General features: G+C 42.7%; 2 protein-coding genes across 2 annotated transcripts; both read left to right on the forward strand.

Moving 5' to 3' along the window:
• The first annotated feature begins 4,228 nt into the window (after positions 1-4,228).
• On the forward strand, positions 4,229-45,659 carry ccm2l (CCM2 like scaffold protein). The gene is made up of 10 exons (XM_063015544.1): positions 4,229-4,258; positions 5,606-5,773; positions 8,002-8,085; positions 8,169-8,352; positions 10,777-11,393; positions 27,412-27,541; positions 28,892-28,955; positions 31,493-31,652; positions 33,362-33,500; positions 45,282-45,659. The coding sequence occupies exons 1-10, from the start codon at positions 4,229-4,231 to the stop codon at positions 45,542-45,544; spliced, it is 1,839 nt and encodes a 612-aa protein (XP_062871614.1). The 3' UTR covers positions 45,545-45,659.
• A 5,391-nt stretch (positions 45,660-51,050) lies between these two features.
• On the forward strand, positions 51,051-87,995 carry cables2b (Cdk5 and Abl enzyme substrate 2b). The gene is made up of 9 exons (XM_063015475.1): positions 51,051-51,511; positions 66,836-66,928; positions 73,841-73,918; positions 77,582-77,690; positions 78,110-78,260; positions 82,014-82,108; positions 83,969-84,075; positions 86,846-87,050; positions 87,779-87,995. The coding sequence occupies exons 1-9, from the start codon at positions 51,051-51,053 to the stop codon at positions 87,920-87,922; spliced, it is 1,443 nt and encodes a 480-aa protein (XP_062871545.1). The 3' UTR covers positions 87,923-87,995.
• The last annotated feature ends 35,683 nt before the right edge of the window (positions 87,996-123,678 follow it).

Raw genomic sequence — 123,678 nt, forward strand, 5'->3', positions numbered from 1 at the left:
GTCTGAAAAACTCCAAATCGAAACGGTAACGACGTTACACCTGCATTAATGTTCCTGAAATTCATGGTGGTTTAAAGGAAAGTGTACCCAAGAGCAGTGACACTGACATGGTGGTGGTGTGTTAGTGTGTGTTGTGCTGGTATGAGTGGATCAGACACAGCAGCACTTTTAAATACCGTGTCCACTCACTGTCCACTCTATTAGACACTCCTACCTAGTTGGTCCACCTTGTAGATGTAAAGACATTGAGTTGGTCTCATCTATTGCTGCTGTTTGAGTTGGTCATCTTCTAGACCTTAATCAGTGGTCACAGGACGCTGGCCATGAGGCACTGTTGGCTGGATATTTTTGGTTGGTGGATTATTCTCAGTCCAGCAGTGACAGTGAGGTATTAAAAACTCCAGCAGCGGTGCTGTGTCTGATCCACTCATACCAGCACAACACACACTAACACACCACCACCATGTCAGTGTCACTGCAGTGCTGAGAATGATCCACCACCCAAATAATACCTGCTCTGTGGTGGTCCTGTGGGGGTCCTGACCATTGAAGAACAGCATGAAAAGGGGCTATCAAAGCATGCAGAGAAACAGATGGACTACAGTCAGTAATTGCAGAACTACAAAGTGCTTCTATATTGTAAGTGGAGCTCCTTCTCATCCTCTCTGTCTTGACCTGTAAGGAGTGAAAGCGTTGTTGCTTCCCTGACCACAACAGGGAATGCCTGAGGTCCTTTACTATCCTCCTGGCCTTCGACCAGCACCTTTTTGGTATAGACGGACTGCAGGTCAGGGTGCTCGGTCTGGATGATGCCCTCAGCTGTGAACGCACCACCCTGCCTGTCCTGCTTGGTGATGTTTCCTGTGAGGATGTTTTCATCGTCATACATCTGTCATACTGTAATTTAAGATCACCTTTTTACTGATTTTAATGTCACGCCTCTTAATACTGCTGTACTTGTCACATACTGCCCCCCTGCGGGCATTAATACGAACTACAGCAGAACACCTCTAGGTGCTTTTTGTAAATGAAGAATAAAATAATTAAGGGCTGTCATTCACCGCAAAGCTGACCACATATTTTTAATTAATACTACTAGTATTACTACTACTAATAATAATAATTTGTTTGTTTGTGTCAAAGTAATCATTTCAGCCACAAATTCCAGCCATTAAGGACAAAAGTGAGAAGAAACCAAAGAAGTTGTGTCTAAGATGGAAATACTGCTGTCAAGAGTACAGTGGTAAAGAGAAGAACATACAGATTGATACTCAAAAAGAAACCACCACCAAAGAAAGAGATCAGGTGTGTCATGCTTTAATCTTTCTAATGAAAATGCACCTGGTCCAAATGACATAACTGTTGAACTGCTCAGGTTTGATGGAGAGATGATTTTAAAAAAGCTGCATAAGTCTTCATTTCACTGCCCAAGAAAGGTGGCTTGCTCCAATGCAGCAACTACAGGATCATTGCACTGGTCTCACATGCTAGAAATTTCCTGTTGTGAGTAATCGTGAAACACATTTAAAGCAAGCTTGAAAAAGAGATTGTTCAAGAACAAGCTGGACCAACTACTGAGAAATCACTAGCCAACATGTTGCTGTCAGTACAGCAATCCCACATTAGTATGGTTCAAGGTAAGAAAGGGAGTCCGGGAAGGATGTCTCATCATGTCTGTTTAATGTCTTAGGAGAACAAGTTATAAGGAAGGCAGTGCTATGATAGGTACATGGAGGCACTCAAAAGATGAGAAAGTTCAAGAACAAACTGGATTGACAACATTAGGACATGTATTGCGTTATCAATTATTAATATTCTACAATTGACACAAGACAAAGGGCATTGGAGAAAGCTGAGCTATCTGTGCAGCCAACCATAGCAAAGGTATGACGGTGTAGTGACATGACAATGTTGTTATTATTATTATTATTATTATTAATAATAATAATAATAATAATAATAATTAGTGGTGGTAAAACAATGAATGAATTAATTAATTAATTAAATATAATAATAATTGTAATAATAGAAACAATAGTAATGGTAGTAGTAGTAGTAAAATATTAATAATAATAATGATGTTAATAAGGATAAAGCGGTGGTAAAACAATGAATGAATGAATTAATAAAAATAATAATAGTAATAATAAAAAATAATAATGGTAGTAGTAGTAATAATATTAATAATAATGTTAATAAAGATAAAGCATATGTAAAACAATAAATTCATTTAAAAAAATAATCATAATAGAAATAATAGTAGTAATAATATTAATAATAATAATGTTAATATAGATAAAGTGGTCGGTAAAAGAATGAATGAATAAACAATAATAATATTGTTAATAAGGATAAAGCGGTGGTAAAAGAATGAATTAATAAATAATAATAATAATGTTAATAAGGATAAAGCGGTGGTAAAAGAATGAATGAATAAACAATAATAATAATAATAATAATAATAATGTTAATAAGGATAAAGCGGTGGTAAAAGAATGAATAAATAATAATAATAATAATGTTAATAAGAATAAAGCGGTGGTAAAAGAATGAATGAATAAATAATAATAATAATAATGTTAATAAGGATAAAGCAGTGGTAAAAGAATGAATAAATAAATAATAATAATAATAATGTTAATAAGGATAAAGCAGTGGTAAAAGAATGAATGAATAAATAACAATAATAATAATAATAATAATGGTAATAAGGATAAAGCAGTGGTAAAACAATAAATGAAAGAATGAAAAATAATAATATTAACGTTAATAGTAATAATAATTATCATCATAATGTCAATAAGGATATAGCAGTGACAAGACAATGAATGAATTAATAATAATAATAATCATAATGTTGATAAGGATAAAGCAGTATAAAAACAATGAATTCATGAATAATATTATTAATAATAATTAAAATAATACAGTTATTATTATTAATATACAGTATAATAATTATAATAATAATGGTTATTAACTGGTTATTAAAATATGTAGTCAGCTTTGTGTTGGATGTCAGTAATAATTATACATTTCAAATATATTGTATATTGTAATAATTATATTCATATAATTATATTCATATAATGAATGTAATAATTATACATTCATTATTTAAAATGTATAATTATTACTGACATCCAACACAAAGCTGACTACATATTTTATACATTTTAATAATTAAAATAATACAGTTATTATTATTAATATACAGTATAATAATTATAATAATAATGGTTATTAACTGGTTATTAAAATATGTAGTCAGCTTTGTGTTGGATGTCAGTAATAATTATACATTTTAAATAATGATATCAGTAATTAATGAAATTAAATAAAAATGGGTTAAGTGATACAAATGTACCCTTTAATGGTTCTCACACTTATTCAGTATGTATTAAAATAATAGATAATAAAGCAATAAAGAGAAGAAGAGAAGTGAGGGCTGCACCTCTAAAGCATGAGCCACAGGTTTAAAATCCCTGCTTCAACACTTAAAAAATAATAAATAAAAAAATGTAAATACAAATGACAAAAAATGTAACCAGTTTTGTTGTTCTTTTTATTATATGTATATTATGTATACATAATCCAGTTTCTTTCTGTTTCCTTTCATTTATTAAATGTATGAGAGTGTAGGATATTCCATGGTATTGAAGTTTTATCCAAGTAAAATCCACTAAATGTAGTGTATTGTAAATTAGGTTGGGAGGCACAGTGGTGCAGCTGGTAGAGTGGGTGCCACACAGCATGGCTCTTGGAAACCTGGGTTTGATTATCACCTCTAAATTTCACATCTTCTGTCATTGTTCCCCAAACCATGCAGCAGGTGGACTGGGTTTTCTCCTAGGTTTGATGGAGTGAGGGAGTGTGTAGGTATGTGTTGCTCTGTGATGAACTGGCTTCTGACCAGGGTGAAGCAGTTAGTAAAAATAAATGGTTTATACAGTGTTTAAGGGTCAGTAGAGTTGCTTCAAGAAATCAAGTCAACTGGAGTAATCATCTATACCGGGTACTGTTTACGTCTGTGTGTGTTTAGATTAGAGGTGCTACAGTAGAATTTAAATGGGACTTTCTGGTGGAGTTTCCTCTCTGACAGGAAGCCGGTTTCCTGCACTAACCGTGGTGTCCTGCTTGGCTCCAGGGGGCTAACAGGAGATCAGGCCCGCCCTGCCCACACACACTCGCAGATACAAATGTTCTCACATACACATTGCCAGCTGACATGGACTACGAGCCCAAGAAAATCAAAAAGGTATGATTCTAATGCTTTGGTTCATCAGGGCTTCATTTGTTTGTCTGCACTAAGCTGGCAGGTTCTGTCTGTGTTTTATATTCTTTGATTCATGTTGATTTTTTATACTGGTATGTCAATTTGGTATAAGTTCATAAGTTATGGTTTATGTGGATGTGAACCTTCCAACATCTGCTCACGCCAAGTGTTTTTTTGGTCCGGGATTATTAACAGGTCAATGTTTATAACGTACACCGATCAGGCATAACATTTTGACCATCCTTGTTTCTACACCCACTGTCCATTTTATCAGCTCCACTTACCATATAGAAGTTTTTTGTAGTTCTACAATTACTGACTGTAGTCCATCTGTTTCTCTACAAACTTTTTTAGCCTGCTTTCACCCTGTTCTTCAATGGTCAGGACTCTCACAGGACCACCACAGAGCAGGTATTATTTGGGTCATGGATCATTCTCAGCACTGCAGTGACAATGACATGGTGGTGGTGTGTTAGTGTGTGTTGTGCTGGTATGAGTGGAGTTTTAAAACACCTCACTGTCCCTGCTGGACTGAGAATAGTCCACCAACCAAAACTATCCAGCCGACAGCGCCCAGTGGGCAGCGTCCTGTGACCACTGATGAAGGTCTAGAAGATGACCAACTCAAACAGCATCAATAGATGAGCGATCGTCTCTGACTTTACATCTACAAGGTGGACCATCTAGGTATGAGTGTCTAATAGTGTAGACAGTGAGTGGACACGGTATTTTAAAACTCCAGCAGCGCTGCTGTGTCTGATCCACTCATAACAGCACAACACACACTAACACACCACCACCATGTCAGTGTCACTGCAGTGCTGAGAATGATCCACCACCTAAATAATACCTGCTCTGTAGTGGTCCTGTGGGGGGTCCCGACCATTAAAGAACAGCATGAAAGGGGGCTAACAAAGCATGCAGAGAAACAGATGGACTACAGCTAGTAATTGTAATGGTAAGTGGAGCTGATAAAATGGACAGTGGGTGTAGAAACAAGGAGGTGGTTTTAATGTTATGGCTGATCATATATATATATATATATATATATATATATATATATATATATATATATATATATATATATATATCCTAATGATTTATCTGATCAGTGTATAGCTGAAAAGTCTGATTATTGATCTTGGCATTGCATTTACTGTGAGTGACAAAGCACCAATAGACCTGAATTTGATCCTCCTCATTAGTCATTGGTGTCCATGTATGTTTTCTTTGTGTACTTCATTTACTTAGAAAATATATTCTCTTTACACATTTTACTGTAAGCTCCTACAATTCACATTTTCATTATTACCTATGACTCTTTTTTAGGGGTTTGTTTTACCCATTAAGCGTCTGGTGTTTCCGAAGTCAGCGCGAAGGCAAGCAGACCGGGGCAGTTTGTATCGCAGGCCTCTGCACACAGTCCCTCTCTTCCCACCAGACTTTCTCATCCATCCTGAGCGCCTCATCTACGACTACGTAGAAAAAGAAGTGAAGGTCAGCAGTTTGCAACATTCATTCATTGTGTTGTGCTGGAGCCTATCCCAGCTTTTCAATGGGCGCAAGGCACACAGTAACACCCTGGACAGGACGCCAGTCCATCGCAGGGCAGACACATACACACACACATACCCACCCATTCACTTATAGGGCGATTCAATGTCTCCAATTAACCTGACTGCATATTTTTGGACTGTGGGAGGAAACCAGAGCTCCTGGAGAAAACCCACACAGACACGGGGAGAACATGCAAACTCCACACAGAAAGGACCGCCCCGCCTGGGGATCGAACCCAGGACCTTCTTGCTGTAAAGCGACAGTGCTACCCACTAAGCCACTGTGCCACCCCAGTTTGCAACAGTCATATTGATATATTTTTATGTTAGAAACTCAACACATCCGGCACTTGATCAGAATGTAATAGAAACTCCAGCAATAGAGACTTTCATTTGTTACACTGTTTCTGTTATTTTGGCCACCTTATTTTTGTGATTATCCATTTATGTTAGTGGCTTTCTGCTACAGTATTGTTTTACCTTGATTAAATACTGTATCTAGCACTTGGGTTCTTGTGTCACCACTGTTATAAATGGGGCTTATCTGTTCGCACAAAGACTTTAATGTGTTTGTGCGTATAATGTTGAATTAAGATTAATAATAGGTCTGACTAAAGTCAATGATTCAAATAAAAAATATATAACATTTTAAACTGCCAAAGCTGGGAGAGCTGTAACCATTATTTAAAAACCAGTGGTGGGAAAAGCCTGCTTTTGTGTTAATACAATATTACTTAAACTGATTCTACTACAACTTGTGTATATGTAGCAGCTGCTTAGGTTCCAAAAATGAATCTTAAGACATTAAAACTGCAATATTGAATCTTGCAAAACCAGAAGGCAATTCAATTGTTGGGCATAATACTGGCATTAAAACTATCAGTACTGTTTTCACTAATTTATATATTTATTATATTTAAATACGTAATAATCTACACCGACTGAATGATTTAGTTTGTTGTAACTCAGTGGTTCTCAAGCATTCTAGACCAAGTACCACCCCTGATGGGTGGCACGGTGGCTAAGTGTGTAGCACTGTCGCCTCACAGCAAGAAGATCCTGGGTTCGATCCCCAGGTGGGGCGGTCTGGGTCCTTTCTGTGTGTAGTTTGCATGTTTTCCCCGTGTCCATGTGGTGCTCCAGTTTCCTCCCACAGTCCAAAGACATGCAGTGAGGTACATTGGAGATACTAAATTGTCCAAGACTGTGTTCGATATAACCTTGTGAACTGACAAACAATGGTCAGGACCCCCACAAGATCACTACAGAATAGGTATTATTTGGGTGGTGGATCGTTCTCAGCACTGCAGTGACACTGACATGGTGGTGGTGTGTGAGTGTGTGTTGTGCTGGTATGAGTGGATAAGACACAGCAATGCTGATGAAGTTTTTAAACACCTCACTGTCCCTGCTGGACTGAGAATAGTCCACCAACCAAAAACATCCAGCCAGCAGCGCCCCGTGGGCAGCGTCCCGTGACCACTGATGAAGGTCTAGAAGATGACCAACTCAAACAGCAGCAATAGATGAGCGATCATCTCTGACTTTACTTCTACAAGGTGATCCAACTAGGTAGGAGTGTCTAATAGAGTGGACAGTGAGTGGACATGGTATTTAAAAACTTCAGCAGCGCTCCTGTGTCTGGTCCACTCATACCAGCACACCACCATGAAATTGTCACTGCAGTGCTATGAATCAGTTGCTAACCGGTGTAATAAATCAGTTATATAAAGGAAATTATAAGCATCTAACCTTGCACCTAGAGTTTAGGGAAGGCCCTTTCCTGTTCCAGTATGATCGTGTCCCATGCACAAAGCAAGATCTATAAGGACATGAAGAAAAGTTTGGTTTTAAGAAACTCCAGTGGCCTCAGCACTCAGCCTCAGTTGAGGCTTTTTTGACCAACATTAGTGCCTAGATATAGTGTCTGTTATCACATAGTGGTCACTCTATTTTCAACAATGTGTTTTTGAAATGGTATGTCCAACAAACTCATGGTCAGGTGTTCAAATACTTCTGGTCATATAGTGTTTTTTAAACATCCATATTCCATATATACTACACTATGAGTATGTGAACCACTGTTCAGGGTCATGTGGGTTGCACAGAGGTATAAACCACCAGCCCTACCACCCTAATGGCACATCTAATGTGTAATGTTAATCTTAGTTCCTAGGTCATCTGACATGGGTGTCTTGCTCACTGAACCCCTCTAGCAGAGATGAACTGCTGCAGCTTCTTGACACTGCCAGGGTGAGGACATTCTTTCACTTTCACTAGCCATGAATGTTTTCAAAATCTGGGTTCAGACATGTGTACTCCCTTCTTTCTTGCAGAAGCTGAAGGTTTTGCCTCTGCAGACGACCGCAGAGCAGGACTGCATCCTCAGTCTGTCTGCACGCTGTCTGCTTCTTACATGGAGGGACAATGAGAAACTGCTGCTGCGAATTCCAACACATGAGATAGCTGCTGCCTCCTACCTGCGGGATGATGCACTGCACTTACTGGTTCTCAAAACAGGTGAGGAGAAATCAGAGGACTCTTGAAACTGCCTGGTTTAAGCCATTAATACTACAACTGGTCTGATTGGTGTGAATTTATTTAGGCTGAAGTATTTTATCACGTTTGTGCATAGGGATAAATTATAATGAGCTGACATTAATGTCAGAGGCATCTCCAGCACAGAATGCCTGGTATCACAAACCTACTTGCTCAAAAAGTCCAAACACGCCGCTCAGGTGGCGCAGCGGTAAAGTACGCTAGCACACCAGAGTTGGGTTTCTAGATACATCGTATCGAAACTCAGCTCTGCCTTTCCGACTGGGTTGGGCGGCAGTATGAACAACGTTTGGCTGTTCAGGGGCTTAGGGGTAGAAGTCGGAGCATAGGTCCTCATAACTGGTATGACTGCGGCCCCTGCTGGTTGACTGACGGCGCCTGCACAGGGCTGAGGAATAACATTGAGAGGGGTGTGACCCTCCGTGCGCAGTGTCTCTCGGTGTATGAACTCGGCTCGTGCAGGTGAAAAATGCAGGCTGTACTGACTGCGTGCCGGAGGGGGCGCAAGTCAGTTGAGAGGCGTCCTCAGTCAGCGGCAAAAGGGTCGAATCAGTATAGAGGACACAATCAGGGTAATTGGACATAACTAGAATAGGAATAAAAAATTGGGGGAAAAAAGTGGTAATAGATAATAGGTAAAACATTTATAATTTAAGTCCAAACACAAACGCACCTTTTCATTGTAGTCAAAAATGGAGACCGGAATACAAGTGACATCACCAATAACAGCATTAGATCTCACACAACTTGCAGTGTACCGTCATTGTGGGCTGTAACTATAATAACATGTCCATGTCAAATGTGGCTAACTGTATAGCAGCGCCAACAACGTAAACATCCTGACATATGCCTACGTAGATATTTTTTATTGGCTGCTTTCAGCATGGGCGGCACGGTGGCTCGGTGGGTAGCACTGTCGTTTCACAGCAAGAAGGTCCGGGTCCTTTCTGTGTGGAGTTTGCATGTTCTCCCGTGTCTGCGTGGGTTTCCTCCGGGAGCTCCGGTTTCCTCCGGGAGCTCCGGTTTCCTCCCACAGTCCGAAAACATGCAGTCAGTGTAAATGGAGACACTGACTTGCCCTATAGGTGAATGGGTGTGTGTATGTGTGTCTGCGATTGACTGGTGTCCTGTCCAGGGTGTTACTGTGTGCCTTGCACCCACTGAAAAGTTGGGATAGGCTCCAGCATCCCCCCGCGACCCTAATTGGATAAGCGGTTAAGAAAGTAAGTAAGTGAGTGAGTGCTATCAGCATGGGACCAACATGGACCAAGCACCACTACACCTGGGAATCGAACCTGTGCTGCCGAAGGTCAAACACACTATGGCTAAAACATCACTAAGGGGGCAATCGCAAATAAATAAGGTGACCAAAATAATGGAAACATTCGTGTTTGTTGTTAATGGGACTAGCTAGAAAGAACCAAATAGAGAAGATGAGGTGGGACCTGTAACAATTCATACCTGAAAAACCTCTGCCCAAAAGAGTGCCCTAAAATTCCTCCACAGAGATTTGAAAGACTAAAATTAAATGATAAAGTTATTAGCTGAAGTAATTGCTTTAACCAGTTAATAAATTAAAATGACTTTTTCACATGGTTGATTCCATTTCAATTATGAATGGATGAATAGCTGAATAAAAGTACCTTCCTCCCAGTATTATATGCAGCAGATTAAACTTTGGTGCAGCTATTAGTGCATTATTTGGTGCAGCACTGTAACATTCTTACAGTGGGGGAACATGTCCAGACATGTCCAGAATAAACACCCCTCGATGAAGTATCCTGACCACAATGCCACAGAACATCAAACAGGCCTTTGTCCAAGATCATTACCTCACACATAGTCTTTTGACTGAATGGGCACGCATTGGTGTATGGCAGGGGGACACTGTATTTTTTAAGTAGAATGTCCAACAAGCTTATGGTCAGGTATTAAAAAATACTTAATTTAAATTTTTATGAGTATATAATGGGTTCTTACACAATCTCTGCAACCATGGGGATATAAAATAGTATTTGATCCCATATTTATATTGTGGTGTCAACACAGACTGAGACGAGTCTTGAGAATCACTTACAAACACAATCAACAGAGAGAATAGGTACAGGAGCTACTCTACCTCTAACCAAGGCTGGATGATGGATGGATGGATAAATGGATGGATAAATGGATGGATGGATGGATGGATGGATGGATAGATGGATGGATGGATGGATGGATGGATGGATGGATGGATGGATGGATGGATGGATGGATAGATAGATAGATAGATAGATAGATAGATAGATAGATAGATAGATAGATAGATAGATAGATAGATAGATAGATAGATAGCCACAATATATTCTTCAGCCATGACGTACATATTCTTCACTTGTGTTCTAGGTCTAAATGTGGACACAGTTGTAGCAGTGGATAGTCTAGAGAAAAGACCTACAGGTCTAGAGGGACGCAGACAGACCATGAGCAATGCAGACCCACGGCCAGCAGGGGGCACGATGGAGAGGCGCCATACCATCTGTGGAGTGGACTGGAAACCCTCATGCCGCCACGAGTCCAAGCAGAATAGCACCGGCACTGGTGGCGTGGGGCCTGCCGGTGGCGGAGGAGTCAGCGGAGGTGGCGGCAGCCTAGAACGGAGGCAGGTCGGGGGCAGCTGGGAACGGCGTCAAACCCGGAGACCGTGTGGAGGGAGCTGGGAAAAGAGACCCATAAGTGGAAGCTGGGAGAGGCGGCCGGTGGGAGGCAGCTGGGAGCGCCGAGGTGGAGGAGTCATCGGGGGCAGCTGGGAGAAGAGACATGGGCCTGGGGGAAAAGCAGGGGGAAGCTGGGAAAGGAAGCATGGGCAGGGCGGCAGCTGGGAGCGCAGACAGGCCTTTACGGGAAGCTGGGAGAGGCGCAAAGCTTTTGGCAGTTGGGAGAGGAGAAGCCATAACCCACTGGAACCTATACCCTGTCCTGATGCCTACTGCAACTTGGTTGTGCTGGCTGTGGAGAATAAGGTGAGAGATCTTTCACTAATAACATTAATTATGGGTTTGTTATTGAATGGTTAGACGGATGAATGGATTTATTGATCAATTGGTTAATAGGCAGGGTGATAAATGCAAGAATAAAAACATACACTATATGGCTAGGGCTAGTGACTATATCACGAAAATGTCATATTTAACATTGCCGGAGTGGCCGAGGTGGCTATGACAATTCTGACTACGGTGGTCACTAACTTTCCCATGTAAAAGAATAGGCTAGTGGTCGGACCATTGTGTTATGTACTGCCGCTGTAGATGGTGCATTTTTCCACTTTCTGGTGTGGTACACATAGGTGGGGACCATGAAATCGAGCTTCGGGTGACAGGTCGGTCTGGGGGGCGTGTCCGCATCACCGACCCGTCACCCGGACACTGACCCCGACATTTTGCGCCGACCGGTCCCGATCGCCCCAGGAGTCTGCGGTGTGGCCCCTGGGGGGCGGGGCCAGATGGCCAAACGGTCCCCGTCACACTTTAGCGATCCCTTCCCACGACGGGCCCCGGAGCGCACGGGGCGCGCCCGTGGGGCAGGGGGGGCCCCCCGCGGGGTCCCCGGGGGCCCCGGCCCGAGTCTCGGGCGGACCCCGTCCGATCGTCCCGGGACCCGGAGGGGGCGCCCGTCGTGCCGGGGCGCTCCGCCCCGAGGGGCCCCGGGGGCCCCCGGCGATCTCCGCCCGGGACGCGGTCCGATCGGCCCCGTAATCGGCGTGCGGCCAGGGCGCGGGCGTGTGAGGACGCCCGCGTCGGTCCCGTGTCTCTAGGACCTCCCCCCGGCTACTTCCGGTTCCCGCCCACTTAGGGGGCGGGGCTTCCGTCGGCCCGCCAGGGGCGTCCGGGGGGGCGCCCACACCCAGTACGGGCCCGGTACGTGCGACCCGAGTCCGGGGGGACCCCCGTGACCGTCCCCGGGGTGTGTGTGTGTGTGCGAAGGCCGAAGAACAGGCCCATAGGACCGTACGTGGAGAAATCGGTGAAAGATGCCTCCTTTTTACGAAGGGGGGGTGTTTTGGGGGTGGGGGGGTGGGGGGTTAGGGGGGGCACCCCCCTACTCGGGGGGGTTGGGGGGGGGGGAACCCCCCCCCACACTTTGGACTCCCCAGACAAACTGTTCCATATGTCCTAGGTCCTTGATATTTCACATGGAAACAGTGGGAAAGTGGACATGGATATCTCTTTATAGAAAGGTACAGGTGATGTGAGTATCAATGTGTGGGGTGAAACTCACAGATCATCCGTGTGGACACGGTGCCCCCCGCTGCAAGAAAGTGGAAGTGCACACATGTGTAGATGGAGGAGAAGCTGAGAAATAGGTGTTTTTTCCAGGGGGGCAGGGGGGGTCGGGGGGGTTAGGGGGGGTACCCCCCACACTTTGGACTCCCCAGACAAACTGTTCCATATGTCCTAGGTCATTGATATTTCACATGCAAACAGTGGAGAAGTGGACATGGACACCACATTATAGAAAGGTACAGATGATGTGAGTGAGTATAGACGTAAAAGCCATTGTTCCCAAAAAAATTACAAAGTCCAGATCGCTTACCATCCGGTGAACGTTCCCTCGTCGGGTCCCGGGCCCCAGGAAGGAAGGGAGGGCCCCTCTTCGATGACGCTTTGGTTATATTGTTCACTAACCACCCGGCCGAACTGCTCGACACGTCCTAGGTCACCTGTCGTCATTGATATCTTACACGCGGACAATAGAAAACTGCACATCGATGTGTCTTTATAGAAAGGTACAGAAGATGTGACTCACCACAGACGTAAAAGCCTGTATTCCCAAATCAATACGAGTCCGGGTCGCTTCCCATGCGGTGAACGTTCCCCTCGTCGGGTCCCGGGCCCCAGGAGGCGAGGGAGGGCCCGTCGTCGATGACGCTTTGGTTATATTGTTCACTAACCACCCGGACGAACTGCTCGATACGTCCTTCATCTGTCTCCTGTGGTCCGGTGAGAAAGACAGACGGACGGACGGACGGACAGACAGACAGACCCCTGACAGAAAGGGGCCAGATGCGGTCTATCCACGGGAGCCCGGACCCTCGGGCCCGGCGACAGAGCAGCCGTCTAGGACACGGCATGGAAAGGAACTTGTGATCTGGTGAACCTCCTCACAGATCATCCGTGTGGACACGGTGCCCCCCGCTGCAAGAAAGCGGAAGTGCACACATGTCTGAGATGCAGGAGAGGCTGAGAAATAGGTGTCTTCTCCAGGGGGGCAGGGGGGGGAACCCCCCCGACTCGGGGGGGTTGGGGGGGGGGAACCCCCCCCCACACTTTGGACTCCCCAGACAAACTGTTCCATATGTCCTAGGTCATTGATATGTCACATGCAAACAGTGGAAAAGTGGACACGGATATCTCTTTATAGAAAGGTACAGAAGATGTGAGCGAGTATCAACGTGTGGGGTGAACCTAGGGTGAATCTGTGGGGTGAACGTGTGGGGGTCGGGGGTGGGTGGGGGGGGGGGGGGTTAGGGGGGGTACCCCCCTACTCGGGGGGGTTGGGGGGGGGGAACCCCCCCCCACACTTTGGACTCCCCAGACAAACTGTTCCATATGTCCTTCCTTCTGAGTGAGTAGTCTGTGTGTGAGAGTTGAGATAATAAGGCTTATAGTGGGTGGGAAACGGGCCTTTTTTCGAAAGGACGTCGTATCGGCACCGAAATCGGAGGGGGCGTAGAGGGGCGCGTCACGAGCGACATATCCGAGCCCCGCGGCCGTGGGCCCTTCCCGAGGCTACTTCCGGTTCCCGCCCACTCAGGGGGCGGGGCTCCGGACAGGGCGCGCTTCAGGCCCGGGGGGGCGCCCACGCCGAGTCCCGGCCCGATACGAGAGGTCCGGCCCGAAGGCTCTCTCTGGGACACTGGGTGTAGGACTCATAGTCTGGCAGAGGCATAAGAGTATGGGCTGTGTGTCAGAGTGTGTAAGAGAAAGGCGGTTTTCCGAAAGTGCTCGTAGGCCTACCGAAATCGGACGGTACGTGCGGGGCACGGGCACGGGCGGAGCCTCCGAGTCCCGCGGCCGGGGGCCGAGGGGCCGCCGAGATACGGGCCCCAGACGCGCGGCGTCTAGGGTCGGGCCCGGCGGAAGGGGAGGTCGTAGGCCCGCCGGAATCGGAGGGGGCGTAGGGGGGCGCGTCCCGAGCGACGATCCCGAGCCCCGCGGCCGTGGCTCGAGGGGCCGCCGAGATACGGGCCCCGGACGCGCGACGCCTAGGGTCGGTCCCGGCGGAAGGGGAGGTCGCCGGCACTCGGGAATCGGAGGGGGCGGGCGGGGTCAGGGCACGGGCGGAGCCTCCGGGTCCCGCGGCCGTGGGTCGAGGGGCCGCCGAGATACGGGCCCCAGACGCGCGGCGTCTACGGTCGGGCCCGGCGGAAGGGGAGGTCGCCGGCACTCGGGAATCGGAGGGGGCGTAGGGGGGCGCGTCCCGAGCGACACCCCGGAGCCCCGCGACCGTGGCTCGAGAGGCCTCCGAGACACGCCCGAAAAGAACGTACGGGGGTCCCGAGAGGGGAGCGGAGGTCGAGGGGACTCGGGAATCCGAGGGGGCGTAGGGGGGCGCGTCCCGAGCGACGCCCCCGAGCCCCGCGGCCGTGGCCCGAGAGGGCTCCGAGACACGGCCTCCCGGGCGGACGCGCGTAGGCCCGAAAAGCACGTACGGGGGTCCCGAGAGGGGAGCGGAGGGTCGAGGGGACTCGGGAATCGGAGGGTGCGTAGGGGGGCGCGTCCCGAGCGACGCTCCCGAGCCCCGCGGCCGTGGCCCGAGAGGGCTCCGAGACACGGCCTCCCGGGCGTACGCGCGTAGGCACAGGCCCGAAAACCACGTGCGGGGGTCCCGAGAGGGGAGCGGAGGTCGAGGGGACTCGGGAATCGGAGGGTGCGTAGGGGGGCGCGTCCCGAGCGACGCTCCCGAGCCCCGCGGCCGTGGCTCGAGAGGGCTCCGAGACACGGCCTCCCAGGCGTACGCGCGTAGGCACAGGCCCGAAAAGCACGTGCGGGGGTCCCGAGAGGGGAGCGGAGGTCGAGGGGACTCGGGAATCGGAGGGTGCGTAGGGGGGCGCGTCCCGAGCGACGCTCCCGAGCCCCGCGGCCGTGGCTCGAGAGGGCTCCGAGAAACGGCCTCCTAGGCGCGCGCGCGTAGGCCTAGGCCCGGAAAGCACGTACGGGGGTCCCGAGAGGGGAGCGTAGGTCGCCGGGACTCGGGAATCGGAGGGGGCGTAGGGGGGCGCGTCCCGAGCGACACCCCGGAGCCCCGCGACCGTGGCTCGAGAGGGCTCCGAGAAACGGCCTCCTAGGCGGACGCGCGTAGGCCTAGGCCCGCCGGGTCCGGACCAGAGTCACTAGGGTCAGGGGATATATCACTAAAGGTGATGACACACTAAAAGGTGTTTAACATTCGTTTTTTTCAATGTGTAGTGACTGTTTAACAGTGAGTTTGTGAGAGTGAGAGTGAGAGGGAGAGTGAGAGGGGGAGGGGAGCAGCAGCTCACAGGGCATTTTCAGCAGGCAGACAGAGTGAGGAGTTGAAAGCACTGAACTAGCATATTTAGATTGATACTTTTTCAATACTTTTCAACCCTGTGGATGAAATATTGATGAAATATCATATGTAAAGTGATGATCGACAAGTATTGCACATTGGATTGGGCCAGTGTAGCCATAACTTTGTCCAATGTGCAACACTTGTCACTCATCATCACTTCCTGTTAGATATTTCATCTATATTTCACGAGTGTCTCTCTAAAGTGCAATCTGAAGTGTGTCTACGCTTTCTATAAAGACATATCCATGTGCAGTTTTTTACTGTTTGCATGTGAAATATCAATGAGGACAAGTGACGTAGGACAGTCTGGGTGTGTGTCTCTCTCTCTCTCTGTCTCTCTCTCTCTCTCTCTCTCTCTCTCCCTCTCTCTCTCTCTCTGTCTCTCTCTCTCTCTCTCTGTCTCTCTCTCTCTCTCTCTCTCTCTCTCTCCCTCTCTCTCATCAACCCCCCACCTCTACGGTGCCACGGGGATCTGTACCCTACACATAAGCACGGCTCCGTCCGATCGTCAAACGGTCCGGTCGAAAGGCGCGTCCCGGCCCGGGCGTCGCCGTGCCGGAGTCCCGCGACTCTCCCGGGTCCCCCGTCCCTGTAAATCGATAAAAAACACTTCGGGTATCCGGGACGCTTCCACGAGATTTCCCCTAACCACCGAGAGGCGGTTCGACCCTAGGGTCAAACGCTTTGGTCAAAAGGCGTGTCCCGGCCCGGGCGTCGCCGTGCCAGAGTCCCGCGGCTCTCCCGGGTCCCCGGTCCCTGTAAATGGAGAAAAACCACTTTGGGTATCCGGGACGCTTCCGCGAGATTTCCCCTAACCACCGAGAGGCGGTTCGACCCTAGGGTCAAACGCTCTGGTCAAAAGGCGTGTCCCGGCCCGGGCGTCGCCGTGCCAGAGTCCCGCGGCTCTCCCGGGTCCCCGGTCCCTGTAAATGGAGAAAAACCACTTTGGGTATCCGGGACGCTTTCGCGAGATTTCCCCTAACCACCTACAGGGGTCAGTGGTAGCCTAGTGGGTAGAGCTTTGGGCTATCGACCGTAAGATTGGCGGTTCAAATCCCGGCTCTGCTACGTAGCCACTGTCGGGTCCTCGAGCGAGGCCCTTAACCCCGTCTGCTCCAGGGGCGCCCGTAAGTCGGCTGACCCTGCGCTCTGACCCCAGCTTCCGACACCAGCTGGGATATGCGAAAAGAAAGAATTTCATTGTACTGTACATCTGTCTATGTATATATATATATGACAAATAAAGGATATCTGTCTTTCTTTCTGTCTTTCTGTCTTTCTTTCTTTCTGTCTTTCTTTCTACAGGTCCATCCAAAAACGAAGCCCGGGCACTGGAGACCACGAGCCAGGTCTGGCACCGTAGTCGTGAACACTAGGGTTAGGGTCTATATCACCAAAGCGTCTCGGATACCCAAAGTGGTTTTTAGGGGCCAGGGGCCGAACCGAGGGCCCAGACGCGAAACGGAGACCTGCGAGAGGCTCCCCGTGCCGAGACGCACCATATGGCACAATTCCGTCCTTTTTGGCGCGAAACACTAAGTTAGGGTCTACATCACCAAAGCGTCTCGGATACCCGAAGTGGTTTTTAGGGGCCAGGGGCCGAACCGAGGGCCCAGACGCGAAACGGAGACCTGCGGGAGGCTCCCCGTGCCGAGACGCACCATATGGCAGGGTTCCGTCCTTTTTGGCGCAAAACACTAGGTTAGGGTCTATATCACCAAAGCGTCTCGGATACCCGAAGTGGTTTTTAGGGGCCAGGGGCCGAACCGAGGGCCCAGACGCAAAACGGAGACCTGCGGGAGGCTCCCCGTGCCGAGACGCACCGTATGGCACGGTCCCCCTGTCCTTTTGGCGCGGTCCTTTTCTGACCGTCTGAGGCCGTGTACAGGTCTGTGAGGGCCAGAAGTCTCGCTTGTCTGTCTGTCTGTCTGTCTGTCTGTCTGTGGGTGACCAAGTACTCTATTATTATTATTTAATTTTTTATTTATCTATTTATTACCAGTTTTAGATCATTTAATTCTGTCTTTGTATGATTTGTGTAAATCGTGTATTTATTTAAAGTATCCTCCTGGCCACCCAAGAAGGATGGGCCCTGCTGAGTCTGGTTCCTCTCAAGGTTTCTTCCTGTAATTTTCAGGGAGTTTCTCCTTGCCACACAGGGGTTTCTGTATCTGTCGGTCCTGGATTTTGTAAAGTTGCTTTGAGACAATGTCTGTTGTAAAAAGCGCTATATAAATAAAGTTGACTTGACTACTCCTCTTCCACCACGACTCACAAAGAAATTCTTACAGCGTGACTCCCTGGACATTGTTTTGCCCCCTCATTTGGTGAAAATTACGATGAAAATTACCAGACCTGCACAATCACTGGCCGACCGAAGACTTTTCGACACACACACACACACACACACAGACAGACCTTAAAACCTGGGGTTAGGGTCCGACGACACCCGGGCGATCCCATGACACCTCGGCCGCTCCCGAAATTCTCTTATCTCGGGAAGCTCGACCATATGGTGTGTGAGGACGGCTTGAATATCCCGATGACGACGCGGCGATCTCAACCCCTAACCGCTTCGAACAGGACCAGCGATGGCTCAGTTACCTTGGAAAAGCGATCTGATCACTACTCCTTCAAAAAGTCACTCGAGTCACTTCATGGATTACTTGACTTCAAAAGTAAGTAACTAGGGCTAGATCACAAGTCACTTCGTCGGTCACACCACGCGGAACATCTCAAAGACGTTCCTTTGCAATACCTTGTCATTGGGCTGCCAACCTGGGTGTGACTCCATGGAATCCCAGAACAAGCCAGTGTGAATGTATGGAAAACAAATGTCAAATTTCTCTCCAGAAATTATTTTTTCTTCTTTTTAACACAATCGATACACATCTAATCTAATCAAATATCAAATATCAAATTATCAGATTTAATAAATTGGGAAAAAAAACAACTGGCAAAAACATGGCCATATTGTGCACACTTTTCAATAACCGAACCATACATTACACAGTCGTCAAAGAAGAGCTCGACTTAAGACCTACCTTCGATTTCAAATCAGACACCCACTTTGGGTAGTTCATGTTAACGATGGGCCTTCTATTACGCCAACAAGATGAAATTGACAGCTAAATAACAATTCCCTACTCATTCGTCATTTTCTGTATGCCGTACACTGATCCCTGCTTCGAAAAGTAACTTGGTCACTTCATCGTGAGCAAATAGTTTATGAGAACGATAGGAAATTAGAACAGACACCTACCCTTTATCGATACTTACCATGAGATGGAGATGGGGGGTTAGAGTTACGATATACATTAGATTTCGGTGGTAACCTGTAGAAATAGAAAGATAAGTTCATAAATAATTAAAACATATAACTATCAAAGTAGTCGATGATAATAATAAGAATAAATTAAAACAAATACCTACCTTTCAAAAAAAACATTAATACCCTCTCCTCGTGAGCAAATAGTTCATAAGAACGATAGTCAATTACAACAGATACCTACCCTTTGTCAACACTTACCATGACATGGAGATGGGGGGTTAGAGTCACGATATAGTGGCTAGGGTGCCAAGTACGAGTACGGAATTCGATCACGTCGGTCCTGCTCCGTCAGGGGGTGAGGGTCCCCTTTGGGTAAGGTTTGACGTTTCGGTGATGTCAATACGCTTTGGCGATGTCAATACACTTTGGCGATCCCTCCCTACGCGGGTCCCCTGACACCCCCGGGCCGACCTGGCACCGCCCCCGTGCCCTGGGGCGCCCTATAGGGTGCGTTTTACCCTGGGGCACGTGCCGGGCTCTTTCCCTGCCTGCGCCCTCTGGGTTGAGTAAGGGTCCCTTGGGGTAAGGATGACATTTCGGTGATGTCAATACACTTTGGCGATGTCAATACACTTTTGCGATCCCTCCCTACGCGGGTCCCCTGACCCCCCCGGGCTTACCTGGCACCGCCCTTGTGCCCTGGGGCGCCCTATAGGGTGCGTTTTACCCTGGGGTCCGTGTTGGGCTGTTTCCCTGCCTGCACCCTCTGGGCTGAGTAAGGGTCCCTTGGGGTAAGGATGACATTTTGGTGATGTCAATACACTTTTGCGATCCCTCCCTATACGGGTCCCCCGACCCCCCGGGCTTACCTGGCACCGCCCTTGTGCCCTGGGGCGCCCTATAGGGTGCGTTTTACCCTGGGGTCCGTGTTGGGCTGTTTCCCTGCCTGCACCCTCTGGGCTGAGTAAGGGTCCCTTGGAATAAGGATGACATTTTGGTGATGTCAATACACTTTTGCGATCCCTCCCTATACGGGTCCCCCGACCCCCTGGGCTCGACCTGGCACCGCCCTCGTGCCCTGGGGCGCCCTATAGGGTGCGTTTTACCCTGGGGTCCGTGTTGGGCTGTTTCCCTGCCTGCACCCTCTGGGCTGAGTAAGGGTCCCTTGGGGTAAGGATGACATTTTGGTGATGTCAATACACTTTTGCGATCCCTCCCTATACGGGTCCCCCGACCCCCCGGGCTTACCTGGCACCGCCCTTGTGCCCTGGGGCGCCCTATAGGGTGCGTTTTACCCTGGGGTCCGTGCCGGGCTGTTTACCTGCCTGCGCCCTCTGGGTTGAGTAAGGGTCCCTTGGGGTAAGGATGACATTTTGGTGATGTCAATACACTTTTGCGATCCCTCCCTACCCGACGGCCGAGGTGGACGTCCCGTGTCCGCACGCCACCCTCGTCGGTCCCGTCACGCGCTAGGGTCGGTTTTCCCCTACGCGTTCGGTCCACGGCCTCCGACCGGGAAGGCGACCGCGCCCTCACGTCGGGCTCGGCGAGACGGTGCGCTGGATGTGCTTTTCGAGGCACGTAGTGGCCCGGTTCAAGAGTTAGTTTTTTTAGGCCGTTTCGTCGTGACCGATGACCCTAGCACGGCCCCAGCGGGTCGGGGAGCGACTTTCGGGCCATTCCGAGCCGTCCGACCCAAAGTGTACCGGGGGCCCCCAGGGACAGTTTGGTGATGCTGGGGGCGGTGCCCATGACACCTCTGTGAGTTTTCGGGGAGGGAGACCCCTGGTGGACTTTACGACTTCGGGGGTTAGTGGACTTATCGCCAAGTCGTACTGGGGTCGACGGGTCACACTGTCCAGTCCACCCTCAGTGCTTCGACACAGTGGCCGGAGTACGGAGCTGCAGCACTTCCATCTCGGGTTCGGGAGGGGATGGGCACCCCATCACATTTTTCAAAAATACTAGGGCCCTGGGGGGTCCACCCAAAGCAGGTCCTGTGTCTCTAGCGCCCCCAGTGACTTTTCCATAAATCTAGGAAAATTCCCTATGGGATTTCCCATTCATTTTTTGGAAACTTCAAACGCCTATAACTCGGCCCCCTTACGTCCTGCACGAAAGTCGCAAGAGGCAAAGTTGCTCGTCTCGGCCTCTAGTTTCAGAATCTGGTCTCAACGACCAAAGCGTACCGGTCACTAATTAGGGTTAGGGTTAAGGTTAGGGTTAAGGTTAGGGTTAGGGTTAGGGTTAAGGTTAGGGTTAGGGTTAGGATTAGTATAGAAAAACCTGAAAAGAAGCTTGTCTGTTGTTGTCCCATCCCATTCCTTGTTGGATAGAAACTGCAGATCACCTAAAATGAATTACACTTGTACAATTATATAAAAATGACTTTTTAAGTTGTTCCGCACTGAATGCTGGGATTGCCTTCACAGTTGAGCAAGCACACAGAACTCGATCATTATTTAGTCAAAATATCACTCAGAATAAGGCATCTGGGTAGGCAGCATTTCAAGGCATCTAAGAATGTAGATGTAACCTAGCGGTTAAAGTACTAAACTACAGGTGGTGCAGCGGTAAAAACACACACTGGAACCAGAGCTGGGATCTCGAATTCACAGTACTGTTAGTTGCTTTGGATAAAAGTGTCTCCTAAATACCTTGAATGTAAATGTAGGTTGTCTTTTTAGGGGGTCACGAACGATGACGTTAAATACTGTCTATGTAGAAAGCTCACTATGTTTTCAGACAGACCCATTGACACTTACAGCAGAGATGTTCACAAGTCACAAAATACGAGTCCGAGTCAAGTCACGAGTCTTTAGGTTAGAGTCCGAGTCAAGTCACGAGTCAATATAATCTACACAAAACATATATTGGAAATGTAGCGTACAAATAAACTAATAATCTGTAAGTTCAGATAAAAAACAACAACAGATTAGCAACTGTATTTTGCCGTTTTACTTAGTGCCTTTACTGTCCTAGTCATTGTGCAAATGAATGTAATTTCCGTAACAAGAAGGTACCAGTTAAAAGCTTAAATTGATACATTTTGGTTTCATTGCAAAACAAAAGCGTGCGATAAATCACGGCACAGTGGCCAAAATCCAAAACACAGCAAAAAAAATCATAACCACTGCTTAACCTAGCTTATGTTCTTCCAGATGCTATTAAATTTATAACCGTGTGTTCTCCCATTAGGAATATAATCCGTTATTTTGTAAATGTGCTTATAATTAAAAACCTCCAAACTTTTCCCGGTTGTGAAGTAAAACACGAACTCATTAGAAAGCCAATCAAGCGTTTCATTGACACATCATCTGTGTGACGCAAACTGAATAAATGCAAATAACAGCATTTCTTACTCAAAATTACAATCAGAAGGTTTAATTGGTTCAGAAAGCGCTCTTTCAACCATTAGCGCCAATTCTGTAGGAGCATTCCATTCACCCCAGTTGTTCCTGTGAAGTGCACTATGTAGGGTATTCCACCATTTTAAGTCAGATTCCAATCCAAAGGTAACGAAAATGATCAAATGAAGTGAACTTCAAACTGTGTAGGGAGTAGGGAGCGATGCTTCATCACTACGCCGGAAGCTGGCTGTAACATTTACCCATTGCGTGTGTTGCGGATTAAGACAACCAGAGCGTTATTAGAGAGCAGAATATTTATTATATATATATATATATACAGTGTATCACAAAAGTGAGTACACCCCTCACATTTCTGCAAATATTTTATTATATCTTTTCATGGGACAACACTATAGACATGAAACTTGGATATAACTTAGAGTAGTCAGTGTACAGCTTGTATAGCAGTGTAGATTTACTGTCTTCTGAAAATAACTCAACACACAGCCATTAATGTCTAAATGGCTGGCAACATAAGTGAGTACACCCCACAGTGAACATGTCCAAATTGTGCCCAAAGTGTCAATATTTTGTGTGACCGCCATTATTATCCAGCACTGCCTTAACCCTCCTGGGCATGGAATTCACCAGAGCTGCACAGGTTGCTACTGGAATCCTCTTCCACTCCTCCATGATGACATCACGGAGCTGGTGGATGTTAGACACCTTGAACTCCTCCACCTTCCACTTGAGGATGCGCCACAGGTGCTCAATTGGGTTTAGTCCATCACCTTTACCTTCAGCTTCCTCAGGAAGGCAGTTGTCATCTTGGAGGTTGTGTTTGGGGTCGTTATCCTGTTGGAAAACTGCCATGAGGCCCAGTTTTCGAAGGGAGGGGATCATGCTCTGTTTCAGAATGTCACAGTACATGCTGGAATTCATGTTTCCCTCAATGAACTGCAGCTCCCCAGTGCCAGCAACACTCATGCAGCCCAAGACCATGATGCTACCACCACCATGCTTGACTGTAGGCAAGATACAGTTGTCTTGGTACTTCTCACCAGGGCGCCGCCACACATGCTGGACACCATCTGAGCCAAACAAGTTTATCTTGGTCTCGTCAGACCACAGGGCATTCCAGTAATCCATGTTCTTGGACTGCTTGTCTTCAGCAAACTGTTTGCGGGCTTTCTTGTGCGTCAGCTTCCTTCTGGGATGACGACCATGCAGACCGAGTTGATGCAGTGTGCGGCGTATGGTCTGAGCACTGACAGGCTGACCTCCCACGTCTTCAACCTCTGCAGCAATGCTGGCAGCACTCATGTGTCTATTTTTTAAAGCCAACCTCTGGATATGACGCCGAACACGTGGACTCGACTTCTTTGGTCGACCCTGGCGAAGCCTGTTCCGAGTGGAACCTGTCCTGGAAAACCGCTGTATGACCTTGGCCACCATGCTGTAGCTCAGTTTCAGGGTGTTAGCAATCTTCTTATAGCCCAGGCCATCTTTGTGGAGAGCAACAATTCTATTTCTCACATCCTCAGAGAGTTCTTTGCCATGAGGTGCCATGTTGAATATCCAGTGGCCAGTATGAGAGAATTGTACCCAAAACACCAAATTTTACAGCCCTGCTCCCCATTTACACCTGGGACCTTGACACATGACACCAGGGAGGGACAACGACACATTTGGGCACAATTTGGACATGTTCACTGTGGGGTGTACTCACTTATGTTGCCAGCTATTTAGACATTAATGGCTGTGTGTTGAGTTATTTTCAGAAGACAGTAAATCTACACTGCTATACAAGCTGTACACTGACTACTCTAAGTTATATCCAAGTTTCATGTCTATAGTGTTGTCCCATGAAAAGATATAATGAAATATTTGCAGAAATGGGAGGGGTGTACTCACTTTTGTGATACACTGTATATATATATATATATACAGTATATATACAGTATATACTGTATATATATATATATATATATATATATACTGTATATATATATATATATATATATATACTGTAAATATATATATATATATATATATATACAGTATATATATACAGTGTATCACAAAAGTGAGTGCACCCCTCACATTTCTGCAGATATTTAAGTATATCTTTTCATGGGACAACACTGACAAAATGACACTTTGACACAATGAAAAGTAGTCTGTGTGCAGCTTATATAACAGTGTAAATTTATTCTTCCCTCAAAATAACTCAATATACAGCCATTAATGTCTAAACCACCGGCAACAAAAGTGAGTACACTTCTTAGTGAAAGTTCCTGAAGTGTCAATATTTTGTGTGGCCACCATTATTTCCCAGAACTGCCTTAACTCTCCTGGGCATGGACTTAACCAGAGCTTCACAGGTTGCCACTGGAATGCTTTTCCACTCCTCCATGACGACATCACGGAGCTGGCGGATATTCGAGACTTTGCGCTCCTCCACCTTCCGCTTGAGGATGCCCCAAAGATGTTCTATTGGGTTTAGGTCTGGAGACATGCTTGGCCAGTCCATCACCTTTACCCTCAGCCTCTTCAATAAAGCAGTGGTCGTCTTAGAGGTGTGTTTGGGGTCATTATCATGCTGGAACACTGCCCTGCGACCCAGTTTCCGGAGGGAGGGGATCATGCTCTGCTTCAGTATTTCACAGTACATATTGGAGTTCATGTGTCCCTCAATTAAATGTAACTCCCCAACACCTGCTGCACTCATGCAGCCCCAGACCATGGCATTCCCACCACCATGCTTGACTGTAGGCATGACACACTTATCTTTGTACTCCTCACCTGATTGCCGCCACACATGCTTGAGACCATCTGAACCAAACAAATTAATCTTGGTCTCATCAGACCATAGGACATGGTTCCAGTAATCCATGTCCTTTGTTGACATGTCTTCAGCAAACTGTTTGCGGGCTTTCTTGTGTAGAGACTTCAGAAGAGGCTTCCTTCTGGGGTGACAGCCATGCAGACCAATTTGATGTAGTGTGCGGCGTATGGTCTGAGCACTGACAGGCTGACCCCCCACCTTTTCAATCTCTGCAGCAATGCTGACAGCACTCCTGCGCCTATCTTTCAAAGACAGCAGTTGGATGTGACGCTGAGCACGTGCACTCAGCTTCTTTGGACGACCAACGCGAGTTCTGTTCTGAGTGGACCCTGCTCTTTTAAAACGCTGGATGATCTTGGCCACTGTGCTGCAGCTCAGTTTCAGGGTGTTGGCAATCTTCTTGTAGCCTTGGCCATCTTCATGTAGCGCAACAATTCGTCTTTTAAGATCCTCAGAGAGTTATTTGCCATGAGGTGCCATGTTGGAACTTTCAGTGACCAGTATGAGAGAGTGTGAGAGCTGTACTACTAAATTGAACACACCTGCTCCCTATGCACACCTGAGACCTAGTAACACTAACGAGTCACATGACATTTTGGAGGGAAAATGACAAGCAGTGCTCAATTTGGACATTTAGGGGTGTAGTCTCTTAGGGGTGTACTCACTTTTGTTGCCGGTGGTTTAGACATTAATGGCTGTATATTGAGTTATTTTGAGGGAAGAATAAATTTACACTGTTATATAAGCTGCACACAGACTACTTTTCATTGTGTCAAAGTGTCATTTTGTCAGTGTTGTCCCATGAAAAGATATACTTAAATAGCTGCAGAAATGTGAGGGGTGTACTCACTTTTGTGATACACTGTATATATATATATATATTTATATATAGATATATATAATTGTCACACGTTACTAATGTTAACACATGCTGATGCAAGCGACTCTTCTTGTTCACGAGTCCGAGTCGAGTCTGAAGTCGCTGTGTGTGCGACTTACATGCGACTCAGACTTAAGTCACAGACTCGAGTCCCCATCTCTGACTTACTGCTGTAATATTTGTCAAACAAAGGCATCTACAAGGTATTGAATCAAAAATCTGATTTAAGAAACACTAAAGTTGGTTTTAACTTTGTCATTATGGGTGGTTAAGTGTAGAGAGATAGATAAAACAGGCAATTATACACTTTAAAAATCAATTCAACAACACAATAAAGGGTGCAGAAGGATTAATAGATGGATTAGCAGTGAAAAGCTTTCCACCCTCTCTTAAAAGCAGCTCTAACATCGACATTGTCCACAACAAATTGACCTTGGCCAACTTTAATTATATTACATACAGATCAGTTCAGTCTCTATAAAGTATTGTTATTAGGGACAGTGGTAGCCTAGTGGGTAGAGCTTTGGGATATCAGCAAAAGATTGGCTGTTGAAATCCAGGCTCTGCTATGCAGACACTGTTGGGTCCTTGAACAAGGCCCTTAACCCTGTCTGCTCCAGGGGCACCATACGATGACCCTGCGCTCTGATCTATCTATCTATCTATCTATCTATCTATCTATCTATCTATCTATCTATCTATCTATCTATCTATCTATCTATCTATCTAGAAATGATAGGGTTTGGTTGTAGTATAGTGCAGTGTCATCCATAAACATGGACATAATGGAGAGGTGTAGCCATCCATTACATCTTACTACTTACTTACACTGCAGTAACTGTGTTGATGAGTGGAGCTGTGACAGCGGTGATGTACGCAGCAGTGATGTAATGTAATCCCAGACTTATGTAACACTGCTGTGTCAGGGTTCTGAGAGAGAGAGGGAGTCCTGGATCAGTCAGTCCTAGATCCCAGCCTGACTATGTGTATATAAACTCTGCACAATGTGCATTCTTCATTATATTCATCCCTTGATTTGTAAGCATTATTGTTTTCCTTTCTGTCCACACGTACACATGACCATTAATAAACCCAGGATGCTGCAGAAGAGTACTGTGCCCTCATCTGTCAGATGTTTCAGATCATCTATGGACACCAGACTATTGAATGTGTGGACAGGGCAGGATATCACCACGCCATGCCTGACCGCAATTGGTTAGAGAGAAGTAAGTCACAGCACCACAGTTGAGGTCCAATCATACACCGATCAGCCATAACATTAAAACCACCTCCTTGTTTCTACACTCACTGTCCATTTTATCAGCTTTACTTACCATATAGAAGCACTTTGTAGTTCTACAATTACTGACTGTACTCCATCTGTTTCTCTGCATACCTTTTTTAGCCTGCTTTCACCTGTTCTTTAATGATTAGGACCTCCCACAGGACCACAACAGAGCAGGTATTATTTAGGTGATGGATCATTCTCAGCTCTGCAGTGACACTGACACTCTGTGGTGGTGTGTTAGTGTGTGTTGTGCTGGTATGAGTGGATCAGACACAGCAGCGCTGCTGGAGTTTTTAAATACCGTGTCCACTCACTGTCCACTCTATTAGACACTCCTACCTAGTTAGCCCACCTTGTAGATGTAAAGTCGGAGACGATCGCTTATCTATTGCTGCTGTTTGAGTTGATCATCTTCTAGACCTTCATCAGTGGTCACAGGACACTGCCCATGGAGTGCTGTTGGCTGGATATTTTTGGTTGGTGGACTCTTCTCAGTCCAGCAGTGACAGTTGCTGCTGTGTCTGTTCCACTCATACCAGCACAACACACACTAACACACCACCACCATGTCAGTGTCACTGCAGTGCTGGGAATGATCCATCACCTAAATAATACCTGCTCTGTAGTGGTCCTGTGGGGGTCCTGACCATTGAAGAACAGCAAGAAAGGGGGCTAACAAAGTACAAATGGACTACAGTCAGTAATTGTAGAACTACAAAGTGCTTCTATATGGTAAATGGAGCTGATAAAAGTGGCTCAGTGGGTAGCACTGTCGTCTCACAGCAAGAAGATCCTGGGTTCGATCCCCAGGTGGGGAGGTCCAGGTCCTTTCTGTGTGGAGTTTGCATGTTCTCCCCATGTCTGCGTGGGTTTCTTCCCACAGTCCAAAGACGTGCAAGTAAGGTGAACTGGAGATACACAATTGTCCATGACTGTGTTTGACATTAAACTTGTAAACTGATGAATCTTGTGTAACGAGTAAATCTCTGTGTGGTGTTTATATAACACATCACTGCCAGAGGAAATTATGATTGGTTATTGAGTTCCCAATGGTTTAATCGTGTTGTAACCCAGCTTTAGGTCATACAGACTAGCAGTAGGTTTTAAGATCAGCAGTATTATGAAGAGGTTGAATAATTGTGTTTACGATTTAACTGTAGCTTCAACAAACTAATACAAACTTGTTTTGTCTAGTCTAGTCTATTATTTCCACCAATAAGAACTAAGCTAAGTGTATATTTGACCTTTTAAGAACCTCTTTGATCTCTTGTCTGTTTGTGTTTCCAAGGTGACAGCTGTCTGACAGATATGACTTATGGCTATGACACAGATTACAGCTACTGCAGCTCATAGTAAGTGAATGGCAGAATAAACTACGTTAATCTTTAAGTGATTTACCTGTTATTTACATCAACAGCAATGAGTTTGCTGAAAGTGTTCCTGACCATAGTTTAACCACCAAGTGGTTCCAGATTCAGGCTATGACAAATCCCAGAAAACATGTGTATTCCACCAGAATGTAGCCCTACTTACACTTACTTACTCCAGACAGAAGCCGAACTAGTAAACTGGTAGCCGATTTTCCAGCTTTCTTTAAATGCACCATTTTATCCTGTGTAAAATAACAAGTTTTAATCTTTATGTAATGCACAATTATAAATGCTAATATTTTAATGTAATAAACTTTTCATAGGCATGTCATACTGCATACTACCATACTGCATAGTATAGTAATGACATACACTATATTGCCAAAAGTATTCCCTCACCTGCCTTTACACGCATATGAACTTGAGTTCATCCTGAAAAACTTACCATATAGAAGCACTTTGTAGTTCTACAATTACTGACTGTAGTCCATCTGTTTCTCTACATACTTTTTAACCTGCTTTCACCCTGTTCTTCAATGGTCAGGACCCCCCACAGGACCACTACAGAGCAGGTATTATTTGGGTGGTGGATCATTCTCAGCACAGCAGTGACACTGACATGGTGGTGGTGTGTTAGTGTGCGTTGTGCTGGTATGAGTGGATAAGACACAGCAGCACTGATGGAGTTTTTAAACACCTCACTGTCATTGCTGGACTGAGAATCGTCCACCAACCAAAAACATCCTGTGTCCACTGATGAAGGTCTAGAAGATGACCAACTCAAACAGCAGCAATAGATGAGCGATCATCCCTGACTTTACATCTACAAGATGGACCAACTAGGTAGGAGTGTCTAATAGAGTGGACAGTGAGTGGACACTGTGTTTAAAAACTCCAGCAGCGCTGCTGTGTCTGATCCACTCATACCAGCACTAACACACCATCACCATGTCAGTGTCACTGCAGTGCTGAGAATGATCCACCACCTAAATAATACCTGCTCTGTGGTGGTCCTGTGGGGGGTCCTGACCATTGAAGAACAGGGTGAAAGCAGGTTAAAAGTGTGTAGAGAAACAGATGGACTACAGTCAGTAATTGTAGAACTACAAAGTGCTTCTATATGGTAGGTTTTTCAGGATGAACTCAAGTTTATATGCGTGTGAAGGCAGGCGAGCAAATACTTTTGGCAATATAGTGTATCTTACAGATGATATACACTATTTAGTATGGTAATATGCTTTTCAACACAGTAAGTGGTCGTTAATCAAACCCTTACATGATCAGTGCAATATTAAATACTGTACAGGTTTAGGCGTTTTTGTTAATTTAGGTTCAAATACAGATTGTGTTTCACACTGGGGATAAATGAGCAAACCGGTGGCAAACTTGGTGCTGAAACGTAAAAATTCACTGTACTTTTCAGCCGACTTTAGTGCGTCCAATTGCCCATTTGCGTCACGGTTCCACTCCACTAATGCCGACCCCGTCTCTGATTGAGGAGAACGAAGCTAACCCACGCCCCCAACGACACGCGGGCAGCAGCCGTATGCATCTTGTCACCTACACTTAACAAGTGCATATGCGGATCAGCACTGTGTGCAGAGAGACACACCCCGATCAGCGCACTCTTTCCTCGTCTCTGTGCAGAGGTCGTAGATGCGTCAGTCATGAGAGAGTCCCTATCCGGCTTAATATCCCACCCCTATATGAACAACAGAACAGCATTTCTTTATGCATGATTGCAACTATACAAATCATATATCAATGGAGACTTTGGACTGTTATGTGGCTAAGTGTTGGGGCTGCAGCAGTTGGTGTCCTTGGTTCCCAAAGGATTGGAGAACGTTGTTAAATAAAAGGAGATATAACACAGTGGTAGGCATGTGCCTGTCCTAACTTTTTTGGAACATGCTATAAGGATTATGTGTGTTATATTTTTAGTAGAACGCAAATCAAAAGGATTTGCAAATCAATGTGGTCTGGTTCTATTTGCATTAGCCCTATTTTCCTAACCTCAAAGCATAAAGGTCCTGGGTTTGATTCTCAGGTGGAGTAGTCTGGGTCCTATCTGTGTGGAGTTTGCATGTTTCCCCCCTGTGTTTACGTGGGTTTCCTCAGGGAGCTCAGTCCAAAGACATGCAAGTGAGGTGAGCTGATGATACAAAATTGTCCATGACTGACATTGTTTGACATTAAAAACTTGAACTGATGAATCTTATAAGGAGTAATTACCTGTCCTGTCATGAATATAACCAAAGTGTGTAAAACATGACGTTAAAATCCTAATAAATAAAATAAATATTGTCCGAACCTTTTAAAATTGGCTTTGTAGCTACACTGATGATTAATAAAAATCCCACATTAATTAGCGAAGTGTGTTTGTGGTTTTCCAGTGGAGTGGATAAAACATGTAAACATGTTACGCATAAATGCCACCTTCAGCTGATAATTGCACCCATGTGTATAGGTGAGATCCCTTGATAATACTGTTTGTGTTTGTGTATTATTTTTTTTCATAGTGATGGTTCTCAGGATCCATTTGAACCATATTACAGTGAGAACTACAGTGAGAATTCATCTCTCTCATATCAGGACTCCAATCGCAGCCTGGCCTCCATACACAGTGACTCTGAACCCAGTAATGCAAACTTGAAGCTAATGCAAGGCTACATGATGACGGTGAGACCAACTGATTGATGGGCGATAATGCATACACCTTTGTAATTACTAAGAATTGTGCAGTACATTGTTTTTATGATTCACTTTCAATTGGGTTGCAATTTACAGTGCTGGGAAAAGAATTAGCTCCTCCTATTCAGTTTTCCTTCCAATCTAGTCATATCCAATTACCCAATTGCATTATGCTTCCTCTCTACTGATGTTGATCTCCACCCTGGTTGAAGAAAGCTGAGACTGACGCCCTCCGACACATAGTAGTAGCCTACTGCAGCTTTTCACCTGCATGAGGCGAGTTCATATGCGGATCAGCTTTGTGTACAGAGAGCCACAACCTGATCAATGCATTATCCCTCATCTCTGTGCAGGCGCCATCAGTCAGCCAGCAGTGATGATAATTGCATCAGGTATGAGGTCCTGTCCGGCTCCCACCCTGTATGAACAACAGCCAGTCGTTGTTCATGTAGGCACCCAGCCTGCCTAATGGCAGAGCTGAGTTTCGAACCGGGCAAGTTATAGCCTAGTGGTTAAGGTACTAGACTAGTAATCAGAAGGTCGCTGGTTCAAGCCCCACCACTGCCAGGTTGACACTGTTGGGCCCTTGAGCAAGGCCCTTAACCCTCAGTTACTCAGACTGTATACTGTAACAGTACTGTAAGTTGCTTTGGGTAAAGGCGTCTGCTAAATGCCGAAAATGTAAATGTAAGTTCGAGATGTCAGCTCTGTCTGCATTCCCAGTCTCCCAATCTAGTTGTATCCAATTACCCGATTGCATTTTGCTTCCTTGCTTCCTTTTTTCACCTGCACAAGTCGAGTTCATATTTGGGTCGGTATTGCATATGGAGAGTCACACACTGATCCCTGTTATCCCTCGTCTCTGTGCAGAAGCCATCGATCAGCCAGCAGAGATCATAATTGCATCAGTTATGATGAATCTATCTAAGCTGTGCAGCATTCCCACCCACAGACAAGCCAATCACTGTCTGTGTAGCAGAGCTGAGATTCAAACTCACGGGTTTGCGATGTCAGATCTGGTGTGCTAATGCGTTTTACCGCTGCACCACATGAGCACCTATTTTTTAATGTTTGTCACACATTTCAAATCTTCTAAATCAATTTGATATTAAGGCAGTACAACCTGTGTAAACAAGATACAGTTTTCAAATGATCACTTTATTTTTTAACTGATTATGTGTAGGGCGGCATGGTGGCTCGGTGGGTAGGTTCGATCCCCTGGCGGGGCGGTCCGGGTCTTTTCTGTGCGGAGTTTGCATGTTCTCCCCGTGTCTGCGTGGGTTTCCTCCCGGAGCTCCGGGTTTCCTCCCACAGTCCAAAAACATGCAGTCAGGTTAATTGGAGACACTGAATTGCCCTATAAGTGAATGGGTGTTTGTATGTGTGTGTATTTGTGGCTGCCCTGCGATGGGCCGGCGTCCCGTCCAGGGTGTTACTGTGTGCCTTGCGCCCATTGAATAGCTGGGAGCTCCCAACACAGGGAGATTAAACTGTAAAGTTTTAGACTAAGTGGTGGTACCAACCTGAATGGGCACCCAAATTGACTCCTGGGGGGGGGACTGGTACTTGTAGTATCAGTAATGTGCGTCCTGTATACTGACGGACCAGATATGATTGTACCTTGGGCTGGATGTGGCCCTTTATTTGAACTTTACAGCAGTGTTTACCCTTGTATGTTAAATGTGTTTTGTGTGCAGTTACGCAGTAAGCTGACTCCTCAGGAGATTCAGCAGTTTGCTGTGTTGCTGAGGGAGTACCGTGTGGGCGCTCCCATAGACCAGTTTTGCTTTGACCTTTTCAACCTTTACGGAGACTCGCGCAAATTCCTCCTGCTCAGTGAGTACACAACGTCATACTGAATATTTGTTTAGCACATCCTATGACAAACCAGCTTTTATTTGATTGCAGACAGTTTGAACCCAAGATATATCATGTTTTGTCTGCTCAACTTTATTTCATTTGTTAATAAACCTCCATTCCTGCATTTCAGGCCTGCAACACATTCCAAAAAAAAGTTGGGATGGGGGCAATTTAGAGCTAGTAATGAGGTGAAAAAACTATATAATTATATGATTCCAAACAGGTGATTGTAATCATGATTTGGTACAAAAGCAGCATCCAGAAAAGGCTGAGTCTTTGATGAGCAAAGATGATCAGATGATCAACAAATGTCAACAAATGTGTGAGAAAATTATTAAAATGTGTAAAAACAATGTACCTCAAAAAAAGATTGGAAGGGATTTGCATATTTCTCCCTCTACAGTGCATAATATCATTAAACGATTCAAGGAATCGGGAGGAATTTCAGAGCGTGAAGACCAAGGGCGCAAGCTTAAGCTGAACACCCGTGATCTTTGATCCCTTAGACAGCTAATATAACCACATGGGTGAGGGATTACTTTGGCAAACCTTTGTCAAGCACTACAATACAGAGTTACATGCACAAATGCCACTTAAACCTTTACTGTGCAAAAAGAAGCCTTATGTTAACCATGTCCAGAAGCAGTGTCGACTTATCTGGGCTTGGAGGCATCTAGGATGGACCATCACACAGTGGAAACATGTATTGGGGTCAGATGAATCAACATTCTAGGTTGTTTTTGGAAAAAATGGACGCTGTGTGCTCCGGACCAAAGACGAAAAAGGACCATCCAGACTGTTATCAGGAACAAGTCCAAAAGCTAGGGTCTGTCATGGTATGAGGCTGTGTCTGTGCCCTTGGCAAAGGTCATTTACACTTATGTGATGGCAGCATTAATGCAGAAAAGTACATTGAGATCTTAGAGCAACATGTGCTGCCTTCAAGATGTCATCTTTTCCAGGGACGTCCAGCATTTTTCAACAATACAATGCAAAACCACATGCTGCACACATTACAAAGGCATGGCTGTGGAAGAAGAGGGTACGAGTACTGGACTGGCCCGCCTGCAGTCCTGACCTGCCCCCAATATAGAATGTGTGGAGAATTTTGAAACGAAAAATGTGACAGCGGTGACCCTGTACTGTTACATCTTAAGACGTGTTTACAGGAAGAACGGGACAAAGTAAAAGCTGAAACACTAAATCACTTGGTCTCCTTGGTGCCAAAACGTCTTTTAAGTGTGGTGAAAAGGAATAGCAACATTACAAAGTGGTTAATGCTTTACTGTCCCAACTTTTTTTGGAATGTGTTGCAGGCCTGAAATGCAGGAATGGATGTACAGTATTTTAATAAATGAAATGAAGTTGAGTAGATAAAACATGAAATATCTCAGGTTCATCCTGTCTGCAATCAAATAAAAGTCAAAGTAAATGTGAGGGGTTGTAGTTTAATAATAATATTTAGTGCTATTTAGTTCAACTGTAGTTATATTTCTGTTGCACTGTAGTAAACCCTTTCCTTTAAGCTTTGTCCCAAATGATTTAGCAAGCAGGTGTCACCTAGTGTGTTGGAAAATCTCTGCGTGCTCTCTCTCTGGTGGTGGTTATGATTCACTGGCCAAGGTAGGAAACACCCTGGATAGGTGGCCAGTCCATCACAGGGCAAACACACACACACGTTCACACCTAGGACAGTTTTAGCACATCCAATTAACCAGACTGTCCAGAGCTCCCAGAGGAAACCCACACTCCCCAGATCGCTTCACCTGGGAAACAAACCCAGGACCTTCTTGCTGTGAGGCGACAGTGCTACTCACCGAGCCACTGTGAAGCCCAAAATTGTCAAAATGTGAAATAAGAGCCGGCATCTGTTTTATTTGCAATTATATGATCATTCCATCACCAAACATCTGGGTTTGTATGAAAAACACCAAGAAGAACCCAAGTAGAAAAGCTTCTGGTGATGCATTAATTACACAGCTGTGTGGGAGGAGAGTTTAATCACAGTGATGATGAGTGTTTTGCTAGGGCTTGTAATAGAAAAAAGAAGTTAAATTTTAAAAGATTTTAATACATTTTCACACTGGCAACGTAACAAAACAGGCTAAAATTTCTACTAGGAGCTTGTGAGATATGGTATTAGAAGATAGAAGGAAGTTGGGAACAAAAAACTCACTGTCCATTTTATCAGCTCCACTTACCATATAGAAGCACTTTGTAGTTTTACAATTACTGACTGTAGTCCATCTGTTTCTCTGCATGCTTTGTTAGCCCCCTTTCATGCTGTTCTTCAATGGTCAGGACCCCCACAGGACCACCACGGAGCAGGTATTATTTAGGTGGTGGATGATTCTCAGCACTGCAGTGACACTGACATGGTGGTGGTGTGTTAGTGTGTGTTGTGCTGGTATGAGTGACACCTCACTGTCACTGCTGGACTGAGAATAGTCCACCAACCAAAAATATCCAGCCAACAGCGCCCCGTAGGCAGCGTCCTGTGACCACTGATGAAGGTCTAGAAGATGACCAACTTAAACAGCAGCAGTAGATGAGCCATCGTCTCTGACTTTACATCTACAAGATGTACCAACTAGGTAGGAGTGTCTAATAGAGTGGACCGTGAGTGGACACGGTATTTAAAAACTCCAGCAGCGCTGCTGTGTCTGATCCACTCATACCAGCACAACACACACTAACACACCACCACCATGTCAGTGTCACTGCAGTGCTGAGAATGATCCACCACCTAAATAATACCTGCACTGTAGTGGTCCTGTGGGGGTCCTGCAGAGATATGCAGAGAAACAGATGGACTACAGTCAGTACTACAAAGTGCTCCTATATGATTAGTGGTGCTGATAAAATGTACAGTGAGTGTAGAAACAAGGAGGTGGTTTTAATGTTATGGCTGATCGGTGTATGTTGGGACGTTTAAGTTCATTTTAATTAATTAGTTTAAGAAATAATTACTGTTTTAAAATACAAATACATAATGAAAATTATATAATAATATAATAATAAAAATTACAATAATGCAAGTATGGGTGGCACAGTGGCTCAGTGGGTAGCACTGTCACCTCACAGCAAGAAGGTCCTGGGTTTGATTCCCAGGTGGAACAGTCTGGGTCCTTTATCTGTGGAGTTTACATGTTTTTCTACAATAGCTCTGGTTTCCTCTCACAGTCCAAAGACATGCATTCAGGTTAACTGGAGCTACTAAACTTACCCTAGGTGTGTGTGTGTGTGTCTGTAAGCATGTTGTGTTTGCCCTTTGATGGACTGGCGACCTATACAGAACGTTGCCTGCCCTTCGGCCCAGTGAATTGTACTAACCGTGACCCTGAATAGCATGAATGAACAAATAATGCAATTAGAATAAATTGATTTGTTAAATAGTAAAATAAAAAAAAATAATGCAACGCATGGTCACCTCACAGCCTGAAGGTCCTGGGGTTGACTCCCAGGTTGTGCAATCTGGGTCCTTTCTGTGTGGAGTTTGCATGTTCTTCTTGTGTCTGTGTGGGTTTCCTCTGTGAGCTCTGGTTTTCTCCCACAGTCCAATGACATGCAGCCAGATTAATTACTAAAACTGCCCTAGGTGTGAATCTGAGTGTGTGTGTGTGTGTGTGTATTCACTTTTTGATGAACTGGCAACCTGTCTGGGGTGTTTCCTGCCTTTCGCCAATTAAATCGGACCCACCGTGACCCTAAATAAGATAAAGCTGTAGTAAAACAGACAATGAAGGAATGAATGGATAATACTGTCATTATTATACTATATTTCTTAGGGTTGTTTTTTTTTTTTAAGGACAGCAAATGCTGTTAAGTAATTCATTAAATTATAATGATTAAAAAATACATCTGGGCGATGTAAGACGGAAAAAAGTGAATTAAAGTGTAAGAAAAAGAAGATCATCTAGTCTGTGTCGACATGACCGTGTCATATAACTAATAAAGTGGCCTCTACATCTGTCTGCTCACATCCTCATTAAACGTAACATTAAAACGACCTCCTTGTTTCTACACACACTGTCCATTTTATCAGCTCCACTTACCATATAGAAGCACTTTGTAGTTCTACAATTACTGACTGTAGTCCATCTGTTCCTCTGCATGCTTTGTTAGCCCCCTTTCATGCTGTTCTTCAATGGTCGGGACCCCCACAGGACCACAACAGAGCAGACATTATTTGGGTGGTGGATGATTCTCAGCACTGCAGTGACACTGACATGGTGGTGGTGTGTTAGTGTGTGTTGTGCTGGTATGAGTGGATAAGACACAGCAATGCTGATGGAGTTTTTAAACACCTCACTATCACTGCTGGACTGAGAATAGTCCGCCAACCAAAAATATCCAGCCAACAGCTCCCTGTAGGCAGCGTTGTGTGACCACTGATGAAGGTCTACAACAGCAGCAATAGATGAGCGATCGTCTCTGACTTTACATCTACAAGGTGGACCAACTAGGTAGGAGTGTCTAATAGAGTGTACAGTGAGTGGACACGGTATTTAAAAACTCCAGCAGCGCTGCTGTGTCTGATCCACTCATACCAGCACAACACACACTAACACACCACCACCATGTCAGTGTCACTGCAGTGCTTAGAATGATCCACCACCCAAATAATACCTGCTCTGTGGTGGTCCTGTGGGGGTCCTGACCATTGAAGAACAGGGTGAAAGGGGGCTAACAAAGCATGCAGAGAAACAGATGGACTACAGTCAGTAATTGTAGAACTACAAAGTGCTCCTATATAGTAAGTGGAGCTGATAAAATGGACAGTGAATGTAGAAACAAGGAGGTGGTTTTAATGTTTTGGCTGATTCTATCTTGTCTGTAATATGTAACATTTTTAACATAAAATTAGAATAATATACAAACTACACTGCAAACAATCCATCATAATTGTTTACATGCTTCTTAAATACGTTCTGATGTGTAATTAAATACGTGTCCGTGTGTGTTTATGATTTTTAGACACATCATAAACAAAAGTGGCGGCCATGTACATAGACAAAGGAAGTTATGTGTCTGGTTGTGCTTGTGCTGGCCTCATTGTGTATATTAATAATAATAATAATAATACATTTTATTTATATAGCGCTTTTCAAGATACTCAAAGACGCTTTACATAAGACAAATAATCAAAACAAATACGTACATACACCATACAAATCATAGTACAAAATCAAAATAGTACATCAACATCAAGAATAATTAAGATAAAAACAAAGAGAGCAGCATAAGACAGTTCATTAAAAATTAGCTAAATTATGAGAGAGAACAACAAATATAGAACAATTTCTTAAAATTAGACAGAAACAGGACAGATTTACATGCAATCAGGAAACTGAAAACTTTACAAGTTTTAGGATCTAGGACTTCACATTTCTGTCGTGATCTAAGTATAAAAACTATTAAAAAGAATAGCAAAAATAAAAGCATTTATTTCGTGTTGTTACAAGTTAAATGCCATATTGAATAGATGAGTTTTGAGAAGTGACTTGAATTTGGACAGGTCAGGACAATCTCGTAGGTGTTTGGGGAGAGCATTCCATAAAGATGGAGCAGCTATGGAAAAGGCCCTGTCACCCCAGGTCCGGTGCTTGGTCCTAGAGGGTATGGACAGTAGGTTAGCCTCAGAAGAGCGAAGGCTACGGGAGGGAATGTGCTGATGGAGCAGGTCGGTGAGGTAGGATGGGGCCTGATTATGGAGAGCTTTGTGAGTGAATAGAAGAATTTTGAATTGAATGCGTTGAGCAACGGGAAGCCAATGAAGTTTTTGTAGAACAGGTGTAATATGATCACGGGAGCGAGTATGAGTAAGGAGGCGAGCAGCTGAATTCTGGATATACTGAAGTTTTTTTAGGATTTTGTTAGATGTACCATAAAGGATACTATTGCAATAATCAATTCTGGATGTAATAAAAGCATGAATCAAGGTTTCGGCGGCAGAAAAGGAGAGTGATGGACGTAGACGTGCTATGTTTTTTAGATGAAATAAAGCAGTTTTGGTGATGTGATTTACATGGCGGTCAAAAGAGAGGTTGCTATCAAAAATTACACCAAGATTTCGGATGTTAGAAGACGGAGACAAAGTGTCATTATCAATGGTAATTTGAAAATTTTTTGTGGTTTTTGCCAGGGTTGTAGGACCTACGATGATCATATCTGATTTTTCACAGTTTAATTTGAGGAAATTAGCTTTCATCCACAATTTCATTTCAGTGATGCAATTTGTCAGAGTGGAGTGAAGTTCAGTATTAATGGATTTGGAGGAGATGTAAAGCTGAATATCATCAGCATAACAGTGGAAATGTAAACCATGCCGACGTATGATGTCACCAAGGGGGAGCATATAAAGAATAAACAAAAGGGGACCTAACACTGAGCCTTGGGGAACGCCTTGGGACAGTGGAGCAATGGCAGAACTACAATTGTTGATATTAACAAACTGTTGTCTGTTTACGAGATATGACCTTAACCACAAAAGGGCAGTACCAGTGATGTTGACAGAGGATTCAAGGCGGGACAGAAGAATGGAGTGATTAATGGTGTCAAAAGCTGCAGTAAGATCAAGGAGGACGAGAATATTAATTTGTCCAGAGTCTGAGGAAAGAAGAAGGTCATTTGTGACTTTGAGGAGGGCTGACTCAGTGCTGTGCTGGGGGCGGAAACCAGACTGAAATGATTCAAATAGATTATTGGAATTTAGGTGATCTTTGAGCTGTGAGGCAACAACACGTTCCAGTATTTTCGACAGAAATGGAAGATTGGAAATGGGCCGAAAGTTACTCATAATGTTAGAGTCAAGTCCAGGTTTTTTAAGTATGGGAGTAACAGCAGCCAATTTGAGTGATTGAGGGACTGAGCCAGAACTAAGAGAGGAATTGATTATCTCTGTGATAAGTGATGAGATAACTGGAAAACAACCCTTAACAAGTTTTGATGGAGCAGGATCCAAAACACAAGTGGAGCTTCGCATCCCTGTTAAGATCTCAGATAGGTCCAAAAGAGACACAGGTGAGAACTGAGACAGAGGCTGGGTAATAAATTGAGATGAGATAGGCGGAGAAACAGAGATGACAGGGGAAACTGTCAGAAAATTGTGGATATTCTCAACTTTTGTTTGAAAAAATGAGAGGTAAGAGTTACACTTGTCAACTGTAAAGGAATTGGTAGTATTGTCAACTGGTTTGAGAAGTTTATTTATTGTGGAAAAGAGAGTCTTAGGATTTGTTGATCCAGCATGTATGAGTTCGGAATAGTAAGTGGATCGGGCTGCCGTAAGAGCGTCTTTGTAATGTTGAAGATAATCAGAATAAATCTGATAATGTACTGTTAGACCGGTTTTCTTATAAAGTCTTTCAAGCTGGCGTTTACGGGATTTCATTTGGTGAAGCTCAATTGTGTACCATGGTGCAGAATGACTAAATGAAACAAATTTGGTTCTCAAAGGAGCCAGCTCATCAAGACATGAGGCGAGTATGTCATTATAGTAATCGACAAGGTCAGATGAATTACTAGACAGTACAGGACAGACAGACATCTTTTTAACAAGAGAATCTGAGAAAGCAGAGGGAGAGATATATTGAAGATTCCTGAAGGATATTTTACGTTTAGCTCTAGTGATGGGCCTAGTGACCTCAATGTCCATGATGATTGTCAAATGATCAGAGACAGTAAGGTCATGGCTGGACGGCTGATGAACTAGGACACCAGTAGAGCAGACAAGGTCAAGAGTATGACCTTTTTTATGAGTTGGAAAATGTATATGTTGTGTGAAATTAAAACACTGTAACAATTCCAAAAATTCCCTGGCAAATTTACAGTTGTTGTCATCAATATGGATGTTAAAATCACCCATAAGCAGTACAGAGGATGAGAGGGCACTAAGCTGGGTTAAAAAATCTGAAAAATCAGAGAGAAAGGAAGCGTTTGGCTTTGGCGGACGATAAACTACAGCAGTGACCAGAGGAGTAGGCCCTGACAACTTGAAAGCCAGGTGTTCAAAAGAAAGAGCAGCAGGAAAAGACAAAGTGGTTATTTTAATATCATCCCTATAGACTGCAGCAACACCACCACCTCGCCCTTCCATACGAGGTTCATCAATATACGAGTATCCCATTGGCGTGGTCTGATTTAACGTAAAATAATCCAAGGGTTTATGCCAAGTTTCAGTGAGACAGAAAAAGTCTAGTTCACTGTCAGATATAAATTCACTGAGTACAGTACTTTTTGTGTTGAGTGAACGAACATTAAGCAATGCCATTTTCAAGTGGTATTGTTGTGTAGTTGGCTGTGATGAACGAGGAAGAGAACGGAGATTTGCTAAGTCCACTCCGCGTTTCCTATCCCACTCCGTGGACAGCGTTGTCATGGAGACTACACCGCTACTGGTGTGCAAGGCAGCAGCGCTCTGATGACGTGTTTGCGGAGCGACAGTGCGCACGGCTGACCAGAAGGATGGAATAGCGTTACCGTTTCGAAGATAAACAAGCTTTCTCCGGGAGCCCCTGTGAATATAACGAGGCCGGCGAAGGAGTCCAAGCTGTTTGATGACTGAAATACACGATGGAGTAGTGCAGTTGTTGAACTTCCTCAGCTGGTCAACGGAATAGTTCAACATCGTGCCGATCCCAGGAAAACTCATCCACCGTTCACCACCGGCCGCAGACGCGATGTACAGTAGAAAGAACAAAAAGTATCAAAAGCACAAATAAAAGTATCAAAAGTAACATAAAAGAAATAGATCCACAAGGTGTGTAAAAAGATGAAAACGAAAAACGATAAAAATACAATAAAATACGGTAAAATACGGTAAAATACGGTAACGGTAGCGGCAGCCAAATGCGCCAGCGTCCACCATCCTATATATATTCCAGCCCTGCTCCCAATGTCTGATCTGTATTGATCCGTAACCGCATTGCAGATTGTTCCCCTTTTTCTTTGCTAAATCAAAAAGTCATGGAGCTTGTTTTGTGCCAAAAAAAAACAAAGGTGGAACCACAGCATCTAAAGCAAGGACAAATAATCAAAAAGAATTATGTCTGCTTTAAGATCTAACCTTGTGTATCTGTAACAAATTAATTTCAAATTATCTTAACATCAGGCTATTTTAAACATGCTCTGTTGTCTCAAACTTTTTGTGATCTTTGCATTATCAGAATAAGGTTGGATGGAATTGGATGGAAATAAGATGCGACATTATGTCCCATTAACAGCTATGTACAGTATGTTGGGACTAGTGGGATCGTTTTGTCTTCAAATTATTTATAGTATAGTGGTATGTAGGTACTGGTATGTATACAAATATACAGTACATATACTGTATATACACTGATCAGCCATAACATTAAAACCACCTCCTTGTTTCAACACTTACTGTCCTGCTTTTACCCTGTTTTTTAATGGTTAGGACCCCCGCAGGACCACCACAGAGCAGGTATTATTTAGGTGGTGGATCATTCTCAGCACTGCAGTGACACTGACATGGTGGTGGTGTGTTAGTGTGTGTTGTGCTGGTATGAGTGGATCAGACACAGCAGCCCTGCTGGAGTTTTTAAATACCGCGTCCACTCACTGTCCACTCTATTAGACACTCCTACCTGGTTGGTCCACCTTGTAGATGTAAAGTCAGAGACGATCGCTCATCTATTGCTGCTGTTTGAGTTGGTCATCTTCTAGACCTTCATCTGTGGACACAGGACGCTGCCCACGGGGTGCTGTTAGCTGGACATATTTTTGGTTGGTGGACTATTCTCAGTCCAGCAGTGACAGTGAGGTGTTTAAAAACTCCATCAGCGCTGCTGTGTCTGATCCACTCATACCAGCACAACACACACTAACACACCACCACCATGTCAGTGTCACTGCAGTGCTGAGAATGATCCACCACCTAAATAATACCTGCTCTGTGGTGGTCCTGTGGAGAGTCCTGACCATTGAAGAACAGCATGAAAGGGGGCTAACAAAGCATGCAGAGAAACAGATGGAGTACAGTCAGTAATTGTAGAACTACAAAGTGCTTCTATATTGTAAGTGGAGCTGATAAAATGGATATCATGTTATGGCTGATATACTGTATATATACAGTGTATCACAAAAGTGAGTACACCCCTCACATTTCTGCAAATATTTTATTATATCTTTTCATGGGACAACACTATAGACATGAAACTTGGATATAACTTAGAGTAGTCAGTGTACAGCTTGTATAGCAGTGTAGATTTACTGTCTTCTGAAAATAACTCAACACACAGCCATTAATGTCTAAATAGCTGGCAACATAAGTGAGTACACCCCACAGTGAACATGTCCAAATTGTGCCCAAAGTGTCAATATTTTGTGTGACCACCATTATTATCCAGCACTGCCTTAACCCTCCTGGGCATGGAATTCACCAGAGCTGCACAGGTTGCTACTGGAATCCTCTTCCACTCCTCCATGATGACATTCACGGAGCTGGTGGATGTTAGACACCTTGAACTCCTCCACCTTCCACTTGAGGATGCGCCACAGGTGCTCAATTGGGTTTAGTCCATCACCTTTACCTTCAGCTTCCTCAGCAAGGCAGTTGTCATCTTGGAGGTTGTGTTTGGGGTCGTTATCCTGTTGGAAAACTGCCATGAGGCCTAGTTTTCGAAGGGAGGGGATCATGCTCTGTTTCAGAATGTCACAGTACATGTTGAAATTCATGTTTCCCTCAATGAACTGCAGCTCCCCAGTGCCAGCAACACTCATGCAGCCCAAGACCATGATGCTACCACCACCATGCTTGACTGTAGGCAAGATACAGTTGTCTTGGTACTTCTCACCAGGGCGCCGCCACACATGCTGGACACCATCTGAGCCAAACAGGTTTATCTTGGTCTCGTCAGACGACAGGGCATTCCAGTAATCCATGTTCTTGGACTGCTTGTCTTCAGCAAACTGTTTGCGGGCTTTCTTGTGCGTCAGCTTCCTTCTGGGATGACGACCATGCAGTGTGCGGCGTATGGTCTGAGCACTGACAGGCTGACCTTCCACGTCTTCAACCTCTGCAGCAATGCTGGCAGCACTCATGTGTCTATTTTTTAAAGCCAACCTCTGGATATGACGCCGAACACGTGGACTCAACTTCTTTGGTCGACCCTGGCGAAGCCTGTTCCGAGTGGAACCTGTCCTGGAAAACCGCTGTATGACCTTGGCCACCATGCTGTAGCTCAGTTTCAGGGTGTTAGCAATCTTCTTATAGCCCAGGCCATCTTTGTGGAGAGCAACAATTCTATTTCTCACATTCTTAGAGAGTTCTTTGCCATGAGGTGCCATGTTGAATATCCAGTGGCCAGTATGAGAGAATTGTACCCAAAACACCAAATTTAACAGCCCTGCTCCCCATTTACACCTGGGACCTTGACACATGACACCAGGGAGGGACAACGACACATTTGGGCACAATTTGGACATGTTCACTGTGGGGTGTACTCACTTATGTTGCCAGCTATTTAGACATTAATGGCTGTGTGTTGAGTTATTTTCAGAAGACAGTAAATCTACACTGCTACACTGCTACACTGACTACTCTAAGTTATATCCAAGTTTCATGTCTATAGTGTTGTCCCATGAAAAGATATAATGAAATATTTGCAGAAATGTGAGGGGTGTACTCACTTTTGTGATACACTGTATATATAAAACAAAGTAGTATTTATTATCTTGTTACAGTTTTGTTCTGACCCATACTGCTTCTTAATTCCTGTGTCTGTTCATGGCCAGGTATGCGCCCCTTTATCCCCGACCACGACGTGGGATCGTTTGAATCGTTCCTGGAGAGCATCGGTATTCGGGAGGGTGGAATTTTGACAGATAGCTTTGGTCGGATCAAGCGGAGTATGAGTAGCACATCAGCCACAGCTGTGAGAGGATATGAAGGATCGCAGGACTTCAATCGCAGGATGAGCGATATTGCACATGACATCGAGGCTCTCGGGTTCGAGGAGGGAGATGGCAACATCGAGGAGGAGGACTATTACCTTTAAAGGATGTTTAAATCTGGACAGATATCAGATTTATTCCATATGTTTAGTCGAATATAGTCAAATTTCAGTTCTTTTAAGTTACAGCAAACTGGTTAAAATACAATAAAAAAATTCTCAGTGGAAAACTTCTGGCTTTATGAAACTTCAGACTTTGTAAATGGTGGGGGGAAAACATGTGGACCACCAATCAATCAGAATAATTCATTCTTTAATAATATTGTGTATAATCAGGGAGTGGATTTGGAAGGAACGCTAAAAGCAGAGTGTACTACCGCTACTAATAAAACATTCTACAAGTAGTGTACAATATACACTGATCAGCCATAACATTAAAACCACCTCTTCTACACACATTGTCCATTTTATCAGCTCCACTTAACATATAGAAGCACTTTGTAGATCTACAATTACTGACTGTAGTCCATCTGTGTCTGTGCATGCTTTGTTAGCCCCCTTTCATGCTGTTCTTCAATGGTCTGGACACCCACAGGACCACCACATATTATTTGGGTGGTGGATCATTCTCAGCACTGTAGTGACACTGACATGTTGGTGGTGTGTTAGTGTGTGTTGTGCTGGTATGAGTGGATCAGACACAGCAGCACTGCTGGAGTTTTTAAACACCACACTGTCACTGCTGGACTGAGAATAGTCCACCAACTAAAAAACATCCAGCCAACAGCACCCTGTGGGCAGCATCTTGTGACCACTGATGAAGGTCTAGAAGATGACCGACTCAAACAGCAGCAATAGATGAGCGATCGTCTCTGACTTTACATCTACAAGGTGGACCAACTAGGTAGGAGTGTCTAATAGAGTGGACAGTGAGTGGACACGGTATTTAAAAACTCCAGCAGCACTGCTGTGTCTTATCCACTCATACCAGCACAACACACACTACCATAGTCCTGACCATTGAAGAACAGCATGAAAGGGGGCTAACAAAGCATGCACAGAAACAGATGGACTGCAGTCAGTAATTGTAGAACTACAAAGTGCTTCTATATGTATGTGGAGTCGATAAAATGGACAATGTGTGTAGAAGAGGTGGTTTTAATGTTATGGCTGATCGGTGTATAATATGCATCATCAAGAAAAACATGAAAGATGTGATTTCTCTGGACATATTACAAAATGGGTATATTTTTTGCCAAAAATATTAGAAGCTGAAGTTGCTTGCCTGGCCTAAACAATATACTGACTTACAAATGTATGAAGGATTTAAAACTAACGTAGCCTTAAAGAAGCAGTTTGAACAATGCGGCAAAATTACATACCAATGCTGAACAAAGCTAATTACTTCTTACTCTGAATAGCTCTGTGGTTAGTGTCTGTCAACAATGGCTTTGCAAGTACAAATGTAAAATAATTCATAGTATCCGAATATCAGGGTTCATTCTTTTCACATCTAAAGTCAAAAGACATTGCATATAAATACACTCACCAAGCTCAGTGTATCAGGTGCAGCAGTGTTGTTGGGATTATAAATAATGTTTACATTTATTGACCTCTTTATCAGCACTGGTTGTATGACAAGACTTTATTGGTTAACTATTCTTTTTTCAGTGTTGACATTAAATTAGTTAAAACTCCAATGAACAATGTTGTAGCTTATACATTCATAGCATTCATACCTTATCCTTAACATGGTAGTGTTAGCGCCGTGCTGAGAATGGTCCATCATGCAAATACCATCTGTTCACTGGTGGTTATTTGGAGGTCCCATTCCACAAATGGATGAGGTAGAGGGGGTTGACAAAGTGTACAGAGCAACAGACAGTACTAACTACAGTTAGTAATTGTATACTCAAAGTGAATTCAAATGCAGAGGTCACATGACTTTTTACATAATTGCTTCCCACCCAATACATGTATTATTAAATGTGACTAATGTGACACGTAGTGTAGTAAGAAAGCTCAGATCACCGTGGCATGGTTTCATTTTGCTTCCTGCTGCCTCTGCTGATACAGTTCACAAGAGAAATAGCAGATAAAAAGCCCAGAGATGCTGGTATTTTGGTTGGTATTGTAAACTTCATTTATAACGGGAATACCGTTTCCATGAAAGTGTGTACATGGTCTGCAATAATGCTCAGGTAGGTGGTACGTGTCAAAGTAACATCCACATGGATGGCAGGACACAAGGTTTCCCAGCAGAACATTGTCCAAAGCATCACACTGCCTCCGCCGGCTTGCCTTGTTCCCATAGTGCATCCTGGTGCCATGTGTTCCCCAGGTAAGTGACGCACACGCACCCGGCCATCAACGTGATGTAAAAGAAAACGTGATTCATCAGACCAGACCACCTTCTTCCATTGCTCCGTGGTCCAGCTCCGATGCTCACGTGCCCATTGTTGGTGCTCTCTGCGGCGGACAGGGGTCAGCTTGGGCACCCTGACTGGTCTGCGACTATGCAGCCCCAGACGCAACAAACTGCGATGCACTGTGCGTATATGACACACCACTTAATCACTGGGCTCAGATGTTTTATTCAGTCATGTTGCCACAGGTGTAAAAAATCAAGCACCAAGCCATGCAGTCTGTCTAAAGCCATGCAGTTCTAAAGAAATTAATTTCAGCGTAGTACTGTAATAGGATGCCACATTTGCAAGAACTCAGTTCTTGAAGTTTCTTCCACGCAGACATTTCATGATCAACTGTGAGTGATATTATTACAAGAGGAAGCGTTTACAAACCACAGCAACTCAGCCACAAAGTGACGAATTACAGAGCAGGGTCACAGAGTGTCGAGGCGCATAGGTTCAGAGTTCCAAACCTCCTCTGTCATTAACATCAGGACAAAAACTGTGCACCAGAAGCTTCATGGTTTGGGTTTTCAAGGCTGGGTAGCTGCACCAAAGCGTTACATTACCAAGCACAGGGCTAAAAGTTGAATGGAGTGGTGTAAAGCATGCCGTCACTGGACTCTGGAGCAGTTTAAACGTGTTGTGTAGAGTGATAAATCATGCTTCTCTATCTCGCATTCTGATGGACAAGTCATGGTTTGGCAAATGTTACCTGCCTCAAAAAATTTTGACAATTGTATGCTTCAAGCATTGTGGGAACAGTTTAGGGAGGGCCCTTTTCTCCAGCATGACTGTGCCCCAATGCACAAAGCAATGTTCATATAGGCATGGTTGGGTGAGTTTGGTGGTGAAGAATTTGACTGGACCACACAAAGCTCTGATTGCAACCAGACTGAACACCTCTGGGAAGATAATTAAAATGATTGTCCAATATCAGTGTCTCACAAATGCTTTTCTAGATGATTGGGTTAAAATTCCCACAGATGCACTCCGTAATCTCTATGATTGTATTACTGTAGTACATAACTGTACATTACTGTAGTTTCTAACTGTACATTACTGTACTTTATAACTGTATTTTATGACTGTACATTACTGTACTTTATGATTTTACATTACTGTACTTTATAACTGTACCTTATGACTGTACATTACTGTACTTTATGACTTAACATTACTGGATTTCATAACTGTATGTTACTGCAGTTTATAACTGTACATTACTGTACTTTATAACTGTACCTTACAACTGTACATTACTGTACTTTATAACTGTACCTTATGGCTGTACATTACTGTACTTTATGACTTTACATTACTGTACTTTATAACTGTACCTTATGACCGTACATTACTGTAATTTATGACTGTACATTACTGTAATTTATGACTTTACATTGCTGTAGTTTATAACTGTACATTACTGTACTTTATAAATGTACATTACTGTACTTTATGACTTTACATTGCTGAAGTTTATAACTGTACATTACTGTACTTTATAAATGTACATTACTGTACTTTATAACTGTACTGTATGACTGTACATTACTGTACTTTGTGACTACATTACTGTACTTTATAAATGTACATTACTGTACTTTATAATTGTACCTTATGACTGTACATTACTGTACTTTATGACTACATTACTGTACTTTATAACTGTACATTGCTGTACTTTATACCTGTACTTTATGACTTTACATTACTGTACTTTATAACTGTACATTACTGTACTTTATAACTGTACGTTATGACTGTACATTACTGTACTTTATAACTACATTACTGTACTTTATAACTGTACATTACTGTACTTTATAACTACATTACTGTACTTTATAACTGTACATTACTGTACTTTATACCTGTACTTTATGACTTTACATTACTGTACTTTATAACTGTACATTACTGTACTTTATACCTGTACTTTATGACTGTACATTACTGTACTTTATAACTACATTACTGTACTTTATAACTGTACATTACTGTACTTTATACCTGTACTTTATGACTTTACATTACTGTACTTTATAACTGTATATAGCTGTACTTTATAACTGTACATTATTGTACTTCATGACTTTACATTACCGTAATTTATGACTGTCCATTACTGTACTTTATGACTTTACATTACTGTACTTTATAACTGTATATAGCTGTACTTTATAACTGTACATTACTGTACTTTATAACTGTACATTATTGTACTTCATGACTTTACATTACCGTAATTTATGACTCCATTACTGTACTTTATGACTTTACATTACTGTACTTTATAACTGTATATAGCTGTACTTTATAACTGTACATTACTGTACTTTATAACTGTACCTTATGACTGTACATTACTGTACTTCATGACTTTACATTACTATACTTTATGACTTTACATAAATGTTTATAACTGTACAATACTGTACTTTATAACTTTACATTACTGTACTTTATAACTGTACCTTCTGACTGCATTACTGTAGTTTATAACTGTACATTACTGTACTTTATAACTGTACATTACTATATATTAAAACTGTGCATTACTGTATTTTACAACTGTACCTTATGACTACATTACTGTAGTTTATAACTGTACATTACTATATTTTATAACTGTGCATTACTGTATTTTACAGATGTACCTTATGACTGTACATTACTGTACTTTTGGACTACATTACTGTACTTTATAACTGTACTGGATAACTGTACATTACTGTACTTTATAGCTGTACTGGATAACTGGAAGTTGCTGTACATGACTGTATGTGATGACTGTACTTGACTGCACTTGATGAGTGTACAGGTATATTACTGTACTTTATAACTGTACATTACTGTACCCTATGACTGTACTTGATGAGTGTACATGACTGCACTTTATAACTATATTACTGTACCCTATGACTGTACTTGATGAGTGTACATGACTGCACTTATATAACTATATAACTATATTACGACTTGACATTACTGCACACTCAAATGTTTTGGCATGTTTATACACTGTGCGACCGTTACAAAGGGCCGTGACAAACGCCGATTGACCAATCACATCCCCAAATCCTGAGCGTAATTACCATAATTCGCAGCGCTCCACCAATTAACGCTTGGTGGGCGGGGCGGGGGGTCTCGCGGCGCGCGCGTAGAAGCGCTCGGAGCGGGTTTGTTTCTGTCAGTATAGAATGGCGGCTGCTGTGTACAGCACGCAAAGCAGTTATACAGCCAAAGCTTACTGCGAGAATAGCCGAAAAAGCAAAGACTCGAGAAAAAGGAGGGCGGCTCTGTTATTCCTCACGAACATTTCACTGGACGGCCGGCCGGTGCGGAATATAAACGAGGCGGCGGAGTTAGAAGGAGCTGAGGAGGGTTCGGCAGGGAACGAAGTGTGTTCGGCGACCGGTAGCTGCAGAACCTTCTCGAACCTGTCCTCTTCAGCTAGTGCCCTACTGAGCGTCCCTCCTATTCTAGTTCTGCCCTCAGACTCGGAGTACGGGGATGTAGAAAGCACCTATGCGCAGTCTTTTCCCTCACAGGGGAACCTGCTGTCCCCATGCAGCCTCCAACCAAGTCCCCTCGTAGCGCGGAAGTCTCCTACACTTCTGTCGGTCCATAGCTGCGGGTCATCGCTCGATTCCCGACCGAGGTGAGTTATATTATATTAATAATAAACATTCATGCTTTTTCCTTTCAGCGCGTTGTAAACAAAGTGTAAAGTCCTGTGCATGAGTAAACAAACAGTGAAGTTCTAGATAGTAACACACCTGATGCATCCAACACCTAACACACACTGATCAGCCATAACATTAAAACCACCTCCTTGTTTCTACACTGACTGTCCATTTTATCAGCTCCACTTACCATATAGAAGCACTTTGTAGTTCTACAATTACTGACTGTAGTCCATCTGTTTCTCTGCACGCTTTGTTAGCCCCCTTTCATGCTGTTCTTCAATGGCCAGGACTCTCACAGGACCACTACAGAGCAGGTATTATTTAGGTGGTGGGTCATTCTCAGCACTGCACTGACACTGACATGGTGGTGGTGTGTTAGTGTGTGTTATGCTGGTATGAGTGGATAAGGCACAGCAATGCTGATGGAGTTTAAAAAAAAATAACTGTCACTACTGGACTGAGAGTAGTCCACCAACCAAAAATATCCAGCCAACAGCACCCCATGGGCAGCGTCCTGTAACTACTGATGAAGGTCTAGAAGATGACCAACTCAAACAGCAGCAATAGATGAGCGATCGTCTCTGACTTTACATCTACAAGGTGGACCAACTAGGTAGGAGTGTCTAATAGAGTGGACAGTGAGTGGACACAGTATTTAAAAACTCCAGGAGCACTGCTGTGTCTGATCCACTCATACCAGCACAACACACACTAACACACCACCACCATGTCAGTGTCACTGCTGTGCTGAGAATGATCCACCACCTAAATAATACCTGCTCTGTAGTGGTCCTGACCATTGAAGAACAGCATGAAAGGGGGCTAACAAAGCATGCAGATAAATGGATGGACTACAGTCAGTAATAGTATAACTACAAAGTACTTCTATATGGTAAGTGGAGCTGATAAAATGGACAGGGAGTGTAGAAACAAGGAGGTGGTTTTAATGTAATATTGTAGAATTAATTTTGTAGCACTGTCACTTTACAGTAAGAAGGTCCTGGGTTCAATTCTCAGCTTCTTTCGCAGCCATGCCTTTGTAATGTGTGCAGCATGTGGTTTTGCATCGTCTTGTTGAAAAATGCATGGACGTCCCTGGAAAAGATGACGTCTTGAAGGCAGCATATGTTACTCTAAGATCTCAACGTACTTTTCTGCATTAATGCTGCCATCACAGAAGTGTAAATGACCTTTGCCAAGGGCACTGACACACCCACATACCATGACAGACCCTGACTTTTGGACCTGTTGCTGATAACAGTCTGGATGGTCCTTTTCATCTTTGGTCCGTGGCACACGGTCCATTTTTCTAAAAAAAAAAAAAAACTGGAATGCTGATTCATCTGACCACAATACACGTTTCCACTGTGTGATGGTCCATCCTAGATGCCCCTGAGCCCAGAGAAGTCGATGCCGCTTCTGGACATGGTTAACATAAGGCTTCTTTTTTGCACAGTAAAGTTTTAAGTGGCGTTTGTGCATGTAACTCTGTATTGTAGTGCTTGAAAAAGGTTTGCCAAAGTAATCCCTCACCCATGTGGTTATATCAGCTATTGTTGAGTGGCGGTTCTTGATGCAGTGCCGCCTGAGGGATCGAAGATCACGGGCGTTCAGCTTAAGCCTGCGCCCTTGGCCTTTACGCACTAAATTTCCTTCTGGTTCCTTGAATGGTTCAATGATATTATGCACTGTAGAGGGAGAAATATGCAAATCCCTTCTAATCTTTTTTTGAGGTACATTGTTTTTAAACATTTCCATCATTTTCTCACACATTTGTTGACAAACTGGAGATCCTCTGATCATTTTTGCTCATCAAAGACTCAGCTTTTCCTGGATGCTGCTTTCGTACCAAACCATGATTACAATCACCTGTTTGGAATAACATTAATATTTAGTTTTTTCACCTCATTACTAGCCCTAAATTGCCCCCGTTCCAACTTTTTTTGGAATGTGTTGCAGGCCTGAAATGCAAGAATGGATGTTTATTAACAAATGAAATGCAGACAAAACATGAAATATCTTGGGTTCATCCTGTCTGCAATAAGGAACACTGTGTTTTTATTTTATTTGCATTTTTTCATACTGTCCCAACTTTTTCTGATTTGGGGTTGTGATTCCCAAATCATTAAAAAAAATAAAGATTTAGTAATTAATAGGAAAGTTGATGGAACACAGATGTAAACATGCCCCGGTCCCTTCGTTTTTTTATAAGAGTGTTGCATGCATGAAATGTCTTCTGGAGCTCTTTTAGAAGTCGCTCCATTTTTGATGTTCGGTTTGCTGTGTCTGTCACAAATTAAAATGCTCATGCAGTAATGGTTAAATTCTTTGTGTGATTTGATCAACACATTTTCTTAATTTGTGTGCACTTAGGGTGTAAATCAGCCTCGTTCCAGTCATATCAGTTTGAGCACAGATAACAACTAGGGCAGTGCAATATGATCATATATTAATAAATCATGTCCCAGTTTGTTTTTTTATGAGAATATTGACGGTACTCTGACACTAGTGTTACTTACACATAGAGGTTGATGGTTCTGGTTTATAGCTATTGTTGCCATGTTATGTGCAAGACTAACCATTACAGTGTAGGTACAGAATATATATATAAAAAAACAGCATTGTTTAATCATTGGATGAAATTCTGTGAAAAATAGAGAAGATGCTTGTTTCTACACTCACTGTCCATTTTATCAGCTCCACTTACCATATAAGAAGCACTTTGTACTACAATTACTGACTGTAGTCCATCTGTTTCTCAGCAAGCTTTGTTAGCCCCCTTTCATGCTGTTCTTCAATGGCCAGGACTCTCACAGGACCACTACAGAGCAGGTATTATTTGGGTGGTGGATCATTCTGATGGAGTTTTTAAACACCTTACTGTCACTGCTGGACTGATAATAGTCCACCAGCCAACAGCACCCCATGGGTAGCGTCCTGTGACCACTGATGCAGGTCTAGAAGATGACCAGCTCAAACAGCAGCACTAGATGAGCGATCGTCTCTGACTTTACATCTACAAGGTGGACCGACTAGGTAAGAGTGGACAGTGAGTGGACACGGAATTTGATCCACTCATACCAGCACAACACACACTGCTCTGTGGTGGACTACAGTCAGTAATTGTAGAACTACAAAGTGCTTCTATATGGTAAGTGGAGCTGCTAACATGGACAGTGAGTGTAGAATCAAGGAGGGGGTTTTAACGTTATGGCTGATCAGTGCATATACATCAGTCCATAATAGAAATGGAGTGATTTTATGTGAGGAGTTTGTCCAAATTTGGCCGCTTTTTCAGGAAAGGATTATCAGAAGGGATCAGAACTGTGTTGAATGTATCAGAGGAAATATAGTTCCTGTGATCTCATCAGAGTTTAGTAAAAATACACAGATTTGCTTCCCTGTTATTTCAGTAGAATAGGTCTGTTAAATATTAGCAGCGACAGAAACAGACCCACATTAAAGCACGTCTGCTTCTCTTTATCGCTAAAACAGGAGGGGCGGGGGGGGGCGGGGGGGGGGGGGGGGGGGGGTGGCAGGTCTCTCGTTAGCGGGTAGAAAGTTGACATTTGGTACAAATATGCCCAGGGAGATCAAAGGAGCAAAACACATGGCTGTGTCCACAAGGCACATAGTTTCTGCAAGCCTGAACATACAACCCTCCCAGCATCTGCAGAGGCCAGTGGTGCTTTCAAACAGACTTGCACTAGTGAATCAGGAGTCGTTCTTTCAGTCCAGTAACTGTGCACGCTGTCATATTTATCTATTTTAATCCTTCATTTTAAAAGATGGGAACAAACGAATTAGCATACACTATATTGCCAAAAGTATTCGCTCGTCTGCCTTCACACGCATATGAACTTGAGTGACGTCCCATTCTTAACCCATAGGGTTTAATATGATGTCGGCCCACCCTTTGCAGCCATAACAGCTTCAACTCTTCTGGGAAGGCTTTCCACAAGGTTTAGGAGTGTGTGTATTTTTCCAGAAGCACATTTGTGAGGTCAGACACCGATGTTGGACGAGAAGGCCCGGTTCGCAGTCTCCGCTCTAATTCATCCCAAAGGTGTTCTATCGGGTTGAGGTCAGTCAAGTTGTTCCACACCAGACTCGCTCATCCGTGTCTTTATGGACCTTGCTTTGTGCACTGGTGCGCAGGTATGTTGGAACAGGAAGGGCCCATCCCCAAACTGTTCCCACAAAGTTAGCAGAATGAAATTGTCCAAAATCTCTCGGTATGCTGAAGCATTAAGAGTTCCTTTCACTGGAACTAAGGGGCCGAGCCCAACTCCTGGAAAAACAACCCCACACCATAATCCCCCCTCCACCAAACTTTACACTTGACACAATGCAGTCAGACGAGTACCGTTCTCCTGGCAACCGCCAAACCCAGACTCGTCCATCGGATTGCCAGACGGAGAAGTGTGATTCGTTACTCCAGAGAACACGTCTCCACTGCTCTAGAGTCCAGTGGCGGCGTGCTTTACACCACTGCATCCGACGCTTTGCATTGCGCTTGGTGATGTAAGGCTTGGATGCAGCTGCTCGGCCATGGAAACCCATTCCATGAAGCTCTCGACGCACTGTTCTTGAGCTAATCTGAAGGCCACATGACGTTTGGAGGTCTGTAGCGATTGACTCTTCAGAAAGTTGGCAACCTCAGCATCCGCTGACCCCGCTCTGTCATTTTACGTGGCTACCACTTCGTGGCTGAGTTGCTGTCCTTCCCAATCGCTTCCACTTTGTTATAATAGCACTGACAGTTGACTGTGGAATATTTATTAGCGAGGAAATTTCACGACTGGACTTGTTTCACAGGTGGCATCCTATCACGGTACCACGCTGGAATTCACTGAGCTCCTGAGCGCGACCCATTCTTTCACTGTTTGTAGAAGCAGTCTGCATGCCTAGGTGCTTGGTTTTATACACCTGTGGCCATGAAAGTGATTGGAACACCTGAATTCAATGATTTTACTTTTGGCAATATAGTGTATGACATAGATTGGCAAAGATAAACATTTGTGGTTATACAATTCCTGATTTTGTAGCTGAAGGTGGAGAAAAAATACATAAACCTAAGATCTAGATGGCTTTTGGTTCAAACCAAAGATGTACCACCTGACTGACTGAGAAGTCGAGAGTAACAGAGAGACGATGACGATGTGTGAAATGAAAAAAACTGCATGTAAAACAAGACGATCTGTACTTTCCCCTATTTTTTTGGATATAACACTATTAGCCACATTGCTATGCAAATTAAAGGCAACACATCTGTCTCCCACTTTTTCTTTTAACACATCAGAGGTAAATGTTACACCACTAAATGTCACTTCCTCAGTTATAGCTGATGCATGCATGATGCATGTGTAGATACATTCTAACCTTTAATATGTAATTATATCACAGGTTCACGGGTGTTTCGTAGGCTACATTTTGCAAAATATGCCACAAAGTGTGTGAGACAGTCTTAGATTTTATACCTTAGGTTTGAGCAGTGAATAGGTTTAGCAGTCGAACGACTGGAGTTGCTGATACAGATACAGTAATTCTATTTTCTTAGATAATGCATAGCTAGACAGACAGATAGAAAGATAGACAGACAGACTGATTGATTTATTAATTAACAGACAGACAGACAGACAGATGTATAGATAGTTAGATATACAGATGAATAGATTGACAGAGACAGAAAGATAAACGAACAGACAAAAAGATAAATGGACAGACAGACAGATAGATAGATTGATTAATAGATAGATAGATAGATAGATAGATAGACAGACAGACAGACAGACAGACAGATTGATTGATTGATTGTCTATCTGTCTATCTATCTGTCTGTCTGTCTGTCAATCTGTCTGTCTGTCTGTGTCTGTCTGTCTATCTATCTGTCTGTGTCTGTCTGTCTGTCTATTTGTCTGTCTATCTGTCTATCAATCAGACAGACAGATAGACAGACAGACAGACAGACAGACACAGACAGACAGACACAGACAGATAGATAGACAGACAGACACAGACAGATAGATAGATAGATTGACAGACAGACACAGACAGATAGATAGACAGACAGATAGACAGACAGACAGATAGATTGACAGACAGACAGACAGACAGATAGACAGGCAAATAGATAGACAGACAAACAGACAGATAGACAGATAGATAGATAGATAGATAGACAGGCAGATAGCTAGATAGATAATAGATGGAGAGATAGATCGACAGACAGATAGATAGATCGACAGACAGACAGATAGATAGATAGATCGACAGACAGATAGATAGATAGATCGACAGACAGACAGATAGATAGATAGATCGACAGACAGACAGGCAGATATTGACAGCTAGAGACTTTCTACATATGAAACTTTTATCCATTCAATCTTTTCCTTTTTTTACTATTTTATTTATGCACCCCCCCACCCCCTTTTCTTCCAGGTTAGCATAGCCAATTAGTTTGGCTGGACCCCCTGATCGTGTTTGAGATGTATTTGCCTAACACACACTCTCTCTGACTCGTATGCAGTCCACCGACCCCTTCTTATTCGCCCATACTTGGGTGGATTTGCACATGAGGCCAGTCTCGCACACGGAGAGTCACGCACTGATCTCCGCGTTCCTCCACTTCTGTACAGGCGCCTCAGGCAACGTCGAAGACCCCACCCAGTTTAGTGTGGTCTTTTCCCACCCCTTTTGTCTGCTTCAGGCACTGTCAATTGTGCCTGCTAAGGGACGCCCAACCGACCACGTTAACAGCTAGAGTCTTCTCCTATAATGAGACTGAAGAACACACGGGAAGGAATTTGAAACCTTTCAGAGTCAGAGTCAGAGAGGTTTTATTGTCATTTCAGCTACATACAAGTACATATTGAAACGAAACAGCGTTCCTCTAGGATCACGGTGTAACACGGTACAAAAAGTGCAAGACAATACAAAACAGTGCAAATACAACAATAAATACAAAAAATCCTATAATAAATAACTACAAAAGATATTCCTAATTATCCCTAATCTAAACAAGTAATTAGAAGACAGGACTAAAGACAAGTGTTAGTACATGATGGTGAATAGATGGTACAATGGTTCATGAGGTAGTGACATGTTGTACATTAGCAGCGTAAAATTTATACAGAATCTCTTCTGATCCGTCGGATTCCTGGGTCAACACTCGTGGACTCTTTATTTCATCCCACAGGTTTTCTATAGGGTTGCAAAGCTCTTTGGATTAGGACGGGTCTGCTAAATGCCTAAATGTAAATAGATACAGAAATAAAAAATAGATACAAAATAGACTGGGTCTTTTATACTCAACTCACAGAAAGCTTTGCAACCCTTGAGCCAACATACCTTTAATATTTCTCTTTGTCACACTGTTCTGCTTTAACCTTGTGGTGTGGCTGTGACAGTTTAGCCTTAATGCCCAGCAGGCTTCAGTGAAGTGTTTATATGCTCTTGGTCACCGCAGCTATGGAATCAGGCCATATGTCCACTGTCCCAGCGTGCAGAGCGTGCTGCTGCCCTGCTGAGTAAGGATTAGCTTATGTAGTCCAAAGCCTAGTGACGTTACCTGGGTATGTTCCAGCTTTCCACTAATCATCTTTTGTCAGGAGATATGTAGATCTGCTGAACCACAGACTCAATCAGGCTGCTGTTTGATTATGTTTGACTTAAGTTGTAGGATGTCATGTGACCTTGGCTTATTTTAAATATGTGAAGAAACAAACTTGAATGTGGTCAGAGCATCAGAGACCTTTTAGTGCTTTGACTTTGATACTAGAAAAAAAAATTATATTTATTGTTGAGAAGCGGAGAATACCTATTGTTAAAGTTTTATAGCATATGCACCCATTTTTGCTTAATACACATATTCAGGCTTAACACTACGAGGACACGACGTTGTCTGATTCTTTACTTTATGATACGCCATACATTTTCAACAGAAGACATACACTGATCAGCCATAACATTAAAACCACCTCCTTGTTTCTACACTCACTGTCCATTTTGTCGGCTTCACTTACCAAATAGAAGCACTTTGTAGTTCTACAATTACTGACTGTAGTCCATCTGTTCCTCTGCATGCTGTTCTTCAATGGTCAGGACCCACAGGACCACTACAGAGCAGGTATTATTTAGGTGATGGGTCATTCTCAGCACTGCCGTGACACTGACATGGTGGTGGTGTGTTAGTGTGTGTTGTGCTGGTATGAGTGGATCAGACACAACAATGCTGCTGGAGTTTTTAAATACCATGTCCACTCACTGTCCACTCTTTAAGACACTCCTACCTAGTTGGTCCACCTTGTAGATGTAAAGTCAGAGACGATCGCTCATCTATTGCTGCTGTTTGAGTTGGTCATCTTCTAGACCTTCATCAGTGGTCACGGGACGCTACCCACGGGGCGCTGTTGGCTGGATGTTTTGGGTTGGTGGACTATTCTCAGTCCAGCAGTGACAGTGAGGTGTTTAAAAACTCTGATCCACTCATACCAGCACAACACACACTAACACACCACCACCATTTCAGTGTCATTGCAGTGCTGAGAATGATCCACCACCTAAATAATACCTGCTCTATAGTGGTCCTGTGGGGGTCCTGACCATTAAAGAACAGCATGATTGGGGGCTAACAAAGCATGCAGAGAAACAGATGGACTACAGTCAGTAATTGTAGAACTACAAAGTGCGTCTATATGGTAAGTGGAGCTGATAAAATTTTAATGTTATGGCTGATCGGTGTATATACAGTGTATCACAAAAGTGAGTACACCCCTCACATTTCTGCAGATATTTAAGTATATCTTTTCATGGGACAACACTGACAAAATGACACTTTGACACAATGAAAAGTAGTCTGTGTGCAGCTTATATAACAATGTAAATTTATTCTTCCCTCAAAATAACTCAATATACAGCCATTAATGTCTAAACCACCGGCAACAAAAGTGAGTACACCCCTAAGAGACTACACCCCTAAATGTCCAAATTGAGCACTGCTTGTCATTTTCCCTCCAAAATGTCATGTGATTTGTTAGTGTTACTAGGTCTCAGGTGTGCATAGGGAGCAGGTGTGTTCAATTTAGTAGTACAGCTCTCACACTCTCTCATACTGGTCACTGAAAGTTCCAACATGGCACCTCATGGCAAAGAACTCTCTGAGGATCTTAAAAGACGAATTGTTGCGCTACATGAAGATGGCCAAGGCTACAAGAAGATTGCCAACACCCTGAAACTGAGCTGCAGCACAGTGGCCAAGATCATCCAGCGTTTTAAAAGAGCAGGGTCCACTCAGAACAGACCTCGCGTTGGTCGTCCAAAGAAGCTGAGTGCACGTGCTCAGCGTCACATCCAACTGCTGTCTTTGAAAGATAGGCGCAGGAGTGCTGTCAGCATTGCTGCAGAGATTGAAAAGGTGGGGGGTCAGCCTGTCAGTGCTCAGACCATACGCCGGACACTACATCAAATTGGTCTGCATGGCTGTCACCCCAGAAGGAAGCCTCTTCTGAAGTCTCTACACAAGAAAGCCCGCAAACAGTTTGCTGAAGACATGTCAACAAAGGACATGGATTACTGGAACCATGTCCTATGGTCTGATGAGACCAAGATTAATTTGTTTGGTTCAGATGGTCTCAAGCATGTGTGGCGGCAATCAGGTGAGGAGTACAAAGATAAGTGTGTCATGCCTACAGTCAAGCATGGTGGTGGGAATGCCATGGTCTGGGGCTGCATGAGTTCAGCAGGTGTTGGGGAGTTACATTTCATTGAGGGACACATGAACTCCAATATGTACTGTGAAATACTGAAGCAGAGCATGATCCCCTCCCTCCGGAAACTGGGTCGCAGGGCAGTGTTCCAGCATGATAATGACCCCAAACACACCTCTAAGACGACCACTGCTTTATTGAAGAGGCTGAGGGTAAAGGTGATGGACTGGCCAAGCATGTCTCCAGACCTAAACCCAATAGAACATCTTTGGGGCATCCTCAAGCGGAAGGTGGAGGAGCGCAAAGTCTCGAATATCCGCCAGCTCCGTGATGTCGTCATGGAGGAGTGGAAAAGCATTCCAGTGGCAACCTGTGAAGCTCTGGTAAACTCCATGCCCAGGAGAGTTAAGGCAGTTCTGGGAAATAATGGTGGCCACACAAAATATTGACACTTCAGGAACTTTCACTAAGGGGTGTACTCACTTTTGTTGCCGGTGGTTTAGACATTAATGGCTGTATATTTTGTTATTTTGAGGGAAGAATACATTTACACTGTTATATAAGCTGCACACAGACTACTTTTCATTGTGTCAAAGTGTCATTTTGTCAGTGTTGTCCCATGAAAAGATATACTTAAATATCTGCAGAAATGTGAGGGGTGTACTCACTTTTGTGATACACTGTATGTGGAATCGTGATTCCCTCACCTGTCACCAATTCACCTGCTTATTGTGGAGTGTCTCAGAATGGTTTCACTTAAACATTCCATAAACCTTTTACTACTTTTTTGCCTAGGGATGCATCAATACCATTTTTTCCCAACCGAGTACAAGTACATGTATTTTTGTACTTGCCGATACCGATACCAATACCTATTTAGAATGATGGAGTTAATGAGTTAATGGAGTTAATGAGTTAATGGAGTTAATGAGTTGGAGGTTAATAAATATTTTTGCAATGTTGGTGTTTTGTTGTTATGTTCTGTAGAGAACGATCAGGTCAGAAATACTGTAAAACGTGTGTGTGTGCCGGTGTATTCTGATATAAACTATATTATCCCCCTGTCCCACCTGTTTACACTCCTCTTCTGTGTTTCCCCTCACACCGTATCCTGCGTTCTCATTGGCTGTTCGACATGTCACTCATTCCCAGTCGCACATCTCAGATCAGATATCTGACATGCTAGAAAAGATCGAGAGCCGAGTTTTGATCGCCGAGCGAACGCCGAGTTGCTCCCGAGCCGGCAAATCTAGCGCCGACCAGTCGCCGAGCGAAAATCAGGGCAAAAATCGTGTAGTGTGAACCAGGCATAACGCAGCAACGTGCACTAGGCACACGGTATCGGATGTTTAGTATCGGAGCCTCGTTTGCGAGTACGAGTACAAGTTAATGAGCGCGGTATCGGGCAAATACCCGATACCAGTATCGGTACTCATGCATCTCTAATTTTGCCCATATCAACTTTTATTTGAGCGTGTTGCATTAAACGTTATTTTATTGTACTTTCGTCAGTTAGATGAAAGTTCAAAGTGAATTAACAAATCACGCATTCTTGTTTTATTCTTGTGCACAAAATATCCCAACGTCTCTGGAAATCGGGTTTATACCTGGCTTACAAGGCTGAACAGCTGCATTCAATTTTCTGAAGATTTTTAAGTCAAAAGGTGAAACAGGCTTTTAAAACCCACACAGAATCTGACTGTTAATCATCGTGTGATCTTCTTTGCTGTTAAATGTCTCACTGTGATAGACAGTCTTAGTCTGTTACTGTATGAGATTTACTGTATACCGTTTACCCATAAGCTTTGGACTTGCAAACCAGTACGAGACAACTTTATTATCCATGTATTACACAACTGTAATAATTATGCACCCTTTTCATGTCCTGGTCGTATACTGCCTTATACAGAAATGTAAATGATGTTGATCTCACCAGATGGGAAACCAGAGAGTGAAAAAATAGATAGAAAGATATTAGAGGTGAGACAGACGTGACTCAGAGTGACTGTATGACAACTCAAAGACTCAGACTATCCAACCACCTACTAGGTAAAATAAAATGCAGCAAGAAATTTGAGTTCTTTGGCTTTCTAATCCAGTTTAGCACATCATTAGTGTAGTTATTAGGTGATTATAAGCAGAGTTCTACTTTATAATGGAGCACAATGCAAAATCAAATTATTTTTAAGCAACAAAATATTAACTCTGACTTGGTATGTTAATGATTAATCAATTAACCAATACCTGACAATCATTAGTCATGGTTAGGGATGTAACGATACACTCCACCCACGATGAGATACGATTCATGATACTGGGTTCACGATATGATTTTCCCCCCGATTTTTTTAAACAAAATGAAATTGAAAACAAATTATGACAAAGTACAAATAAAGAAACTATCCTCACATAAATACATTTGGCTGGAAAATCCCCTACCTGGCAACTTTGTGAGGTGCCATCAACCAGGCGAGGTGAATAGCGCCGGTGCCCTCTGCTGTTTAAAGTGATTATCGATTCATCTTAAATGAATAACCGATTCGAATAGTGGCACATGTGCACCCATTTTTAACTGTCTTGTGGTGCATCGTTACATCCCTAGTCATGGTTTGGTTGATTGTCTTGGTTAAATTGTCACTTAATTTAACGTTTAATAGCTGTTGCTTGATTCAAAGCCGTATCTCAAAAGACGCACCTCTACCAACCTCTAATGCAGTGTTTTTCAACCCAAAAAAAATGGGTCACAGAGAATAATAATAATAATAATTGAACAAACTAATTTTCATATACAGGCATATACACCGATTAGGCATAACATTATGACCACCTCCTTGTTTCTACATTCATTGTCCATTTTATCAGCTCCACTTATCATATAGGAGCACTTTGTAGTTCTACAATTACTGACTGCAGTCCATCTGTTTCTCTGCATGCTTTGTTAGCCCCCTTTCATGCTGTTCTTCAATGGTCAGGACCCCCACAGGACCACCACAGAGCAGGTATTATTTGGGTGGTGGATCATTCTCAGCACTGCAGTGACACTGACATGGTGGTGGTGTGTTAGTGTGTGTTGTGCTGGTATGAGTGGATCAGAGTTTTTAAACACCTCACTGTCACTGCTGGACTGAGAATAGTCCACCAACCAAAAACATCCAGCCAACAGCGTCCCATGGGCAGCATCCTGTGACCACTGATGAAGGTCTAGAAGATGACCAACTCAAACAGCAGCAATAGATAAGCGACCGTCTCTGACTTTACATCTACAAGGTGGACCGACTAGGTAGGAGTGTCTAACAGAGTGGACAGTGAGTGGACACGGTATTTAAAAACTCCAGCAGCGCTGCTGTGTCTGAATCACTCGTACCAGCACAACACACACTAACACACCACCATCATGTCAGCGTCACGGCAGTGCTGAGAATGATCCACCACCTAAATAATACCTGCTCTGTGGGGGTCCCGTGGGGGTCACAGGTAGGGCCTCAGTGATCTTGGCTGTAAATACTCTGTTAATAATCATTGTGACAGACACTATAAATTGTTGTGCGTCTCCTGACCAATCAAACGAATAAATTGTCAGCTTGATTACCCATACTGAGAGAAACTGTTGAGAAAGAGGAAACCGCCTGTGCTCTGCTGGCATAACCGTAGCTCACCACAGACCTGAAGGCATGCTTTTTAAAGAGCACGATGTAAAATAGATGAGCAAATAATAGAGTTAAAAATGCATGAAGGCCTGTTTGGGAAAAAAAGATGTTTGTGTGGCAGTAAATGACCATTCTTATATAAATCACAAGCAGTGTGGTCTTATTTCTGAAATGCTGTCAAAGCAGCTCTGACATATTAAGACATGGACTTAAGACATGGAGTTTTATGGTATCTGGTACCTGTACATTACCAGAAGGTTCTCGTGGTGGCTTGTGTATGTTAGGAAGTGGATCGTCCTAGAGTGCATCCTGTGGCGCCATCTCTCAATGATGCACCCATGCCCATGTGCATCCGGCCATCCATGTGATCTTGTAGGAAACATATTTTGTTGGACTAGTCGACCTTATGCCAGTGTCTTGATATTAAATTCCAATGCACATTGGTGCTTTTCATGCATTTTCCCAATTTAGCGTAGCCAATCCACTGCTGGCATACCCCAATGGCATCCAAATAGGGTGCACACCGATCAACCATAACATTAAAATCACGTCCTCGTTTCTACACTCACTGTTCATTTTATCAGCTTCACTTACAGTATCATATAGAAGTAGGGATGTGACGATACACTCTACCCATGATACAATGCGATTCATGATACTGGGTTCACGATACGATTTTTTTCCGATTTTTTTAAAACTGAAATTGAAGACAAATGATGAAATTTTTTTTCCTTTTATTAGTTCTCTAAAAAAAAGAAAAGAAAATACTTTATTTGTGATTATCTTTTATTTATGTAAATAATGAATGCCCTTTTATTTCTGAGGTAGGTACAAACTATGCAAAACAATTTTGAATTAAGGCCAATTTGGCTGAAAAACCCCGAATTTGGCAACCAGGCGCCAGCGCCCTCTGCTGTTCAAAGTGAATATCAATTCATTTTACATGTCAAATCGATTTGAATCGTGGAATTTTTGAATCGGTTATTAACTGTATTGCGGTGAATCGTTACATCCCTATATAGAAGCACTTTGTAGTTCTACAATTACTGACTTTAGCCTGCTTTCAGCCTGCTCGTCAGTGGTCGGGACCCCTACCTAATTCGCGGCTGTGAAAATCACGTCACGGGCTGTGAAATGAGCCGTTTCCCATGTAATGTGCAATTTTAAGGTTTGTGTTCAGTTTTTCATTTGTAGCATTTAAGTGCCTCACGTTTACTGGTTAATTTGCTCTATAAGGCGGTCCTTGTGTAACCGAGCGTCTTTAGAGTTTGCAGAGTTTATAAAATAAATAAGTAATAAACTGTACATACATAGACAAACTATTGGGAACATAATACTTTACTGCCTTGTTCTTTTGAAACGCAGCACAGACTACAGGGAGATGATCACGTGTGTAGAGAAGCACACTTTTCCTATGATTATGGTATCCCCAAAGACAAAATTCACTTGATACGTAAACACATACATCAAACATTGTCAGCACATTACAGCACAGAGAAGTCTGTTACAGTAACAATCCTACGGCAATTCAGTCAGCAATCGTTTAGTCAAAATGTCCAAGATGTTGAAGTCTAAAGCAGCTAAAAACACTACTCGGGTAAGTGAGATTGAAAAAGTAGGGCCCTATTAATGAGTCTTGGACACCCAACACCATACTGATGGGTGCTCACCACTGCTGTCTGTGAACATTGCTGTTCAGAGATACTTCAACCCAGTCATCTGGCAACAAAGATTTGGCTCTAATCAGTCACTCAGGTCTTTATGTTGCTCTTATCAGCTGCTTTCAACACATGTGCTACAATGAACTACCATCAGCCCAACATTTAATATATCTCTGACCATGACATGCACAATTGTTATGAAATAAGCATTGTGTATATTGGAAGACAGAGAATCTGTAATAAACATTGTACATTCTGATATATTTTTTTTCTTTCAGGTCACGTAACCTGTCAGGCTCTGCTTGGCCGCGTTCTCTGAAGAAAGTCCACTTCATTAAGAATATGAGACAGTATGACACCAGAGGTAGCAGGTGAGTGGGTTTCATTTGATTTATTTGTTAGTTCTTAATTTACTTTATTGTAGGTTTAATTCTTGTGAATATAGCTTAGCTAAATTCCAGAGACTCTACATCACTAGTTATTTCTGTTAGGGGTCTTGATGGTGTGACATTTCCATGTTATTTACAGTATTACAGTATTATACAGTATTATTACTGGAGGTAGTATTATTGGAGGAGTAGTAATTGGTCATGTCTGAGAGACTGAGAGAGAGCTTATAGTCAAGATTTAGCGCCATCTGATTTCCAGCTTTTTGGACCGCTCAAAGAAGCTTTAAAGGGAAGAAGATTTTCATGTGATGATCATGTGGAAGCAGTGGTGCATCAGTGGCTACACGCTCAACCAAAAACATGTTTTGCTGATGGCAGTAAAAAGTTGGTACGACACTGATATAGCAGCTCCACTTACCATGTAGGAGCACTTTGTAGTTCTACAGTTACTGACTGTAGTCCATCTGTTTCTCTGCATGCTTTGTTAGCCCCCTTTCATGCTGTTCTTCAATGGTCGGCACTCTCCCAGGACCACCACAGAGCAGGTATTATTCGGGTGGTGGGTCATTCTCAGCACTGCAGTAACACTGACATGGTGGTGGTGTGTTGTGCTGGTATGACTGGATAAGACCCAGCAATCACTGTCACTGCTGGACTGAGAATAGTCCACCAACCAAAAATATCCAGCCAACAGCGCCCTGTGAGCAGCGTCCTGTGACCACTGATGAAGGTCTAGAAGCTGACCAACTCAAACAGCAGCAATAGATGAGCGATCGTCTCTGACTTTACATCTACAAGGTGGACCAAGTAGGTAAGAGTGTCTAATAGAGTGGACAGTGAGTGGACACGGTATTTAAAAACTCCAGCAGCGCTGCTGTGTCTGATCCACTCATACCAGCACAACACGCACTAGGACACCACCACCATGTCAGTGTCACTGCAGTGCTGAGAATCATCCGCCACCTAAATAATACCTGCTCTGTGGTGGTCATGTCCTGACCATTGAAGAACAGCAGTAATTGTAGAACTACAAAGTGCTTCTATATAGTAAATGGAGCTAATAAATGGACAGTGAGTGTAGAAACAAGGAGGTGGTTTTAATGTTATGATCAGTGTAGCTTTAAATTCTCCTTCATGAAAAATGGCATGAAAAGCTTAAAGATGCGTATCCAAGAAGACTTGCAGCTGTAATTGTTGCAAATAGGGTTAAGTGACCAAAGGGCCACCAAAATACACATTTAAAAGACATTGTGTGTGTAAATTTAAAGTGGATTTATGGTGTAAAATTGGTGGTAATTGAGGGAGTCTTTAGATCATAGACCATGACTGAGTTAACAATGTATGTAAAAGTATATGAGGGTGTGATAGAGTTCTTATGTAAGATTTCTTCACTGGTTACTCTGTCTCCCAGTTGTGTTTCTGTTGTTGCTATTGTTGTATCAGTTTATTAGGTAAGAGGTTATTGTTGTAGATGCAGTGATTATACAAAGCTGATCCTGTTCTGGTAAACAGCAGGTGTTGATGATGCCTGACAGCTTCCTCAGTTATCTTAGTGCTTTAGTTTACACTGAGTTCATATTTGTAATAGTGCAAAAGCACTGCGAACATCCAGGAACTATGTGAAATATGTGAACTAGTCATGGTCTGCTTATATAATCTTACTTATAAATCAACTTTTAATCAACTTTGATTGTATTAGCTCATAACACATTATGTTTATACTTTATTTGTACAAGTTGGGGCAGTATGGAAACTTTGATATTTACAGTGGTACCTTGAAACTCGACGTCAGTTGGTTCTAGGAGTGGCGTCAAGTTTTTTATGAATAAAAATAATGCATGGCCATGACGTATTAATGTAGAACGAGATCCTAATGCGTGGCAATGACTTAGTAAAGTGCGGGAACAAAATATGCAAAGATTATATGTCCATGTTTGGGTTAGCTTATACACTAATCAGCCATAGCATTATAACCACCTTCTTGTTTCTACACTCACTGCCCATTTTATCAGCTCCACTTACCATATAGAAGCACTTTGTAGTTCTACAATTACTGACTGTACATACTTTGTTTTTTTTAGCCTGCTTTCATGCTTGTTCCTCAATGGTCAGGACCCCCACAGGATCACCACAGAGCAGGTATTATTCGGGTGGTGGATCATTCTCAGCACTGCAGTGACACTGACATGGTGGTGGTGTGTTAGTGTGTGTTGTGCTGGTATGAGTGGATCAGACACAGCAGCGCTGCTGGAGTTTTAAAATACCGTGTCCACTCACTGTCCACTCTATTAGACACTCCTACCTAGTTGATCCATCTTGTAGATGTAAAGTCAGAGACGATCGCTCATCTATTGCTGCTGTTTGAGTCGGTCACCTTCTAGACCTTCATCAGTGGTCACAGGACGCTGCCCGCGAGGCACTGTTGGCTGGATGTTTTTGGTTGGTGGACTATTGTCAGTCCAGCAGTGACAGTGAGGTTTTTAAAAACTCCATCAGCATTGCTGTGTCTTATCTACTCATACCAGCACAACACACACTAACACACCACCACCATGTCAGTGTCACTGCAGTGCTGAGAATCATCCACCACCTAAATAATACCTACTCTGTGGTGGGTCTGTTGGGGTCCTTTCCATGGATGAACAGGGTGAAAGGGAGCTAACAAAGCATGCAGAGGAACAGATGGACTACAGTCAGTAATTGTAGAGCTACAAAGTGCTTCTATATGGTAAGTGGAGCTGATAAAATCGACAGGCAGTGTAGAAACAATGAGGTGTATATAAAGATTGTGTTTACATGTTCCTTTAGCTTTATTTTGTTTGCTGATAAACATCCATTTCTGACCTGCTACACATTCTAAAAAAGTTGGGACAGTAAAGCATTTACCACTTTGTAATGTTGCCATTCTTTCTTACAACACTTAAAGGCCTTTTTTATCTGGAATTCCATACTGCCCCAACTTTTTCTGATTTGGGGTTGTAAAATACATTATGCTTCTTTTGTTTTTTAGTTTAAATAATTATGTTTGTGGTCAACAACAGGGCGATTCACGGCGAGCATGTTGGAGGCTTTAATTAAACTTATGATTTGTTTATCATTGATGATTTGTTTTTGTCTTTATTCGTATGTAAATGTTGGTTTGGTCTGGAGGGCACAGGGGGATAAAGCAATCAGTCCGGGGAATACGTGGCAGGATTTGTGGTTTTAGGTTCTTTTATGGACATTTTTAAGGACGTTGATGTTTTCTTAAATTATTATGATTTATACTCCCTTAGTGACTTTGGTCCTTACATTCCACTGAATTTTCCCAGGCTTTTCTTAAACCAGTGTTAATATACAGAGCAGAATGAGTGATTCTGAGATGCCAAGAAGATACTTTCCACTGGCTAGTGACCAAACACTAATCTAAGTCTGTCTTTAAGTGGCATGCCCAGTCTGGGAAACTAGAGTTTATAGCTGATTAAAAAAGACTAACGGCTGAGAGAATGCAGGTGCACTCTGTGGTATTTAAACAGACATAAGCGTTTCTGAATTTCTGTTAAACAATGAGATGAGGTGGTGCAGCTGTCTATCACTCTAACCCACCACCTCTGACCGAAAGCCCACGATGGATTGGTGCCCTGTACAGGGTGTGTTTCTTTCTTGCGACAAGTGTTTCAAGGAAACCCAGATCTAACACAACCTTGGCGAAGAAGATGGGGCAACATGCTCCTGGCTGCACCGAGAGGAGAGGCTGGGCCAGAGCTGCACTTCCTTACCAAATGCACCAAATACCACCACATTTGGACCTTATTCTTACTATGTTTTTTTTTTTACTATTATCTGTTATTGTTGTTACTATTTGTTACTATATACTGTATATACAGTGTATCACAAAAGTGAGTACACCCCTCACATTTCTGCAAATATTTCATTATATCTTTTCATGGGACAACACTATAGAAATAAAACTTGGATATAACTTAGAGTAGTCAGTGTACAACTTGTATAGCAGTGTAGATTTACTGTCTTCTGAAAATAACTCAACACACAGCCATTAATGTCTAAATAGCTGGCAACATAAGTGAGTACACCCCACAGTGAACATGTCCAAATTGTGCACAAAGTGTCAATATTTTGTGTGACCACCATTATTTTCCAGCACTGCCTTAACCCTCCTGGGCATGGAATTCACCAGAGCTGCACAGGTTGCTACTGGAATCCTCTTCCACTCCTCCATGATGACATCACGGAGCTGGTGGATGTTAGACACCTTGAACTCCTCCACCTTCCACTTGAGGATGCGCCACAGGTGCTCAATTGGGTTTAGTCCATCACCTTTACCTTCAGCTTCCTCAGCAAGGCAGTTGTCATCTTGCAGGTTGTGTTTGGGGTCGTTATCCTGTTGGAAAACTGCCATGAGGCCCAGTTTTTGAAGGGAGGGGATCATGCTCTGTTTCAGAATGTCACAGTACATGTTGGAATTCATGTTTCCCTCAATGAACTGCAGCTCCCCAGTGCCAGCAACACTCATGCAGCCTAAGACCATGATGCTACCACCACCATGCTTGACTGTAGGCAAGATACAGTTGTCTTGGTACTTCTCACCAGGGCGCCGCCACACATGCTGGACACCATCTGAGCCAAACAAGTTTATCTTGGTCTCGTCAGACCACAGGGCATTCCAGTAATCCATGTTCTTGGACTGCTTGTCTTCAGCAAACTGTTTGCGGGCTTTCTTGTGCGTCAGCTTCCTTCTGGGATGACGACCATGCAGACCGAGTTGATGCAGTGTGCGGCGTATGGTCTGAGCACTGACAGGCTGACCTCCCACGTCTTCAATTTCTGCAGCAATGCTGGCAGCTCTCATGTGTCTATTTTTTAAAGCCAACCTCTGGATATGACGCCGAACACGTGGACTCAACTTCTTTGGTCGACCCTGGCGAAGCCTGTTCCGAGTGGAACCTGTCCTGGAAAACCGCTGTATGACCTTGGCCACCATGCTGTAGCTCAGTTTCAGGGTGTTAGCAATCTTCTTATAGCCCAGGCCATCTTTGTGGAGTGCAACAATTCTATTTCTCACATCCTCAGAGAGTTCTTTGCCATGAGGTGCCATGTTGAATATCCAGTGGCCAGTATGAGAGAATTGTACCCAAAACACCAAATTTAACAGCCCTGCTCCCCATTTACACCTGGGACCTTGACACATGACACCAGGGAGGGACAACGACACATTTGGGCACAATTTGGACATGTTCACTGTGGGGTGTACTCACTTATGTTGCCAGCTATTTAGACATTAATGGCTGTGTGTTGAGTTATTTTCAGAAGACAGTAAATCTACACTGCTATACAAGCTGTACACTGACTACTCTAAGTTATATCCAAGTTTTATTTCTATAGTGTTGTCCCATGAAAAGATATAATGAAATATTTGCAGAAATGTGAGGGGTGTACTCACTTTTGTGATACACTGTATATACCAATCAGCCATACCATTAAAACCACCTGCGTGTTTCTACACTTACTGTCCATTTTATCAGCTCCACTTACCATATAGAAGCACTTTGTAGTTCTACAATTACTGACTGTAGTCAATCTGTTGCTCTGCATGCTTTGTTAGCCCCCTTGCATGCTGTTCTTCAATGGTCAGGACTCTCCCAGGACCACAACAGAGTAGGTATTATTTAGGTGGTGGATCATTCTCAGCAATGCAGTGACACTGACATGGTGGTGGTGTGTTAGTGTGTGTTGTGCTGGTATGAGTGGATAAGACACAGCAGTGCTGCTGGAGTTTTTAAACACCTCACTGTCACTGCTGGGCTGAGAATAGTCCACCAACCAAAAATATCCAGCCAACAGCGCCCCATAGGCAGCGTCCTGTGACCACTGATGAAGGTCTAGAAGATGACCAACTCAAACAGCAGCAATAGATGAGCGATCGTCTCTGACTTTACATCTACAAGGTGGACCAAGTAGGTAAGAGTGTCTAATAGAGTGGACAGTGAGTGGACACGGTATTTAAAAACTCCAGCAGCGCTGCTGTCTGAATCACTCGTACCATAACAACACACACTAACACACCACCACCATGTCAGTGTCAGTACAGTGCTGAGAATGATCCACCACCTTAATAATACCTGCTCTGTGGTGGTCCTCACCATTGAAGAACAGCATGAAAGGGGGATAATAAAGCATGCAGAGAAACAGATGGACTACAGTCAGTTATTGAAGAACTAAAAAGTGCTTCTATATGGTAAGTGGATATTTAGCAATTCAGCCTTACCTCTACTAGGTCTTATTTTCGGGGAAACACGGAAATATAACAATTCAAATGTCCATATTTTTCATGCCAATAAAGCTACCTTTTAATTGAATTGAATTAAAATATAAATATTGGTTTTCAGTTTAAGAAAACACTTCATCTAGAATTAAAACATCTGATGTTTGCTTCTACTGAACAAAAAAACACATGAATCTGTTTTCCCTTGTTGGATATTTTGTCATTATTTACATCCTCACAAAAGGGTGGAAACTGCTAACCAAGGGAAATGTTAGAACTTCTATAGATAATACAGATATCTTTTAGGATAATAGACAGATATTATTATTATGTCTGGTGAAAACCAGAAACTGCATTTTATAGTAGGAACACCAAACCAACAGTCAAACATGACAGGGGTAGTGCAATAGTCAGGTGGTGCTTAGGACCTGGCTGTTGTTAACTGAGTGATGAAATCAACTTTTCCAATCAGAAATGTTTTAAGACCAGTGTAAGATCAGCAGAACAGCAACCAAACTCCTGTTTTTGGGGCCATTATATTTTCCATATTTTGGGTGAATATTAAGGTTTGTTGTATGGCTGCTCAAAAATAGCCAAGCTTGTGTTCTAATGTGCGTATTTGTGTGTTGCAGGATCGTGCTTATCTGTGCTAAGAGATCACTGTGTGCTGCATTTTCCGTCCTGCCATATGGCGAGAGCTTCTACATCAGGTACCAAGATCAGTAGAGATGTCAGCGATTAAAAGTTTAAACACGGACAGCAAATAAATAATTGTTAGACCAGAAAGACAAAGAAAGACAAAATAAATAACAACTATATCTATAGCTTTATAAAGACGCTGTTAAATAACTATACATATACATCTATCATGGGTATTTGGCCACTTCTTCTAAACATACTCAATCATGTCTGTGTAGATCCCTGGGTGGGTGATGGCATCCTTGAGATTCAAACCAAAAGTAACAGACCACTGCACCACCTGATCACTTTCCAACTCAAATGATATTATATTTATATTCAAGCGCCTTCCAATGTAAGCTGCTCTGATTCCTGTCCAGTCACTTGTTATCTCTCGGCTGGACTAATCTCCACTATTAACCCCTGCAACTCATTCAAAATGCAGCTGCCTGGCTGGTCGCCTGGTTATCAACCAACCTAAACACTGCCACATCACCCCACTGCTGCGTTCTCTTCACTGGCTTCCTGTAGCTGCCCGCACTCAGTTAAATACACTGATGCTTGCCTACAAAGCCAAAAATGGACCAGCCCCAAGCTACCTTAAAAGAGAACTCATAAAATCCTGGTCTGTACCACACAACCTTTGAGCCATTAGTGTCGCTTGTCTTGATTTTCCGCCCAGAACTCAAGGAAGACAAGTATCAAGGCTCTTTTCTGTACTAGCACCCACCAAGTGGTGGAACGAGCTTGCCCTGTCTGTTCGAACATCTGAGAATAGGTCGTATTTCTCGTGGGATTCGGCGATGCAACAGGCAGTGAGTCAGACAGTAATGTTTCCCACAACTTCCAGTCCAGATAGGCATGACCCAGCCAGAGACCTTTCATTTTTTTCCCACAGTCTGCTTAACATGCTGTCCCAGCAGCTCTGAAGAAGGAAGATATAAACTGTCTGTTCTCTCTTCCAACTCCCTAAATTGGCAATACCATGCAAATGTTAGACTTCCCATGGAAACATGAACTTGTGAGTGCAGAAAGGTTGTCATTTAGGTCTTATATTTAACTGCGGTAATTCTTCTCATCATTGTTTTGTTGCTCATAGTTTCTGTTTGGTTAGTTTTTGGTTTGTTACAACATTCAACCAGTCATCTTAACCATCTGGGCAGTCGTAATTCAGAGGTTAAGGTACTGGACTGGTAATTTAGAATGGTCAAGCCCCACTGCTGCCAGGTTGCCACTATCGAGTCCTTGAGCAAGGATCTGCTTCTCACCCAGTCACACAAGAAACAATATCGTCTCTACATAATGTAAAAAGAACAGACCCCAAGATGAATTCTTGTGGGACACCTTTTGCAGTTTGCACAAATTCTAATGTGTATTTCCAAGAGCAATTTTAAAAGCTCTGAATGATCAACTGATGCAAACAACTGGGTTTGGGACCGCAGGTAAGGGTGCACTGATGTACTGTATTGCCAAAAGTATTCGCTCGTCTGCCTTCACACGCATATGAACTTAAGTGACGTCCCATTCTTAATCCATAGGATTTAATATGATGTCGGCCCACCCTTTGCAGCTCTAACAGCTTCAACTCTTCTGGGAAAGGCTCTCCGCAAGGTTTAGGAGTGTGTTTAGGGGAATTTTTGACCATTCTAACAGAGGCGCATTTGTGAGGTCAGACACTGATGTTGGATGAGAAGGCCTGGTTTGCGGTTGGGTTGAGGTCAGGACTCAAGTTTTTCCACACCAGACTCACTCATCCATGTCTTTATGGACCTTGCTTTGTGCACTGGTGCGCAGTCATGTTGGAACATCCCCAAACTATTCCCACAAAGTTAGCAGAATGAAATTGTCCAAATTCTCTTGGTATGCTGAAGCATTAAGAGTTCCTTTTACTGGAACTAAGGGGCCGAGCCCAACTCCTGAAAAACAACCCCACACCATAATCCCCCCTCCACCAAACTTTACACTTGGCACGATGCAGTCAGACGAGTACCGTTCTCCTGGCAACCGCCAAACCCAGACTCGTCCATCGGATTGCCAGACGGAGAAGCGCGATTCATCACTCCAGAGAACATGTCTCCACTGCTCTAGAGTCCAGTGGCGGCGTGCTTTACACCACTGCATCCGACGCTTTGCATTGCTCTTGGTGACATGAGGTTTGGATGCAGCTGCTCGGCCATGGAAACCCATTCCATGAAGCTCTCTACACACTGTTCTTGAGCTAATCTGAAGGCCACATGAAGTTTGGAGGTCTGTAGCGATCGCATTATGCACCTCAGCATCCGCTGACCACGCTCTGTCATTTCACGTGGCTACCATTTCGTGGCTGAGTTGCTGTCGTTCCCAATCGCTTCCACTTTGTTATAATAGCACTGACAGTTGACTGTGGAATATTTAAGAGGAATATATATATAATAGGAAATTTCATGACTGGACTTGTTACACAGGTGGCATCTTATCACGGTACCACGCTGAAATTCACTGAGCTCCTGAGAGTGATCCATTCTTTCACTAATGTTTGTAGAAGCAGTCTGCATGCCTAGGTGCTTGGTTTTATACACCTGTGGCCATGGAAGTGATTGGAACACCTGAATTAAATGATTTGGATGGGTAAGTGAATACTTTTGGCAGTATAGTGTACATGTAGCCCCAGCCCCAGAACTAGGTTCTGAGAGATTCACCCCTCACCTACTCCCTTTCTCCTCTCCTACAGACACCCAGTCCTTTCTCCACACACCTTTTGTCATCTTGTATCCTGACCCCCCTCTTGTATCTTGTATTACCTGTTATAAAACCAACACCCATTTTCACCCCTTTTATGGTCAGTACCCCCACAGGACCACTACAGAGCAGGTATTATTTAAGTGGTGGGTCATTCTCAGCACTGCAGTGACCATGACATGGTGGTGGTGTGTTAGTGTGTGTTGTGCTGGTATGAGTGGATCAGACACAGCAGCGCTGCTGCAGTTTTTAAACACCTCACTGTCACTGCTGGACTGAGACTAGTTTACCAACCAAAAACATCCAGCTAACAGCACCCCGTGGGCAGCGTCCTGTGACCACTGATGAAGGGTGGACCAACTAGGTAGGAGTGTCTAATAGAGTGGACAGTGAGTGGACACAGTATTTAAAAACTCCAGCAGAGCTGCTGTGTCTGATCCACTCATACCAGCACAACACACACTAACACACCACCACCATGTCAGTGTCAGTGCAGTGCTGAGAATGATCCACCACCTAAATAATACCTGCTCTGTAGTGGTCCTGTGGGGGTCCTGACCATTGAAACACAGCATGAAAGGGGGCTAACAAAGCATGTAGAGAAACAGACGGACTACAGTCAGTAATTGTAGAACCGTATTGTACAGAGTGCTTCTATATGGTATACAAATAAATTTGACTTGACTTTTATTGTAGCATTGTACAATGGTAGCATCTTCTTTGCTGTTACTGTACATTTAAGATAGTCTAGTCTTTTTCTGCCTTTAAACAATGAAGCTGTGGTTATTGTTGTACTTTTTGCGTGATTTGACGTGCTGTGATGTAAGCAGCACTCGCATGCACACCTTTTCTGTGTCCTAAGGATTAAACACGATATCTATAAAAGCCAGAATCTCCTCAGTCGGCTGTTGATCTGCCACCACTTCACAGTAAACCATTAAATCATTGTAAACAATTTCTTTTTTTGTCTTTTACAGTGACCCATCTCTCAACGCTCAAAGGAGGAGGCATTCATCCGGAGGGGTTTCCAGCACACTAGAAATGCTTCCTGGCCTGGAAGGGGTGGAGCTGGGTATATACGGCAGGGTGAGAACTCAAGCTCTTATTTGTTCGGTCATCTGTCCAGATGTCAGAACCAGCACAGTGTGGGCATGCTTAGTGACTCAACTGATTGACACCCTGCTGAGCACCGAAAAGCCCATTTCACTGTTTTTACTCAGACCCTGTGAGGCCAACGAGACGTTGTTATATCTAAATATTTCCAGACTCTGGACAAGTTTTGTAGATTTATAAGGGTGGCACGGTGGCTCGGTGACTAGCACTGTCACCTCACAGCGAGAAGGTACTGGGTTCGATCCCCAGGTGGGGCGGTCAGGGTCCTTTCTGTGTGTAGTTTGCATCCATGACTGTGTTTGACATTAAATTTGTGCCCTGTCATGAATGTAACCAAGAGTGTAAAACATGACGTTAAAATCCTAATAAATAAATGAATACGTGTGTTTTAGACGGTCTCCTACGCCCAGTTCCTGTACCCCACTAATGCTTTGGTTCGGGAGAAGCCACCGGAGATCGCTCTACAGCTGACCCACTCCAGGAACAGCATCCCACGTAGCTACCCTCCATCACGCCTCAACAGCGCCGTTGGCATCGACTTGGGTACGACCTGTTCATACACACAACATTCTCAAAAAAGCAGATTCTCACTATTTCTTATGACCGCGAGCTATAACACAAGTTTAAAAGTAAAACTGTGAGTAAAATATAGCTAAACATAGATGTATGTGGATGCTTTCAGATTTGACGGTGGGCGGCACGCTGGCTTAGTGGGTAGCACTGTCGCCTCACAGCAAGAAGGTCCTGGGTTCAATCCCCAGGTGGGGCGGTCCGGGTCCTTTCTGTGTGGAGTTTGCATGTTCTCCCCGTGCCTGCGTGGGTTTACTCCGGGTGCTCCGGTTTCCTCCCACAATCCAAAGACATGCAAGTGAGGTGAATTGAAGATACTAAACTGTCCATGACTGTGTTTGATATAAACTTGTGAATTGATGAACCTTGTGTAATGAATAACTACCGCACTGTTCGAGACAAGCGCTGAGCAAAGCGGCAGTTTGCATCAAGGCCCTCAGCTTTGCATGTGCAATGCGCCCTCAGAGTGAGCTATGTATATACACCATGTAGCATGCAATTCAGCCACAGGAATGACTACTAGCTTTTTGATGTAACACTGTGTTTGCTCGTAGATCTTTTGCTTACAATAAGGCTTACAATACATAGATATGGCGACAGTGGTAGCCTAGTGGGTAGACCTTTGGGCTATCAATACACGCTGCAACCAGAGCTGGGATCTCGAATACATCGTATTGAATCTCAGCTCTACCTGCCGGCTAGGCTGAGCGGCCACATGAACAACGTTTGGCCTGTTGTCCAGAAATGGCTGGGACTAAGCCGGGTGGGGTCTCTCTCTCATAACTGGTGCAATTACGACCTTGATGGCGCCTGCACAGAGATGAGAAAAGAGTGCTGTCAGGGTGTGTCTCTTTGTACACAACGCTGAGCTGCACTGCACTGCACTCGTCAAATTGTAGGTGATAAGATGCATACGGCATGCTGGGGGTCTCCGTTCTCCTTAATCAGAGCGGGGATCGACATTGGTGGAGAGGAAGCATGATGCAATCGGGCAGTTGGAATCTCTCCTAAAAGGGGAGAAAATGCATAAAGAAAATAAATAAATAAATATATATATATGTAACGTTGAGAGTTTAAATCCCAGCTCTGCCATGCAGCCACTGTTTAGCCCATGAGCAAGGCCCTTAATCCTCTCTGCTCCAGAGGCGTCGGACAATGGCTGACCCTGCGCCCTGACCCCAGCTTTTAAATGAGCAGGGATATGCTGAAAAAGACTTTAGCTGTACTGTAGCTCGTGTATCTGTATATATATATAACAAATAAAGGCATTCTATATACAGTATAAACTGTTATCATAGAAAAACAAAACTTGGGGGTAAACAATCGTACATTGCCTGTAATGCCTGTAATAACACAGTTTTGTATCTGTGAAACTACCGGAAACGATCGTATTATTTTTAAATGAACATTTATTTAATATGGGGGGAAAAAACCTAAACCCACGACCAACTGAGTGTGACAGCGTCTCTATAACAATGTATTCTCATGCTCAATCTGTGGTCAGAAGAAGGCAAACGAATGCAGTTGTGACCCCAATTATGCACACAAACAGGGAGAAAGCTGAAAATAGATTTCAGCGTGTGTGTGTGACTCACTGAATGTGAAAGGAAGTGGCAACTAACGTACTGCAGCTGGCCATTAATGTAGTTCTTCAAGCAGAGCAGCATTCGTGCGCCTGTCTGTATCAAACAGCGTTCGTTCAGGGTCATTAACACGGCTCTTGCTGTTTTCTTGTAGCCTTCTTCCAGATTTAGCAACCGCTCATTAAGCATACACATGGTCGCGCTGTGTATGTCAGAGAGGTGTGTAGTTCGAGCAAGCCTCTGTACTTTAAATATTTAAATATATTAACATTTGAAGCTTGTATATGTGGCAAAATGCATTTACGCGGATGCTGTTTAGTAGATGCCTTTGTTGCTTGTTGTACTTCCACTTTTGGGAACCCTGATCTTGTCCGAGAAGGCTATATTCGCCTGATACACGTTCCCTCTGACGCATGCACAGTCCACCGACCCCTTCTTGTTCGCCCGTATTTTGGTGGATTTGCACGTGAGGCCAGTCTCGCACATGGAGAGTCACACCAATCTCCTCTTTCTGTACAGTGTGATCCAAAAAGACTTAGTACTTAAGCCCAATGCATGCCAATCTACAGTCAGTCAAATATAAGATAAAATAGCCTGCAGGTCCACCCCATTTTGTGTTGCACTTAACTGTGAGGTACCTTGTATCTTGTAAATGGTTTTGCGTATAACCTGAATTTCTCCGAACGCTTAATCACACATCCAGTAGTCACTGCCCTCTTGTGGATGGTATGTGAATAGCAAGGTAATTTTATTTACATTTACGTTTTCAGCATTTAGCAGTCGCTTTTATCTAAAACGACTTACCATCTCTGTTACCGGTAGGTCGGGCACTGCCGGAATTACGACCTCTGCTGGCTAATCCATGATGCCTGCCCAATTAGACAGGGGGATACTGTAGATTGGCATGACCCTCCATCCTAATGTGAATCGGCCTCGTGCTGGTCCTTCTTGGTCAGGAGTTGAAGCCTGCAGCAGTAGAGGTGGAAATTGTTAGGTTCTGTGGCGTCAGGGGAATGTGCCATCTCTCCCTGACACCACAGGCCTTACAGAGCAGAAACGAGCTGCTCATTTAATTACCTGGGCAGCTCGTTAGGGCGAACGAGCTACAGCTGTGCCTGGTGCCTTCCCTTATTTAAGGGATAGGTGCAGAGCTGTAGCCGTCGCACCTTCTGCTCATGTTGACCGATTCTTTTTTCTTTCTTTGAGTTTGTTTGACACTGCGGTGTCCTTTTATGTTTATTGTTTTTTTTATCTTCAGGTTGTGCCGCCGCACTGTGCCGCCGCCGCCGTGCCGCTGCCGCCGGGCCACCGCTAGTGGGCGCCACCACGCCGCCGCCAAGCTGCCGCCATAGTGCCGCAGCTGTCGTGCCGCCGCCGCCGCCTGGTTGCCGCTCTCAGGTCGCCGTCGGGCCGCTGCCGCCGAGCCGTCGAGCCGCCGTGCCGCCGCCACCTAGAGACCCCATGACTGCGCCCAGAGGAACCTGACCCCCTCCCAGCTACCGCTGGTGACAGCGTCACGTTCCGCCCTCTGGAGCGCAGGAGCAAATGGCCACTTCCCAGCCACCCTGGCTGGTGACAGCGCCTTTGCTTTTAACTTTTGGAATCCGCAAGTAAATCACACCCGGTGGATGGCATGGCGCTGACCAGCATTAACTGCTGGTGAGCGCCGTGCCATTTATCTACCGGCGGTGTTATCCCCCCTTCTTCGGCCAACAGCGCGAGGTTTCCCACCTCGCGAACCCGGTCGCTTCGCCTCTTTAGTGCTGGGAGCGGTTTTGCTTTCAGCGTTGCTGTGGCAGCGTGCTTAAGCTCCCAGCCTGGAGGTGAGCGACCAGGGTTCGCGCCTTGCGCTTTCCCTTTTTCCCCTTTATGTTTTTTCCCTGGTTTCTTTCAGTCTGGCGTCACCGGCTGCCTTCGGGATTCCCCGAAGTGTTTTTTGTTACTGTTATTCCTTTATTTTATTGTATATTATGTTTATGATTTTGTAAATAAAACCCTTTTAAGTTAAACCCTCTGCATCCTTGGGTCCTTCCTCCCCACATCATAACAGAAATAGGAGGGAATTGGAGGGAAAAATACCCACATTGGCTGTGACAATTCATCTTTGTGGTTTATTTTTTTTTATTTTTTTGTTTGTTTCCAGGCCTGGATGATGCTGATTATGATCCCAACCTGCTTAGTGATCCTCAGTGGCCTTGTGGGAAGCATAAACGAGTTCTGATCTTTAACTCCTACATGGTAAATAGGTGAATTTGAACGATTACAAAGAAATGCACACACTTTATTTATTACATTTAACCCATTTGTTATTGCATGATATGGTGGTATGCATGCAAATCCAGAACTATCTGTATCATATGTACAGGTCATATAAATGAAAACAACCATTTAATAAGCATTTAATAAAGTATCTATCTATCTATCTATCTATCTATCTATCTATCTATCTATCTATCTTTAATGTGGGATTTAGAATTTAAATGTGTACCATATGTGCTCATATAATGGTGAAAATGAATCAGTTAATAGTGGGGGCCAGATTATGACACACAGCCTGCTCCTCACTCTTTAACAAGGCACTGACTTGTGCCATCTGAATATCAGGGTCAAAATTTGGTTGACTGTATACATATAGTGAGACTGAGAATAGTCCACCAGCCAAAACTATCCAGCCAACAACGCCCCGTGGTCAGCGTCCTGTGACCACTGATGAAGGTCTAGAAGATGACCAACTCAAACAGCAGCAATAGATGAGCGATCGTCTCTGACTTTACATCTACAAAGTGGACCAACTAGGTAGGAGTGTCTAACAGAGTGGACAGTGAGTGGACACGGTATTTAAAAACTCCAGCAGCGCTGCTGTGTCTGATCCACTCATACCAGCACAACACACAATAACACACCACCACCATGTCAGTGTCACTGCAGTGCTGAGAATCATCCACGACCTAAATAATACCTGCTCTGTAGTGGTCCTTGGAGAGTCCTGACTGTTGAAGAACAGAATGAAAGGGGGCTAACAAAGCATGCAGAGAAACAGACGGACTACAGTAAGTAATTGTAGAACTACAAAGTGCTTCTATATGGAGTGGAGCTGATAAAATAGACAGTGAGTGTAGAAGCAAAGAGGTGGTTTTATATACATATATATATGTATTTTATATATTCAAACATGCAGTCAGGTTAACTGGATCTACTTAATCGCATTTGGTGTTTGTCTTGTGATGGACTGGCGACCTGTCCAGCGTGTTTCCTACCTTTCACCAGGGAATTGTATCCACCATGACCCTGAAAAGAATAAAGCAGTGCTAAAACAGACAGTAAATGAATGAATTTGGAGTCATTGATGTAAATGTTTCAAGAGTATTTCATTAGCTGGTATGAACCAATCAAAAGGCCAGCATGCTATTCAAGGGCTGCATCTGGCCTGTAGGCTCAGATTATGGCAAAAAAAAAAAAGAACCAAACCAAACAAAAAAGCAATGTGAATGACTTATTGTATTATATTACATACACATTACAGTGTTATTATGTTATATTGTCTGTTTTGCTCCTTTAATGTGCTGCAGTTAGTAAGGGATTAGTTTATGGCAGTAGCTCTCCAGTGATTTTGTTCCCTCTCTAGGAGGTCAGATTCAGGTTGATCCAAGCTTTTCCACTAATCCTACCATCCTATCTCTGTCATTCACTCTTTCACTTGTGTGCACACACACACACAGTGTAGGAACAGTAAATGACTGTGAGATTAAGCTTAAAGCAGGCTGAATGTCGTCTGTATATATTTACTCCCCGGTCTTTTCTGACAAATGGACACCAGACAGCACAAGGGTGCAATTGTACAGCAGCAAGAAATCCATTTGGACCTTCCTTGCCTCAGGCACAGCCAGGTCAATAGCACCGCTTGGGAACAGCATTGCCATATGCGCTGGCCGAGAGCTTGAGCTTTCAAGCGCATATTTAGCGTGGCTCTCTTTACTCAGTACAGCTTTCTGTGGCCATTTCTTTTCACCTGCTAGAATTGCTACTGGGAAAGGCATCATGTTATCCTCTTTTTCTGTCATGCACAACATGAATGTTGCTTTTGTCTTTTTCTTTCAGACCACAGTGATAGAGTATGTTAAACCATCAGATCTGAAGAAGGACATGAATGAGACCTTCAAAGAGAAATTTCCTCACATTAAACTTACACTCAGCAAAATCAGAAGGTAAAATAAGATATCTGCATATACAAGTATTAAGAAATATTAAAATATTACTAGCTCCGGGACAAACATAATTAAAATGATCTTGAAGCAGTTTTTATGGCAGAAGCTGCACTTTACATACATATAATCACCAACAGTTGTCAGTAATATTTATATTCTGTAATATAGTAATATTCTAAAAGCAGAATATAGCAGATAAATTAAATTCAGATGAATTACGTTCAGATGAGTCAAATTCAGATTAATTACATTTGGATGAATAAAATTTAGATGAATTACATTCAGAAGAATCAAATTCAGATAAATTAAATTCAGATGAATTACGTTCAGATGGATCAAATTCAGATGAATTACATTCAGATGAACTATGTTTAGATTAATCAAATTCAGATTAATCAAATTTAGATGAATTAAATTCAGATGAATCAAATTCAGATGAACTATGTTTAGATTAATCAAATTCAGATTAATCAAATTTAGATGAATTAAATTCAGATGAATCAAATTCAGATGAACTATGTTTAGATTAATCAAATTTAGATTAATCAAATTTAGATGAATTAAATTCAGATGAATCAAATTCAGATGAACTATGTTTAGATTAATCAAATTCAGATTAATCTAATTTATATTAATTAAATTCAGATGAATCAAATTCAGATTAATTACATTCAGATGAATCAAATTCATATGAATCAAATTCAGATGAACTACGTTTAGATTAATCAAATTCAATATTAGTGCCTGACTTCACAAATGTCACTTTAACTAAATGGGCACAAATTTCCACAGACATGCCCCAAAATCTTAGTATATCATGGGAAGTAAATTATGGGCTGCACAATGAAAGCTTACACTATATTAATGTGTAAGTGGTAGCCTTGCGGGTAGAGCTTTGGGCTATCAACTGAAAGATTGGGAGTTCAAATCCCAGCTAGTACATCTGTATATGTACAGTATACAGTGCCTTGCAAAAGTATTCAGCCCCCTTGAACTTTTCAACCTTTTGCCACATTTCAGGCTTTAAACATAAAGATATGAAATTGTAATTTTTTGTGAAGAATCAATAACAAGTGCGACACAATTGTGAAGTGGAACGAAATTTATTGGATATTTTAAACTTTTTTTAGAAATAAAAACCTGAAAAGTGGGGCGTGCAATATTATTCAGCCCCTTTACTTTCAGTGCAGCAAACTCACTCCAGAAGTTCAGTGAGGATCTCTGAATGATCCAATGTTGACCTAAATGACTGATGGTGATAAATAGAATCCACCTGTGTGTAATCAAGTCTCCGTATAAATGCACCTGCTCTGTGATAGTCTCAGAGTTCTGTTTAAAGCACAGAGAGCATCATGAAGACCAAGGAACACACCAGGCAGGTCCGAGATACTGTTGTGGAGAAGTTTAAAGCCGAATTTGGATACAAAAAGATTTCCCAAGCTTTAAACATCTCAAGGAGCACTGTGCAAGCGATCATATTGAAATGAAGGGAGTATCAGACCACTGCAAATCTACCAAGACCCGGCCGTCCCTCTAAACTTTCAGCTCAAACAAGGAGAAGACTGATCAGAGATGCAGCCAAGAGGCCCATGATCACTCTGAATGAACTGCAGAGATCTACAGCTGAGGTGGGAGAATCTGTCCATAGGACAACAATCAGTCGTACACTGCACAAATCTGGCCTTTATGGAAGAGTGGCAAGAAGAAAGCCATTTCTCAAAGATATCTATAAAAAGTCACCTGGGAGACACACCAAACATGTGGAAGAAGGTGCTCTGGTCAGATGAAACCAAAATCGAACTTTTTGGCCACAACGCAAAACGTTATGTTTGGCATAAAAGCAACACAGCTCATCACCCTGAACACACCATCCCCACTGTCAAACATGGTGGTGGCAGCATCATGGTTTGGGCCTGCTTTTCTTCAGCAGGGACAGGGAAGATGGTTAAAATTGATGGGAAGATGGATGGAGCCAAATACAGGACCATTCTGGAAGAAAACCTGTTGCAGTCTGCAAAAGACCTGAGACTGGGACGGTGATTTATCTTCCAACAAGACAATGATCCAAAACATAAAGCAAAATCTACAATGGAATGGTTCACAAATAAACTTATCCAGGTGTTAAAATGGCCAAGTCAAAGTCCAGACCTGAATCCCATCGAGAATCTGTGGAAAGAGCTGAAAACTGCTGTTCACAAACGCTCTCCATCCAACCTCACTGAGCTCGAACTGTTTTGCAAGGAAGAATGGGCAAAAATTTCTGTATCTCGATGTGCAAAACTAATAGAGACATACCCCAAGCGACTTGCAGCTGTAATCGCAGCAAAAGGTGGCGCTACAAAGTATTAACGCAAGGGGGCTGAATAATATTGCACGCCCCACTTTTCAGTTTTTTATTTCTAAAAAAAGTTTAAAATATCCAATTAATTTCGTTCCACTTCACGATTGTGTCCCGCTTGTTGTTGATTCTTCACAAAAAATTACAATTTCATATCGTTATGTTTAAAGCCTGAAATGTGGCAAAAGGTTGAAAAGTTCAAGGGGGCTGAATACTTTTGCAAGGCACTGTATATGACAAATAAAGGCACTCTATTTAACGTTTGGATTGGCATGCCCAAGAAGCTCATGGTCAGGTGTCCGTTATTATTTTTGCCATATAGTGTAAATGTTTCTTTTATTAAGTGCTATACACTTAAATAAATGTTACTTCACTTAAAAGTTACTTTGTTCATTTTGTTGTTGTTTTTCTTTTTTTCTGTGTTTTGATCAGTCTGAAGCGAGAGATGCGCACTGTCGGGGAGGAATGCAATCTGCAGCCAGTCACCATAGCCATGGCGTTTGCCTACTTTGAAAAGCTCGTCCTGCAGGGTCGCCTCAACAAGCAGAACAGGAAGCTGGTGGCCACAGCCTGCCTCCTGTTGGCTGCCAAGATCAGCAGCGACCTTAAAAAACAAGAGGTCAAACAGCTAATTGATGTGAGTTAATCAAATCAACGGTTTATAACTTGGTTGTCACACAGCATGGGGGTGTTACGCTTATTTCACCTCATGTAAAACATAAACGACATAAACACTCAGTAATGTTAAGGGGTTATTTGTTGACTGACAGGGTTAAATATGGATTAAAAGTGATGATTGGTCAAAAGTTACATTCTCATTTGAGACATTGCTATTAAAACACAGATTGCTAGTACGACAGCCATCCTCAATAAGATTGTGACGACTATCCCTTCTCAGACCTTCTCGGCTCTCCTGCAGACCGGGTGCCTATACAGGCAATGATTGGCTTGTCCGATCAGCTAGGCTTGCCAGAGGGCCACAATTTTGACCTCTGCTGGCTGTTTGATGGCGTCTGAACAGAGACGGGGATAAGGGAGATCGGTGTGTGACACTCCATGCACAATACGGATCTCCTCTTGCAGGCGAAAAGAAGTGGTCAGCTACTGCACTCATGTCGGAGGGTGTGAGTGATAGTCACAGCTTTCCTCGGTCTGTAGTTTAGGTTGGCAGCAGTGGAAGAAGCAAAATGCGATCAGGTAAATGATTATGACTAAATTGGGAGGAAAACTGTGGGAAATGCATATAAAAGTAAGACACTACTTATGTTTACTTATTACTTAGTACAGGAAACATATTGTTTGGAACGAAGTCCTTTTTCACTTCCTTTTTCTAATTTAAAACATTTACTACTACTGTTTTTGCAGAAACTGGAGGAGAAGTTCAGGCTCGGTCGGCGTGAGCTCATCGCTTTTGAGTTCACCATTCTGGTAGGCCTAGAAATGGCCCTCTACCTGCCTGACAGTAAGGTCATGCCCCACTACCGCAGACTCACCCAGGGATCTTCTTAAACTGTTTGTGTGGATGGTATGAATGCAAGGTGAAAAGAGTACGGGTTGAAAATTACAAACCAGGAAATTCTGAAATTCTCACTTAAATTATTACACTACGCATAAGATTTGGAATAAAAAAAAACATTGTAGGAAATTTAAGGGGAACAAATGCTAAATAGAAACACAATTTGTTGTCATGGCCCAAGAACTTCTCTCAGGAATGACACATGGATGGTTTCGCAGTACCCGAAAAATGTACTGGTTGGATAGCAGAAAATTGCACTAATCCAAATAGCAGAGGTCGGCCTAGTGGGGTGTGGGTATATTAAGACCTCAAGACAGTACTAAGTCCTACTGTTTTATTTAACACGATCTTATACTCGGGGTAATAAAAGATAAATTATTAATCAGTAACGGTAAACAAATGGTGGTTTTTAAGCACGTATAAGCACTTAAATGACGAGGGAAGTCTTTTCCCAGATCATGTGTATAGTTTTAACATTCCTTTTCAGTTCACCAAAGTTTATATTTAAATTCTATGTTGTTAATTTACTGACTGCACATTTTATTTACGATCACTATTAATTTATGGCATCCAGGCATTTTTTGGTTTTAACCAGTATGTTTTAGAAGTATACGTATACACTATCTGTATTTTATGTAGATTTCTAGCACAGAAAACACACAAAGTATGTGTTATCTTGCACAGTTTTTACATTCATTATTATATTAATTATTACCACACTGTTGTAGCTTGTAGTGGATTCAGAAAGGGTTTAGATCCCTTGACTTTTTGTCCACTTTGTGTTGTGGCTCTGATTTTGAATAGAATTGCCATTTCAACCATTTATCCATGTTTAATCATCCATAACGGCAAATGGAAATTCAGACCCTAAATTATTATAATACAAACTTTGCACACATTGGAATTGGGGCAGTTTATCCCATTCTTCATAGCAGATCATGTCAAACTTTGTCAGAATGCATAGAAAACATCTGTTAACTGCTATCTTAAGGTCTCTTTACAGATGTGTAGTATTGTTTAAGTACAGGCTGGGCTCAAAGAGACATATGGAGACTTGCCCCAAAGACAAAGTGCTCAAAGTGTTGTTTTGGCTGTATGCTTCAGGTCATTGTTTTGTTGAAAGTTGAACTTTTGCCATGCTTTCTGGATGTAGTTTTTTATGGATTTTCTTGTATTTTTAGAATTTTAGGTGAATAAAATTCAGATGAATCAAATTCAGATGAATTACATTTAGATAAATCAAATTTAGATTAATCAAATTCAGATGAATCAAATTTAGATATATTGCATTCAGATGAATCAAATTCAGATGAATTACATTCAGATAAATCAAATTCAGGTGAATCAATTTCAGATTAATCAAATTCCAATATATTACATTCAGATGAATCAAATTCAGATGAATCAAATTCAGATTAATTACATTCAGATGAATCAAATTCTGATGAATCAAATTCTGATAAATCAAATTCTGATATATTACATACAGATGAATTAAATTCTGATATATTACATACAGATGAATCCAATTCAGGTGAATCAAATTCAGATGAACTACATTCAGATAAATCAAATCTAGATTAATTACACCTGGTTGAATCAAATTCAGATTAATTGCATTCAGATAAATCAAATTCAGATTAATTACATTCGGATTAATCAAATTCAGATGAATCAAACTAAATTTTAGAGTTTTTAGAATTCTTTTTCTAATGTTGTCACTTTGTCATTATGGATAATTGAGTGTAGACTAATTGGTAAAAATGGTATAATTATATCTATTCAAAACCAAATCCTTAAGACTAAGGGTTTGTCTGAAAACCTAGTGAGCTCCCTGCTGCCTTCCTAGGCAGCTGCCTAAGTAGAGAGGATTCTAATAAGACATCGAACTTATATGGCGGATTATTCGGACGCATACTTAGATAGCGATTACAGTGATTACATCACTGCAGTTTTCGCTTAATAAGCTAACACAGTTGTCTCAAGCCATTCAAACCAATGGGCTGAGGCGGCACAACCCGCTATGTTCAGAGGGCTTTGCGTATTCTATCAGTAATTTTTTGTGAGCCGAACTGAATGCTGAGATTGCCTTCACTGCTAAGAAAGCATCGGATGCATCTCACTACTCAGTCAGATTATCACTCAAAATAAGGCACCTCAGTAGGCAGCATTTTAAGGTATCTAAGAAATTAGTCAGCCCTCTTCTCTGGTGCGCATGTAGGATGACGTAAAATGCCGTCTATGTAGAGCTCACTAGGTTTTCAGACAGACGCAAAGTTTTTCTTCTGAACGTACTTGCTGAATCCATTTTAACTGGCCAGAACTAGTCTGACTTCAGTGTGCTTTATTTATCCCGGTTCTGTTTTAGATTTTTAAGACCTTGTTCTAAGGTTTGGATTCAAAGTGCTCTATATTAGAGCTAAATCAAGCATAGGCACATTTACTGTGCTTTTGTTCCTTTCCCCTTGTTTTACATCAGATTACTACTATTAAACAGCAGACTGTGTGCCCAATTATTTACCTAAAATCACTGGGTAAATCGGTGTGTAGTATGTATTTAGCAGACACAAGACCAGCACACAAGCATTTGTGTGATTTCTGTTAATAGAATCACAATGCAAATGACTCCTCATTTTGCTTCTTTACTTTCACAGACACTGTGTGAGTAAAATAGTAAAAGTTTTATTTCCTGTTTTGCTATAACACTGAACATGTATGCTAGATCATATCAGTTATTTAAATAAATTATAACAATAGCATAGTGCAGTATCAAACATCGATATGTCAAATGATCAAATGTATACTACATTATCGGATTTTTTATTATTAAATAGTAAATCAAATACGTTACCTTACCAAAGACTGTTTTATACCATGATGACATACCATTTTGTTACAAACTAGAGTCCTTCACCACCACATCAATAAAATATGTGTTCTCAAGGACTTAGACCACAAGTGAATTGTGCTTCCAATCAACAATCAGTTGCTGACTTGGTTGAACTACGTACAAACACGTACACCGATCAGCACTTTGTAGTTCTACAATTAGTCCATCTAATCCTCTACATACCTTTTTAGCCTGCTTTCACCCTGTTCTTCAATGGTCAGGACCACCACAGAGCAGGTATTATTTGGGTGGTGGATGATTCTCAGCACTGCAGTGACAATGACATGATGGTGGTGTGTTAGTGTGTGTTGTGCTGGTATGAGTGGATCAGACACAGCAGCGCTGCTGGAGTTTTTAAATACCGTGTCCACTCACTGTCCACTCCTACCTAGTTGGTCCACCTTGTAGATGTAAAGTCAGAGACGATCGCTCATCTATTGCTGCTGTTTGAGTTGGTCATCTTCTAGACCTTCATCAGTGGTCACAGGACGCTGCCCAGGGGGCGCTGTTGGCTGGATATTTTTGGTTGGTGGACTATTCTCAGTCCAGCAGTGACAGTGACAGCTGTGTTTTATCCACTCATACCAGCACAACACACACTAACACACCACCACCATGTCAGTGTCACTGCAGTGCTGAGAATGATCTACCACCCAATTAATACCTGCTCTGTATGAAAGGGGGCTAACAAAGTATGCAGAGAAACAGATGGACTACAGTCAGTAATTGTAGAACTACAAAGTGCTTCTATATTGTAGATGGAGCTGATAAAATGGACAGTAAGTGTAGAATGTTATACCTAATTGGTGTTTAATAAAATAGGAATTTGTTTTGTTCTTTGTTAAAGCAAGTAGCACTTTACCAGGACTGAATAGTCACTGATTTAATATTCTTCAGGTCCAGTCTTCCAGTTCGTCTGTGTCGTGTATTTATGACAGGGTGATCAGTTACTGTTGTCCCGATTTATTTCATTACCAAACATGGCGTCCCAGTGTTATCTTTCATTTTTATACATTCGCAATAATGTGATACTGTGAAACTATAATCAGTGACAGGAACATTTCTTTATATTTGCACTTAAGCAGAGCAGTGTTGGTTTGTGTTGGTTTGTGTGTAGTATGAACATCTTAATGATGCATTGTTGAATTACTAGTACGATTGTTAACTGTCTGCAGTGGGTGCAGTTTTAGATGAGATTTATAAAGGGACCAGTGTGAGGCACTTTATGTGTAAGACAGTTTTAATTATGTTTGACTCAATGTGCAAAGTAAGACTTGTGTTCAACTGAATATTATATGCACTTTTTTAAAGGAAATATCAACCCTTAATGACATCAAGATCAATATTTAAAACGAAAATCTGCAGTGAACATTAAATGACGTTCTAAATATACACCGATATGGCATAACATTATGACCACCTTCCTAATATTGTGTTGGTCCCCCTTTTGCTGCCAAAACAGCCCTGACCCGTCGAGACATGGACTCCACTAGACCCCGGAAGATGTGCTGTGGTATCTGGCACCAAGATGTCAGCAGCAGATCCTTTAACTCCTGTAAGTTGTGAGGTGGGGCCTCCATGGATCAGACTTGTTTGTCCAGCACATCCCACAGATGCTCGATTGGATTGAGATCTGGGGAATTTGGAGGTGCTCATGTGCCCATTGTTGGCGCTTACGGCGGTGGACAGGGGTCGGCATGGGCACCCTGACTGGTCTGCAGCTATGCAGCCCCATACGCAACAAACTGTGATGCACTGTGTACTCTGACACCTTTCTATCAGAACCAGCATTAACTTCTTCAGCAATTTGAGCTACAGTAAGTCGTCTGTTCAGCCTTCGCTCCCCACATGCATCAATGAGCCTTGGCCGCCCATGACCCTGTCGCCGGTTTACCACTGTTCCTTCCTTGGACAACTTTTGATAGATACTGACCACTGCAGACCGGGAACACCCCACAAGAGCTGCAGTTTTGGAGATGCTCTGACCCAGTCGACTAGCCATCACAATTTGGCCCTTGTCGAACTCGCTCAAATTCTTACACTCGTCCATTTTTCCTGCTTCTAACCCAATAACTTTGAGGATAAAATGTTCACTTGCTGCCTAATATATCCCACCCACTAACAGGTGCCGTGATGAAGAGATAATCAGTGTTATTCACGGTCATAATGTTATGCCTAGTCGGTGTATTTTCAACTGTATTTGACTCTTCTACAGTATATTACATTACACAACGCAACTGATTATGCTATTATGCTTATTTTACGCAGCTTTGCGGCTTTAAATCTCGAAACTAAAAATTTTATTTATTTAAAAAAAAAAAAACATGAATACAGAGGAACCTCGATTTAACAGACTAAAAGGGGTGAGCACTGGTCTGTAAAATGCAATTGTCCAAAACAATGCAATTGTCCAACAAAGCAAGGTTTTTTTTCCAGGTAGTGTGTAACAATTGTGGTGAACTACGGCTCGCAGGTCACATACGGCTTGGTAGACTGTTTAATCCGGCCTGCTGAGTATTACAAAATTGTCCTAAAACCACATTATTTTCACCTTTGTCCTGCAATACCATGCGTTTCAGCTGATTCCACTAGATGGCGCACGCCAAACACTACAGGCCTTTGCTAAAGACGAGTCCAGCTGGTCTACACACAGATATTCATTCGTCTAATTTGCCATCGCACTGAGCCCTACTACCCCTCTGGGGTCCCATGTCACACCAGCGTGATCTAACCACTTGGCTGGTTTAAAACGTCACACATAAACCGTTAACTTATGTCGAAAGTGCTGCTTTAAAAACTGAAACTGAATAAGGTAGATGGGCAAACTTTACTTCTTAGATTTCACACGAGTTTCACATGTAATTTGTATTAGTTCCAAACCCCCACCCCTGGACCCACCTGGCCCATCCGTCAATTTCTAAAACCCAGTGTGGCCCTTGAGCTGAAAGGTTTGCCCACCCCTGGTATGTAATGTAAAACCTGTAAATACATATTACAGTTGGTGTACTGTACTACTGAGTAGAAATTTCATTTACCTTGTGTGGTAATAACTTCTTCATAAGGTCTAACTTTTCAGCAATACCTAGATTCTTTCGCTTCACCCTAACTAAGCACTAGAACTTAAGTTTTTTAAGTTAGAAATTAAGCTTGAAACACAGAGAAAAAGGCGAGAACAAAGCGAGCCTCCTGGCGAAACAGAGACATGCGCAGTCTTGGTACGCCTCTCTCTGGAATTTTAAGCGAACAAACTGGACATTTGGTTTTCCAGATTTATATATATAAAATGCGTTCTTCTCCCATTTTCTCCCAATTTAGTGTAGTCCCCGATTTTTGCAATCGAGGTGGGTATATTGCTGCTCACGCCCCCTCCAACCCGCCTCCTCCCGCCCTTAACGGCACCCTTTTCCACCCATGCACTCTGCACAGGTGCCTCTATCCACCAATCAGGGTCCTTACACAGTGTTTGAAGACCCCGCCCACATATTCCGGTCACCCCTCCCTGCAGGCACTGCCAATTATGCCTAGATGTCGCCCAGCCAACCGGTGGCAACATCGAGTTTTGAACCGAGGAGTTCAGAGTTTTCCAGTTTTTGTCAGTTAAATATGAAATATGTTAAATAGAGGTCTGTTAAATGGAGGTTCCTCTGTGTTATTATTACAATAAACACTAATGTAATAGCATTAGCAGTATTTCCCTTTTTCATAATGTTGGCCAACTGCTGCTTTTAGAAACAAAATTTGTCAATGTGGTTCAATATTAAGACATTTATTTTGCTTAGGGGTGGATTTTTCCTTTAAATATCGGCAATAATCACTTGTACAAAATTGTTTAGTAGTAAACATACACTACATGGCCAAAGGTATGTAGACACCTCATCTTATTGTATAAAATCAATCTATCTATCTATTTTCTCGGCTGCTCCCGTTAGGGGTCACCGGCGGATCGTGATCCGCGTTATTGATTTGGCACAGTTTTTACGCCGGATGCCCTTCCTGACACAACCCTCCCTATTTATCCGGGCTTGGGACCGGCACTACAATGCACTGGTTTATGCATCCTAGCGTCTAGGAACCTATAGGACAATTCAGTGTCTCCAAATAGCCTGGCTGCATGTTTTTGGACTGTGGGAGGAAACCGGAGCACCCGGAGGAAACCCACACAGACACGGGGAGAACATGCAAACTCCACACAGAAATGACTCGGACCGTCCCACCTGGGGATCGAACCCAGGACCTTCTTGCTGTGAGGTGACAGTATAAAATCAATATTATACATACAATTATATGCTTTGAACCTTGTAGCAACAATCTTTCTTATGTAAGTGACAGCATTTGCAACCGCATTTTAAAGCCCATGGATTTGGACTAGGATGTCCAACAAGCTAATGGTCAGGTGTCTAAATACTTTCGGCCATATTGTTAATGTTCTGTATTTATATGCAGCTGTTTTGATCAAATGTGTATTTTTCTCGTATACGTTTAGGTTTATGGGTTGTTTATAGATAAAGATTTAAGTACAAGCCAGTATGTTTTAGAGTTGGGATCTGTGCAGTTATAACGTCAGTGGTATTTAAACCGTGGGGCAGGTCACCGGGTGAGGTGTGGTGCATCTGCTCGCGGTAGTCAACAAAAATATATTTTGTCTATTTTGAGCCTTCTTGGAGTATAAATTGTAACTTTTTTATTTATATTTATATGGGATGTATACAATTGACCAATGCACTGTTAATTCTATATTTTTGTGTACATTTAGTTTTTGCAGAGCAGCGTCACATTAAAGGGATGAATAATAGTAGATGTAGCAGTAGGAGCTGGGTTTGAATCACTTATGTTGTTAAAGTCAACATTTTGCCTTGTTGGGGGGGGCACTCTGGTGGTGCCAGAGCTGACATTTCAAACTCGTCGGTTCGGAACTCAACTCTGTCATCCGTCTGGGCTGTGCGCCTACATGAACAACGATTGGCTTGTTGTTCATACAGTGTGGGAGCCAGATAGGGACTCCTCGTAAGGGATGCAATTACGACGTCTTCTGGCTGATTGATGGCGCCTTTACAGAGTTAATCAGGGTGCGGCTCTCCGTATATGAACTCGCCTCGTGCGGGTGAAAAGATGCAGTCGGGTACTGCACACGTGTCGGAGGGGGCGTGTGTCAGTCTCGCTCTCCTCAATCAGGGCGGGGATCGGCATCAGTACAGAGGAAGCATAATGCAATTGGGTAATTGGATACGCTTAAAGTCGGGAGAAAATACAGAGTGTTCGTTATGAGGGTTGCTTTGCCTGAAAAGTTTCAATACCACTGGATTATATGAACATTAAGACAATGTAAGTGCCTGAGAGATGTATATGTTTAAAAAATAAGATGTATTATATGGATATTTGTTCAGAAAAGATGGAACAAAAGTGTAAATGTCAAACCTTATAAACCTTAATAAGTTAGTAAGTACATTATTTCACTGTGATTTCTTTTCTAGACTGTACAATCCCAACAACAGCACTACTTCAGTTTAGAAAATATTGATGTAATAATTTTAACAATGCAATTATGACTAACAGATAAAAGAAATAGCTTTGTCCACATCTAGTGAAGAACTGTATTTCCGTTCCTCTCCTGTGTTTAAGAATTGTGGTAAAGATCATGAGGTTGAAAGAGTAAATGTGGAGATTCAGTATATACAGAGTCACTTTGTAATGCCTGTGATTCTTTACATTTGACAGGTTGTTTTATCAAACCTTTAGTCTCATTTTACGTCTGGTTAATGAACAGCGTATGTTCTTCCATTATTTCTGGTATTTGTCATTTTTCCCATGATGTGTGCATACTTCTATGTTTATTGTAATGATATGATGTGTGTTGGTTTTGTTATTTCATATAAAATACTAAAATACATCAATCTTTGCTGTAAAGTTGATTCATTTAAACTTTTTACTATTGTCTCAGTAATTTATGGTATGTTATGGATTTTTTATGATTTTGCACTAGGAAACATGGTAAGTGGTATCACATTTTAAGTTGTATCAGTATACCTATACACTGATCAGCCAACAATAAAATAAAACCACCTCCTTGTTTCTACACTCACTGTCCATTTTATCAGCTCCACTTACCATATAGAAGCACTTTGTAGTTCTACAATTACTGACTGTAGTCCATCTGTTTCTCTGCATGCTTTTTAAACCTCCTTTTACTCTGTTCTTCAATGGTCAGGACCACCACAGAGCAGGTATTATTTAGGTGGTGTGTTAGTGTGTGTTGTGCTGGTATGAGTGGATCAGACACAGCAATGCTGCTGGAGTTTTTAAATATCGTGTCCACTTACTGTCCACTCTATTAGACACTCCTACCTAGTTGGTCCACCTTGTAGATGTAAAGTCAGAGACGATCGCTCATCTATTGCTGCCGTTTGAGTTGGTCATCTTCTAGACCTTCATCAGTGGGCACAGGACGCTGCGCTGTTGGCTGGATATACAGTATTTTTGGTTGGTGGACGATTCTCAGTCAGTAATTGTAGAACTACAAAGTGCTTTAATATGGTAAGTGGAGCTGATAAAAATGGACTGAGTGTAGAAACAAGGAGGCAGTTTTAATGTTATGGCTGATCAGTGTATATACTGTGAGTTATAAGTTGCTAAAGAGCAAACAGTGTAGATGGTGTACAATCTAAGGCTGAACTAAAATAGCTAAGGTTAGGGTTAAATTGTTTTAACCTGACAATAAACTAAAAATCTAGCATTTAATAAAAGATTTTGAGTTAGCACAAGTTGTATAAAACTGAAGATCAGTTTTGCATTAAAAATATTATTTAGGGATATAGTTCAGAGAATTTTCTAGTTAAAAGTAGATGTTAGTTGGTCAGGATGTAATTTTAATTTTGTTTTCCTTAGGACTGATAAGGGAACACATTAAAAGCACATCAAGTTGAAGGCAACGAATCAGTATATTCATTCCACAGTCAGCCAATGGCAAAAATATATTAGCAGAACCTGGAATTAAAACCGTCAAACAAAGAAATGCCATCATCTAGTGGTGGTTCAGTGTATGTACAAGCCATGTGGAGCTGCTCAATTATTACTTGCCATGTTATGTAAGGATAAACAAGGTAAGTAAACGTCAAACTTTTATAATTCATTTATTATAACAATTTTACACCAACATTTGTAACAAACGTGAAATATAAGGTTAAAAAACAATAAAAATTTTTAGTGATCTTTCAACAGAAATATTTATTTACTCACTTTCTTAACCACTTATCCAATTAAGGGGGGGGCTGGAGCCTATCCCAGCTTTTCAATGGGCGCAAGGCACACAGTAACACCCTGGATGGGGCGCCAGTCCATTGCAGGGCAGACACACATACACACACCCATTCGCCTATAGGGTAATTCAGTGTCTCCTTTTAACCTGACTGCATGTTTTTGGACTGTGGGAGGAACCCACACTGACACTGGGTGAACATGCAAACTCCAAACCCAGGACCTTCTTGCTGTGAGGCGACAGTGCTACCCACCGTGCCGCCCCATTTATTTGATTAATACAACTTCTAAGCACTTGATGTGTGTATCTAATTATATACAGCAGGTATATAAGATAATTATCAGTAAATTGTCATTTTACATGCATGCACTTCATCTAGCCAACCTGGCAGGTGAGTCTTTATAGGTATGGGAGGGAATACAGGTGCATCTATATAAATTAGAATACAGTAAAAAAAAAAAAAAAGCTGATGTTAAGTTATGATTTTATTCATAATTTTTTTAATATATTTTTTTCCCCTTTTCTCCCCCTTTAGCGCATCCAATTGTCCAATTTGCATCGTGCTTCCTCTATGTCTATGCCGAACCCTGCCCTGACAGAGGAGATCGAAGCTAACCAACATCCTCTCCGAAACACTGGCAGCAGCCGGATGCATCTTTGCCACCCACACATTGATGAGTTTGGCGCCACCTAGTGCGGCATGCGGAGAGACACACCCTAAGGGCACCCTCCCTCATCTCCTGTGTAGGCGCCTCTTAATCAGCCGGCAGAGATCATAATCGCATTCTGACAGAGAGAATGCTGTCAGAACAACAGGCCAATCGTTGTTCATATAGCCGCCCAGCCTTCGACCGGCTGAAGGCAGAGCTGGATTCGACACCCTCCACAAGCAGTGTAAGGCACAGAAGGTCACTGCTGAAAAGGCTGGCTGTTTGCAGAGTGCTGTATCAAAGCTTATTAATAGAATGTTGACTGGAAGGGTTGAAAGGTGCACAAGCAACAAGGATGTGTTTGGAAAAGGTGCATGAGCAACAGGGATGACCGCAGCCCTGAGGGGATTGTCAATAAATGTCGATTTCAGAACTTGAAAGAGCTTCACAAGGCCTGAGGCTGGTGCATCAGGAGCCACCATGCACAGACATTCCTAATATCAAGCCACTCCTGAACCAGAGGCACTGTCAAACAAATTCTAAATGGGCTAAGGAGAAAGAGAACTGGACCGTTGTTCAGTGGTTCGAAGTCCTCTTTTCAGATGAAAGTACATTTTTGCATTTCATTAGGAAAATAGGGTCCTAGAGCCCGTTGTAGTTCTACAATTACTGACTGTAGTTTATCTATTGCTCTACATATCTTTTTAGCCTGCTTTCACCCATGTTCTTCAATGGTCAGGACCCCCACAGGACCACCACAGAGCAGGTACTATTTAGGTGGTGGATCATTCTCAGCACCGCAGTGACAATGACATGGTGGTGGTGTGTTAGTGTGTGTTGTGCTGGTATGAGTGGATCAGGCACAGCAGCGCTGCTGGAGTTTTTAAATACCGTGAACATCTACTGTCCACTCTATCAGACACTCCTACCTAGTTGGTCCACCTTGTAGATGTAAAGTCAGAGACGATCGCTCATCTATTGCTGCTGTTTGAGTTGGTCATCTTCTAGACCTTCATCAGTGGTCACAGGACGCTGCCGACAGGGTGCTGTTGGCTGGATATATTTTTGGTTGGTGGACTATTCTCAGTCCAGCAGTGACAGTGAGGTGTTGAAAAACTCCAGCAGTGCTGCTGTGTCTGATCCACTCATACCAGCACAACGCACACCAACACACCACCACCATGTCAGTGTCACTGCAGTGCTGAGTATGACCCACCACCCAAATAATACCTGCTCTGTGGTGGTCCTGTGGGGGTCCTGACCATGAAGAACTCAGGAAGTCAGGACTCGGCCACTCCAAAACCTTCATCTTGTTTCTTTTGAGCCATTAAGAGGTGGAGTCACTTGTGTGCTGTTGGATCATTGTCCTGCTCCATAATCCAACTGAGCTTGAGCTTTATGTCACAAATTGATGGGTGGACTCTTTTAGGATTTTTGAGCAGAATTCTTGGTCATTTAATTATGAAACGCTGACCAGGTCCTGTGAAAGCAAGGCAGCATCAGACCATCACATAACCACCACCTTGTTCTTATAGTGGAATGTGGTGTTAGCGTTATGGCAGATGTAACAAAATCTTCCAAGAATGTCATCCAAAAAGTTCCATCTTAGCCAGGAAAACATCAGATGTGACACAAGCCTTTGTGTTATTTTTGGTCAGCAGTGGTTTGCATTTTGTAACTCCCCCAGGAATACCATTTTTGTCCAGTGTGTTTCTTATTGTGAAATTGTGTACATTGACCTTAACTGAGGCAAGTGAAGCTGTCTGTTGGTTCTTTCGAGAGCTTGTGGATGAGTTGTTGATGCATTATTGGACGATATTATGGTAGGCAAGCCACTAATGAGAAGGTTCACCACTGTTCCTGGTTTTCTCCATTCGTGAATAATGACTCCCAGAGTCCCAGAGCTTTAGCAATGGCTTTATAACTTTTTCTAGACTAGTAGATTTCAATGGCTCAGTTTCACATCTATATTTAAATCTCATAAGAACATTGCATTATGTGCTACTACGACAGTCAAGGCAGGTTCTGTATGAGCAAAGTCCTTGATTGTTAAGTGGTCCAATGGTTTTCACTAACACATTTGTCCCAGTGTTCATCTGCCCCCTTTTTTTAAAGTCTTTTGCAGTAACACATGGATTTTTCTCCACTGTCCTGATGAGATTGCTAAGGCATCTAGATGAGATGTTGGGCTTTCTCCAATGACTAGGCAGGTTTGCTGCTACACTGTAAGTTTGCAACTTACTGTATGTACAATACACTTTGTGATGTCTCTAGGAATGTTCAAGGTCTTAGAAATCGTATACACATTACCCATTTGGGACAGTGGTAGCCTAGTGCAGCCTTTTTAGTGCAGACGGGGTGCCGTCTGGCTTCGTCAGGGGTGCCGTCAAAAATAGTCTGATAATGATGGATCGTTAACGAACGATCCGATTCTATTGAACGGCTCTTTAAAATGAACAAAAGGAACCGAGTTGTGCCTCTGGGAGCCGATATATATATACATATATATATATATATATATATATACTGTATATATATATATATTTATTTATTTATTTATTTATTTCTGCGCAGTTCTTATCGGCTGTAATCCACTCATTCCGCTTCCATCAGTAGAGGGAATTAATCAGTCATAATAAGAGCTGTTTATTGTCGGAATTCAAATACGAAAACGGAGAGCGGAGAGCGAGCGACACAGAGAGAGAGAGAAAGAGAGAGCGAGAGAGAGAGAGAGAGAGCGAGAGACACACATACACACACACACACACACACACACACACAAACTGATCGTTATTACTACCTCATTACTGTAAATATTATAATTTTTATTGTTATTATTTTGCACTGTTTTTATTAATATTTTATTCTATTTTATATTTTTTGCACATGTAACTGTTTTGTATATATTTGTTCTTTCTTACTGTTATTTTTTATTATTTCTCTCTAACTTGCTTTGGCAATACGAATGTCTTTATTTGTCATGCCAGTAAAGCTTCTTTTGAGTTTGAGTTGAGAGAGCCGTAACCGAGCTACAGAGAGAACATGCAGAAAAAAAGCAGTGCTCTTAGTATAATGACAAATAATTGAGAAATAAACTATAAACTTGTTTAATTATGTTAAATCTGATTCGTTCATGGTGCGAACTGAGCTTTTCAAGCCTAACTTACATCAAGAACAAGTACAGGGAGCGACTGAGGGCTCTGTACCAGGGGCTCCGTGTCTGCCTCTTATCCATCCCTGCCAGATTAGGGCGATTGTGTGCATCATCCCAGGCTCAGGTTTCCCATTAAAAGTAAGTCACGTTTACCCCTCCCTCCCTAAATGACACCTTATGGTGTGTGTGTGTGCGTGTGTGTTAGCAGTCCGAGGGATGCAGAGTGTACGTTTTTTAATACATTTTAGACTGGGGTGACTTGAGATTTTGCATACTTTTAAAGGGTGCCATGACTGAAAAAAGGTTGAGAAACACTGGTTTAGTGGGTAGAGCTTTGGGCTATCAACCAGAAGATTGGCGGTTCTGACCCCAGCTTCCAAAAACAAGCTGGGATATGCGAAGAAAGAATTTCATTGTACTGTACACCTGTATATGTACAGTGTATCACAAAAGTGAGTACACCCCTCACATTTCTGCAAATATTTCATTATATCTTTTCATGGGACAACACTATAGACATGAAACTTGGATATAACTTAGAGTAGTCAGTGTACAGCTTGTATAGCAGTGTAGATTTACTGTCTTCTGAAAATAACTCAACACACAGCCATTAATGTCTAAATAGCTGGCAACATAAGTGAGTACACCCCACAGTGAACATGTCCAAATTGTGCCCAAATGTGTCGTTGTCCCTCCCTGGTGTCATGTGTCAAGGTCCCAGGTGTAAATGGGGAGCAGGGCTGTTAAATTTGGTGTTTTGGGTACAATTCTCTCATACTGGCCACTGGATATTCAACATGGCACCTCATGGCAAAGAACTCTCTGAGGATGTGAGAAATAGAATTGTTGCTCTCCACAAAGATGGCCTGGGCTATAAGAAGATTGCTAACACCCTGAAACTGAGCTACAGCATGGTGGCCAAGGTCATACAGCGGTTTTCCAGGACAGGTTCCACTCGGAACAGGCTTCGCCAGGGTCGACCAAAGAAGTTGAGTCCACGTGTTTGGCGTCATATCCAGAGGTTGGCTTTAAAAAATAGACACATGAGTGCTGCCAGCATTGCTGCAGAGGTTGAAGACGTGGGAGGTCAGCCTGTCAGTGCTCAGACCATACGCCGCACACTGCATCAACTCGGTCTGCATGGTCGTCATCCCAGAAGGAAGCTGACGCACAAGAAAGCCCGCAAACAGTTTGCTGAAGACAAGCAGTCCAAGAACATGGATTACTGGAATGCCCTGTGGTCTGACGAGACCAAGATAAACTTGTTTGGCTCAGATGGTGTCCAGCATGTGTGGCGGCGCCCTGGTGAGAAGTACCAAGACAACTGTATCTTGCCTACAGTCAAGCATGGTGGTGGTAGCATCATGGTCTTGGGCTGCATGAGTGTTGCTGGCACTGGGGAGCTGCAGTTCATTGAGGGAAACATGAATTTCAACATGTACTGTGACATTCTGAAACAGAGCATGATCCCCTCCCTTCGAAAACCTCCCTTTCCAACAGGATAACGACCCCAAACACAACCTCCAAGATGACAACTGCCTTGCTGAGGAAGCTGAAGGTAAAGGTAATGGACTAAACCCAATTGAGCACCTGTGGCGCATCCTCAAGTGGAAGGTGGAGGAGATCAAGGTGTCTAACATCCACCAGCTCCGTGATGTCATCATGGAGGAGTGGAAGAGGATTCCAGTAGCAACCTGTGCAGCTCTGGTGAATTCCATGCCCAGGAGGGTTAAGGCAGTGCTGGATAATAATGGTGGTCACAGAAAATATTGACACTTTGTGCACAATTTGGACATGTTCACTGTGGGGTGTACTCACTTATGTTGCCAGACATTTAGACATTAATGGCTGTGTGTTGAGTTATTTTCAGAAGACAGTAAAACTACACTGCTATACAAGTTGTACACTGACTACTCTAAGTTATATCCAAGTTTCATGTCTATAGTGTTGTCCCATGAAAATATATAATAAAATATTTGCAGAAATGTGAGGGGTGTACTCACTTTTGTGATACACTGTATATATGACAAATAAAGTATATCTTATCTTTGGTGCAATGAAATTACAGCATCTCCTTTCTCAGCTTTGAGATAGCTTTCACAGTGTTTTTAACTCAACTTCCTTATGAAAACCCATATCAATGCCCATATGTTTTCTGACCAGACTAGTTTGATCATACTGCATGTGCCAGTTCTACAGTCAGATACTACAGGCAACTTTGATCAATAAGGACCATGCCCCCTGGTGCACCGGATTCATGTGCTCTCATCAAAGGCTCACGTCGAAAATATATTTCAAAGTCACAAGTACAGCAGTGAATTGTTTTCTGTTGGCTGAGAGGTGGTGGCACCATGGGGGGGCAGTGTCTGATTGGATGAGAATTTTGAGTCAGCACAGTCCAACATGCGAGATATAAGAGAAACGCATGCATGTGATGGAGAGAAATCAGGGAGGATTTCTGATCAGCCCTTGTGACATCTGTATCCAGATGTGGAAACGTGAGTATCGTTTATATACATCTATATATACATCGTTCTATGTGTTTGTACTGATGAATGAAACCAGTTGTAGATATTCTCATGGTTCATGTCAGCATCACTTGGAATGAAGCGGTATGGCAGGCAGGCAGGTCTGCATGCTTGTTCGGTCGCTTGGGTACTTGCTTGATAATAACGTGTCGCAGCTGCTTGCCGCATATGTGGTTGGTATTCATTCATCTAGGTTCGAATATAGCTCATTCAAAACAATACGATATCCGACTAAATGTAGCTATTCGTGCTGAAGTCAGCACTGCGTACCTGTTAGCTACAAACACGTGCAGAACAGCCAGGTGGCTAAAACGGTTCAGTTTCCACCTTTAATCCTATTTATTTGACAAATTCTACAATAATTTATGTCTATATATTATCGTCTACATTACTCTATATTGTATTATAGAGTGTAGTCGTGCCTGTGTGCTACGCTGTACCAGACAATGGCTGTATCCTAAATGGCGTAATACACGACATACAGTGCACTACATAGCGCGTACAAACCCCGTATGTCATACACAGCGTAGTGCACTTGTAAATCGATTACGTACGTATTTGAGACACAACCTCGTTAATTATTTAAAAAATACAACATATGTTATTTGCTTGCAACAATCATAATAAGACAAGACAAAAGACAGTGAAAATGGAAAATGAGGACAAAGAATAAGGAGAATAATAGTAATATTACGTGGTCAGGGTCAAAGCAGATCCTGAGCACTGAGCACAAGGCAGGAATGCAGTTTGATAGGGTTACAAACCCATTGCTTAGACTTTGGGACTTTGCCAACCACAGTGAGAGCCATTATTTACAAATGGAGAATGCATCATCTGTTTACTTACTTGTTTAGTTAGTCACATATCTATGTACAATTTGGAATAACCAGTCCATTTAAGGGAGATCCGTTTGAAGGCCACATAGACTATGGGACTCCATCAACCACAGTGAGAGCCATTATTTACAAATGGAGAAAACTTGGAACAGTGTTGAAGCTTCCTAGGACTATGGCTGGACTATTAAAAATTCACTTATCAGTTTACTTATTTGTTTAGTTAATCACATATCTATGTACAATTTGGAATAGCCAGTCCACTTCAAGAGAGATCGGTTGAAGCCCACATAGACTATATGCAGAGATGATACATTTTGAGAGCCATTATTTACAAATGGAGAAAATTTGGAACAGTGGTGAAGCCTCCTAGGAGTGGCCGGACTATCAAAAGTTCACCACAGGAATGCTTCATGCATCATTCACTTATCACTTTACTTATTTGTTTAGTTAATCACATATCTATGTACAATTTGGAATAGCCAGTCCACTTCAAGAGGGATCTGTTTGAAGGCCACATAGACTATATGCATAGACGATACACTTTGACAGGGTTACAAACCCATTGCTAAGACTATGTGACCCCGCCAACCACAGTGAGAGCCATTATTTACAAATGGAGAAAAGTTGGAACAGTGGTGAAGCCTCCTAGGAGTGGCCGGACTATTAAAAATTCACCACAGGAATGCTTAATGAATCATTCACTTATCAGTTTACTTATTTACTTAGTTAGTCACATATCTATGTACAATTTGGAATAGCCAGTCCACTTCAAGAGGGATCGGTCTGAAGGCCACATAGACTATATGCAGAGACGAGGATCGAACCCAGGTCTGCAGATGGCTAGATAGATAAATGCTTGAAATACGTGAAAATACAGATAGGGCTGAGTGAGCTGATGTTATATAAAGTCTGGTAATAGTAGTTTTGATATGTTAAGGTGTACCTTTAACTGAATATTTTCTGGCACAGCAGTTGGAGGAAATGACTGTAATCGTCTCACTCAAGTGTCTAGGCTGCTGTCACCCAACTGCAAATTTCATCTCTTTCCACAAATCTTTAATAGGGTCATTATCCTGCTTGAAGACCCATGATCTGCACCTGAGTCATTGATAAATGGGGTACATGGGGGTGACAAAGTGCACAGAGCATTAGATAAACTTGGTTGGTATACAATTTCTGACTGTAACCCATCTTTAAACTTTAAACATTTGTAAACTTTGCCCCCTCTATAGCACACCACTGACCAGATGATGTTTGGGTGGTGGACCACTCTCAGTACTGTGATGAAACTAATGTGGCTCTGACATGCTAGTGTGTATTGTTGTGTACGTGGTAGTGGTCAGGTAATACAGAGTGCTATCCACATTTAGGTTCAGTAATGTATTCAGTTATGTACTTTTATTCAAATTGTGAACCATCATGATGTATAAAACAAATAGTATGTAAAAAGTGCCTTAAAACAGCACATGATCTCTATAAACGTTTAATTAATTTATTGCTTTTACATCGATCAGGCATAACATTATGACCACCTTCTTAATATTGTGTTGGTCCCCATTTTGCTGCCAAAACAGCCCTGACCCGTCGAGGCATGGAGTCTGACACCTTTCCATCAGAACCAGCATTAACTTCTTCAACAATCTGATCTCTGTTGGATCGGACCACACGGGCCAGCCTTTGCTCCCCACGTGCATCAATGAGCCGATGGGCCGCCCATGACCCTGTCACCGGTTTACCACTGTTCCTTCCTTGGACCACTTTTGATAGATACTGACCAAGAGCTGCAGTTTTGGAGATGCTCTGACCATTACAATTTGGCCCTTGTCAAACTCGCTCAAATCCTTACGCTTGTCCATTTTTCCTGCTTCTAACACATCAAATTTGAGGATAAAATGTTCACTTGCTGCCTAATATATCCCACCTACAGTACTAACATGTGCCGTGATTAAGAGATAATCAGTGTTATTCACTTCACCTGTCAGTGGTCATAATGTTATGCCTGGTCGGTATATATCATAAAGAGTATGTGTGTGTGTTATTTAGCTTCTCCCTGCAGTTTTTATGTACAAAAACAGTGTAAAAACTATTTTGTGTCACCATGTGCATTGTGTACAGGGTGCTGCTTTCTCCAAATGAGATTAGGTTGTAAGATGCCCAGTGGACATCTGCTTCAACTAAGGATGATGGATAATCCTTGAAAGGATTTGGTTTAAACTGGTAGATAAGAAATGTAGTATTCTATACTTACTGTCCAGTTTATCAGCTCTACTTACCATATATAAGCACTTTGTAGTTCTACAATTACTGACTGTAGTCCATCTATTTTTCTGCATACTTTTTTAGCCTGCTTTCACCATGTTCTTCAGTGGTCAGGACTCTCCCAGGACCACTACAGAGCAGGTAATATTTAGGTGGTGGATCATTCTCAGCATTGCAGTGACACTGACATGGTGGTGGTGTGTTAGTGTGTTGTGCTGATATGAGTGGATAGGACACAAGGTGAAAGCAGGCTAAAAAGATATGTCGAGAAACAGATGGACTACAGTCAGTAATTGTAAAACTACAAAATGCTTCTATATGGTAAGTGGAGCTGATAAAATAGACAGTGAGTGTAGAAACAAGGAGGTGGTTTTAATGTTATTTATTAAAGGAAAAGTGCCGTTCAGCCCTACGTGGATCAATGTGAAAAAGTAATTGCCTCAATTAACCAAATTCACTTGATGAATAGGTTCAATTTCACTGGCCACACCCACACATGACCTGTTCAATCTAAACATCACTTAAATAGAACCTATCTGGCAATATGAAGCAGGCCAGAAGGTCTGAAAAAGCAGCACCACATTCAAATACAGATTGAAAGGGTTGCAAAGTCTTTGCTAAGGCTTTGGGACTCCAGCAAACCACAGTGAGAGCCATTATTCACGAATGGAGAAAATTTGGAACAGTGGTGAACCTTCCTAGGAGTGGTCGGACTATCAAAAATGTACCAAAAGCGCATCAACTCACCCAGGAGCTCACAAAAGAAGCCAGACCTTCGCTCATCTTGTCACGCACATGGAAGCTGGGCGAACTCCGCGGATGACGACACTCCGCGACAGCACCTGTGATTGGTCAGTAAAAAAAGAGGCGTGCCATGAAAACAAACATGGACAATTTTGAGGAGCGACTCTCAGAGCGAGTACGGCGCTATCGTCATTAGCGGTGGGTCGATTTTTCGATCCGAATCGATCTTTATTTGAATGATCCGATCTCGACTCATATAAACGCAAGATCGATCTTTTAAATGAGCCCCTTTCCACGGTGTACACGGAAATATGTTACTCCTTTTAATCTCGCGTGACCAGCCACTGTTTTTTCGTGCAACGAGATCTGACCTGCACATCAGTTCAGCATGGCAAAAGCTCAAGTAATGTCTAGTTTGCTCGGCAGTCAAAACTCGGCTCTCGATCAATGTGTGAAACACATGGGAGAGGTTGTAAACAGGTGGGACAGGGGCGTAATATAGTTTCTATTAGAATACATCAGCACACACACGAGTTTTACAGTATTTCTGACCTTATCGTTCTCTACAAAACAAAATATTTATTAACCTCCAACTAGGGCTGTCGCGCTAACCGCAATTTTGAAATATCGCGGTATAGACCAGCCAACCGCAGGGCATGCCAAGCAACCGCAACACCGCGGTGTTCACGTTTTTTCTTTCTTTCTTCTATTCTTTTTTGTTTATATTGTTGCAGGGTCCATCTTGTTTTACGCTTACATTCGGGCGTAATAAATGTTAAATGAATTCATAATGAAAATGAGCTAGGAGCGTCATTTTCCCGCAACCTGTTATCATGCGTTGCTGCTGAGTGTCAGGCTTTGTGTTTTAAAATGTAAACAATCGCAACAGGAATTATAGGCAAGTTTATTAATGATCAAATTGAGTTCACACTCAATAAATACTTGTAATTTAGACTATATTCAAACAGCCTTGGTGAACTAAAACACTTAATGACGGTTAATATGGCATTGCAGCCTGCAAATATTCTCTTTCTGGTCTTGCTGGAATGATTTAAATGTATTTTTTTGTTGAATAAAAATGTATTGAAACGAATAATAACTTGAAATGTAGTATATATTGTTATGTTAATTATACCTACTAAATAGATAGTTTGTCGCATTGTAAAGTCGCATGCAGGTACAGTACACGTGTATTAGTGTAACGAGCCCCATCAGAGAGAGTTTTAGTACCGAGGGAACATCGCTACCCCACTCAGATCCTCTCTAAACCACATCAGATGAACGTGTTGGTTCTTCTAGCGCGCATAATAACGCAGGTTTAAACTCTTACAGACTTAATTATATTTATTTTTTACCATATTTTGATTAGATGTGTATATACAATATTTAGCCTAAACACTTTTTTTTTTCGTTTCACACTGTATATCTAGCCTAGGAGCTAAATTTAAACCTTTTTTTAATAGAGAAAAGACGCGCATCCCTGCTCTGTTCTGTATTTAACATTAAACACGCATTTCATTGGTCTTAAAGCGGTCTCATCTTTGTCATTATAAAGCAATAATATACCGAATCATAGCCTAACAATAAAGCTTGTTTATATAGCTCTAAAATGCAGATTAATTAAGTAATTTTTAAAAACAAAAAAAAATGGCGATATTACCGCGTACCGCGATATTGAGACAGGTTGAATATCGCAAGGGGAAATTCTTTCACCGCGACAGCCCTACCTCCAACTTACTATAGAACGATCCCTGTTGGTTGTGTTGCCAAATCCACTCAGATTCCTTTATTTTTTCTCCTTGATATTATGCTGCTCATCGCTACTTGTTGGAGTGTATTTTTTGGCAATGGTATCATTAAACCCCTCGTCACTTCTCAGGTGTTTTTTTGTGACATAACGTAGTTTGGGAGACCAGACGGACTCATCTGAGATTCCTCCTGGTGATAGATGGTGTAGTGTGAAACCCCCTATTGCCGATCAGTCGTGCAGTGTGAACTGTACAGCGACCCGGCAAATCAGAAAGTCGTGTAGTGTAAAGTTGGCATAAGCTGTTCAACAGCCAGGTGTATGTTTACATTACATTTACAATGTTGTAGCGTGTCAGACATATAAAATAATAATAAAAAAATGAATGTTACTTTTTTTTATTAATTATTTATGTAAAAACAAATATTTTTAATAATGAGTGTTCTTTGTACAATTATCACATTCGTTCTCTGAACATCTTTACATATTTAAACAAAGCCTGTTAATGTAACTCAAATATGCCTAATTGTGTTGAATCGAAATCGAATTGAATCGAAACGGAAATCGAATCGAATCGAAACGGAAATCGAATCGAATCAGGACCTTGTGAATCGAATCGATCCAGGAAATTAGTGGCGATACCCAGCCCTAATTGTCACCTTTATGATTCCTCGCTGAGAGATTATAAAGACTTATAGTTATAGTTGTTATTGTTATTCCAATACCTCACATATCACCCTAACTGTGATCATCGTTTTTAGGTAGTCATGGAACTTAACATCACAAATGTCACATCGTCAGCTGCAGCTGTGGAGCAGATGTGACAGGCAAAACGAAACCGCTGAAAGTATGCCAGCTTGTAAGCTCGCCAAGGCATGTTCGACTTTGTGCAACGCTTGCAAACTTAGTTTCGCAGGAAGTATGTGGAGGCCTTAAGAAGGACACTGGGTCAAAATGTAAACCATGGAAGAGTTGCAGGGTGCAAACCACCACTGTCCAAAAAAAACATGAAAAGTACACAAGGCATTTGCTAGAAAACATCAACTCAAGGCCCAAGATTTTTGAGTTAATATTCTGTTGGAAGTTTTTGAAAGACATGAGGTCTCTTTACATCTAGGATAAAGCTAACACCGCATTCCACCATAAGAACATCATACCATCAGTCAAGCATGGTGGTGGTAGTGTGATGGTCTGGGGCTGTTTTGCACGGGGATGGAAACACGGCTCTCGATCGCTATGTGTGACCTGTTCAATGACTCGTTCCGAGCGGCTCAAGAAAAATATCTAGCACGTTAAATATCTGGACCTGTTGCCGACTCAAAAAGGTGATGCAAGCAGGTTGCGAGTTGCAGTGAGTGTGGTGTCGAACTACAGCTAATGAGAATGCAAAATACGGGGTGAGGGAAAACCCCGGGGAGGAGTTGTAAAAACGTGGGACGGGGGGACAGGGACATAATATAGTTTCTATCAGAATACATCAGCACACACACAAGCTTTACAGTATTTGGTATAACCGGTATATTTACCAGTAGTTGGTATAACCATAATACCAACAATGCATTGCAGAAAATATCTATTAACCTCCAACTCACTACAAAACAGAACAATCCCTGCTGGTCACCTAGCCCAGTCCACTCAGATTCATTTATTTTTCCTACTTGATTTTACGCTACACATCAGCGCACAAGCACCTTTGATCACTCGCTTATTGTTGACGTGCATTTTTGGACGTGGTATCACTAAACCCCTCGTCACTCGCGTGTGTTTTCGTGACAGAACGTAGTTTGGGAGACCAGATAGACTCATCTGCAATTCCTCCCGGTGGTAGATCGTATTGTGTGTAATCGTCTATCGCCAATCAGTAGTGTAGTGTGAAATACACAACGACTTAAAAGACTCCAGATTGCTAGAGATCCAGTCATGTAGTGTGAACTGTAGAGCGATCTGATGACTTGGAAAGTCGTGTAGTGTGAACTTGGCATGAGCAAATCTTTCAGTGAATTTAGTGGGGCCCTAGTCATAAATGATGGAACCTTGAATTCTGCTCTGTTTTAGAAAATCCTTAAGGAGAATGTCCACCTGTCAGTTATGTACTAACCTGCAGACAAAATTGACGAATAAATGGTGTACAAGTGTGTCAGTGTGTACAGAACAACTGATTGGTATAAGTCAGTAATTGTACAACCACAAAGTTTATCTGCAGGGAATGTGTAGCTTAAAATCTAATCTTTATTAGACCTATCTATCAAAGTGCTTGGTGAATATATATTTTAGCGTTGGTTGTTCTTTGTCATTGCACTTCCTCTCCCACACCGCCTCCTCTTCCTCTTTTTGCGACGGTTTCTTTTTCTTTGTCTCTCCCCTGCTGGTAAGAGTGGAATATGACTCAGTTTTTCTGTTGTCTGAGATAAACACAGGTTGGGGACATGCGTATCTTTAGAAGCAGAGCAATGAAAGGCCGATTGTCTTCCTCAAATACCGGCAATGTTGGCCTCCTTGTTATGGACTATTGTGTATTTGTTGTACGCTGTCCCAAAACCTGCACAGTCACACTCTCATATACCAGCTTTTTGTTTATCTTCTTTCTGAGGATCTTGTTCTGGGGAAGAAACTGGCAATCTTGACTGTGTAACTGGTATCATGGATTCACAGAAGTATCAAGGTGTTGAACCTTGGTAATAATTGCACTTTTCAGCAAGATAACCAACCGAAGCTTGGTTGAGAAATATATGCACTCAACGAGCTTTTTATTAAGTACACCTATGTAGTATGTGCATTAGCTACACCTAACATACAGATGGATTAGTCTATACACTTTGTCACTCCCGTATCCCATTTCTTAATAAAAGGGGACCCAAAGGGGACTCCCAATGACTTGATGTTGTGATGGGACGTTCTTAGGTCTGCACCAACAGTAACTTGGTAATGAAATGGTGATGTGTGTTGTTAGGATTTTTAAATACCCCACTACATTCAAGAGTTAACCACTAGCATACCAGAGCTGACATCTCGAACTTATCGGTTAGAATCTCGGCTCAACAATGATTGGCCCATTCGCAAAGAGGGTGCCAGCATAACTGATGCAATAACGCAATAACGGCTTCTGCTGGCTGATTGATGGCGTCTGCACAGAGATGGGGGATAGTGGGATCAGGGTGTGACTCTTCTCGCGCAAAGCTGATCCGCATATAAACTCGCCTCATGCAAGTGAAAAGATGCAGTCGGGGACTGCACACGTGTCGGGGGGGGGGGGGGGGTGTTAAGCACGGCTCTCCTCGATCGGGAGTGGAAGTCAGCATCAGTAGAGAGGAAGAGTAATGCAATTGGGTAATTGGATACGACTAGATTGGGAGGAAAATTGGGGGAAAAATACAAACAAGTGTTGATGTATTAATACAGCTCCAGACTAGTACTACCACAAGACCCATCCTTGACAGTTAGTATAGTGTTGTTAGGTTTAAGTGAATCACCTTCTCTCCCTCAAAGAGAGAAGTGAGGTCATCCAGGTACTTTTCGCATACTGTTTAATGAATACTACGTGTTCGGACACACTACTTGCTCTCGCGTACTGCTTTCTTGTACTGTTTAGTACTGGGATATGCACTGGGATATTAGACGCAGCCATGGGCTTATGGGTTGTGGGACTTTATGACGAGTCCAGTTTTATGTTGAGTAATGTACTGACTAACCCAAGGAGGATGGAGTCTGGGTCCTCTCAAGGTTTCTTTTTGTAATTTTAGCCACTGTCACCCTTGGCTTGCTTATCAGGGGTTTTTGGTCTGTTGAATGATGTAAAGTTGCTTTGAGACATTATCTACTGTAAATAGCAGTTTACAAATAAATTTGACTTGACTTGATTATGCTTAATTTATATAGGAATATATTAATAATATATTTATAAAATATACACTGATCAGCCATAACATTAAAACCTTCTTGTTTCTACACTCACTGTCCATTTTGTACTGGACTGTAGTCCATCTGTTTCTCTACACACTTTTTTTAGCCTGCTTTCACCCTGTTTTTTAATGGTCAGGACCCCCACAGGACCACCACAGAGCAGGTATTATTTAGGTGGTGGGTCATTCTCAGCACTGCAGTGACAATGACATGGTTGTGGTGTGTTAGTGTGTGTTGTGCTGGTATAAGTGACTAAGACACAGCAATGCTGCTGGAGTTTTTAAATACTGTGTCCTCTCACTGTCCACTCTATTAGACACTCCTACCTAGTTGGTCCACCTTGTAGATGTAAAGTCAGAGACGATCGCTCATCTATTGCTGCTGTTTGAGTTGGTCATCTTCTAGACCTTCATCAGTGGGCACAGGACGCTGCCCACGGGGCTCTGTTGGCTGGATATATTTTTGGTTGGTGGATTATTCTCAGTCCAGCAGTGACATTAGGGTGTTTAAAAATTCAATCAGTATTTCTGTGACTTATCCAATCAAACCAGTACAACACACACTAACACACCACCACCATGTCAGTGTCACTGCAGTGCTGAGAATGATCCACCACCCAAATAATACCTACTCTGTAGTGGTCCTGTGGGGGTCCTGGCCATTGAAGAACAGCATGAAAGGGGGCTAACAAAGCATGCAGAGAAACAGATGGACTACAGTCAGTAATTGTAGAACTACAAAAACTTCTATATGGTAAGTAGAGCTGATAAAATGGGCAGTGAGTGTAGAAACAAGGAGGTGGTTTTAATGTTATGGCTGATTTGTGAATGTCTGTATGAGAATGAGACAATGACAGTTGTACACTTCCCCCTTTCACTGGAACTGTATTTTTGAGTACTGCTAACCTAAACCTACCTTATTTTAGAACACTGTTCTGAAGTTCTAAAGTTGAACTTCCTGCTAGATGTCAGTGAAAGTGTCTAGGTTATGACTTCCTGCTGTGTTGTTTTTGCTCTCGGCTTGTTAGCGTTTAGCTATGCCTCAAAGAGGTCCACACAGCCAAGCTTTCAAAACAAGCCGCTTTGATTTCTAATCCGAAAAACAAAGTCTCACAGAAGACTAAAATAAATAATGCAGGGTTTTGAAGACTAAATAAGGTACAGAGTGTATTTATTCCATTGTGTACCGAATTTCCTGAAAAACAGCCAATCACAGCTTGACATTTTCAGAGTACTTCGTCCAGTCTGCTCGTACGATGGTCACGCCACCTTTTAAATGCTCTGAAATTTGAATACCTTTCATATCCATACGGGAGGTGGGTCCACTACTGACTTCCTCTTTATGTTTGAACCACATTTCAGCTTTGTTTATTGTCCAAGCCTGAAGAACACATTTCCATAATCAAATGACTTCGCATACTGTGTATATGTATATATTTTAATGATAACTCTAGCAGTACAGGTAGGAGAATGGTTCTTTTCCAGCTTTTGTGCTTGTTCTTATATAGATGTATTAGTATAAGCTCAGTTTGTGCCTGATATTTATTTATATAGTGAAAAAATACTAGAATAAATAATACTATATAAATAAAATAGTATCAGAATGTCTGCAAAGTGCTGTAACAATGGTGTCATACTGAAATGTGTAAGCAACTTCGTGTTTCTACACTCACTGTCCATTTTATCAGCTCCACTTACCACATAGAAGCACTTTGTAGTTCTACAATTACTGATTGTAGTCCATCTATTACTCTACATACTTTTTTAGCCTGCTTTCACCCTGTTCTTCAATGGTCAGGACCACCACAGAGCAGGTATTATTTAGGTGGTGGATGATTCTCAGCACTGCAGTGACACTGACATGGTGGTGGTGTGTTAGTGTGTGTTGTGCTGGTATGAAGTTTTTAAATACCGTGTCCACTCACTGTCCACTCTATTAGACACTCCTACCCAGTTGGTCCACTTTGTAGATGTAAAGTCAGAGAAGTTCACTCATCTATTGCTGCTGTTTGAGTTGGTCATCTTTGAGATCTTCATCAGTGGTCACAGGACGCTGCCTACGGGGCGCTGTTGGCTGGATATATTTTTGGTTGGCAGACTACTGTCAGTCCATCAGTGACAGTGAGGTGTTTAAAAACTCCATCAGCACTGCTGTGTCTGATCCACTCATACCAGCACAACACACACTAACACACCACCACTGTGTCAGTGTTACTGCAGTGCTGAGAATGACCCACCACCTAAATAATATCTGCACTGTGGGGGTCCTGACCATTGAAGAACAGCATGAAAGGGGGCTAACAAAGCATGCAGAGAAACAGATGGACTTCAGTCAGTGATTGTAGAACTACAAAGTGCTTCTATATGGTAAGTGAAGCTATATAAGTCATAATTTGTTTTTTATCGCATCATGGGTAGAGTGTATCGTTACATCCCTACTGCTAACTAACAGTTAATAGTCGACCTGCAGTTTTGTATTACAGAGAAGTCAGGCTGTAAGGCAGCACTTGGTTGTTGTACTGAAATGTGGTTTAAACCTTTTTGTTTTACAAATTATGAGTCAAAAATGTGTTTATTGTTCATTTTGCAACTCGTTTCAATCAAATGCCGGCTTCTCTCTTTCGTTATCGTTCGTCTGACACCACAGGGTATGACTCAACTGTCTGGGGGATGATTTGTAGTTTGGGGTAAGGTGCTACAGCTCTGTAACTTATTCCATTTAAGCACTGTTTAATGATTTCGTCTGTTAGGAAAGTGTTTTAACCCTCACTATAAAAAATGCATAAAAGCAGCATTTTTCATAATGAAACCAGGTTCAGTTAGACAAAAGAAAAAAAATTTATGTCATCATTTGAAGTAAAAACATAAAATATCTACAACCCCAAATCAGAAAAAGTTGGGACAGCATGGAAAATGCAAATAATAAAATAACACAGTTTCTTACATTTACTTTGACTTTTATTTGATTGCAGACAGGATGAACCTGAGATATTTCATGTTTTATCTGCTCAACTTCATTTCATTTATTAATATACAGTGTATCACAAAAGTGAGTACACCCCTCACATTTCTGCAAATATTTCATTATATCTTTTCATGGGACAACACTATAGAAATAAAACTTGGATATAACTTAGAGTAGTCAGTGTACAGCTTGTATAGCAGTGTAGATTTACTGTCTTCTGAAAATAACTCAACACACAGCCATTAATGTCTAAATGGCTGGCAACATAAGTGAGTACACCCCACAGTGAACATGTCCAAATTGTGCCCAAAGTGTCAATATTTTGTGTGACCACCATTATTATCCAGCACTGCCTTAACCCTCCTGGGCATGGAATTCACCAGAGCTGCACAGGTTGCTACTGGAATCCTCTTCCACTCCTCCATGATGACATCACGGAGCTGATTGATGTTAGACACCTTGAACTCCTCCACCTTCCACTTGAGGATGCGCCACAGGTGCTCAATTGGGTTTAGTCCATCACCTTTACCTTCAGCTTCCTCAGCAAGGCAGTTGTCATCTTGCAGGTTGTGTTTGGGGTCGTTATCCTGTTGGAAAACTGCCATGAGGCCCAGTTTTCGAAGTGAGGGGATCATGCTCTGTTTCAGAATGTCACAGTACGTGTTGGAATTCATGTTTCCCTCAATGAACTGCAGCTCCCCAGTGCCAGCAACACTCATGCAGCCCAAGACCATGATGCTACTACCACCATGCTTGACTGTAGGCAAGATACAGTTGTCTTGGTACTTCTCACCAGGGCGCCGCCACACATGCTGGACACCATCTGAGCCAAACAAGTTTATCTTGGTCTCGTCAGACCACAGGGCATTCCAGTAATCCATGTTCTTGGACTGCTTGTCTTCAGCAAACTGTTTGCTGGCTTTCTTGTGCGTCAGCTTCCTTCTGGGATGACGACCATGCAGACCGAGTTGATGCAGTGTGCGGCGTATGGTCTGAGCACTGACAGGCTGACCTCCCACGTCTTCAACCTCTGCAGCAATGCTGGCAGCACTCATGTGTCTATTTTTTCAAGCCAACCTCTGGATATGACGCCGAACACGGACTCAACTTCTTTGGTCGACCCTGGCGAAGCCTGTTCCGAGTGGAACCTGTCCTGGAAAACCACTGTATGACCTTGGCCACCATGCTGTAGCTCAGTTTCAGGGTGTTAGCAATCTTCTTATAGCCCAGGCCATCTTTGTGGAGAGCAACAATTCTATTTCTCACATCCTCAGAGAGTTCTTTGCCATGAGGTGCCATGTTGAATATCCAGTGGCCAGTATAAGAGAATTGTACCCAAAACACCTAATTTAACAGCCCTGCTCCCCAATTACACCTGGGACCTTGACACATGACACCAGGGAGGGACAACGACACATTTGGGCACAATTTGGACATGTTCACTGTGGGGTGTACTCATTCATGTTGCCAGCTATTTAGACATTAATGGCTGTGTGTTGAGTTATTTTCAGAAGACAGTAAATCTACACTGCTATACAAGCTGTACACTGACTACTCTAAGTTATATCCAAGTTTCATGTCTATAGTGTTGTCCCATGAAAAGATATAATGAAATATTTGCAGAAATGTGAGGGGTGTACTCACTTTTGTGATACACTGTACATACATTCCTGCATTTCAGGCCTGCAACACATTCCAAAAAAAGTTGGGACAGTAAAGCATTTACCAACAGTACGGGGTCGTTGTTGTCACATTTTTTGTTTCAAAATTCTCTATTGAGGACAGGTCAGGACTGCAGGCAGGCCAGTCCAGTACCCGTACCCTCTTCTTCCGCAGCCGTACCTTTGTAATGTGTGCATGTGATTTTGCATCGCCTTGTTGAAAAATGCATGGACGTCCCTGGAAAAGATGACGTCTTGAAGGCAGCACATGTTGCTCTAAGATCTTATGATCTTTGCCAAGGGCACTGACACAGCCACTTACCATGACAGACCCTGACTTTTGGACTTGTTGCTGATAACAGTCTGGATGGTCCTTTTTGTCTTTGGTCCGGAGCAAACAGCATCAATTTTTTCCTAAAAAGACCTGGAATGCTGATTCATCTGACCACAATACAAGTACACAAACAACACAATACAAAAATACCTCACCCATGTGGTTATATCAGCTATTGTTGAGTGGTGGTTCTTGATGAAGTGCCGTCTGAGGGATTGAAGATCACGGGCTTAAGCTTGTGCACTAAGATTCCTACTGATTCCTTGAATCATTTAATGATATTATGCACTGTAGAAAGAGAAATATGCAAATCCCTTCCAATCTTTCCCGGAGGTTCATTGTTTTTACACATTTTAATCATTTTCTCACACATTTGTTGACAAACTGGAGATCCTCTGATCATCTTTGCTCATCAAAGACTCAGCTTTTCCTGGATGCTGCTTTTGTACCAAACCATGATTACAATCACCTGTTCACATCACCTGTTTGAAATCACATCATTAATTAGTTTTTTTTCACCTCATTACTAGCCTTATATTGCCCCCGTCAAAATGTAAGGAACACTGCATTTTTATTTTATTTGCATTTTCCATACTATCCCAACTTTTTCTGATTTGAGGTTGTAGAAAGAACTAATTTTCAAGTAGAAAAAATCTGGCAATAGAAAATATGAACTAATAACTTTTAAATGTGCTAAAAACAATTATATCTTTGTTATACTCTATCTTTGGTTTTCAATGATGCCTTCAAACAGAACAGCACAGCATCACAGAATCCCCTATAAAATCACAACACTACAATCAATAAGCCACACAGACTAAAACAGAACAGCCCGCTGGGTGCATAAAGGCATGTTAAAGTTTAAAGAGAACTGTCAGTAGAAGATAAATAGCTTCATTAAACCTTGATGAAACCACCATTGTCTTTGCAGACAACACTTACTGACATTTCTTAAGTGTTAAGGAATCTTTAAGTGTCATAAAATGCAGTGTAATGTCATTTAGTAATCTACAGTTAACTCCAGAGTAATTGGCACCCTTGGTATAAATGGGTCAAATGAACGTTTAAATAAAACCTTAATAATTTATTAACATGTACATTACATTGACATCATTTAGCAGATGCTTTTATCCAAAGCGACTTACAGTATACAGTCTAAGCAATTAAGGGTCAAAGACCCAACAGTGGCAACCTGGCAGTGATGGGGTTTGAACCTGCGACCTTCTGCTTACTAGTTGTCAACCTTAAACTATAAGGAGGGTGGCTTCAGGTATTAATCTTTTCATGGACCACATACACTGATCAGCCATAACATTAAAACCACCTTGTTTCTACACTCACTGTCCATTTTATCAGCACTTTGTAGTTCTACAATTACTGACTGTAGTCCATCTGTTTCTCTACGTACTTTTTTAGCTTCTTTCACCCTGTTCTTCAATGGTCAGGACCCCCACAGAGCAGGTATTATTTGGGTGTTGGATCATTCTCAGCACTGCAGCGATACTGACATGGTGGTGGTGTGTTAGTGTGTGTTGTGCTGGTATGAGACACAGCAGCGCTGCTGGAGTTTTAAATACCGTGTCCACTCACTGTCCACTCTATTAGACACTCCTACCTATTTGGTCCACCTTGTAGATGTAAAGTCAGACACGGTCGCTCATCTATTGCTGCTGTTTGAGTTGGTCTTCATCAGTGGTGGCAATACGGTCCAATATGTCTGGCCGCAATGCAGTAACACACCCCAGACAGGACGCCAATTTGTTGTAGGGCATTGCTCCTGCCCCTAGACATAGTCAATCATGTCTGTCATGTAGATGCCTGATCAGCCAATAGCACCACTGGGGGATTTGGACCCTGGATTCCAGCAGCAGTGGGCTATTAGTATTATTATTGAAATTTGCTATATGTGTTTGTGTGTGATGGGTTTTCCAAATTAGGGAATTAATCATTAGGGCAATTAATTGAGCTGTGCTGCCCCTCACATTGTATGTCCCATGACCTGCAATGCAGAATAAGTTCAGCACAACTCTACACTAAAAATTGATCGCCACTGACCAATCAGGGTTTAAAATTAGACTCCGGTCAAACGATATGCATCTAGCTGTACTATTTACAGAATAAATCCATATCCTTATTAGTTTGGTGAAATATTTTATCCCAATAGTGTTTGCTTTCTATCAGCGTTTACTAAAAGATACTGTCACTTTAAACATTGGACTGTGTCTGTTGAATCACCCAATTGCCAAAAGCCATTTTCCAATAATCCTTACACAAGTTCTCCCTCTTTACACTCCTGTGAGCTGATGCAATGGTTTAGACCTGCTTGCTTACCATAAATGTGGGGGATTTGTGATTTGTCATTATTTGCACAATTACAGTATTTTTTTCACTTGTAAAATGAATGTAAATTCTAATATAATTACAGGATTTAATAATATTTCAAACATTACAGAGATTTCCAGGTAGGGTCGCATAGAATATTAGTGTTTAATATATTCATATTCATAAATGGATGAATGGATAGAAAACCAGGATGACACAGGATTTTTATCATTTATTCATATATTATTTTATAAGCTACACCAAGCATACAAATGATTTCGGTGGGTGTACAATTACTGACTGTTGCTCTGTAAACTTTGTCACCCCTCTGTAACCCTTTTTAAATCAAAAGAGACTACCATATGACCCCCACTGACTAGATTTTTGGATGGTGGGCCATTCTCAGCACCACAGTAACGTGGTAATAACATGGTAGTGTGTCATACTGGTATCAAGTGTATCAGGTGCAGCAGTGTTGTTGGGATTTTTAAACAACTCAGTGTCAGTACTAGTGCTCCAACCAAAAATCTAAAGCAAACAGCATCATGTGATCAGAAAGGGTCCAATGGTAAAACACACTGTGCATTTAAAAAAAGAAAACATCCACCTGGTCACTGTGGGTCCTTTTGGGGTCCGTTTCAAATAAGGGGGGCAATGAAGTGACTGAATTTGTTTAATGTGTTTAAAAACTTTATCAGCACTGCTGTCTGATCCACTCATACCAGCACAACACACACTCACCACCACCATGTCAGTGTCACTGCAGTGCTGAGAATGATCCACCACCTAAATAATACAGTACCTACTCTGTGGTGGTCCTGATCATTGAAGAACAGCATGAAAGGGGGGTAACAAAGCATGCAGAGTAACAGATGGACTACAGTCAGTAATTGTAGAACCACAAAGTGATCCTATATGGTAAGTGAAGCCAATAAAATGGACAATGTGTGTAGAAACAAGGAGGTGGTTTTAATGTTATGGCTGATCTGTGTAGATCGGTGTACCTACTAAAGTTTACAGTTGTGTTCACCTTTATTTAATATAAATATAACATCGTTCTGCCCTTAATTTGTAGAAATGATTATACAGTATAACACAACCTACTACAATACAACAAGAACATCCTATGTCTCTTTATCTGCTACTTTTGTCCTGAAACAGCAGATTGTCTGTTCATGTAATGTGAAACAGTTGTGGTTTGACCTAAAATCAAGGTACTTCCCAAATGAGGTGGATTTAAGGGTAGGACTGCAGCGTACGTGTGTGAAATGTGCTGTGTAACCCACACATGCTTCCTGAGAATGAGCGTTCAGGACAACATTCTCATAATTATGCTTTCCCAGTACTAAAACATTAATTCATTTTAAAATACACACAATTGGGACTTAATAACTGTTCCTGTATAGCGCCCCCTATATATTCTGGGAAGGCTTTCCACAAGGTTTAGGAGTGTGTTTATGGGAATTTTTGACTATTCATGTTGGAACAGGAAGGGGCCATCTCCAAACTGTTCCCACAAAGTTGGGAGCATGAAATAGTTCCAGCATACTAAGAGATTTCGGACAAAGGGGCCGAGCCCAACTCCTGAAAAACAACCCCACACCATAATCCCCCCTCCACCAAACTTTACACTTGGCACGATGCAGTCAGACGAGTACGTTCTCCTGGCAACCGCCAAACCCAGACTCGTCCATCGTATTGCCAGACGGAGAAGCGCGATTCGTCACTCCAGAGAACATGTCTCCACTGCTCTAGAGTCCAGTGGCGGCGTGCTTTACACCACTGCATCCGACGCTTTGCATTGCGCTTGGTGATGTAAGGCTTGGATGCAGCTGCTCGGCCATGGAAACCCATTCCATGAAGTTCTCTACACACTGTTCTTGAGCTGATCTGAAGGCCACATGAAGTTTGGAGGTCTGTAGCGATTGACTCTGCAGGAAGTTGGTGACCTCTGCGCACTATGCGCCTCAGCATCCGCTGACCCAGTGGCCTCCCACTTCATGACTGAGTTGCTGTCGTTCCCAATCGCTTCCACTTTGTTATAATACCACTGACAGTTGACTGTGGAATATTGAGTAGCGAGGAAATTTCATGACTGGACTTGTTGCACAGGTGGCATCCTATCACTGTACCACGCTGGAATTCCCTGAGCTCCTGAGAGCGACCCATTCTTTCACAAATGTTTGTAGAAGCAGTCTGTATGCCTAGGTGCTTGGTTTTATACACCTGTGGCCATGAAAGTACGGTGGCCGAGAAGTGCAAAACAAATTTACATTTCAGAAAACAAAATTACAAAAAAACAAAAACAAATTTACAACGAAAGCAAAAACACATTTACAAGTGCTTGGGTACCCAGTGTTTGTAAATTTGTTTTGGCATAAAAGTGTTTCAGCACTTGTAAATTTGTTTTCGGCATATGTAATTTTGTTTTCTAAAATGTAAATTTGTTTTGCACTTCTCGGCCGCACATTTCTGACGGAAAGGGTAGGTACAATAAACCGGAAGTGC

Source organism: Trichomycterus rosablanca, chromosome 19 (assembly GCF_030014385.1).
Source record: "Trichomycterus rosablanca isolate fTriRos1 chromosome 19, fTriRos1.hap1, whole genome shotgun sequence".
Taxonomy (NCBI): domain Eukaryota; kingdom Metazoa; phylum Chordata; class Actinopteri; order Siluriformes; family Trichomycteridae; genus Trichomycterus; species Trichomycterus rosablanca.

What these genes read in the sequence shown, in the direction of transcription:
- ccm2l (XM_063015544.1), top strand. Translation starts at nt 4,229, where the DNA reads ATGGACTACGAGCCCAAGAAAATCAAAAAG. An exon ending in AGCCCAAGAAAATCAAAAAG is followed by an intron (nt 4,259 to 5,605) that starts GTATGATTCTAA and finishes ACTCTTTTTTAG; the next exon opens with GGGTTTGTTTTACCCATTAA. An exon ending in GCGCAAATTCCTCCTGCTCA is followed by an intron (nt 33,501 to 45,281) that starts GTGAGTACACAA and finishes GTTCATGGCCAG; the next exon opens with GTATGCGCCCCTTTATCCCC.
- cables2b (XM_063015475.1), top strand. Translation starts at nt 51,051, where the DNA reads ATGGCGGCTGCTGTGTACAGCACGCAAAGCAGTTATACAGCCAAAGCT. An exon ending in TATGACACCAGAGGTAGCAG is followed by an intron (nt 66,929 to 73,840) that starts GTGAGTGGGTTT and finishes TGTGTGTTGCAG; the next exon opens with GATCGTGCTTATCTGTGCTA. An exon ending in AGCTGGGTATATACGGCAGG is followed by an intron (nt 77,691 to 78,109) that starts GTGAGAACTCAA and finishes CGTGTGTTTTAG; the next exon opens with ACGGTCTCCTACGCCCAGTT.